This window comes from Colius striatus, chromosome 2 (assembly GCF_028858725.1).
Source record: "Colius striatus isolate bColStr4 chromosome 2, bColStr4.1.hap1, whole genome shotgun sequence".
Taxonomy (NCBI): domain Eukaryota; kingdom Metazoa; phylum Chordata; class Aves; order Coliiformes; family Coliidae; genus Colius; species Colius striatus.
This window is the reverse complement of record NC_084760.1, coordinates 90,486,361-90,630,539: the sequence shown is the minus strand read 5'-3', so window position 1 is coordinate 90,630,539 and position 144,179 is coordinate 90,486,361. Positions and strand designations below refer to the sequence as shown.

Sequence of the window (144,179 nt, the reverse complement as noted above, 5' to 3'; positions counted from 1 at the left end):
TACTGCAGTTTGTTGTATCAAACAATCTATGCAAACACTTCATATAGTGCTATGTTAGATTTTTGCAGTTCTATTTGGAAGAGGGAAGGAGATGGACAGTACTAAACATCCCATATATCTCTGTACATAGGCTGTAAGCATAGGACACTCAGTCCTTGTGGCTATCAAGTGCAGCCTCCACATGATGGGAAGACAACCCATCGTCCTTCTGGAACCAAGCTTTTAGTTTGGCAAACACAGAGCCTCAGCTCTTCATTGCACTCGTAGTATGTGCACCGCCTTCTCCTCTGTATGCCTCTGATCAGTTAGCACAGAGCTCATGGTGTGCTTGCGACTGGCAGGAAAGAGCTATTACTTCAGTGCTTTGCTTTTGCACCACACATTTTAACTTGGAAATGCTGTTGTTACCCACCGCTGAACTTTTCCTGAAAAGGAGGACAAACTCATCAAAGCTAAACTTCATAACAGATGCCAAAAGAAATATATTTCCCAAACACAAGAATTTTGGTGAAACCTGGTTAAATTCTCCACAGGTCATCTACTAGCACTCAAGGGTTTTTTTCACATATCAGAGAGTGCAAAGTGCAATATATTTAATCTCCAACTACAATTTTATCTGTTTTCTTAAATCATCCTAATGAAACACACAGATGTACAAAATTCAGGTATCCAGACATAGCTTATGTATTTTGATCAAAATCTTAGAGCAAAGAAACTGTTATTTGAGGTTTCATGTGGCTCTGAGCTGTGAGGTTTTCTTTTAAAAAAAAACAAAAATAAAAAACAACCAAGTAAGAAAATAAACAAACCTTGACATCAACTTTGAGTTGGAAAATATTACTTGGGGTTTTTTTTAAGTTTACGTCATCTATTTCATTTTTCTCTCTGATGTTCCATTTTCTGATCAGGTTTATTTCTACAAAGCAAGATATCTGAGGATTTTTTTTTTCACAATACAACTGGGAGGAGAAAATCTAAACTCATTATTGGAATCCTATTAAACTGACCTGCTGCCTCTCTGTAGATTTGTTACACTCGGGTTCTTTCTTACTCGATCCCAGGCTTATCAGGTAGAGAAGACAGTCACAACTGGCCAGCCTTAGGTAAACCAGTCAGCAAGATCTTTTTTTGACTGATCTCCAAGTTCTTCAAGCTCAGAATGAAGTCATCATTCTGACAAGCTAGGAGATAGAAGACCCTAATTTCATCAAAGCTCGTCTCTTACTAAGACTGGAAAAGTCTAAGATGAATTGAAAGTCAGCAAATCATTCAATGTTTTCCATGGAGACCTCTCAGTACAGAAAATTGCCAAGAGTACTATTGTAAGAGACATGAGTCCTCCTAACTGGTTTACTGAAAGCAGTAAACTTGGATCAGAAGCTGGAAGTTATATATATATAAGTTATACTTATATATTAATAATTTTCCAGCAGCTTTAAGGACACTAACATGTCACTAATAGCACACATGCCCAATATTTAGAACAGAAAAAAATAGGAAACACCTGTGGTAACTTTATGGTATTTGACTCCTGTGTGTGGACTGCTGCAACAAAAAGTATTGCAACGTTATAGTGATTCCCTTTAAAGCCTGTGGGAGCTGGAGGTCTGCTATCTCTGTCTAAGCATATCCCCTGCTTAAAAGAATATAGTCCAGGAATAATGGGAAACAAAGATAAAAGAGGGAGGAGGACAGGAACTTCATCTGTATGGCTACATATAAGGGACTATTAGAAAAACAGCCTTAACATTTTCAAAGGAGTATCTGAGATAGACCCAAGGCTATGATGAACTAGAGTTTTTTTTCAAATCAAAGTACAAATTCAAGAAGAAGAACATGGAGACTCTCTGCCCATGGAAGTAGGAAATAGCACAAGAGACCAGGCTAGAAAGAGACTTGGAGAAAGGTTCTCTTTGCCAGGCTCAGGGTCCAGACTGGGAACGGTATGTACACCTCATAAGAACTGGGGAAACGAAAAGAGAAACAGAATTTAAATGAAGCCCTAAACCCAGTAAAACAGGCGAATTATAGCAAGGAATCACCAAAGAAACTGTCTCTCTTTTTTTGTTTGTTTGTTTCTTTGTTTTTTGTGAGATCTTTATGAAAGCATTTGTTTTACAACTGCTGTATTTGTAGAAGAGGAGAAGGAACTGAAGAAAGGTGGCAATGCAGCACCACACCACAAGATGGCAAGAACCAAAAGCTGACTTCAAAACAGAATTCAGCCAGAACAATGCAATTACATTAAAATTTGAAGATTCAAACTACCAAACGAAAAAAATAAAGGTTCATTAACCAGGCGTTTTTTTCAGAAGATTTCTGGGACTTTTTTTTGTTTTTTGGCCTGTGATTCTTCAGATAAAATCTAACCTTCACAACACATCACACAAGGAAGGGAGGAATATCCTCTGCAGTACAATCTCCTCTGTGTCTTCCAAATTATCTGTTTCTTTGTTTAAAGAAACATGGGTAACTTGCCATCTTAGTTTCTTTTATCTCCACTTTACCTTTTTTCTTTTAATTTCACACCATACTTTTTCTAGCTTTCTCCTGAACTTGAAATTTAACAAATTCTCATCCTTTTTAACAGCCTTCTCAAGTCCCTGAGCATATTTACATTCTGTGTCCCAACATTTTCCATTTTTTTCTCCAACATCAAGTGAAAGACCACTCCTTTGGTCTTTAGGGGATGCTGAGTCCAAGCTAAGGGCAGTAACTTGCCCTCAGATTAGAACCTAAGATGTGCAAAGTTCCAGGAACATTATAAAAAGTCACAGCTCCATTCATGGTTTCTGTTTAGGTCTTTGGGGAAAAATGTCTACAATGCAAACAAAGCAAGTCCACGTAGCATTAAGATTCTTGACCTTTTCTCAATATAGCAGTTGCATTAAGTCATCTCTTGCAGTCCTCTTGTAGTGGGATGATTCTCCAATAATTAGCAACTGTGTTGTTAGAGTCAACGCAGAGACCAAACACCACAGAGGAGCTGCTTTCCTCCCTAAGGGTTGGATTGTGGTTGAAATAAATTGACAGGCCAGTGTTAGACAGTTTGCCCAGTTGTACATGTTCTACATATAAACAAAGCCAAGAGATACCCTGCAGCTGGCAGATTTTGCCAGTTCCACATTTAAATGCAAAATGCTATTCTTAATGAGGTTGAACTATATGACCTCCTGAGGTGTTTTCCAGACATTTATTCTATGACTCTATGAAAATTACATTTAAATTGCCTTTTAAAAAAAATCCCAAGATTCCTTAGAAAGCTTTGATTTCATTCAAGCTGCTTGATTGCTTCTTAATAGCCTCACTGGGGAATTTCTGAAAATGTTGAGAATTAAACTTTCCCCACCTCTGCTTCGGCAGGTGACAAATACTGGCAAAATAACCCTCAAGTAGGAACAGGCTGAGGCTCTCAGTGTGCCTGACTTTGCAACCCTGAGCTCACAGTGAGTGGTGCTTGCTCCTTAGAGTCATTTTGTCGAAACCAGCACGAGTCCAAAGTACACTGCCCATGCTGTGGGTCAGGTCTGCATGTGTTGTGTGTAAGGGCTGAGGAATGTGGCACCCAGCACATGCAATCTGCTGTACTGCTGGTCCGGAGCCCAAAACAAATACAATTGGTGCACTTTAAACATCTCGTCCCCTTTGTGAGCATCTAGTGACTACAGACTTTATTTGTGTGCTGGCCTTTTCACATTGCCTGAAAATTTCAAACAACTTCATAGCCATGGGAGTGCTAATTAAAGCATTCAGCAGTTTTACTGTCTGAGCAGTGTAAATATGATGTGGAAAGAAAATTAAAGAGCATTTACACAGATGCATGCTTGTTCATTGTAGCTATAAAATCTAGCTACAGGGACCTGGCAAGAGCAAGAGTCTCTTATTCTTCAAAACAAGTTATTCAGCAAAAAATTAGACACCAAGCTTTAGTTTGGAAGATTTATTCTCTGTTAGGTTCATTTTTTTATTCATTCCTCCAAAGCCAAATTTCCTAACTTTTTTCATAGTTTATAATACTAATCACTCAATTTACTGCTGAAAAGAGTTACAAGATGATTTGAAACAAAATATTTGTTTCGCACCCTTGAGGTCACAGTCCACACACAAAACTTTTTTCCCTTTTACTCATGCAACAGCCTCTTTTGAACAGTGAATCTCAGCCACGGGGAATAAAACTCCCTGAAATAGCAGTGAGAGGTTTTGCCTAGGATAGGGAAGGAATTCCGGGGAATCTTATTTTCCAACACTGGTTGATGTTTCAGTCTGAGATTTCAAGAACACCAACTACAGTTGTTTACTCTGCAAAGAAAAGAGCTTTTTGATCAGGGGAAGCTGAGTCACTACTCCCTGTTAGTTTTATCATTTTACAGAGAGCGAGAGCTGATGGCTGATCTTTCTCTGACCTTTTATTCAAACTTTTTTTTCTATGTTCCCAGGCTGTACTATTCTGTTTAATCATGTCTCTTTGATATTCAGAAGAATTAGATGCTTTTTTGTTTGGTGTTACATGATGTCATAGGCAAAAGCAGCATAAATCCCATGAGGTTACTCTCCGGTCAAAACGGTTCACTGAAAGGATGAGACTCAGTCCTAGAACTTTTTTTCTTGGTCCTGAGTTATTTTCAGCTGGGGAGGAGGGGGAATGGGGGAATTGGTTTTTTGTTTTGTTTTGTTTTCCCACAGACATTGTAAGACAAACAGACCATGGGTCAGGTAATGTAAGCAACAGACTGCAAAACCATTGCCAAAAATTGTAACCAATCAACTCTGAAGGAAAAAAAATCATTTAAGTGACACATGTTAATATTATCAAATTCAAAGTACTTGTTTTGACATACAAATGTTGGAAAGTGCCATACCCTGATTAACAAAAATATTTTCTGGTCTTTCAGATCTTCCTTCCTTATTTTGATTGCAATTCAAGTTTTGGAGAAATTCTTTCCCACTACTGTCCACTGATCACATCACTGAAGTATTTCAAAATTTTAACTTGTTTCCTATAAGGAAAAAATGGAAAGCATAACCACAAATATTTATGTTAGTGTCAGTGCTTATTATTGGAAGCTTAGTTCAGTCTACTGCAGTGCCATTGCAAGAGCAAGATATGGCATTCAGCTCCTCCAGCCATTTAAGAACATCATCAACATGTGCGATCTTTATAGCTTGGGAAAGACACAGTATCCCAAAAGGAAAGGTGTGAGTGCATGTAGAAATATCCTCATGCAATTGTTTCTAATTGCAAAGCTTTAAAAAGGTATGGCAGTATTATCAACAGGAATGAACTCCAGGGTAAGTGGCTTTTGGAGTGCCTTGCTCATGGGAAAAAAAAAAAAAAAAGAGAGCAAGGTTTCTTCTGGAGCAGGCACTGACACTTGTGATGCTCTGCAGCTAAGTGGTTGCTTAGCTGTCTGCTATGTGCTACTATAGCAGGACTCAGAATTTTCTTGTAAGATTGTGGTGAAGTGGGGAATTTCAGGGAGAGGGAGTTTAGACCACCATATAGTAACACCTGTTCAGCTTTCAATAAGGAAAAGTGGTGAAATTCTTAAGTTCATAAAATTTAATTGATAAGATGGGAGCTGTTATTTTAAGAAGAAAACATCACAAGTGATTATGATGCCAATGCAGATCTCCCTTTCCACAGGAGACAAACCTGTATTTCCCTAGCTGAGTGCTTTCTGCTCTTCTTGTGGTTATCCATTCTTGTGGGGATGACATTACTCTCAATAGTGATAAGAAGTCAGATTGTTACACTACTGAATTCTACAGTAATAATTCATACAATAACATTAACTAAGAGAAAGAGGTTTGGGATAGAAGGCTCGGTAAGATTTCCTCCAGCTTGCTTACTTTTCTACTTTCCTTTAGTATGGCAGCCTAAATCCCAGTGTTATCACTGTGACAAAAGATCCTCATGGTAGACTGTTATAGCAGTCTTTACTGCTAACTGTACTTGATGAATAAAGTCTTAACACAATAGTGAGGGTTTATGCAATGTTCCATTTTTCCTTCTTTTCACTTTTTCAGACTGCTTTAGACCAAAGGCGCACAATGCTCCTCTACTGCAGGAAAGCCTTCTTCCACTTCTTCCCAGGTGGAAAATAAAGATCTTTCCTTTGTCAAAGGTTTTGAAAACTGTCAACAAAGGGAGCTAACTGACAAGAAGTTATTGAAATATAAGGGCAATAATAACAACAAAGACAAACAGCATCTCAGTAGCCTAATCAAAAGCCAAAAGAAGTTTGGGGCATGGTCAAGAACAGAATCCAAGTTCCCCCCCATCCTCAGATCAGAGCCATAACCACAGCTATATTCAATTTCCCTATTTAATATATTTTGGTACATTTTAACCTATCAACCAAGTAGCCTCATTTTCCGCAATTTTAAGGTTTATGGCCCATTTCAATTTCTTCCTTTACTTTATGGGAAAGACACATTGCAAATATTGGGCAACGTCTTATAAAGTCTTGTCCTAACCTAACATGACTGAGCAGTGTGGGAGGAGGAAGTAATGACTTCCCCCTGACCTGTGTAGCTGACATGAAGTCTGCCAAGAATCACAGTCTCTTTGCTCAAGGGAACACAGGAGCAACTCTTTCGAGAGGAGGCGGGAAAGGGGGAGATGGAGGGGGGGCAGAAGTATGTCTCTACCCCCTCCTGTGCTCCATGTGGCAGAAGAGAGTGACTGCACCACTTAAAAAGAAGTAGTAAATTCCTCTCCACCTCTTCCCCCATCAGTAGTTCGCTTGTGAAGGGTGGGGTGGTAGAGTTTTGTGCTGCCACTTCCCGGATTGGTATGGTTTTGCAGTGCCCACAATGTGGGGTAGCATATAAAATTCAGAGCCTGTCCCATTTGGAAAAGAAAACGTTTTTCCTGCGTGGTCAGAAAGACAGAGCTGTGCTGTAAGGATGGAATTTCACAACAGAACAAAAATAAAGCACAGTGCTGTTCCAGAATTTCTTGATTCTTATTCTAAACAGTCATAAACCCACCTCCCAAACCCCAGTCCGGACAAAATATTAGCATTCCCTCCACTCTGGTTACAGCTCACATCCCTCTTAATACCTCTTGCTCTGCTGCGAACTATTTGTGTAAGAAAGGTTTATGTTTGAACTGGAATTGGCACAAATAGTTACCCGTTGGATATTCCTTTTCTGCAGAAATCTGATCTCTTTCAGTGCTTCACAAATCACAGAATCCACTGAGGACAGAAGCCTGTGTTTTCTTCTTCTCCAAAGAGAATAAAAAATCGTCAGTAACCCTGACAGCTTCCTGTAGTGTGGCTCTCACAGCTTATTCCAGATGAGCCGAACATGAAACTTGCCATAAAAATGTTATTATGGGAAGATGTATCTTCCACAGTACTTAGAAATTATTTAGTGAGTTTTACCATTGTCACCTCTAGGCTGTAACCATTTCCCAAGCTCTTCCGAGAAGTGAAAACAGTACGAGTAAGCTTAAAACCAGACCATAACAATGACAAATAAAAACAATTATCATGGGTAACAAAAATTATCCAAACTGGACACAGAAATGCCTGTTGTTTCCACGTGCTTTGTGAACATCCTGATCTCAGATGCTTGGGCACAGGGCAGCCACTGACAGCAGTTTGCAAGGATTCACCCAAGCCTGCATATTGGCAGGACTGAGCAGTGGCAGGAGGCTGGCTCCACACATTTAGCACTAGGATGTGCTTTATCCCTGCCTCCACCACACACTCACTGTGAGATCTTCGTGACTGAGCTGGCCCCAGGTTGCTTGCCATGTAAAGCACGGCACGCTCTCCTTACCTCCCTTGGCTCACTTTGCAATGGTGTGTATGAAACGCCCAGCAGAAAAACAAGCATTTGTAGCTTTTATTGATCACTGTGAATGATCCACTACTGACATCTGTCAGGTTGCCAGTGATTTCGCCAGCTGAGGATCTGCCCCCTATGTTTTTTTTCTCACTGAGCAGCCGTTGCTCCTTTATAGTCTATTTGGTTATGTCATCATTAGCTTTTTAAATGTGGGTAAGGAACCTTAAAAATGTTTTGTGCTCTCAAGAGATCTGGAATTTCTCAAAAAACAACAACAAAAAAAAGAGTTCTGATGTTTCTCAAGCCTGTCTCTCTTTCCCTTTCTGAAAGAAAAAAAAAAAAAGCTTTAAAAATGTGGAATGTTGTGGGAAATTACTCAGAATGTAATAAAAATGTACATGAAAAAAAAAAATCTAACTCACAGCTTCCTTGGCTGGAGTGATATCCCAGGGCTGGATCCAACTCAGCAATGCTCTTTGGCCTTTCTCTAGTTTTCTCTTTCCAGGACCACATCCCTCATTTAGTCTTTGCTTCCAGGACCCTCTCTCTCACCCACACACACCACATAAATACACAGACACATACAGCTCTGACACACATTTCTTTCTATGGCACAGGATACCCCCAAAGCTGCTTTTCTCTTTTACAAAGTTCAAGAGGCTGTTGTACAGAGCACCTCCCTTCTCTGTTCTCTGGTCTCCAGCTAGATACAAACAGTCCAAAACACATTTTATTTATTGGATCTTTTTTTAACCATTTGGTCACCTCATCATTCTTTTCTTCTCCAAGCCGATCTCATAAAAAGTAACAAAAACACTTCTGGAAAGTACCTGTTGTTCAGGGTTTTTTTTTTTATATTTTCCAATGTTATTACATGACTGCTCATTTTACATATACACACCCATCAAAATTTCTCTGACAAATAAGAATAAAAAATAACTTTAAACAATGTGGATGATAATTTTAGAAAAGGTCTTAATGGGGACTACAATATATATAAATATATAAAAGGATATTACTTCAAAGATTTGCAAATTGCCACAGATTTTGTTTGTTCAAAATTTTAACTTTCTTTTCCAGAAGTCACATCAAAACCTATGGTATTCAGAGTTACACATATATGAATCATTCTCTCCTCCTCTTTTATACTCTTAAATTTTTCTGCCACTACCATTTACCAAATTGCATACCATTTATACCTTCCCTGTAAGAAAGAATATTTTGTAGTTGAAAAGTCTATTTAAGATGATAATTACTAGTCAAATGAATATTATAAATTTAAGCTTGCTGACTTGTGGCTCAGGCTGAATTAAATGACTCACATGTGATTCAGCAGTGTAGAGATGGGCTTTTCAAAGCCAGTTAAAAGCATGAATTGAGGAAAGAAATTCATGATGACACTCAATCCTGAGCATGTATTAGGAAGTTGACTAGAGTGCTTGAATACTTAAATACAGACTTTAGTATATTGCTTGGTCATGCCATAAATGAGTATAGCTTAGATACGTAAATAGTTAGAAAACACTGTGTGCTTAAAATAACTTTTTACTCTTTAAAAGCTCTTGTACATTTCAATTTTTCCATCTCTTAGGCAGTATTGCCACTGAAGGACACAGAGTTGAGTACATTTGTGGTGCTGCCCAGCTGGGTCACTTCAGCTCATGCAGTAACCCTCCTCAAACTGGCCAACACGCTCTTTTCCACCATGGCACATGGCTTGGACTTGCTCTTAATGAGTGAGATTTACCCACTGCTAAATTCTCACTCAGCTCTGCTCCAGGAAATTTAAAGTGGGGGGCTGAGGAGAGACCTCCACGAAGAATGAGTTTCATGCACTAAGTGCCTCTGTTTTGCCATTTCTGTAGCAAAGGCCATCTTGCCACCACAAGTGACCTTCAGACCAGGAAAGAGAACTCCACAGATGAATGCAATAACAAAGACAGAAGGTCTCCCAGTCTTGTAAGTCTGATTGCTTGCAGTCATTTCTTCAAATTTTGGAGGCCCTGCTTTAGGGAATGTAAACATTTCTCTACACTCTCATAAATCCTTGCACATCTCCTGTGCTGATGGGAACTGAAAAGAGGTCATGATTTCTCTTCATTGTGCTAGTTCTTCCAGGCTGATGGCCCACTGACACTATCCTCTTTTCCAGGATAGGTGTTCTACAGATGAACAGCTCCTCAGCAATGCTACAGAAGTATGATGTTAAACTTCAACTCAAGCCCAAACTGCTGCTAGGAATGCTACCAGGCTGAAAAAAACTAACTGCAGACAAAAGGGAGCCAGCAACTGCCTTGTGTGGCACGGCTTTGGTAGAAACACTCTCCTGGACTTGTCTGGGGTCCAGACCTGGAAACAAGGTACAGCTCAGATGGTCCAGACATCCTTCATCCCCTGCCTCCTCTGCCCTTCACAGTGTGACAAGCTCTGTGCACAGAAATATGGTTAAAAAAAATATCTATTCATCACTAATATATAACCCACAACTTCTACAGAGGATTTGTTGTTGTTGTTAAGGTCAACAAGGCTAGACTCAAAGCAAAACAGTACAGTTTCCCCTGACTTCTTAGTTTTCCGTGTAACTAGATGCATTTAGACTCTCCTTGGATATTTAGTAGAAGGGCATTTTCACACAGGATCTTTACTTTGTGTCTGCATTGCCAGTGCAAAGGTTCATATCCGTTACCAAATACTTCCTATCAGGGAAGAGTGATATTTCTCTGTAGTATGGCAGTAAGTCGGACTCTGACATGAGCACAGTAAACTCAGGGTAGCTGCACTTGCACACCATGTCACTTTTGAGTGAAAAAGCACTTGCTTCTCAGCAGAGAGGTGTGTAAATGGCTGTTTCCAGTCCTCAGTTTTCAAATGACTCCTCATAAGCCTTCATCTGGACAAGTGCTGGAGCAGTGGAAGGTCACCAAAGTGATTAAAAATCCTTCGTTTTTGTATCTGCTTTCAAAAAATTCTTCCAATGGGAGATCTTCCCAAGACCAGAGCCACATAGGTTGTAGCAGCAGTGTAAAATGTCTAGATCAGGTGTCCTAATACCAGAGAGGTCACTTCAGATCTACCGATACATCTGAGAACAGCATTTCCCTCACTGTCTTCTTGACGAAAAATGCTTCCATTGTTACCTGGAAAGCTGCAGTTCCCTTAAAAATTCTGGTAACAGAAGTCCTTTGCTCATTCCCAATACCAGAGCAGGGCTACAGTTCACAAAGCAGGTTTTGGGCACCCAGCTCCTACTGGCTTCTGGGCACCCTTGGAAGCCATAGTTTTCGAGGTATTTCTTCTCTACGACACCATGGGGTGATTCAGCAGAGTTTGTATACTGAGTAGAAATGGAAAAAATTCTAACAGCTCTGTTCCCTATTGTAATTACCCCTTCCTGGGTATTGTTAAGTACTCTGACATCTAGAGTACTAGACAACTGCTAGTGCCTCACAAGGAAGATGTCCTTTCTAACAACTCCTTCTGAAGCTCCTTGCAGGCTGAGAGTATGCTCTAGGGTCTCATCTACACTAGAAGTAGTCTACTGGTATACAAGGTGTCGGCTATGCTTGTTCAAAATATAAACTATTTTTGCCCTAAAACAATTACAGCCTGAGTGAGAGATGCTTTAAAAAATCTATTTGTACTGATAAGCTTTCATGTTTGTGAAGCAAATAATTCTCCTGAAAATTATGTTGAGAATTTACTGAACCTGCTAATTCAAACTTAATCTAAATTATATTTGAAGATGAGAAAACATGAAAGTGTGCAAAGTAGTCCCAACAGTTTACTACAGAGAGCTCTCAGAGTCACCACTCAAACCCGTTAAGGTTTGCCAGTAAAGTCACACATGCTTAGTAATCCAAGTCTAAATATAATATTGGTGTGCATTGGTGGGCATTATTCATCTGACACATCTTGTCTCTGTGATGGTACATGACAAAAATCAAAACACCACCTCTGTACAAACCCACATCCAAAAATCTTGGTGCTTTCTGCAATACCAGCTATATTTTAGATATTCAAAGCCTCCCAGAGAAGAGTCAGGAGTGGAGGACAGCTGTGCTTCTCTTTTTTAAAATTCCAAGTTTGGGTTTTGGAGTTTGCCTGAAGGAACGACAGTAAGCATCAAAGAAAAAAGATGGGTAATTCTATAGCTGATTGTACCAGAATGTCTTGGAAAAAGAAACTTGCGGAATCACTGAAATGTCATTTTAGTGCCAGTGCGAAAATTACTTCCAGATTACTTCACTTGAATATTAATGACACTGGAGAGGCAGGCAACATTAATTGCAGTTTGTGCTATAACCTAAGAAATGAGTGAATGCACCTGCCTCGCATAAATGGCAGCACTCTGCCTGCTATGAAATCACCTCTAAAACAAACATAGGCAAAATTTACTGAGGCTGCCTGAATGTCAGAGAGATCTGCTCCACATGGCACAGGGAACTGAATTGTGCAAGGTGGCTAGTACTACAGTGTTTGAACTTTATGGTGGATGGCAGACAACCTAATGGGTAATGAGGCAAAGGGCTGTTCTGCTACTCAACTTTAACAAGGACCAAGGGTTGAAAGTATGGAAAAGCATTTAGACATTATTTGCTGAGAGAATTACAAGGAATCTCAATGCACACATAAGGATGATGCTGAGATGGAAGAATAGCTGACCACTTCGTCTGAGTAAACTATTACATAAGAGCTAAGCTATAATAAAACCCTGATTCCAAATCAAATAAGTCTCCCAGACTGCTTAAAATGAGTCACCAACAGCTTTATAAACATACAGAATACTTGACAAGGAAGTCTCTGATAATTTTTTGGTAATTATGTCTGTGAATTGTTCTCTGTTGACATCACTATTAGAAATGGTTTCTCATAAGTTTGCACTGCCTGTTAACAACTGCTCATTAATCACTGAGGCTTTGAATTTTTCTTTCATTACAAGTTTATTAGAGAGTTTACACAATTCTGAATCTGTTTGTTCAGAGAGATGTTTAATTAGCACAGAAACAATAGCTGAAGATTATATAGTTTTGTTTTGTATGGATTTTTATGACTTCAAAAGCTTCTCAAGGCAGTCACAGATGACGAATTATCTGTGCATCTCAGAAATTTGTAAGGAACAGAAAACTATTTTTCATGGACTTCAAGGACACTTTCAAGCCTTGTCTGGGGTCTGAAATGTTTTGCACTGAAGTAGGATTTGGAAGCAAATGCAGAGCCAAAGCTAGGAGGTCAAGCAGTGTTTTCTTAAGACAGTCCTACGGGGCTGATACAGTGAAAAGATAAAATTGGCCCAAAAATGAACATGAAAAAGGAAGAGTGGAATAGAAGCCTGAGGAAAAAAAGATCGTCCCTGGGAATATGATTTTTGAGGAGAAAGGAGAGTCTAACAGTTACAACACAGTGTTTTGGAGGCAGGAAGGTCCTAAGTTCAATAGCAGCTAAAGTATCACCACAGGCAGTTCATTTGACCTCTGTGGTACCTCAGTCAGCTAAGCTGTAAGACTGGCTTCCATGGAAATCCAGATGTTGCCTCTGAATTAAACTGTCCTGAGTAAATAAGTTACCAGAAGAACTGCATATCTGAAAAAATGCCTTAGCCAGAGGTTACTAAAGGATATTACTAATGACAGACAAATGAGGAACATCAGAGACTGCCATATTTGTAGATACTTCAGCCAGGGATGCTACTTTATGTAACGCTTGGAGGAAAATAAATAATGACTTTCATTATACTTTCAAGAAAAAAAAAAAGCCACAGTGCAAAGACAGATGCTACTGTTAAATGAAAGCTAAATCGCTTTCAGAAACAGAAAACCTATACTGGTAACTCTCAGTCCTTTTAATAAACTGTAACAGACCTCTGAAGCAGGAGATACCAGGCCGCTCTCACCCAGACACAGAAAAAGAATGGGTGGAAAGAGCCTGTGAGGAGCCAGGCAGGAAAAGATGGCTGTACAAAGGCCCCAAACCTTGTAGCTTTGTGCTGCAAGGGGAGTACGTGAAGCTCTATCATAGGTGGGTCAGGTTATGCACAGATATTCCCACTCAGTTTTGCATTTCATATCCCACCTAGCATTTCAGCCTAGAAAACATGGGATGGCAGTAGCTTTCTTCTGTCTAGTCCTTTATGCAAACACAAGGTTTAAGGCAAGTGGGAAATTTAGGCTCTGTTTTTCCTTCATTGTCTGTAATCTTCAGGGTGGAACCAAATCCAGGTCATGGGACAGTGGCTGCCTGCTGTTCTTTTCCTCTGAAGAAGAGTTGTGGAGAAAAGAGTGGCAGTAGAAGGTAAATAGATAATGGTAGCTGTATGCAAGGGACAGGCTATAATAAGTTATTTTTGTCTTCAACAGGACCAAACTCTGTAGTACAGTACTTTGCAAGAATAACTCCTGTGGTAGTCACATTTATGCACTGTCTAGAGCTGAGGACTGGATGTAATGTCATAGCATGGCTGTAGGTAGCAGAATTGTAGGTCCTGCATCATGGACTAAACTACAAAAGGAAAACCACAGTTGATGGTGACCATAAGCCCAAAGACAATGGGCTGAACTCTAGATCTTATGATTATGTTTTTCAAGTCTTCACGCTTGCTTAATTCTTATCATCTTTTTTTTCTGTATGTCCTTCCTTCAGCAAGCAGAGTAGCAAAAGCTTCACCTAGGATGGGTTGCTATATTGAAGAGGGATGCACTTTGATGTTCACACCTTTCTCCAATACAAGCATCTTTGGTTTGAAAATAGTGTCTAAAAATGAATAGGGATTTTGCCATTTTTTTTATTATGTGCAAAATGCTAGGAATGTTTTAAAGTAACAGTAACCAAAGTAACAGCGAATAGGAAATAGGGGAGACATTTATCCCCTTAGAAACAGCTTTATTCCCCTTGCATTTCTACAGGAGCATAGACATTTTCTGTCTGCTTTGGCACCAAAAGCAACTTTTTCAAACATCAGGAATTTTTCTGCCTTTTACAAGGGCTGCATATGTTGGATGTGAAAGCAAGAAAATGGACTTGAGTTTTTAAACACTTTATCACTGCTACCAGCAGGACTGTGTAACAAATACGACTTTCTCTTGAACAAGACAGGCTACTGAAGAAATATATAATTTCATAGCACTCCAAAGTTGGCGGTTTTTTGCTTTGCAACTAGTTCCTGCTTTGTCAGTTCCTCTCATCTAAAGACATCAAAGCAGCTGAAAAATATGGACTAGGTTAAGATGAATGTATGTGTCACGTACTCCCCTGGTTGGGAGATAAGTACTGTTCAGCATTAGAAAACAAGCATTTTTATTGTGACAATGATCTTGCAAAATTAGTCACAAAGGACCTGATCCAAAGTCAATTAACATCCAGAGAAGATGGAAGTTTTTTCCACTGATTTAATAGGCCTGCTCCCCCTTCTACGATATCAATCTACTCTGATCTTTCAAAGAGAAGTTAGTACAAAGCAAAAGATGTACATGCTGCCGTAAGGGTTATATTCACTGATGGTCTATAGCATATAGACAGAATTTCATGTACCTCGAGCTGACATCAAGAGCAATTTAGAGGTAGAGTATTGAATAACAGTCTTTTAAATATAGTAATTACAGGATCTTCAAAACAAATACTAGCCTGGTGATTTGGGAAGCCTGAGGAATTTAATCAGCCATTCTTGATCTAATTGCCAGTGTGATTTTCACTCTATCAGATGTAAGTTGTAATCGGATTTGAAAAGTTTGACATATGATAGGCTTCTGGGTTCTCCTTACTTAAATGCTTTACTTATTTTATCAGACAACTTTCTAAGCACAATAGGTAACTTGGTCTGAAACTCTCACCCTTTTTCTTAGGACAGAGTTAAGTAGGTGCTGCAATGACCAGAGGAATGTATCTGCAAAGCTGTCATGGCTAGCGATGGCTGAGCTATTAATAGTTACAAAGGTCCAGAAATCACTTTCTGCTAGCATCCAACATTTTAATTTTAGTGGAGAGAAAAATTAATCTTTGTCTGAAATCCCACAGTACAAAGACAACTTCAGAAAAATGAAAGGAAATGCTTCTTCCCAGAGTGGAATTCATTGTTGTGGGAAACACTGGAGTCAAATCGTGTCTGCATTTCCATGGGACTGCAGTGGCACTACTAATAACAACTATAATTTCAATTTATAGGCTCAATCCTGAACAAACAGAGTCCTTGCAGGATCTGGGCTTAAATCTGCAGATTCACTGAGGCAGGAACCTCTGTTCAGAATTATCCATGCAGACAACAGAAAGGCACAAGATAGACTGAGTTGACACAAGTTTTTGGGAGGCACCAGTAAGTTTTTGGGCTCACCAGTAAGATATCAAGGAGTTTTTTGTACCTAGCTCAGGTAAAAACTCTTCTTTTTCAGGTGTGGAAATCAGAAACATAATAGCGATTCAAGGGTAATCTCCCTCTTAAATTCAGCATGATGCAGGGACTTTGGAAAGAGGAGAAAGCCAGTCCCATTATTTGAGTCTGATTATGCAGCTGTGCCTCTTCCTGTATGGCAGAAAATGGGCAAGTGCTTTCTGTCAATGGAGAAGAGCAGAGAGGGGAACGTAAGGAGGCTGCACAGAAATGTGATGCAACACAAGCTGGGCCGGATCCAGAGCTCAGCGCAGAGGATGGAAAGACTTATAATGAGCCTTGGATTCCACTCTGGAGGGACTATAACCATGCTCCATGGGGAACCCGGGACCCACCTTCACCAGCTCAATGACTTGCCCTTGTCTTCACGCCAGGTAGAGCCAAACCGTGATGAAACTTTGTTTGTTATTGTTATTATTAAGAGAAGTATTTTCACAGCAGTGAAGGTCAGCTACAAATGATGACTCACTTGCACCGCAGATCTACACAAATAGCATGTGCTAAGATTACCATCTGGTATAACAATCTACATCACAAGACTCCACATTTCCTGTTACCCAGGGTAAGTAAATTTCAAGCATGAGGGAAAATTTTAGCAAGTTTCCCCAAGTACCTTTGCAGAAAGAATAATGTGGCTTACACAGAGGGGGGAAGAGAAAGGGAAATTATGAGGTAAATGCTACTCCCCTCCCTCCTGCCCCCTCATCTCCCAAGAAGAAAAACATATTAGGTTTGTACTTCTCATTTCTATCGTATTTAAAAAGTCAAATCTATGTAATGAATACCTACCTAGAGGGAGTCCAGGGGGATGCTGACAGCCAGGTTTTCTGGACACTACGTGAAATGAAGGGTGTATGTTTCACTCCCTCCCTCCCTCTTTTTTAAAATATTTATTTAAGATAGGACAGTGCCTTTCATGCTGCCTCTGTGAAGGATGTTGGATCTCAGTGGTGTGGACAGTGCTCCCCTCTGCACTGTGCAGGGCTGAGCCTTATAGCGAGAGTGTAGATAGACTCATATCGAGCTGAGCCGCCCCCTAAATGGAGGATAGCCTGCTCCTTCTGCCTAGTATGCCAGTAGCCCAGCTGTGGCAGCAGCTGAGAGTCTTGTCCCAGACAGAATGGCACCCATCAGTGTTGTGTCCATCCAAGCAAGAGGGAAAGAAGCCTTCTGTGACAGTGCTGAGCTTACCTATACAAGGTGCTGGGCTTCATATTTATTGCCTGGTAAAGTTTCTCAATGTCACTGAGCATTGCTTTTCCATCTCCTTCCATCCTATCTACCCTTCTCTTCATGCCTACATAAGAGGAGGTCGTGTCCCAGCTCAGGGCTGAAGCTATGTCCCAAGGTGAAACTTCATCCCCACAGTCTTTTCAGGCTGCCAGACACCACAGCTCCAACCTGCCATCTCATCTTCCAGCCACAGCACCACATCACATCCCTCTCTTCATGGGTCCTGGTCACCTCCCAGGAGCTGGCTGCTGGCCAGTTGGCCAAGGGACCCGGGCCAGCTCCTCCTCCAAGGAGGCTCCCCAAACACATGGTTCTGGGATTTGGCAGGAGCTGAAAGAAAGACCTGAGTAACAGGAGGAGTAAGATAAAGATAAGTCTTTTCCAGACAAAACAGAGGTGAATAACACAAATAAATAAATAAAGCTGGGCAAGTCACCGGATGCCAGAGTCACTGTGCATGAATGAGGTGGCTGGGAATCCCCTTTGGGATGCTGGCAAAGGTTTCTTTGGCCTTGGGGAATTAATGATGTGTTTCACCATGACTCAGTGCTGTTCAACATCAGCTGCAGAGAGACAGGCCTCTGCGAGAATGAGAAAGATTTCATCTCTTGCTCAAATTTTGGCCAAAGTCTAGCACTTGGGAAACGACTTCTTTCTTTTTGTTTGTTTGCGAGCTAAGGGCTACAGTCTGCACTGTGATGGAAATACCAGGAGACAGGGAGATAGCAGGGCAAGAAACACAGAACTAAAATGTAGAACCATAAGTTCTCCTCTTTCTCAGTCATGAGAACCCTTCCTGCGTGTCCTGACCTAACCTGCCCTGCCCTGCCCTACCCTGGCACATCCCTTCCAAATTTCCCCATTCAAAACTCTCTTTTCTGGGACTCACACACATTTCAAGCTATCTCAGGGTCAGTACTGATGTTTAGCCATAAGCAAATCTTTCAGTCATGACAACTGATGTAGCTTTGTCAAAGAATTCCAAGATCAATGTCATCTGGGGAGAAAATCCTTTTAAGTGAGAGAGAAACTTTGTCTCAGTTTTCTCCACAGCTTTAACTATCTGTCTTGTAGTGAAAGGGTGAAGATTAGGTTTTCCTCTGTGTTCTGTGCAGGTCTAGGAATGCGTTCTCTGCTTGCAAAATTACTGCTACTTTCTGAATTAAAAAAAAACAGTAAGAACTGCAAAGATCGGGAGAGGAAACTGCACAGCCTGGTTGCTCACCATTTTAATCTATGTCATCTACCACAATTGGGACACATATATGATATAAGCTGGCAGATCTTTGTATCTCAGCTTCTGAATTTCCTTGAAAATTACTGCCCAGAGATGCTGAAAGAAGAGATCTCTCATTTTGTGCTGGCCATTCAGTCTAAAAAACTTGCAAATGCAGGTGCTGCACCTCAAGCTAAGGAAGAAATCAGCCAGTAAAACAGACAAAAGGCTCAGTTGTTACATATTAGGTTAGAGAAGGCCGTGTCTTTTCCACCAAGTCATCTAAGGAACCTTTAGAGAAACTTCGGACAGTGAGATGCCTTCATGAGCTTACAATACACACAAAGCATGGTAGTGTTCCCAGTGATATGCAGCACCAATTGAACAGATAATGACATATTCTGGTCTCCCAAAGCTAGTAACACTCGAAGTAAGGACAACCACAGTTCCATTTCTTGTTCTGGTTTGTCAAGGCCTGGCTCAGACTTACACTGACATAAAGCAGACCTCCCTTGAAAACACTGGACTGAACTAATGCAGAAAATGGAGATGCAGTATCCATCTGGATAGTCTGAGATGTGATACAGTTGTATATAACTTCATGTCTTACTGAACTGAAGCAAAACTCACAAATCCCCAATTATTTCTATATTATTTTTTTAAAGGATGATACACTGGACACAATGCATGGGAAAAATTTTAAAGCAGAGCATCTGTTGGGACGTTGCACCTGCCTTGAGGCTGAAAATTGGAGGCAGGGGTTGCATTTTTAAAAGTATTTTATTAATTTGCAAAAACATTGCCTAAACCCTTCTCTGAAACCTCAGTACCAACAGTACAGATTTCATTAGCAACTCTGCAAGAATAAAACTGTGACTTCAGCACTTCTGAGTTATTCTTAACATATGAGTCATTTTCAGGAGAATCCAAACCTTTGATCAACTTTATAAGAAATACCTGTGACAGAAAGAAAACATTTAATGAGCCAGAGATGTCAATTATGGGCTTTCAATGATTTTTTATGCCCTATATAATGCATATAAACCAATATAGTTTATAGGGTATTTGATCATTCTATAAATGTTCTAATTTTTTTTTCATTCATTCATTTCAAAGCTTGAAAGACAAACCCTCTTCACATGTTTACTGTCTTTTATGGCATAAGGCAAAACAAATTGGGGACAAACCAGCAGAACTGCACAGAGATTGTAGTTTTCAAAGAAATGAAACACTTCTGTAGTTTTTATTTTAACCAAAATTTATACAGATGGATAAGTAACTGATGCTGGTTTTCTACATTTTATGATTTGCTTTTTTTTTTATTATGTATTTCCTCCATTTTTTGCCATTGTGCTTTGGGGCCTGGCACTGTACCAGTGATATTAGGGAGGAACTTACCACTGACTTAAGGAAAAAAAATGTTCATTGATCAATATCTTTAAAAGAAGGTTCTAGACATCTTGATTGTTGGTGTCTATTTTTAGGTGTCTACTGTATCTTGTTTTGATGAATTCCAGTCTCCTGAAATGCACAACCATTGTGTGATTCAAAGACAGAATTCCCAAATATCTGTTTGCTTGGTAAATCTTGCTCTTTAGCCCTGGAGTTTTGCAAAGCTGTTTGTCAGCATGGTAAGAACTTCTGACTGTTGTTATAATAAGGAGTGACAAAAATATTCTACTTTACTGATTCAAAGCTCATATAGACTAAATTTTACTTTCTACCATTATCAGTACATTTTGACTGAGAAAAACAGGATGTTTCCCTTATGCAACTACATAAATGACTGGGACAGAGAAAATAATAAAACTTCCAAATTAACTTAGATACTCAACCATCAGACAGGCTAAATCCAACTGCTTTAAAAATGCTTCCATTCCTTCACAGTCTCTGGGCCTATCTATAATATCTTATGCTTCCATTTTGTGAGGTTTCTTGCAAAACATATTAGCCTTAGTAAGAAATCTTCAGTTCCCACGGAGAATTACATTTCAAAATGATGCTCAGTGCTAGTAAGTAATATTTTTCCTGGGCTTCCACATATGGCAATATTTATCTTCAAAGTCTTCTTCTTTGGCTCGTAGGCTGGTTTGTAAACCAGATGGTCTTGTGTGGCCTAATTGTAAGATGATTTGTTGTGTGATTCAGTAGCATTGTTTATTTGTACAGTGGTTTGATGGAATTTGCAAACTGCATAATATTGTTTTACTGTGTTTTCTTTTATGAAAGAGACGCATTTTGCTCTGGTGTTTGTGGCGGCAATTGTGATCAAATATAGTTCTTAAGATACTTTGATCTCCTATTGCTTTCTCTGTTAAACTAGTAACATAAAAACATGATATTTCTCATTTAAGCAGAGAATCAATGCTGGATTTGAAGGCTGAGTGAATGCACTGTATTTTATCTTACAAAAACAGAAATACAATAACCAACCACTTGATCAATCAAAGACAAGTATTTGAAAGGTGCATGTCAAGAGGATGGCCCAACATTTTTTTTCTGTAGTGTTCAGTGATAGGACAAGGGGTGATGGACAAAAGCTGTGACACAAGAAATGCCACTTAAATAAAATCTTTACTGTTCAGGTGAGGGAGCCCTGGCACAGGCTGCCCAGGGAGGATGTGGAGTATCCTTCTCTGGAGGGTTTCAAAACCCACCTGGCCATGTTTCTGTGTGACGTGATCTAGATAGACCTACTTGAGCAGGGAGTTGGACTAGATGATCTTTAGAGGTCCCTTCTAACCCCTACCATTCTGTGATTCTGTGAATCAAATAAGAGGTTAATTGGACATTGGAAATTTGATGGCTTTTCAGCAGTGTCAATGTCTGCCTTTTAATGACTCTGTTTCATATGGTTTCTACAGAGATGTCTTCTTTGCTTTTTTAAGACAAGAATAATTTGGCCCTACTTGGTCACTGCATATGATTACTTGTACTTATATAAGTATTCCTTAGCTGTGAATTTATTTAGGCTGTCAAGTCTGTAAGCAGATCTAAGAGCTCTTTCCATCATGAACGACACCTTTGGCAGTCTGTTTGGTTTCTGGTAGACAGGCTTGTGAAGGAGTGACTGTGACTGGGAACCCAAGTGTGCTCACTTTGACTGGGATAGAGCTGAATTTTTTCATAGTAGCTGGTATGGGACTGTTTAGATTTGTGCTGGAAATAGTGTTGATAACGCAGGGATGTTTTCATTATTGCTGGGCAGAAGTTGCACAGAGTCAAGGACTTTTCAGTTTCTCACACCACCCTGCCAATGAGCAGGCTGGAAGTGCACAGAAATTAAGAGGGAAAACAGTTGGTACAGATGATCCCAACTAACCAAAAGGATAATCAACACCTTGTGACACTATCCTCAGTCTATAAAGCTGGGGGAAGAAGGAGGAAGGGGAGGATGACATTCAGAGTTACAGCTTTTGTCTTCTCAAGCACCTATTGTATGGGATGGATCCCTGAGTTTCTGTAGATGGCCTGCCCATGGAAACTGCAGAATGAATTCCTTGTTTTGGTTTGCTTGTGCATGCAGCTACTCCTTTACCTATTAAATTGTCTTTATCTTAGCCCATGAGTTTTCTTACTTTTACCCTTCTGATTCTCTCCTCCATCCCACCATGGTGGAAAGAGTGAGTGGCTCTGTGTGGCTCAGTTACTAAGTGGGGTTAAATCACGACACCAAGAAGTACTTGTCCAGCTTAGCGGTATGTCATCATTTTTTTAGTGCCTTGACAGAGATAGTCACTTCTCTTGCACTTTCCTAAGCAAGTCTTTGGTACAAAACCTTATCCTGCCTGTTTGTCTCTGGATATTCAGCATAGTGTTCTTGTTCTTTGTCACCGTTTTTTGCTGAATGAGATTTCTCCATGCTTAGATTTTAGTCCAGACAGTGAATGGACATCAAGACCTTTCTGAATAGTTTGTCTTCTGCTAACATCTACCTTATCTCAAAGGATCATCTTAGATTTATTGTCTTATTAGGTTCCCATTACTTGTCAGGGAATAAAAGCATAACTGGAAGTGAGACGAGCAGCTAAAATCTCCTTTAAAAGACCATCCTTCCTATTAGCTGGTGGACAGTATTGGCACTGAGGTGCTTTGTCCACTTTTCACGGGAAGAAGAGGACTGAGTTGTTTCTGGAGAGGCTTCTCATTAGGACACTTACACAGCTGGACCAGTTCATGGTTCAAATATGTTTGGCTTTATTTCTGGAGAGAATATTATCAAAGCTGGAAAGAGTTCAGATGATTAGCTATTTCTTTTTACTTGGATCTTTTTTTTCCTCAACAGAAATCTGAAAACCTGACATTTTCATTCTTTTTTCTTAAGTAACAAAGAAAGAAGATGACTGTTTCACTTGGGAGACTTTATTGCTGTATGCCAGAGCTGTAAGGGAAAGGCCATTCATCTGAGGAGAGATAATTCTTCATGGAAAAGCTGCAAAGGGCACAACTTCAGTCACTGATCTGTTTCGGTTATTCTCCAGATTCAAGTAGATGCCACCGTGTTAATTCAACACAGCTCATGGTTTCAAGCACTTCTTTAGAGTCAAGAACACTGGAAACTTGCTTTCATGTTTGCAATGAAAATTGATACACTAATCTGACTATATGACCCCAACAACCTTTAGTGCGAATGACTGAATTCTGCTCTCGAGTGCACAGCATTTCTGATTGGAGAGTATAAGGCAAATATATTTACTCATTCTCTCAGAAGTCAAAGATATCTCAACAAAGTCTGATAAAACTTTGCAGATAAATTTATCTCTGGGCTGAATTCCAGTATCAGAAGTTCAGGTGGAAAACTGTTGGAAAAAGGTATAAGTAACCGAGTAGTTTCCCCTAGCTATAACCATATAATATACCCATGCAATAAATACGGACCAAGAACTGAATCCAGCATTAAAGAATGCTATTTTCAATACTGTTGAATAAGATAAAAATGACAGCCACACCTTGTAAAATACACCATTTTAAAGGATAATAAGATCAATTTCCTTTTCCAGAAAATTGTCATAGTCTTCATTTTTCCAGACTTCAAATATAAACTCAAATGTGTAATATAGATGCTTTCATGTAGGCTACTGTGGCAAATCAATGTTCAAACACTTTACAAACACACATACTTGTGTGAAGCCACCTGTAAAATGGCAAACTGAGCCTGATTGTTCTTAGCAAAATGACTTTAAAGCCTGGTCTGTCCCCTGTTGAAACAGTTGTGCTGGAGTAAAGCTGAAGTAAGAGAGCTGGGAATAAGACCAGTCAGTTCAACTCAGTTGCCTCCAAAAGTAATTTCCTGCATCCAGCAACACAAGTTACAAAAACAATCTGCTGTGGCTGGCGTAACCCAGAAGTGAAACAGTCTCCGAAATTTCCTTTCTTCCTCCCAGGAGCCATACAGTAAGACTGCTAAGAATATAACTAGTGAAGCTGTCCAGAAAGTGCAAAGATACTTAGGAAAGAGGGAGAGGCTTATGAATACAGAAAAGTACTGTATAAACATTGTAGTCCAATGAAAGTTTTAAAGAAGTCTTTACACTTACATACACCACTTGAATCTATTCATCCGCAGAAATGGATTAAGTATGAATTGATTCTTTCCTTTCTTGCTATGTGCATTCTTGCTTGCAGATGTGTAGGTGGGGTTTTCATATCTGCAATCTGCGACTCATACTTCTGCACATACATATTCATCAGCTTATAATATTCAGATAATAGATTGCCCCTTCCTCACTGATTCCTGCTGCACTGCTTTCAAGGTGGGAAGAAGTCTGATCAATGAGATAGTTGGTTGAATGAGTCCATGGAGGTTTATGGAGAACAAGACACAACAGTTTTGTATTATTTACATGGATAGTCCACTGTTGAGAGCGCACTTGAGATTCTTCTTTTACTCAGGCTGCAGAGCACTTGGTCTGCTACAGCATTGCTTTAAGTGAATTTAAGGGAATCCTGGGAGTTTAATACTTGAAATCTCTTCCTTGGTCCTTGGGATATTTGCTGGGGTTTCAACCACCTGATACGCACCATCTGTTACCACAAAACAGTGGACGGATTTTTTAATACTAAAATATGAGATAGAGGCCAGGAGAGCAGTCAGGGTTGCTTAGATACAAGGAAGGTTAATTAAGATCTTGTTAACAGCTCATATAAACTATATCTCCTGATTGATAATGATCTCAAAGAGCATGGGGTGACTTTCAGTTATTCCTAGGTAGATTCCTGTCTCCCTAAAGAAATCAATCCAAGACAATATCCAAGACAATAGGTGAGAAATGGAAACAGCCCTTTGCACTATGGAAGTGTAGACAAGTCCAAAGCAAAAGGTACAACAAAAGCCAGTCATTTTCCTGTGGTTTTATGTAGGGCCTATACTTTATGCTGACATAAACCTTCTGCTGTGTTCATCTTTCCTGCTCTGCTTTCTGTGACCCAACTTTGTGTACATCAGTTTGCTTTGTACATCAGTTTGCTATATTTGACACTCAAGATCTTCAATGAGTCACCCTCTGTGTTATCCATCATAGCTGGATATCAATGTGAAAAAAATTAAGTCAGCTCACATTCTTATTTTCAGCTTTTCTGTTTTTTTTTGTAATTGAGTGCTTCATAGAAGAAGCAGAGGAAACAATGTATTTCAGAGTATCTCCAAGTCCAGCTTTCCCTCCCAAATGTTCACAAACTGATCCAGACCACCTCTTTGAGAACAGGTTACACACTGCAGAGGAATGCATAACTTGCCCATGAACTGCTGCATATTTTATGCTTTGTATTTACATTTTTCCAAAGGGGAAAAAAAAAGCAGGTTTTTCCGGATAAAGATATTTTCTGCTTTTGATGGATTAAATTAGTCTGCATGTCCTTGGAGACTGCCAACAAGTTTACACTAGAAACTGGAATGAAGCCATCAATTTGGTTCACATGGGTTCCATCAAATGGCAAAAAAAATCCCCAAACCATAGTCCTATAATGCTGGTCTTCTAATCACTTCAGAACAAGGTAACCTAAGATGTAATGTCCCACTACCACTTCTCAGGGAACCACCTTGGTGTGTAAGAACACTTCTCTCACTGCCATTACTATGAATGGCAACTAGATTTATACATCTCTATGCTTGGGGAAAAAATACAAGACTATTTTGTGAGACTTGCATCTGGCAAGCTCAGAGCTATTCAAGTACAAGAACTTTTGGCACTTTAAACTAAAAAGCCTTACACAGTCCAGCAGAGAATTTAGCGATTAAAATTTTGTTACATACCAGTTGCAGGGACTGAACCTAACTGAATTTTGTAAAAGTGGTTCAGGTTTGAACATTGCTTCAGAGTCCAAAACACTTGATTTTTGACGTTGATAGAATGTATACTCACATCTCAATGTTTTCGTTTCATCCATCTCTAACCAGATAGATCAAACAGCCTCTAAGAACTCTGTTCTGAGTCTTGTGCACTTCACCGAACAGACTCGGGGTCTCATTTGCCATTTGTATCTTTCTCACTCTTTTTTTTGGTATGAGTTACGTGGATCTTTCAATTGGGAGCTGCCTACAGTATGTGCAAACAGTGCTGAGACCCAGAGATCAATGATCACTGACCCTTGCTTCACTCCAGCCATCATCTTGGTTTGGCACTAAAACACTCGATTCAAAGGAAATATTTGTTTCTTGGACCACCATATGTTTTAAGAAAAGGTTTATACCCCAGGGGCTCTATATTAGATTCCAGCAGGTTACTTCATTAAATGAGCATATCAAATTTGATTGGAAGTTCTCATCAGCTTTCTGTTCCATTTAATTTTATTTTTATACAGATGAAGAAATTACTGTTACACCCATACCCACTGACAAGCCAACTACATTACTTCACATCTACTTTATAACCACATATAATTACATAACCTCTTGGTTTATTTTCTTCCAGAACTCATGGCTCCTCATAGAATCTGTTCCGTCTGATCTAAGAGGCAGATTTTGGCCTAAAAAATGGTTTTCAAGACATTTACATGGTTTGGATTTTTTTCTATATTGAATATTCCACATTTGTTAACTACAATTTGATTCAAGCAGAGTAGCAAGGGCTTCATGGATACAGTCTAGAGAAGCTGTGTTGGAGGAAGGAAAAGACAAGACCAACATCAAAATATTCTTCATAAAAAGCTTCCATCTTTTCAGTCCCATGCTATAAAACCTCACTTATCACACTATGTTTCCTCCACTTTTTTTCCTCTGCAACCCCTTTCCCATCCAAAATTTCTAATCAACAGTCCTTGTCAAACCCTCTCATTCTTCATTGATTTCAGAAATAAAGCAGACAGCACTGCAAAGTATTCTCACCTCACTGCACAAGAGCTACCTTGGATGAGAATAGAATTGGATGAAAATTGGTATCTGGCAACTTTTGCAGAACCATAGTTTTGTGCTTGTATAGAGTCATTGAAGTCTAAAGCAGATTACTGTCAGGCTGGAGCATAACTTTGGTGAAATGGTCCCTAAGACTGTTTTCCAGACACATCCCAAGTTACATTCTTGAAAACGTATTTACAAACACCACTAAACAATTTGCAACAAGTATATTCTTTCATTCATGCCAAAAAATGCTATGCACTCATTAGATCCCAAAGAAGACACCAAGAAGGGCAGACATTCATCGCTTCTCATCATTAGTCCCTCGTCTGGGAAGTATTTTCATGTATGATTTTATCAACTTTAAAAGTAATGATTCAGTCCTGTAGTCCTTTCTCCCTTCAGTTTCATTTATTTGCCTAGAGCTGCAGAAAGCCTCATAAAGGAAAGCTGCAGTACCAGGTTCTTCATGTCTTATTTGCTTAGATCATGCAATTTCATACTGCAGAGTGCATGGAGGGAGATTTACAATCAACTAGGGAATTCTATTTTCTGTCCAAAAAAACACTTCCATGTCGTTAAGTGGCTGCCACTGGCAAACAGAAATAGCTGAGACAGTTGAGCACCTGTGTTTCCTGTGCTCTTTTAGCCAGTGATAGGCAGAGATATTGGGTTGGACCACAAAAATTTGTGTATTCATGGGGGTGAGCAGGGTTCCATAGGGTCTCCAGCCCAATCTTCTGCTCAGAGCAGGTGCAGTGGGAGCAGGCTGCCCAGAGCCAGTTTTGAGCATTTCTAAGGATGGAGTTGTCATGTCCTCTCTGCTCAACCTGTTCCATGGCTTGGCCACCTTCACTCTAAAAAAAAATTTCCTTTCATGCAGACAGAATTTGCCATGTTCCAACTTGTTTCTGTTGCCTCTCCTCCAATGTCTCACCTCATCTCATTATAGACTATTTTGTACAACGTACAAAACCAACAGTTTCACTGAGCTCTTCTGAAGGAGATGATGGTATGATACCATTTAGCATATGGGCATCACGAAACAGACACTTGTCTCACCTCTCATAGCACTAAGGAAATGAGGAAGAAAGTAGTTGAGATCCTCTGCCTAAAAGTCTCCCAAACTGGCACCTGCAGTACTAGGACTGCTAGGGCATGGTTCTGGTGAGGGATCAGGCACAGCAGGGTCTGTGGGTTAACATCACACCTATCCAGGGCAGTACCTGTCCTGCACACACATGGGACGGTGCTGCTGCACAGAGCAGTCAACTAGAAGTTACTCTATGTCTACAGACCAAGACATATACTGAAGTGGCTGAGGAGAAAGCAATCCTCAGAGCAAACATGATTCATGCTCACTCTGGATGGTTGTTCTTCACCTCAACCTGTGCCAGATGGTGTCAAGGTCACACACACTAAAGTCACACAAGTCATCAGGCCTTCCAGGGATTAAGCTGTGCCAGAGCTGAGGAATCGCCCAAGCTAAAAGAACACTGCCATACAAAAGCAACATCATAATAGAATTGAAATAATTTATTTACCACTAGAGCACCACAAAAACAGACATACAATGTGTTAAAATACAGAGTAATCGATCACCAAAGTACAATACAGCTGTCCTTTAAGTTCCTTTTTAAAATTCTCCTTTAAACCATGCCAACCATACAATTGTATTGATGCTAAACACACAAAGAATGTTGTCCTACTCCACCTAGGTAAGTGCTAAGATTTCCCCTCAGTCGCAGTCAACCCTTTGGGTCTGGTCTTTCAAGGTGCTCAACATTTCCCACCAGTTCTCTGGGACTGTGCTCAGACAGTGGCTATTATAATCCTCATCACAATAAGGCCTCTGGCACAAAGTCCTTGAACTGCTGCAGACCCACCTAAACATCACATGAGGGGGATTTACATCAGACCTGAGTGGTGCTTAGGACTCACATTACCCCACTCTGTAGAGGGGAATTTCACCCATGAGTTCTGCACATTGTAGGATCAGGCCTAACATCCTTGGTAATAAAAGGGAAATACATGCCTAATAAACTAAAAAAAAAAAAAAAAAAAATTAAAAATTGTAGGAGCTTTATATAATAGAGTATTTCAATTACTATCAGTGCATTTTTGAGGAAAAAAAATATTGAAAAGTATTTGACCTTGGGGTAACGACTTACAGAAAAACTGCAAACTCAAACTGAAAATTTTCAGCTGCGTCCAGCGCATAGTGAGTATAGTTGGACAACTATGCTATGTCGTATTCCACTTTTTCAGAGCTTCAAACTGGGTTTGATCTGCATTCCCATAGCAGAAAAATGCAAGAAAACCCCGTTTTTAAGTTTCATAAAATGTGTTCATCCTTGTCTCCTTTCCTGTCCAACAAAAATACAGTTCTCATACTGAACCTGATAAAACTAACTTTGCTGCTGTATACAGCAAAATCCAGAGTATTTAATACCCTGAGGAGTTTCACTGAGTTCAGTGCATCTTCTCACTGGAATAAGTCTGGCTCAAGCAAGTGTTAGCAGGACAGAGTTTTCACTTGTTCATCTCAACTCACTAAATAAATCAGAAGTCTAACATACCTCCTCCTCTGCGCTGAGTCAATGGGTGGGATTAGATCATCTGTGGGGCTACGTTTCCATTTAGGCAACGAGCACAGGCTCGACCCAAGTCCTGAGGAGCCACGTGTGCAAGCCGCTGTGGTACTTTGGTTTTGCACCAGTGTTCTGCTGAAGCCAAAGAAATTGCACTTTTTACAACTGGAGCTGACAACACCAAGCTCAGGAGCATCTTCCCAGCACGGAAAACGTCCTTCTCGTTCAAGGAGTACGTTTCTATATCAGTTTTCCAGCTTTACTGTGCAAAACCATTCACCATGTGAAATGGACTGAATGCACCTTCTTAATGATTTTTTTTTTTGCTAATTTTGGTTCAGGCTTTTTTTGGAATGAAGTATGTAATGTGTAATTATTTTTGGTTTCTTTACTCCCTCTACAATATTTAAACATGTAACAAGAAGAAAATCCTATGAACCTCATGTTCATTTTTCCTTCTCTTTTTTTGAAAAGAAGTTTTAATGTGAACTCAATTGGGAAAAAAAAGAAAAATTGCAAACTTGCAAAAATCAAGGGTCTGATCCTGAAAATCCTTACACAACCCCCAAAAGCCTAGATGGGCTGCCGTTCTGCTGTAAGCTGACAGCAAAACCCTGCGGCCTGTAGGAGGGGTGCCATGGCCTAGACGTGGGGGAAAGTCCCTGTCGCATGGGGGCCAGGCCGCTGCGTGGCCTCAGCCCACACTCCGCTCCTGCCCGGGACACCGCCGCCGCCGTGGGTGCTGGCGCTTCCTACCAGCCTTCTGCACAGTGGTGAATGTCATTCTCTGCAAGGGTTTGCCTCGCCTCTGCCAGGCTGGGACACCTCTTCTTGCAATACCTCGCTCCCTGCCCATCTGTTTGAATGTCTATAAGCCAAAAGGAAATGAGAAGGTCTAGGGTTGCGAACCGCATCACGATCTGAGCACTCCGAAGGGGGACAACCGAGGAGGAAGGGGAGGACGGGGGTGGGGTGGGGGGAGAGATCGCTTTAATCCATCCTTTTATATGGAACAGAAAAACAAATGGAGTCAGGTAGCTTATGTCATAATGATGAACAATATACAAAGCACATGTATAGCAATTATTATAAAACATGTATTTGTAGTGCAAGTCAAAATATAGGGACTCTACTCATACTGGCCAGCTAGAGGGAAACACATGATTCTGAGTGATCAAAAAGAGCCCCAAATTCAAATTCAAACTCATGAGAGCTGACAGTATTAGAGTACAAAAATATGGTGAAAATTTACACATTACACATAAAGTACTTAATTTTTTAATAGTTTACAAATAGAGATCTACAGATATGTTTCCAATTAAGCTGGCTTTTACTACCCACCTATTGTAATACTCTAGGTATGGTTAACATATACCAAAAGAACAAAAAAAATCCCATAGCATAGCTATACAGCAACATATTAAGGTCTGAAGATTAGACCAGTACACTTTAAATATTTCACTGGTTTACTAAACTGACATTTTAAATCTTTTACAGTAAAAAAAAAAAAAATCTTATAGACTTGTCTTTCAGACTGAAACAGAGTGTCCTTTATTAGTAAATTATTCAGTATTTAAAACAAGGGTTTGAGACCTTACAAGAAGCCTCCCTAGGCAGCTGGTATGAAAAATAAGGTATTTTAAAGGCAGAGTTTCTCAATAATGTAGTAACTGATTTCTATTTTAATCAAATTAAGCTAACCATTACTTTTCTGATTCTTTTGAGCTTGTGTTCCTTTAGGCTCTATATATATTTCTGGCAGCTTATTTGGTCTCCACTTTGTCCACACTGGCTGGTTTTCTTTTTTCCAATGGCGATACGGAAATGTTCATTTGATAGTTTTTACACACAAATAAATAACGCACCGTTAACTCTACAACTAAGAGGAATGGGTAGGATGCCTATTGCGTAACAATACAGAGAGATCAAGTAAGGCACGGGACAGATACAGCAACTCCACTTCATGGGATTTTCCTGTTTTTTTCCTTTCACATAGTAACACTAACAAATTTCTTCCAGTGTTTATTTTTTAAAAGGTTTTTTTTTCTCTTTAACTTTGCTTCTTGTCTATCTCACTATGTGTAGGTGAAATGTTGGATAAAGGTCTTCAATGTTTTGCTTCAGATGCCAGTTTAAAAAAAAACACAAAACAAACTTTCAAACAGTTCAGACTAGTACCGCTTTTTTTTTTCTTCTTTTTTTAAAATTCTTTTAACACTGATGAACCTCGGTTTTCATTTTCCTTTCTTTCCTTCTTGCTCTCTCTTTCCTTTTTTTTCCTTGGTTATTTTTTTTAATACACACACGTCATGCTGTTTCAGGGATATCCTTTAGCTGCACTTGCAAGACTTTACGATCATGTTGGACAGCTGTTCAATTTTGGGTGTTTTGCCAATGTAGTAGAGGATGGTGAGGGGTTCCAAATCCTGGGACACGCAGCATGGAGAGGCAGAAGCTTCTGGATTGATGGTGTTGTACAAGCTGAGTACCTAGAAGGAGAAATGGAAAAAGAGAGATTAAGACAGCTACTTCTGCTTTCCTGTCATTGCAGAGCAAATTTCTTTCTGCATCGCTTCCTCCCACAGTGTCTGAAAGAAAGTTCACCGAATGCAGGATGAAGATTCCTGGATTTTAGTATTTTTTAAGCTTCTCTAGTTCAAACTGGTGTCGCAATCTGCCTAAGGTTTTATCCACACAGTCTTAAATCTCAAAACAGGTATATGCTTGGAGCATGCCCTGAAAACGTAGCCCTTTGAATCAATAGATAAACCGTATTGATAGGGAAAGAAGAAATTGAAAAGTTTTTTAACTGTGTTGTCAGATTGCCATTTTTTTGTTACAGGCTTTTGGCTTTACAAGTGCATCAAAGGGAGAAGAGAGTGCTTGAGAGCATAAGCACTCCTCTGCTCTTCCTCTCTGGCTACATTTTACAAAGTCCATCAATGCAGTTACTCCTGTTGAGAATCGGCTGCGGTGAGGTTAGCAGCGCTGGTGCTTTATGTCACGTTAGATTCATATGCATGGGAAGTATGTAGGGTTACCCACTGATGACGCATAGGTATTTCTGAGGATGCCATTAGTGTGTTAGCCAAATACCAACTGACCTTTTCCTAGAACTTCAACACAACATTTGCAGCTTAGAGAGAAAGAAGATCTGTTCAGAACAGCAACACTGACTATTTTATTAAGCAACTTCTGACTCCTTGGGCAAATATCCAAACCACATATTTGTGACCATGACAGTTATTCTTCCTCTTTCCTTCAAAAACAAGCGCTGCTCCAGAAGGTGTACGCTACTACTCCATAACAGCACAGAAATCTACTTACCTTATTTATACCTCTGCCTGCTGACACTGCTAATAGTATGATGCCATAGCCAGTGACATCTACAAAGGATATCTATACCTGGGCCTGTAAGCTCTGGAAGAAAACGCTGTCATAGTTCTACAGACCAGAGGGAAAGCAAGTTGCCCCTGGGATGCAAAATTGACCTGGTGTTTTAAGGGAAACTTGAAAAAAGGGTAGATATCATTCTTAGTATGGACCTGAGGGTGAAATCCTTACTTTATGACAACTGCAAGGCAAATGTCTGCCTCCTGCATTTACTGTCTAGACATCCTTAGGGACAGTTGAGAGAAATAAGCGCTTCACAGCAGCATACTACTCATCCTAAGGCATTTGGCTAAAATTCCACGTCTAATCCCTAAAATTAAAAGTACCATCTTAGTTGACTATCAGTTCTTCAGCACCCCAGAGACAAGGTTCCTCCTTCACATATAAATTTTTCAAATATGAGAATTAATACATCCTTTGAGCATGGCAGCATATCAGCAACAATGAAAAATGGCAGGTCATAAAAGTAGGTGATAATCAGGTGGTACAACCCAGTCCTTTTGTTACTCTGATAGTGACTACCTCTGTGCCTTTGCTGATTGAGCTCTTTGTGCCACTTTCCACTCATGATTTATAATGAAAGATCCCTTCCCAGGCAGCCTCCTAAAGCTACATGAAGATCATGCTCACAAGAGCACTCCATCCATCCATATGTCATATTGACAAACACATTAAAAATATATATCTCTGGGCTAATACATTCTGACTGCTTCAATGCTCATTCGAGGCCATGTGCGAGTTCCACTATAGGGCAACATTTCACCATCCTTAGTTACTGAGATAATAAATACAAGCTTTGGGCATTGGTGCTGATGTCAGTCCTAGAAATGTATTTCGCCCTGTAGCTGTAAAATAGAAGCCGAAAATTAGCAAGATCATTACTTACTCTGCTGTGCTGAGTATCTGAGCTCCATAAATAGGGGCAGGCTCCTGCACAGAAATTAGCATGATATCCTTTAGGTTCATGAATCCATTTCCAGCCAAGATCCCTCTTGAAGTCAATATAAAGTGGACGCAGACAGCAATTATCCTGCACGTTCCTGGGAAATAACATGCAGACAAAAATATCAGTTGTAACAAAGACAACATGGGGAACAAAAATAATCCCGTTGCTTGCTCCTTGAATAATGGTTTACAGACAGACAAGTCGAATTTTTGGGACTTGACCACCAAATCTCATCAAGAGTAGCTTATACCAAAATCAGATGCTTCCATGTGGCAGGACTTGCTTTTACAGAGAAAGCTAATGGTTTCCCTGGAAGACTAATAAGTATCTCCACGTCCTACCCAGTGGCCTCTCTGAGTAGGTGAGCACAGCAGAGGTGATAGTTTAGATGTAATTATGGGGCTAACAGGTCTGGGCATCATTCCAGATGGAACTCAGCTTCTGCTTTCTAAGGCCATAACTTTCCCCATCTGCCACTGCCTCGGTGGGACTGGAGACTCCTGGGCAGATACCTGCTGCACACAGACCCCATGGGTCTGTGAATGAGGGTCCACACTCTGTACAAACACCAATCATACAGAAACATGATATGCAACTGCATTACACCTCACAGGCTGGTACTGCTATGTAAGTATACTGAATATGTATGCATAGTTACCTAAAACAATAGGCAGCATCTAGAGCACGCTTCTTCCGCCGACTGGGCTGTTGCGACTCAAGTCTGTAGGAGGGTAATAACATTAGCAGAAGATGTGGGGTCTTCCCACTGTATTTTTTCCTATTGGACTTTAAAGCTTTCACATCACCACTGGAATATGTGTAGTCATCAATACCTTCAAAAAATACATTTTGGTGATAAACATTGTGTTGTTTTTTCTTCACAAATTAAATAAACCATCTCTTTAAAAAAATTCTCTCAAAAACTGGTCAATGATGGAGTCAATTGAGCATGTTTACTGGGGACTGTGTACAGGCAACCTTCATCCCAAGATCCCTAAGACATCCACAGTTCTCATCTGATCTATTGCATCAGCCCTCCCACAATCACAACCATTTAATGGCATTTCAGTACATTTAACAGAACTGTTGAAATGTGTAACAGAAAGGATTAGTTCAGACACTGCATCCACATTGCTTGGTTTCAAATGCCCCAAGTAGTGATGCTTTTGTCTCTTCACTTTGGGCAGTAATCCCGTCTTTTAACAGCTATGTACCTTTTAAAACTTCATAAAACCACTAAAGCTGCTCTAGATACTTCACCTACAGTTTCCACTGCTTACTTCCATCCCACTAGTTTTCTCTGTCACGTTTAGCACTTTCTAATACTTGTAAATTCTCTGTCTCTCATTGCCAATTTATTTAAATCTGCTACTTTTTTTTCCCCGGAAGGTCAGTTATTCTAGCCCCTTCTTTTGCATGAGAATGGCAAAGACATTGATCAAACTATTTCTTCTTAAAGTGTCAATCAAGGACATCACATCTCGTATTTTCTTTTGAAAACTGCCTTACTAGCTTCTTGTCATAGCAATACTACTCGCAAAAGACTCAAGGTATTAGATTTTCCTAGGTGAACAAACAGCTCATACTATGCCTATTGCTAAGACTTTTGAAAATTAACCTCCTGCACCAGATAATACTATCTGAAGAGAAAAAGATACACTTTTCTTTTTGTAATATTTGCAATTAGAGTAATGAAGAATCATACTAATATTTTTTGAAATACATGCAATGGCTTTAATCATATGTACAGTGCATATATTTACTTAAACTTCCAACACAGTGAAATAATGGTTAGAAAAACTCAATACTTGACAAGGAATATATTCAAAGCCTTGGAAAACAAATGAACCAACTCATGATATACTTTAACAAATGAGAACTGTATAAGCAGAATTCAGGTTGGTTCTAAAATAGCCATAATTACATAAGTAGTGGTAGATGATAACTATAGCATGGGCAATTAAATAACACTTCACTTTTGAAACCAAAGTTTAATGGCTTAAAAACACAAGGGAGCTTCTGTGACCTTGATATATTTACTCTGTATCACCTTGTCTGCTGTCCATAAGCACATATATCCATAACACTAACTACACACTGTTGTTTATTTTTTAATGCCACTCAATCCAATCTTTAAGTTTTTACCAGGCTGTCAGTATAAAAAATACTGTGTGCAACATATATAAATATGTTACAATAAATTCTATGCGCCAATTTAGTTACATAGAGATAGGCAATGTTAATGAATTTAGCTCTGTTGACTTCACCTGAAAAGCACACTTCCACTGCTGGGGATAGAAGCCTACAGACAGGCACAGCACTGCTGTTTCACCAACCCACAACACACCGGCAGTAAACCACTGCAGGATATTTATACAAATCTGGCATCTACTGTTCAGCGCTTCCCAAAGTGACTGATGTCATTGCTCAGAGTAATTAAAACACCACTGATAAGAACAGAAAGAAAAAGGGAAAAAAATCCCAAAAAAGCCCCCAGAGTAGCTGGAGATATTTAGAGTGGCTGAAGAGCTGGAAGTATGTGTGCAGGTACAAAGACTGTGGCTTAGTGAGGACAAAGGAAGGTGCTTCTGTAAGCAAGGCAGCCAACTATTGCCTTACCTATACTTGCAAAATTTGCCAAGTACTGTTTAACAGTCATAAAATGCACCAAGCTCACACATGTATCTACGGCAAGCAGCTCTGTGTGTGCCAAACACCATCCTCATTCTACTTTCCAACAGTAGCCTTCTCTACCAAGACTGAACTGTTACGGTTCTCAGATGGACAGCAGTCAAAGGGTTTATTTTCAAAATAATCAGCAAGCTTTCTCATGACTATCCAATAGTGGATGACTTACTGTGCAACAGTCTTCCCTACATCCAAAATGCATCCAGTGTGCATGCTGCAAACTAACATGGACACTTAAGGACACCGAAGCTGCATGCATGGTATGAGATGGTTATTCATGTCATCTAGTTTTAGAATAGTCCACCTGATACAGTTTTACCCTTTTACCTTCAATACTGTTTCCTACCACCAAAGAATCAAGATTCTCAAATGAGCAAATTTTCAAACATCCGACTGCCATTCGGAGAAGCTGTAACAATTCTCTGTTTCTTTCCTGAATTATTAAGTACCACAACATTTCAAAAAGGGGGTTTTTTTCTTTCATTACCTGCAAATCTTGCTTCAAGCTCCTCACTTTTATTTGGGATGATATAATTATTGGAAGGCACGAAGGTGCAGCATGGACAATGTAAGCTTATCTTAAATCCAAGATTCCTGTCTGCAAAACATGAAAGCAAATAGAGTTGTTTTGTATACATGGAATGACCCTGAAATAATGCGGAGTTATGTAAGAGCAGTTGGGGCAGGAGTAAAGGCAAAGAGCAGTTGTTGTCACCTCTGTGATGGAGCCACTCATGTACAGCCTCAGTGACATCAAAAGACAACCATTCTCCTTCAGCTCTTGTTTTAACTACTTTGCTGTCAATGTAGCGCTGTCCTGGCGATGATAATTCTTTAGATTTTAGAACCTGCAAGAAAAAAGAAATATGATTGCCTACAAGTTAGCATTTACCTGTTTTTATTAAAATAGGCCACCAACATTATAAAATACCAGAAGAAACTATTACAGTTCAAACCTCTATGCAGCAGACGTACATTCAGGCAAGTTTTCAGAAATAATTATCTGACAGTGCATGGGGAGAGGAAAGTGATATAAAAACACCCTTATGAAATCAGCTTATGCTCCCAAGCAAAACATACCACCACATATTCCTTCCTGAGAGAAACCACACAGAAAAACTGCCCTAAAAACTTGTCCTGCAACACAAGTGGTCAGGAGATCACAGTAACTGGAACATGAAAAGAGGCTACTCTACCTTCTTTGGTAATACACTGGTTAGAGCATAATATCAGATGCTAAAGTTAAGCCTGGACAATGTAGTTTGTACAGTGAAGATATTATATTGCTCACCCATAAGCCTTATTCATGCTTCCAGACTTCCCTCTGACTTCAGTCATGCATTAGTCATACATTAAACAGAAAAAAAATAAGAAGTTGTTTTCGGTACAGGTAACCTGGGGGCATGCAGACACAGTCTGGTGTGAATTGTGGCCACACATGGATTTGTGCAACAGGCAATGCTGCTTCCATCCAAAACTTCATGCCAGCTGCATTTACATCAAAATTTTCAGCAAAGCTTGCTACAGAGCATGCAATTAAAAAGATACCTGTACAAAAGAAACACAGTTTCTCCCTTTCGAAACACAGCACCATGTGCCTAGAATTTCAAGTGCTCACAGTCTTCCTCTATCTGAATGATTCAGTGGGTGTCTTCCCACACACATGCACAGCCTGCCTTTATCTGCCCTCCAGGATGAAAACAACTGGACTTTTGGATGCTAACAGGTTTCTAGTTTCTTGATTATTACTATGTTGATAGTTTTGTGATGCAGGAAGATGGAATACCATGCAACATTAAGTCAATTCCAATCAAGATAGCACATGATAAGATCACTTTGTAACTTTTAGCGTGCCAGTTGTGCGACTTCATATATTGTTTCAAGTTCTTCCCCTCTTTAACCAACCAAGCCCATGTCCAAATGAATAACTCACAATGCCTTATTGTTTCCTCCTGCTTTCTCAGCCCAGACCAACCTGACATCTAGCAATTGCTGCTGGAATAAAGCAGTGGTGAAACTGCATAATAAATGTCAAAAAAAACATTTCCAAAGAGGTGTGAAATTATGTCATCGTGATAAAACTAGGCTTTTCATAATTAAACAGAAAAGGCTGGATTCTGTCTCACATGCAGAATTTCCCTATTTATTTCAAGCGAATGCTGGATGTCTCAAAGGCCAACAGTGCAGCTCCCACAATAACATTTGTCTTGTGAGAAGAACAGCAGCATGGCAAGCACTTTGGCTTCTTTCTGATCAACACATTTAGCAAAAGACATGAGAAAATGTTGGTCCAAGTCCAGAAAATTACTAAGTGCCCCTAGTAGGCGATGCTGAGTTCCCCAGTAGAAACTGAGGGCACTCAAAACATTGAACATTATGAATCCCTTTTTATGAGACAACCTTTAAAGTGTTTAAACAACTGTTTACAGAGAGTCTGGCAGCAGCAAGGGGACTACCATTGCTCTGAAGTGCCAGAGAGATGAGAGAATCAGTAATCAATGCTGGGAAAGTCCCAGAGAAGTACAAATATAACTTTCCCTTTCCTTTGGTCTTTATCAGGTCAACTCAAGTGTTTCTGAGGATATAATGCAGCTGTCATTCTGCAAAGATGTGTTAGGGCAGTGGGGGGTTTTGTGTGAGGCAAATAGGACACAAGAACTTGGCTCATTTCTCTTCCTTTCTGCACAGCCCTATCTTTCCAAAGACTCCAGAAACTGCATATCTCAGTTTTGGCAGTGATGTAAGGATCTAAAAGTAAGTCATGTGCCAAAAGCAATCTCCTGATGTTAACTATAATTGGTCTTAGATATGTTCTGAAGACTCAGCTGTGCCTCGGTATCCAAAATAAAATTTCTTTATCCCAACCCCATTGCTACCAAAAGACAAATTCAAGGGTTGGCAGTGCATATCTGGCACAAAAGGCATTTGTAAAAGTACAAGAAATCATCACTTCACGTATCTAATGGTAGAAAGCACACTCATCCTCACTGAAGAACAGAATGACAAGAAGAATGGTTGCAGGTTTCAAAACTGTAGGATACTGTGGGACAGGATGGACATTGTGGACTAAAAGAGCTAGATATTATCCATACTATGGTATCGACGATATCTGATAGTAAGGCTTCTCTCCATGTTATTTATGCTGCATGTTTTGGAAGAAAGTTATGAAGAATGAGCTAAAAAGTAAAAAACTGAGTACGTCATCATTTTCTCAATTGACATCACGGGTTAAACAGGCAACAGCAGTTCTCAAGCAAAAGGCTATTAAGAGTGATGAGTGCTGTATTTGAAGAAATTAGTATGTCTTCCTCAATCTCCTTCTCCTGTGTAAAGTATCTTTATAGTGTTAAGCTCATGTGTGATCTTAACCTGCTTGCTTATAAGCAAGAATGATCTCCTAGCTTCATTATTTCCATATTTTTCCTTCTTTTTCTCTTATATCATTGCAAGTGTGGAAAGCTAATGGATAATAAAATCTGAGACTGGATCCTCAGAGTCTATTTCCTCCCACAAAATAACCTCATGAAGGACTCTTCCCTTCTTTTTTCTACATTCCATTCTACATTTCCATCCACACTGAAGCAATTGTACTTACATCACAGTCTAAGTGGCCTCTTTGTAGGAATCTATAAGAAAAATTTACAGCTACAACACATTCTTGAAACGACTCTTCCAGAAATTACTACGAGATAATTATTTTAGGTTTTCCCTGTTATTTTCACCCTTTGGTTTGCTTCTTTGCAATACATTTGTGGTTTTACTTTCCCCATCAGCAATACACCCTTTTCTTCCAATACACCCTCAAGCCTATATTGCCATTGAGAAAATTATCTTCCAGTACTTCCAATATTTTTTTCCTACTAGATGAAGTAGTTCAGTTCTAAAAAGAAGAAAAGCCTTCCCTGTGCCTTGCAGGCTTTGTGCTTGAAAGCTTATGTAATTCTTCCAACTATACTGATTGCTCTGAGAAGAGATACCACCTTTACCCATAAACATTGCCTTGTGCTGCCTATAAACACTGCCTTACCTTTAAGCTTAGCCCATTGCAACCACATCAAACATTGTTATCAGAAACGTCGCTGCACAACTTGTATCTGCAGGAGCTAAATGAAGGCCTAAAATTGGTCTTTCTGTGGAAGAGTTTTAGTGCATGGAAAATACTAACGGAAGACAGGGGGAAAAAAAACCCAACAAAACACCACCCCCAGAGGAGAGAAGGAAGACTGAGTTAAACTTCTCCTTAAATCCTTTCTCATTTCCTTCTGGAGCTCTGTCCAAATATTCCCTCTTGAAGAGGGAACAGTAAGTTAACGGGTCATGATGTGGACGGCTAGGGTTTTCAAGGTGGGGGGACTACTGTGCATCACCACCTGCATGTAGAGATGACAGATTCCATCACTTGCATGAGTAGGAGAAAGAGTTTCCACACACAAAACCTCACCTCCCTCACTTATGAGTGACAGATTTAAACATCTGAGTGCACAAGGAGCTGGTGATGCCCAACCGCACGTGTGCAGGTGCAAACATGCACACCTTCACACACGCGTGACTGGAAGCTCAAAAGCAACAAACTCGAAATTCAGGTTGTGCAAAATCTCTGCAGCTTCTGAACACAGGGATGTACTTCCAGGTATACGCTTATTTGGTCTCACTTTCAACAGAGTGGTAACACAATGCTGCTGTTTCCAATAAAGGGTTACACAAAGAACACATCCCTATGATCACATTATGTAGGGATGAGCTGAATAGGTAGAAGTGTTACCAAAGGGTTATCCTGAAGACTTTTAGCCCAGTATGCAGAGTAACTTTCATTCAGTAGAAATGTTCTAAATTCTAAGAACAAGTTGGTTTTGTCTGCCTTCTCTTTGTACAGGATCCCTCCTTGCGTGGGAAATCAAAGTTAGCCAAAACTCTGGTTAATCTCTTCTTGCCAAAGTATCTTGTATGCTATGCCTATTTTTCTGGAGAGCATTAACTGATATAGAATGTATCAAGTAGCTCTGAAATCTTCATTAAAATACTGGAGGATTTAACTATTTATATGTACACGTTTACACTCTCAAGCAACTACCACACAGTTCTGAGTATAAAAATAAGGACAAGGATTGTCTTAGTCTGTATTTTATAAACTTTAAAGTACATTGAGAAGACTATGTAATTCATGATAACAAAGAATGTTTGCGAAATCAGCAGAAACACAGCTTCTTTCAAAAATGGGGCATACCAGAGGCTGATATAAGCTGAGCAGCAGCATTTGGCATCAGGGTAATTCTACTGGTTCAAAAACAAACCCAAGAAACTCAAGACTCTATTAAAAGAAGCATAATTATTTTGCTCAAATTTTCCTTTGCCTACTCTCTTTCTCATGTATGTAGGCAGATAAAGCAGGGGATAACTGAATGAAAACATTAGTGTATGTATTCTAGACAATAACCACTGAGAGCAGACACCAGAACAGCCTGTCTTCATGACTCATTATACACATAAAAGGGAAAAAAAAGACAGAAAGACACACTGGTTCTTTCAAATAACTACAGCTCCAGAACAGTAACTCAGTTTATTTCAGATTTGATGGTCTGGCCAGTAACTACTTCTAAGTCTTCTGTAGTTACCACAGTCAGATGCAGAAGAATAGGAAAATTACAATTAAGTATAATTTACAGGGGAATAGTTTTGGCTAATAAATTCATCACCTCCCCTGCATGCAAACAAGCAAACAAAAACATGAATGTGGTTCAGCAGTGATGATACACAGGCTGACGCATCAATGACATACATCTGCTGCAGCCAAGAAAACCCTAGGCACACAACAAAGGCCAAGCTTTAGCAACAACAAGGGCATTTTATAGCTGGGTTAGAGAATTATGATCACTAACTCTTAGGAAATATTTTTTGTGACATACAGTTTCTTAAAACAAGTTGATGAACATTCAAAACATAATAATAAGATCATAAGGCCACTTAAAAATATTTACCTTGTCTGCTGCATTGCCCTGGAACTTGGGAACCCCAGCATGGGTTCTGCAACCACTGAATATGGCATTATCTTGTAAAAACCTGCTATTAATGTGTTTTCCCTTGCCATTCATTCTGGACTGTCTGATCTCTTCCTTCCAGATGCTGTTGGCTCCCTGATAACTTCCTTCCTTTCTTTCCCTTCTTTGCCATTTCAGACTCCTGCGATGTTCTCTGTTCCTGTGTGCTACAACATCTTGGCAGGCTCACTAATCTTTCTCTTACTTATCTGTCATTATCCATGGTTTCCATTGGAACTTCAAGGGCCTTTTAAATTAATGGAAATAATCTGACATGTACTTGTAAGCTCCAAGTAAATAAGCCCAAACAATGGGACCCGGTGGTAAATGATGTGCTAATGCTAATGGTTAACATCACACCAGAGATAAGTTCGGCTATGCACAAATGCCTGAAAACTCTTGTTTAAGATAACCTCTTCTGAACAAGAAGTAACCTGCAGAAGACTTCAACCTAATCCTCTGCAATGGAACAATAAGATTCCCAAGGTCTGCATATGGTTGTGGTTTCCAAATTCTTATGTACTACTCATCCTGCTGAAAGCTTCCCTCATTGCCTGGTTCCAGATTTCAAAGGTCTTCTGAGATAGCTCTCAGGGACTTTATCCAGTCCTTTCTGAAGCTTAAGGTTAAAAAATGACCTTGCTAATTCTCAGTCCTTTCTCACTCCTTACTTGGAGTTCATTGAGTCTATCTTGGTCACAAGGATAAGCAAATCCTTAATTCTGTTGCAAACCTCTCAGGTTTCTTACTTTTTAGCAGAAACATATGTTGGAAAGTGCAAAGTCTCCATATAGTACCTTTTGCCAGATAAACAGAAATCTATTGGCTATCAAAATCTTAGCTTCTGCTTATCACCACTACTGCAAGCGACTCACTCTATTTTTTCAAAAATTCTCAGTGCAATTTTTCAAGCTCTTCTTGTAACCACTTCTACAAAGAAGGACTATATGGACTTGATGATCTTAAAGGTCTCTTCCAATCTAAATGGTTCTATGAAAAGAGAAATTCAGACTCTGCTTTCAGTGCTATGGAGTAAAAAAGTCTTACAGCCGCCTCCGCTTATCAACAGAAGTCTTTCCATTACTTGTAAAGGTTTCTGAATCAGGCTCAAACCAAGGACAGAACCTTTAGAGACTAGTATATGAGATGCAGAGTTCTTGCCAAAATACAAAGGTATGGAGTACTTGCCAAAGATAAAAAAAAAATTAAAAAATCTATAGCTCTCTGATCTATCTGCTCAAAGCCTGCCAGGCACGTTCCTCATGCAAACTTGCAAATAAAAAGAACATATTGCACACATAACCCAACCCTTTTTATATCTGGATGGGCTACAGCTGCAGTGGGATTCTCTTACAGTGCTGGCTCCTACTCACCTAAAGGTAAAAGAAGGTGAAGTGCAAGGGGGGTGAAGAGATGAGTGGCTAGAGAAAGTAAAAAAAGGAGAGAAGTCAAATATGTCGTGGAATCACTGTGATTCACTCATTGCATCACCCTGTGGTGAGGGGATGAGTACCAGGAAGAGAATGGATCCTGAGAAGGGATTTCCTTTTGATTTGTTCCCCAAGCAGGACCTTCGTCCTGCCACTGAAGATTCATCTGCAGTGCAAGTTGGGGATACAGCCCTGAGACTGTTCAGTTGCATTTACGCTTAAGCAGGCAGGAGGACTCTGAATTGTATAAACAATAAACAAGGACAGAGGGTCTGGGGTCCTTCTCCTGGAAGATTCTGAAATATTTAGTGCAATTTCCTGCTGTTTAGGAGATTTTAAGATAGCTTCAAAGAAAGATTTTATATAAAATCAAGCAAAACAAAAAAAAAATCCTGTAAACTTAGCTAGCATTTAGCTTTCACTTGCCAGAGGCACATTATGTTTTATTAAAATATCAACAAAGAGGAGCCAAACACAACAAAAACTGAGTGGGTTCCCCTGTCTTGTAGCCAAATCCTCTAGATACTGCAGGGTACTCCCGGGTTCATCTCCCCTCTATGCACAGGTCTCCCAAGTACTTCCTTTTCCTCAGTCCTGTTCCTGATCACCACATCTCATGTTCATATGCATTTTACTGAAACATTTTCGCATGAAACTTTGCTATCTGAATATTTGGACTTACTGCTTATTTTAAGTTGCTGCCTTCTTCCTCAAATCGTCCTTCTTTCTTTCCTCTTGTCTACATTGTTCTCTGCAAATCATGATTGTCTTTGCGGTTTTCTTTCCCAATGACCTACAGGCTTCCACACAAACCACTCCTATCCTCCTCCATTTTCTTGCATCATCTTTCCTTCTTCATATAGGTTTCTCTCCAACAAAGCTTCACATTGTTTCCTACACCTCCCAGAAACAGCAATATCACCTTCCCCTCTCCAACAGGCTCCCCTAGCATGAGCCAACCTTCTGTTCCTCAGCCTAGTAACTACCACGCTGTGGAGCTTGTGTCTCAGTGTAACATGGGCTTGGCTACCTCACCAGACTATAGCCCAAAGAGCAGGAACCCAAACCCAGAGGCTGTTTTCTGACACATCCTCCATTCCTACACTCTCTATAACATACATACGCCACAAATGGCAATAAATCTACCAGCTCGGTGCCCCCTGTTTCTAGACACGGCAGTGTCAAGCTGGGAATATGTGTGGCTGATGCCAGTAGCTAATGGAATTATTATATATTTCAAGTCGTCTTCAATAACTGCTCCATTCCTGGCAAGAGATAAGCTCTTAAATTGCAATGAATATGATGCAACAATAAATACTTCCCCTCACCCACGCTCAAAGATGATTTGCCAAAGGCACTATACATGTGTACTTTTTTTAAAAAAAAAGGATACAGTATTTCAAACTAAAAAAAAAAAAGGATCCTGAAACAAGGAGAAAGCAGCAATTCAACTGAAATATCCTGCCAATTAACCTTCTCCGGTCCTGAGCTGTTGCTGAGGGGGCTAGGCAAAGAGAGGAAGGTTGGTAGAGTACAGAGTTATCAGGTCCACAGTTTATATGGAGTTTAGCACTTCAAAGAGCACTGTATGTTTGCCATTTAATGTAACCTTGTAACGTTTCAAATCGCAAGAGTCTGGTTTCAGGACAGCAATACATAAACTGTGAGATCCAAATATACTACTTCAAATGCAGGTCACAGCGATGACAGTCAATTAAAATCAAATGCCCCAGGTGATATCTGTAACATAGACATCCTGTGCCAGCTCACAGCCATAAATCTTGCTTCCTGGTATTTCTTCCGTGGCATTAGAGACAGCACTTTTTGGCAAGAAAAAGTGAGCAAAGCCCCTCTGCTACCAATTACACAGAGATCAGCCTGGAGTAGCTCTGCTGCAGTCAGTGTAAATTGCCTCGGATTTGCACCAACAATTTGGCCCAAATCTATAGTAGCTCGCTCTAAACTTATTCCCTAACTGAAAAACAAGACAAAACACTGTCTGAAATGAAACTACTTGAACAACCGACTGTGGTTTAAATTTAAATCTGACTCATAATGGGATAATATGTTCCACAGCATCTTCCTCCTCATACCTCCAAGCAGGGAGGGAGGCCCTTAAAGAAAAGGGAATTGCCACTGTCTGAATGAGCAGATGGTTCTTCCTAGACCTTGAGCCAGCTTCACATGAGCCCTTATCATGGACCAGACCCTCTCTGACCAGGAAACACGTAAGGTCTGCTCCTGCTTGCTTCAAATTCTTCATTGCAATCCAAAGTCCCTCCCAGGCTTTGACTTGGTGCTGTTCATTTCTTCTGATGCTGAGCTCTGATCCGTGCCATGGCACATCTCCCTCACCCACAGCCTCTCAGGTACTCCCTACACACAGCCTCTCAGGTACTCCTACACACAGCAGCCTCGGGTAATGATGATGACAAAAAACAGCGCTTCGGCTGCATTTTTTTGTGATGCTTTATGATGTGTTAACAAAACATGGTAATGCTTCCATAGGAAGAAATTATTACTTGTTATTGTTTGACCGTCTGTACAGACCTTAAAACCAATATCACAATGCTTTCTGAACAATGTTTTTTTCCCCTACGAGGCTTTCCACTTATCCAGCTTTCTGTGGTGGTGCCTACTTATTTTTATGGAATGCTTATTCATAAAAGACAAGGTTTTTTTTTTGAAGGGTGCAGGGACTTTATTCATAAATACAGAAGCACCTTAATAAAAGAAAGATGTGATGAAGTCTTCAAAGCAGGCAAGAACACTGATGAACAAAGACATTCTCATAACAACTGAGCTTTATCTGATCAAATTCCAATAAAGTCTGCATTTGGCATAAATCTTTAAAAACATAGCAAAGGCCACAGGAGGATGATAAAACTTGCTTATTTAATATTACTCCTCCTCCCTCCCCCAAAAGTATCTCATCCTCTTAATATTTTCTGAATTTCAGTGCATGTTTAGAAGCATACCGAGCAAATGCAGCACGGTGAAAGGACAGGAGGAGAAGTGTGGGAGAGCGCTTGGCCACCTTAGGTCACACTGCCACTTCCTTCTCTCCTTCCCTCCAGCTTCACACTCTCCAACATGCTGATGATCACCAGCACCACCAGCAGATTAACCCTCACTTCCAGGCAGAAGGAACAACAGAAAAGACTGCACCTTTAAGGAATTTAATTCAGTGGCTTCCCTTAAACAGAACCAAGAAGAGACAGAAGCTTTTATACCAGCCTTATGAAAGAAACTTAATTCCTACTTCTATAAGTTTTATTATTTTCCATCCTAAGACTACTTAATATGTACACTGGGCTTGCCATCTGTGCAGGAACACACAGATGTGGCTGACTAATCCTTAAATACCAAGAGAAATATTCTGTGTGAAAAGACATTAAAGAAACTGTTTCAGCTCTCGGGGATTACCACTCACCCACTGGCTTTGTGAACGTATCCAGGGATGCACCTCCATGAAAATTAATCTCCAAGGACGTACCACCCAGAGAAACCTTGGAGAGCAGCAGACCTGGCAAACAGATCCACAGTCTCTTGCTCCCACTGTAAATCAGACAAGTTGCTTTCTGCTCCAGCCCTGTCTCTGAGGTGAGAACAGAGTCCTGCTGTCGCCGCACCGGGGGCCGGGAGTGAGGGGCCACAAGCCTGGCTTGCCATGCCAAGCAGCCCCAGACTGCCTTCCCGGAGTCAGTGCAAACAAGGGCTGCAGGAAAACACAAAGCCCTTTTCTGATGTGGTTTGGAAAAGGGAGCCAAGTATAGCCTGGGGAAAGCTTAGCTGAAAAGGTGCAGTCTTGAATTTATTTTTTCATTTTAAGGGGTAGATCTGTAAGGTCAGAGAATCACAAAAAGAAAGAATCAGGAGGAGAAACAAAACATTTATTTTCTGCTTGCTTATTATTTCCATTTACTCGGCACGTATGTCTCTAGCTGTTCCTAAAATAGTCCTTCAGAGTAATATTGACCCTTCTGCACCAGTGGTATATATACTACTACTAAACTGCCACTGGACTAAATCAGAGAGCTCTCAGATTGCATTCAGGAGACATGCATGTGTTCAGGGACAGACACTTTCCCAGTGAACCACAATAAGAGAGCTCTGACTCCCTCCAGAAGCCTTCTGCCTTTCTCTCTGTCTGAGAAAGATGAGAGGACACAGGAACAATCATGCCCTGAAACTGCAGGTATGAGAAGAATTTAAAAATCCCTCATCAGTAAGACCTCCTGAACAAAGCAAAAGAGTGGGCAACCTGAAACAGTAGGAGGGGAAAAAAAAGGAGAAAAAAACCCCTAATAATTAAATGTTGCTTATGCAAGATGAAAAACCACATTGTTCCTTCTGGGCACAACAGCCCTGGCAAGCCCAGCAGATATCTCGCAAGACAGGAAGCAGTGCTTATGCACAGAGGAGGAGCGGCAGCTGCACATGCCAACTCCACCAGTGAGCTCCTCAGCCAGGCTCACTCTCCATGCATGGCTTTTCATGCTGATAGTCAAGACAATCAAGTAAGCTTTCAGTCCTTACAGAACATATTTGCCTCTCTCACCTCTGCTGAAATAAGCATCTTCCTCTTCTCCTCTTTCACCCTCCTGCATTTCTACCTTCTTCCACTACCTAAAACTCTACCTACACTATCAAACATTACACAGCTCTGAAGCTCCTCTAGCATCACTGTGGCATCAATAACTCCTATACACTCTTCCTCACCTTAGCTCCTTAGATTTTCTTTTTTCTCATCTCTACAATTCATATCCTAAGTTTTAGGAGGCTTTCCACAGCACTGTCCCACAATACGTCAGAATATCTCAACTTTGAAGGGATCCATAAGGACCACGGGTCCATCCTTTTCAATTTCTTCCTGCTTTTGCTTTTCCTGTTAAACATTGTATGTTAACCTTATGTATTGTGAGGGAGATTAGATGCAGTGGTATTTAGGGACTTGGATAATCCCGCAGTAGATCTGCTGGCAAGGAACGCATGCAGTTCAGACTGGCCATCACGGAGCTAAGATACTATCTCCATACAAAGTTTTGGGGAGATCTGCATACAAGATTACAAGAAATAAATACAACCAAAGTGGGGAAAAAACAACTAGCAGAAGGCAGCTACAGAAGCTTGTAAGAAGTGAAGCAGAAAGAACTAACACGCAGCTTTGACCATTTTAATTGGTGCTCCGCAAGGGAAACACTCCAGTGACAGCTTGCCTCTCTACATCCAAAGTAACATGCCTAAAATATGCCTGGCACAAGCACACACTCAGAGCTTGCTGCCTCTGGCTTGCCTGTTACTTGGTAGAGAAAAGACCTAATCCTACAATAACCTACACTCATTACTCATCTAACACTTCACTCAGTATGCCCCACCCAGCCTAAAAAAGAAACTGCCTTACTCACCAGCTACATATCTATCTAAAGGACCCAAATACTTGCCCCAGATGCAGATGCCAGTCATTTCCATGGGCACTGGGCTTGCTGGAGTCAGCCCCTCTCAAATAAGCTCTAGCTGTTTCTCATCACAAGGTGAAATCCTAGCCAAGAAAATGTCCTTTGCTGAACCTTTTTGTGTCCCATGTTCCTCAAACAGGGAAAGGCAATGAACCGAGCTCAGGCAACCGCAGCTGTACTCCTTTCAGGTGGCTTACTAACAGCTTTCAAAAGTAGAACAGAAAGCCCAGAGATGCCATCAGCTCCTTTTAGGATGTCTGAGCAGTGAAGTCAAGCCAGAACACAGAATCATTTCAACAGGCAGATGTGGCAGTGTCACAGGGTCTTGTAGTGCAATTCTTGGTGACGGCTGTTACATAGAGATTACATCAGCAACTCTCATTATAGATTCCTAGCTTTCTTTTTTAACAAATGACCTATCGTTTACTCAATTTTTCTGCCAGCCTGTCCTTGGGAAGGAAGACAGATAGGTCAAAGCTTTGAAGCAAAGCACTCAGTGATTACCTGTGGGTCTGAATCACATTCGACTGGGAATCATGCCTCTCCTGTATTTAAACGATATCTAAACAGCCCAGTGTGTCTTTTCCTGCTGTCAGCCTCTAAGATTGGCTTATACTGTAATTTCAGCAAACATATGAACCCAAATTCCCCCCTCCGTGATCCAAGTTTGACTTGTACTTCACCAGACAAGGCACTGAACACTGAAAGTGAGGGAGAGGACTAACCCAAATTTGCACCCTCTGGTTCTGAACTGGACTCTATAGTGCTGCAAACCCAGGCCAGTGCTTGGGCATTATCTCATGAGGGGAGCAAGAACAGAGTCAAAAAGTGTCTCAATACACTTTTACAAGTTGGTATCCTATCTGGCAGAATTTTCAGCAGAACATGTCCGGGGTTGCTGGAATAACCACAAGTTTTAATCAGTATATAACTGCTGGGAGCTGAGCCCCTTTTGGTTGCTGTGTGTCTATGTAAAGTGTATTAATGCTTTAGATGAAAGACTCTCTAGATAGTATCTGCAGAAATGTATGCACCCTATGTAAGTGAATTTTTTGGCTTTGAAGTCTTTAAATTACATCAACCTTATCAACACACAGGAGCTGAGAGAGTCACGCGGTCATTTCCTTCCTCACTCCCCAGTCCCTGAATTGCCCACTCCCTTGCCTCAGTCCCTGGGCTACTACATACAGAAGGCACGTCTGAAACTGCTAAGTTATTCCTGATGAGAAATGCTTAATAGGCTTCTCATGAACATTGGTCACAGAGGGGAATTTGACTTCTACGTAAACTACAGTACAGGCCAGGTGCTGGGAGACAGAGATCCCAAGGATGACTTGCTTGATGTTTTTTTCTGTCACTTATCGTTACATGTTGAAACTCTGAGGCACAACTGCTAATAAAAGTTTACAAATTTAGGTTTCACAGATTTTGAATAAAGACCTTTGTAGGAAAGGCAAGGTAACTAAGAGGTTACTTGGGAAAGATATGACTCATCTGCGTCTCCCCATGGTTTGTTCCACTTGCTAGATGAGTACAAGGTGGGTGTGCTACAAAAAAGAAGGGGAGCTGATGCGTGTGGTACGGTGCCACCATACCTGGTACAGCTCTATCCTCTGCTCTGAGACCCGTGCCTTCGAGTTCTGCAGGCGGAAGACCCTGAACTCAGCCTTCACCAAGTTGGAGGCATTCTTCTCCATCGCCGAGACGTCAAATCTGACAATTCGGAAGTAAAGGCTGTAGTAGCTTGGTGGTATGGCATCTGCAAGAAAACAGTGAGATTTTATTACTTCTCTTTAGTGATAAAATACATTGTTCCTTCAAACAGTGTAATACAAGACAGATTTGGTAAGGAAAATAACTGCAGTGTGATTCAGTTTCCAATGGGCAATTTAACATTATTAACAATTTAATAATAATTTTTTAAAAAATCAACCCCACATTTGTTTGGTTATAGGAATCTCATATTAATAGAGATGATTAACTATCTCCAACTCTACTTCAGGTCACATATTTAAACCTCTCCTCTTTCAACATCCTGGTGGAAAATCCCAGATGCTTATAAACTGGGGGAAAAAAATCATAGCAGTTGGTATCTGGAAAACACCTTCAGACTTGCTCAGAATTAACAGTGATCCACTAAGATGACAAGCATTAGCAACTCATCTGACCTGTACGCCTCCAGAATATCAAGCATAAATTAGACAGCTTTAGATTTGGTTTCATATTTAGTTATTAAAGCATTCTATTGGAACAAAATATTGATTCTGACTATACTGACAAGGGTAGGAAAAAAAGAGGAAGAAGAAAAAGAGGGAAAAGGCAAGCAGTAAAAACTATAAATGTAACCACCTCTCAATGTATATTGGGGGGAAGCAGAAAAAGACCAGAAAAAATGGGCTCAAGTCCCCAACAACATTGTTAAGCATATCAGTGTAAGTTTAAAAACAGTCTCTTCCTCTTTCCCAGCTGTTAACCCTGACCGAGTCTGAGCAGCAAAGCACTTCTGTGCAAGCCAGGTTACCCTAAAGGCTTCAGTGATCATCTGAAGCCTTTCTACTTCATCCTTGCCAGAGGAAAAAAGAGAAACCCACACAATGAGGATAATGAAATAATCTCATCCTCAACTGCAGACACACTGTGACAGGTGAGAAGAGCTCAAAATCCTCTGAAAAAGTACTTCCCAAAGCAGACCCTCAGTATGGTCCAAGAGGTAAGAGATATAAATATGAATGGGAAGCCACAGGCTTCCTTATGATCCCATTTAAAGGAAAATAAAGTTTTCAGTGCTCAAAAACAAACCCTGAAGCACCATGATCAGTGTTCTTGCTTACCAGGCTTATTGACAGAAAACTGCTACGACATTATAGTGAAAACTCAAAGAGAAATGGATGCAAATTACTCCTGTGCCAGAACTGCTTATCTCTCCCATGAGCAGCACATTAGTGCTGATCTCTCCCAATATATCAAGTGGAGGTCTACTGAGAAAAGCATAACTATGCAACAATGATCTTAATTTTGATACAGTTTGCAAATTCTTAGAGAAGCTACTCAGTTCGGAGATCTCATTCTCATTTAAAAGAAAAATGATCTCTTCAATGTATTTTTCTGCTATAGGAATCTCCAAGACTACTTTATGTTTTTCAGCCAAACCTAATCCTCCTAGGAATAGAATTTGGCATAATAATATGTATATATAAGATTGATGCTTCTAGGATGAGTTGTAAGTTGTCCTTCCCTGTCATTTATTTCAGGCATCAACCTACCATTTCATTCCCCATGGACAAGCCAAACTATCAGCCAGCCCCTTGCCTTACACAGAAAAACCCGTCCATCTTGACTTTGTTTCAGATTGAAAAGTCATATTGAACTGTCAGTTTGATTAACGTTTATCTTCTGACTTATTTCCAGAACTTTCTTGTGCTATATTTGCAGTCTTTTTTCAGTTTCTCTATTTTAGATACTGGAATTGACAAATCTGTGAATATGTATCTGAACGGATTTTGAACCATCTCTGCATTTACATTTTGTCTCTCTTTGATATACAAAGAAGATAGAGAAGGAATACTCTTTCAGTGTGCATATTTTTGTGCATAAGTGCATTCGTGCGCACAGTAAATGAGTATTTACCTTCCATTGGAAGGCAGGTGTCAGACAGCCACCATCAATAGGAATGAATTATTGTCTCAGATATTTCCTCTCTTACAAAAAAAAAAACAAACCACCAAACCACATAAGAAATCTGATTTCCTTATTCTATCACTCACGACAGTAACCATGAGAATTCAATTCAGGAAAGGCATTATTCACAGCTGAAAAAACTGTTTCTCTACTAGCTGTAACCCTTCCTCTGAAAAAGAATGGCTGGCTGCAGAATTGGGGTTTATGTGAAAATTAATCAACATTAAGACTGAGCATTGAGACCTGCAGCGCTCTTTAAGGAATCTGAAAGAACCCTATGGAGTCTACAAGGTTCTGGATTAGCCTTTAAGTGATCTCAGATGCTGCAATTTATCTCTCTTTGTGACTCCACCTTAACCTTACAGTTGTATCAATTCAAACTCAGTTGGATACCTCTAGACACCCCTCTAGTTTTGGCCCAATGACTCCAGGAGATGCCAGGATGACCCTGACTAAGTTAGTCTGCAAACACAGTTCCCCTTCTGCTGCCTAGACTCCTTAAGTATTCTTTGAACCATTATCATTAATGAGTGGAATTAAATCAATATGTTTCCTGTAGCTAGGAAAACAAGGATTTCTTTTGTTTTGGAGAGAGGGAATAGTAAATGCAATGAAAGATTCCACTTTTATCATCTTTAAATTATTAATTCAACCCTCAAAAAACTGAAGACTTCCAGCTGTAATAATCATAATCACAATCATCACAGTACAGTTGAGACAAGAGCTATAAAACACAGTTGGAGAAGATGAAGGCAGCATCCCTCCTCCTCCCTTTAGCCTGCTGAACACCAAGCATTACAACTTTAGCTCTTTTATTCTTTTTTGGTTTGGTTTTGTTCTGTTTTTCATTGAATGAGATAAAACTTCAGCAGCAGCCCTGCTCTGACAGAGCACAAAAGCACCAATGGGAGAGTTGCAGGAGTCCTATCCCAAAATACTCAAGTCTGTAGTATTGCTCCATGTTGGAGCATTGTTGACAAGAGAAACTGAACACATTCTCTGCCCAGTTGTGCAAAACAGCATGTAGACCCTCAGGCATTGCTTCTGGGAGGACAGCGAGATGGAGTCGAGCTCCCTTAAACTGAAAGTAGGAATGGAAGGCATTTGTTTCATGCTGGAGATATTCCCCAAATCAGGAATCTCCTGCACAAAAGGATGACACTTTTGCCTTCCACAGTTGTGTTTGATGAACTAAGCCCTGCATTTCCACAGCTTCCCGCACAAGTACTGCATGTACTGACACTTCAGGGGAAACAAAACACTCTGACACAGCTCTTCTGAGAGTTGGGCTTTCATTCTGGCAAGGAAAAAGACCTAAATTCAATTGTATCCAAACGAGACTTTTTTCCTCCTCTGAACTTTCATTTCTGTTATTGAAACAAGAAAAAAAAAATCAATTATATGCACAGCCGAAGTTAGGAAATCTAAACAACTTCTCCTTTTTTTGTTGGAAGAGGCCAGACAGGCCGACTTCACACACACACCCACACTGGAAAGGCTGAGAGCTTCAATCTAATCCTTCCATCAAGGGCTTGTAATAAATGCACCAAAGATTTATTTTTATTCCCTTTTGTGTTTATTAAACTTTAGAGGGTTTCTTTTCCTTTTTCTTTTCTTTCTGGTGCTTTGCCCATTCTTTATTATAGCAGCTACAAAACACGGAGTGCCCTTTCTTCTCACCCTCTTTTTTTTAATGCATTCCCTCCCTCCTTGTCTTTCTAACTGCAGTACATGAATGACCATGTAGTAAGCTTTGAAGCAGCACATGCAAATATTTATAAAAGTAGCTTGATTGTTATTAAATACAGTTGTTATGCTTTCCACACTCTGGCAAGCTTCCCTAACCCTTCTAACTATTAGGACCATTCAGGCTGTTTAGATTTCAGCTCACTGATAGCAAATCCTACTTTTTTCTTCTTTTTTTTGTAACAAGTAGCATAATGTGACATCCTTTTTCTCCTGTGTGAATTTTACTCTCTGCTCAACATACAGGTCCTTGCCATGAGCAGGGTCAGGCTGCCTTTAAGGACATCCAGACGAGGTCTAAGTGAAGCAGCATGTGTAATCTGCTGGAAGGATGGGCAGCTCATCAGCTATAGTGGCTGTATCTTTCCAGCAGGATGCCATCCCTCCTGTCAGGCACATTCTGGTCAAAAATCCCCTCCTCTTTTCCAGGAAAAGTCTCTCCAAGAAATTAGAAACTTGTTTAATGCATCTGGGCTCCTAAAGCCCACAGATAATTACTCTGCTCACCCCTCCTGACCCTGACGTGACTGCAGAATCCTGCTGGAAACTGCCTGTCTGCAATGAAAGGGGATATATAAATACTGTGAACCAAATTATGGAGGCAAATCAGTTGTACATCAGCTTTCCATTAGCTCTGAAACTCTATCCTACTGTGACATTAAGTTATGAGCACATCCATTTGCTAATCACTGCTCTTGGACAGACACACTTGTGTCACTCTCTGCTCTGACATCACTTCCAGACTCTTGCAGAAAGCCTTCAGAGTCAGATGCTACAAAAGCAGTGTAAGAGACTCACTCCAGCATTCCAGTTTTTACATACAAAGCTGTCAACCAGGGTGATGGAGCAGTGGAACAGGCTGCCCAGGCAGGTTGTGGAGTCTTCTTCCTTGAAGGTCTTCAAGACCCACAGGGACATGTTCCTATGTGACCTGATCTAGGTTGACCTGCTTCTCCAGGAGTTTGGACCAGACAATCTCTAAAGGTCCCTTCCAACCCCTACTATTCTATGATTTGCTGTTGAGGAGGGACACTGCACTGAATATCAGAAAAAGCCTGCTGGTAACACATTGGATAAGAACCCATGACAGAAACTGGCAGCTATGAGTCTCCCACTGAATCACCCCTAGATACAGAATTTATCCATGGCAAAAGGGCATGGATAGTTCACAATTCCACAATCCCTGATAACTTCAGTCTTGGTATTTACTGCATGTGAGTAGGTCAGCACTTAATAAGAGAAACAGACAGGCATACATGAAAGAAGACAGAGCTTTCTTCACCAGGACAGACAGAAGGAGAACAGGTTGGGGATCCAGTTACTGGATGACCCCTTCGAGCATAGGCACAACACAAGACTGAAACCACTTCCCTCTTTTACCACCAATACTGGCCCCTGAACTTGTCTCTGCAGTCATAAGGGGAAGCCTCAATACAGCTTCACTAAGACAGTGGATTTGAGAGTCCTGAGGTGATTCCCTTTGGACAAAACCCAAATAAACCAAACCTCACTCCTACAGGAATTCCTGATGCATCTCTTTAAACATGACTTTCTTTTGCCAATTACATGAACAGAAGCCAATCCTGAAGGTGTTTTCTTATTTCAGTAACTTCTTCTTATATTAGTTAACTTTTTCTTTCTTTCTAATGACAACACACTTGAGCTCCTGATATGCAGCAGACAATCCACGCATATAATTACTATGCCATAAATTGGCTATGAAGACTTGGTAAATGTCACTGGCAGACACCAGAGTGCTCAGAGCAAAGACACTTGGCAGTGCTTACACAGCACAAATGCATGATTTATTTTTTCTGCCTACACTGTCTCTATCAAGTTCCACATGTCCAAAAAATATGTACCAATGAAGGTCTAGGTAGCCATGGGTACTGAAAAGAATAATTACCTTATTACCAGATTTTTTGAGATATTTCCCACTGTTGAACCACTTGCTATTCCTCTTTTAAAACACACTGAGATCTACAACAACATATGAAAAGCAAACAACTCCAGAACATTCTCCAGATTGAAGAGAGAGTTACAATAAGGTAAAGATGGAATTTTCTGAAGATATGTTTATGAAATTATGTATTCCCTACTTAAAATCTGACAAGGGCTTTCTGGTTTTGCTGCTGCTTCCTCATTGCTTCACCACGCCTGAATCAAAAGACGACTAGCCAAAGCTATGACCTCAATACCACAGTGACCTGGTAGTCTGGTTTCCAGTTACCCAAATAGTTAACTCCTTCAACATACTCCTATTGCTCTGCAGTTTGATGGACTTTGACACATGGCAGAGCCCTTTTTTCTGTAGTGACAGAACTAGGTGTAATGGACAAAAGCTGGAACACAAAAAGTTCCACTTAAGGAAAAACTTATTTCCTGTGAGGGTGAGGGAGTCCTGGCACAGGCTGCCCAGGGAGGTTGTGGAGGCTCTTTCTCTGAAGGTTTTCAAAACCTGCCTGGACATGTTCCTGTGTGACCTGATCTAGGTGGACCTGTTTGAGCGGGGGTTGGTCTTCAGATGATCTTTAGAGATGCCTTCCAACTCCTACCATTCTGTCATTCTGTGACACTCTAAAGTAAATGTTTCTTGTAGTCTTGAGTTCTGTAATGGTGAAAAACATCCTGCAGTTGTCTTTGGGTCAAAATGCAACTGGTGTAGTAGCTACACTGAGATAGCATAATCAGCCACTGGAAAATCACAGAGTTAAGGCAGAGTTTACATTAAGTTCTCACAAAGATGAGTAAAATAAAACTCAAATCATTGGTGTTGTCATAGAAAAGCTGCTCCATGGGATTCTTGGTAGAAAATGTTAAATCCTGTCTTTGCAGATAATTTTAAAGATGCAAAGAGAAGGACATACTCAACTATTTGTGTCACTTCATCTCCACTAGCATAGTGGAGCTGGATATGAGTCCTACAGTGGGCATCAAACCCTGCTAAGAAAAGCTACAATCAATGTTTTTAAGGCTGTTAACAAAGTTTTTTTCTTTCTTAGTAATTGTTCTCCCTGAGCAGGGCAAAATCCTGTTTCAAGTTCAACTTCAACTATATTTACACGCTGCAGCTGAAACTGACTTTAGATGTTCCTTAATTTGATCTGGAGAACAAATGGTAAGGAGAGCTGTAATCACATCATTGAACTGTGTGATTTAAGTGAATCCTATTAGCCAGAAAGTCTTCATTTAAACCCTTGTTTTATACTGGACTTTCTACCACCCTTTCACTACTATTGCAATGAAGCTGCTAGTCTTTGTAGGCTCAGTCTGGAACACTGTTTGGCCTGAAAAAATCCATACTACCCACACCAGCTAGAAAGAAGGAAGACGAAATATCTATTTTTAACAATCAGCTATGGATTCTTCTCTCTTCCCTCTCTTTTGGGTACCACATGAAGAAAAACTGCTGAGTCAACATTACGTACATTTGTTCACCTCCTGTGAGACACAACACCAACAGCCAAGAAGTCTGGGCTATGACAGATACCCCAAATGAACCCTTCTAGAAAAAGGTTCAAACCCAAAAGCAAAGGAGAGTCAAATTTAATTCCAAAGGCAAAAATTGCAGGAGCATTTTGCATTATCTGAGAAGACAACCAAAGGCTTCAGAAAAAGTACACGCAATCTTTCTCCTGCAAATGACAAGAGAGGCACCGCTGCCTCAGGCACTCCTGCTGCAAGGGAATGGAGAGTGAAAGTATGCACAGGCTCCCATAGAAAGACCCAATTTCCCTTCTCCTATGAATGCTAATGTATGGCAAGCAGAGAGAGATTAACTTTTTTCAAGCCAGGCTTTAAAGTCCAGGTCAGATTTTTAAGTTTTTAGCACTCATTATTTTGAGACTTTTTGTTGTTGTCGTTTCTTTAATTTTTCCAAATGTCCCTAGAATGAAGTCTTCCAACTTATGTCTCTGGCCTGATTTTCAAAGGGCCTAACTGTTCTTGTGATCTTTTGAAAACCAGTTTTGTCACTGAAATAGTTGGACCTCTGTTTGCCAGCTAGCCCCAGCCACGGTTGCTGATACAGAAAACCTTCATACCTCCTCCTCCTTAGCTCACCTTGCCCAAAAACCTAAAGTAAAAATTATCTGTCAATGTCTGTGAGACAGTGTAGCCACATATGCAGAAAATATTAATGATTTTTTTAAAAATCAAAAACATATCTGCAGGATTAGAGGCCAAGCTGTTGAGCTACACAGGAAAAAAACCCCAGTCTACCCAACAAAGCAGACACATCAGAAAGATCCCCCGTGCATCTTTCCTATCCTTTCTTTTGAATTCAAATCTAAGTGGTTCATAGAATACTGGTGCACTGGTCTGTGCTGGATGTCAGTGTGATCAGCTCCCATGTCTTCCTTGACTGGACGATTAAGGAACAAACATCCTACAAAAGCGACATACTCAGAGAACAAAGACAGGAAGAATCAAAAAACCAATACTCACAGAATAACACTCATCAAGGACAGGCTATAAGCACTGTAGTGTACTGCCTGAGGGATGCTAGTCTAACATTCTCTGTACACCTTCCCTGTTCCCCATCACTGCTTGATTTCAAAAAAGATTAGAGAATCTGAATATGTTTCAGGAATGGGAGAAAAATACTTAAGAAAAACATGTACAGCCCTCCCAGACATGCTACACAACTTACTTTGGAGGAAATCAGTTGCCTGTGCAGTCTGTCCTGAACAAATGAAACACTTGTGGAACACATAGGAAGACACCCGAAAGTAAGGACTACAGCCTACATGCATGAGTTTACATCTTCAAATGCATACTAACCTAAATCATCAGAGAGATTGCAAAAAGTTGTGTTATTACCACTTCACAGCCACAGAGCAGTCCTGAGGAAATTAAAATCCACACATTCTCCTGTCCTGACAGTGTGTTCTGTTGAATAAGACTGAATTCCTCCAAGAATTCCTCTGCAGCTGTGAAGAAAATGAGAGCTGTCCAGAAGGCTGCTTCTGCTATAAAACAAAACTTTCTGCGTGTTAACTTCTAGAAGAGTCAGACTGAGCACTGAGCCTCAAATCAACTGCTTGGATCCAAACCTATGAAGCTGGAGTAGAATCAAAAGCCACTTGAAATCGTTGAAACCTCTGGCTAAAATGAAAGGGGAAACTGTCCGGTCCTTTTTAGGAAAATAGAAACAAAACTCCAACCCAGCCACACTTGGTATGACCACTGCCAAATATTCCCATTTCTTAAACAGTATGTGTAGCACAGCCTTATCCTCCAACTTTCTCTCTCCACAAGGAAGGCTATTTGCCTGTTTGCAAAAGCCGTAGTAGCTGGAAGCAAGGGTAAACTAGCATCTCAGAAGGCAACATCTGAGAGTTCCCCTCAGGTGCATGGTGCTCAGTGGTAACTTTCTGCCTCTGCCTTTACAATTGCTTGAAAATGAATCTCCTGAAGAAAAATTTCCTCATGCAAACTCATCCTTCTCTTAGCTTTCCTTTAAAGCTTTCCAGGCTATTGGCTGCTTTTCCCTGCTGAAATGCAGGGGCTAGGTAACACAAACAACAGTGATGCATCACATAAGAGCTATTTTCAGGTCTAAACTTTGAGACATTAAGCAATGCTTAATTGGGGTAACCTAATTACTTGGGATTATCCAGGAGCGTAGTAAATGTTGATTTTTCCATTCCAGACCATCTTTCAGCACACTGAAGTCTCCATGTATTTTAGAAAGTTGGAAGCATCCGACCTTGATGCTTCTCCAAATCCTAATTACACATCACCTATCACACCAAGGGGATATAAACACAGACCATACCGATATCGTTGCTCCAATACAAAGAAATCTTAATCTTGTGGCAAGTTAAAATATACGCGATAAAGAAACAGCACAGCAGCTTCCACTCTCAAACATAATCCCCCTATAATCTCACCACTGCTTATGCAAGACTTCAGTTGTAACAGCGAGATAAAAACACACCTTCGGATGTGTTCCTCACTCTTGGGTCGGATGCCACTGTAGCAAGCCCATGACTATGCATTTGCAACAAGAGAGGACAGATCCTTTTCTGCTGGGAAGATGCCCAACAAGCTAAAAGAAAAGCTGCTGCATCCATCAACAGGCATTAGAACAGGTTCTAGAGTTACCAAAAAAAGCTTCTCGGAAACCTGAGTGAAGTTTTGGTCCCATTGAAGTCATCGACAAAACATTCCCACTGCTTTCAAAAGGGCCAGGAATTTACTCCCACACTTGTAAGAATAGAGAGGATTTTCATCACAAGAAAACTGTCTCCAGCCTCTCTGCCTCTTGTTCTCTGTGAATTTAGTTTGCCAAGAAAAGGTCTTTCAGTTTTCAGCAGTTATTTTGTGAACATTCAGGGATGAAGAACTCGTTTCAAATCCCCATCAGGATCCTTTGAATGAAATCCCAGGTTATCATGTATCACCACTGAAATCAAATATGTAAATAGATGTGTGTTGTGTTTGGAAGCTTCTCAGGTATGTACTTTGCTATTCTGCTTATACTGGAATGTAAGAAAAATACTCCTAGTGTCTTTCATCTCTCTCCACGAAGGGCTGCTCCTCTTTCAGCTAGGAATCATATGCAAGAATTGCAAGTACAATCACCTACTTACTCTTACAAAAGAAGAAGGAGCAAAAGAAAGAGAAAGAAAAAAAAGGGAGGGAAAAAAGTAAAAATTCACCAGGGAACACAAACCTTTCTAAATGGCAAAGTAAGAATTGACATGGACCACGGTTTAGCTGAGTTTTTATGGCTGCAATGACCTCAGCGACTTAGACCAGATCAGATAATCTTCTGCCACTCACAAGACTGACCAACAGTTTTCCTCATATCAAAGACCTTTATTCTTTCATTTCTCAACCTTCTGCTGGTTGCACGCTACTGAAGTGATATCTTCAGAAGCAATCCATAACAAGAGACTTTTCCATCAGCAGGCTGAAGAGGCACACATGATCGTAAGTCCAGTTGCATTACTTGTGTGTCTTACTGCTTTACACAGAGGTATCAGGATACTGACCACAGTGTCTACAATCCTCTAAGCAGTTATCACAACCCCAAAACCCAAGTAACCCTGAGTACTTTCTCAGACAACATTTTACTTTCTGCTTTCAACAGGAGAATAGGTATGAGGTTAGATGTATGTGCGCATGTTTGAGAAAGTCTATGTATGTTTGCTTTGGTGAGGTGTATTTTTTAAATCCTTCCTGGCACCACTCTCATGAATTTCACTTGCACTGACAGCTCAGCCAGCAAGATTAAAACTGGCTTCACAGTGCTATCTCAGTGCCAACTTACTAACAAGCTATGTTTCAAAAATATATATTGCACAGACATATTTTTATCGAATCCATCAGACTCGCCATAAAAATTTCTTGTGTTACATATCCATTCCGTCTGTCAGCGTACAAGAGGAGCTCAGCACATCTGCATGCAGCCGCGCATGCTCCGCATCTCTCCCTCCGCCCAGCTGCAGGGTTTCGGGAGGCACTGGAGCAGCAGACAGGAGGGAGGGAGGCACATGCTGCAGCCCCAGTGGGACCTACTGCCCATAGGCAGGACATAGGTAGGCCCATGCCTACCAGTGCTCTTCAAGTTGGGTGAAGAAAGTGGTGCTACCCCAGAGACACCAAAGGAAGTGGACTTCACGTTTCTTTTAAGGTAAGCTCTAGCTAAGCATCTTATGTCTATGCCTGTAAAATTAGGCCGTTTGCTAAACGTCAGCTTGGTACAGCTTGCACCTTGACAGTAAACATGCTCATCGCCGGCTCCAACTTGTGCCTTTAGTGCTGGGTGACTTGAGCTGTGTTCAGAGACCATGAATATGCATTTGAACTTTAACTTTCTATGTAGAAGGACTTCTAATCACAAGCAATGTTACAAAATTCAAGAGGATGGCTGGAAATCCCTTAGATATATCCTGAGGATTATACAGTACCACAGTGATACAATGCTATAAAAAAATCTACTTCCAAAAAACCACAAAAGTACCACTGCAGAACAAAGCTATGTTGGAGGAAAGAAAACAACATTTTGAATTATCAAAAGAACTAAGAAAACTTTTCCCAAATATGATTTCCTCCAACAGTGTCACAATAACCACAAAGCCGTCATATATGACAAACTCCATGGTGTTGAAATCAAGGAAATGGCAGGAAAAAGACATTCCCAGGCTATTTCACAATTCAGTTTAAGCTGTTCACACTGCTGTGTTTATGAGTCTCTACCTCAGCACAGAATAATCCAAATATCTTTTCTCTTGTTTTGAAGAGTTTTATTTCCTCTCTTTTTCATCTGAGTTCAACCAACTAGAAGTGAATGTGTGCTAGAAAAGTGTTAAAATCAGTCTGAATATTTAGTAGAATAATAGGACAAGAAGCCTAACAGTCTTTCAGAGGAAGAGCACAGGCATTGGCTTCACTTATTTAAACACAGTCCTGCTGAAGTCACTCTATAAACTCTCCTACGCAGCCACATGCTTAAAAGCTTTCCTGCCTTAGAGCCCCTAGAAGTGAGGGAGATTGAGGAGAGCTCACAGGGCCAAATTCTTCCTTCACATCACACTTGCAATGCAATTTCTTTGTTACTGCTTTCCCATCCCGTGTTTTGGAAAGGGCTCCTCTGTGCAGGAGCAGTAGTGGGTGACAGCTCTAATGCCTATGCAGTCAGTGCCCTTCTGGTTCAAACTCCTGGTGAAAAAGATGGAAATGAACAAGTATGTAGAGATTTACCTGCTAGGCTGAGCTCATCCCATTCATCTCAAGCTGGCCAATGGACAGTCACCTACTACTACAGGTCTCTCCAGCCTGGATGAAATTCGAGTCTAGATAGAGCCACCCAACCTTTCCATTTTTTTTTTCTTTTTAAGTTGGGAAGTGACTACGGTTTTAACTGACAGAAGTCGGTTAACATAGTCCCCTTGCACTGAGATCAAATTAAACAGTGCATCCCTTCCAACCCCTATCATTCTACGATCCCAGAGAACCCAGCAGGGCAGTGGTCTTTGCTCCATCATGGATGCCTCTACTAAGAGTGTACTACAAACCATGTTCTAACTTGCTCTTCCTGTTAACGTGAACCTAGAAGAGGTAGTGTCCTACTGTCATAGATCTGGAGCACGAAGTACTTAAAACCTGTTACCTATGTCTGCAGACTACTGCACCTTAAGGCAACGAACCTTGAATTGCTGTTTTTCCTCCCTCTGTCTGCATACTTATACAGCCCCAGGAACACAGTTTTTTAAGTACATGTCTATCATTCATCACAGTTGGTGGTAGCTCATTTATTTTTGCTGCCTCATCTCACTTGGAGCTCTCCCATCATTTCATTCCTTTAAACCACTCAGCCATTTCCCCTCTTCTATTAGTCCCTTAAAACTTTCCTTCCTCTTTAAGCTAGTGATTACTCTTTCATTAGAGCATTTTGTGGTGCCCTCTAAGGAGAATAAAACAAAATACCTCCCCATGTACAATTACACTATTGTGTTCTGTACACTGGAACAATGCACAACTTGTAACAAACCAAGCCAATGCACGGACTGATAATGAAGGTAACACCATCAAGTTTCACTCTCTTCTGGAAGGAGAGTGGATTTGAATACATGGTCATAAAATATATGTAATGAAATAGGTTTCTGAAAATGAAAGTTGCCTGTCAAAATAGTTTCCAGGACTATGGTTTTAATTACTACATAAATGAATGGAAAATGAGATTAAGGAATTTGCACGATTGTTACACATCACATTTGGAATCAGCAGCCAAAATAGCATGAAGGCATAATCCAATAAACTTCAACTGTACTGGATCCAGCTTCTCCCTGATATTTCAGTGTCATAGACAAGAATCTGAAATCGTTCTCCAGCAGCATTCCCATGGGACTGAAACATGCAGCATCAGGATATTTTGCAAAACTTCCTCATTTATTCTCAGGCTTAATGTTTATGAATTGCAGTCATACAGCTTTGCTCATTGACTAGCTTGTTTGCAAACAAAATTTCAAGCACCGACTGAACTGTGGAGCACAATCTCCTCTAAAGAAGTCCTTCAATTAGACAAAGCCATCCAGGTAAAAAAAAAGTGTGCACAGCAGCACAAATGTTAAAACTGTTCTTGTGCCCTTGAAAGAATTAATCCATGTTTGCAAACAAAAGCTTGGGGCTTTTAATACACAGCTAGAGTAGACCTTTAATTTCCTCCCCCTCCTTTTTGTGTTTTTCTTTCACTGCCAAGCACGTTGGTTTTGGCTTGAATAAAGCACCCACAAGTGACTTCTTTACGTGTCTTCATCTAAGTCAATTGCCCAGGGAGAATTTAGCATGCTGTACCAACTCATTCAAGCTTTTCTTCCGCAAGCTTAAGATCTTTCCTAACTCTCCTCTCTTTCACAGGTCTGCTCTTCATCTCCAGCTGGACTGTAATCCGGTAAATATTACTCTTACAAGGTAACGGGTCTGGAATGTGAAGCATCTAGAGCTCAGCAGAGTCTCTTCTTGGCATCTCAACATACATACTTTGTTGCCTAGTGCCAAACAGTATTTGACTGGCTTTATTCAATTAAAATGAAGATATTAAACCCCAGGATTGTATAAACATTGTTTACCAATCAGAAACATAACTACGTGAAATGCCTCCCTAAAGGAAGAGGCAACTGTTATTTGCCTCTTTAGAGTCCCTGAAAAGCACAGTGTCTTGAATAAACTTTCAATCTGGAATATACATTTTTTGTTATCATCCTTCATAAATGAATGACATAACAGAAAGAAGATAAAGGCTGGTTTGTCATGCTCCTATTGAAGCCTTCCCTGAGACATTATCATCTGCACAACAGCAGGACCAACACATGCAAACCTCTGACATTTTATAACAAAGTTTACAGAAGAGCACGGAGAGCCAGCTGAAGGCCTTTCCTGAATGGAGGGTTTGGCACATGTTTTGACCACTGCCCTGTTTATACATAATTAACCCTACCATTGAACGAATCAGGGAATCCAAATTGAGGGCATCTGCTCAAAGCCACAAAGGCAGAAGACAATGCGTTTACCTGGCCTTTTCCTTACACACAAAAGATAGTGCTGATATTTAAGAATAAGAAGAATCATAAAGCAAAAAAGTAAGTTCAATTTCTCTTTATAATCAAGCATTATCAAATGGCGCAACACAGCATGGCTTGGGAAGAAAACCTCCAAGCATTTCTCACCCACTGACCTAAGGCTGTGTCCATACATGCTCAGTCTTGACAAATACGAACTTCCAAGTGCTCTGTTGAGAACTGCAAGACCCCCTAAGGCTGGAAGAGTTCTTCTGAATGTAATATTTGCTCCTACTAACTTCATGGGTAAGATGATTTGTGTTCAGCACAGTGAGTTAGGAAGAGGCAGTATTCTCAGCTTAAAAAGGTTGGACTTGATCTTAAAAGTGTTTTCCAGCTAAACAACTCTGTGATTCTGACAACAGCTGGCCATGCCTACGTACCAACGTATATTTATTCTGAATGGTATAGCGAGCTACATGGTAAAGACTCCAAGTGAAATCCAATGACTTGCTCAAGAGGAATTTACAGATTAGGATGGGGAAAAAAATCATACTAGAGAGTGTAGAGTTCAAAAAACAGGTAAGAAATAAACTCTTCTTTCTCCTCCTCTCAGAGCAATCAGTGGTCTCTGAACATTCTCAGTGGCATTGTAATCCATTGTACAAATGGATTTTCTTCTTACTGCAAATTACAGAACCGTCCATCTAAAGGGTTTACCTTGGCTGAAGCTGTAACACTGTTGAAGTAGTAGTGTCTGTGAAAGGTGCAAAGAACATCCAACTAAGACACTTACATGATACATGGAAAGTAGAGGTGTCCTCTGCAAGGCCATGTTAACAACAGAAGTCACCTTAAACAGTGATGGAAAGGTTACCTCAAATATAACTTTATTAATCCACATATAGGCTATTTGATGCTCACACACTTTGAGGCAGAAAATTATGCCCTGCTAACCGAATCCTCAGAAGCATGAAAGCCCACCTTCCTCCTCACTTGTGAGGTGTGCCTTTTCTACTAAAGAAGACTACTCCATAATGACATGTCTGTAGAACAGCTACAGCTAGGCTAATCACAATACTAAAAAAAAGGCTAAAAAATACATACAAATAAAAAAAATACTAAAATACACTAACTATAGTAAAATATATTAAAAAATACTAAAAATATCCTTCAAAAATACAAACAAAAATACATTAAACCACCAGCGGAAGGATCCTTTTACTATTAAGTCTGGCCACTCAAACTGCTCATAGGTAACCTCTCACAGGAGATTCTACTGGCAGGTAAAGAGAGGACAGTATCTTGCCATGCTCTGCCACAGCCACTGGCAGGGAAGAGCGAAAAAGATTCCCATCTTCTCCTGTTGGGAAGGAGAGACAGCCAAGGCAATAGAGAGATCTCAACTTAGTCTTAGACCAGAATGAAACACAAGAGAAACTAACGGCTCCACTTTTGCCTCTCCTCCTTGATATCTTATCTGGAACTGCATTGCTTTGGACCAAAATGAGTGTTTTACCTTTGAAATACAAAGTAGAAACAAGTAAAATTTGAATCCGAAAAGACACAGCACACATGCTTATGCAAGAACCCTTGACTACAGGCAAGACGTGGGAAGGTCATTGCTTCTCAGACCCTGTTGTTCCATTTGAACACGTTTTTAACCTAATGATAGATATGTTCTAAATACTAATGAGAAGAAATTATTTATTCCAACAGTTTACATTTTACTCAAAACTATCCTTTTCCGGTCTGATCTAAACTGTGGTCTCCAACCTCTACTGGTCCAAGTACATTAAGCATGAGTAAATAATGCCAATGCAAGTAAGTGAGCACCTCCTCAGCTCACTCCAGAAGAGAGCTATGATTTAAAATGAATGATCTCTAAAGGTCCTTTCCAAGCCCTACCATTCTGTGATTCTGTAATAAATAAATAATGTATTCCTTAAAAAAAACTATAGTAAAGAGTTTGAGCTTTTCAAGTTCTAATGTTTTTATTGCTATTGCAAAACTTTGCTATTTCTGATATTTTTTAAAAAAGAAAATGAAAAAGTAAACAAACAAACAAACAAAAAAAACAGAAAAAAGAAGAAGAAACAGAAGATTGTTTTTTCTCAAAGACTTCAGGCTAACATACTAAGATGTCCTAGACAGCTTTCTGAGTTTAAAAACCATCCTGTTTCCAACATTGGTTAATGTAAATCTGGAAAGTTGCCTTGTCTGAAGTAAAATCATATATAGATTCAAAAAAGATTAAGTTTTTTTATTACAATATATACATTTTCTATATTTTAATCTTCTGGTGTCTGGAATGGAAGAGGAGAGTTGAGGAATAAGAACAAACAGAAGGGTATAGTTCACTGCGATAGCTGTTATTGCAGGTACATACTCTCTTTTCAAGATACACAAGGTAACACAGGGTATTACAGACACTCATCTCTTATTTTATAGTGTGGCCCCTCCTTGTGACAGGTTAATGCATGAGGAAATGGCACAAGTTCACATCATAGTGGGCATTTGGTTCATGTCTGTGCTATTCATAGCTGAGTGCTCAGGTTTACAAGGCTAGACTACTTTTCCCATGTCCAAATAAAACAGCTAGATGGATCCAGTTGGATTTTCCAAAGTGCAAGATAAATACCTTTCTCCCAGATGCTACAAATATCAATCACTCCAAGTATGGTCACCTGCTCCAGATTCATCTGCAGAGGACTGGCTTTTAGATATGTATCACCAAGACTGAATTTCTAACGCCTTTTTATTGGTGTTATCACATCACACTAAAGGAGACACCATGATAACAAAACTGTGGTGCAGGACAACTCTGCCCCAGAGGTACCTCAGCAACAAGGGTATGGACACACATCACAAGCAGACTCACAGTATTGCCTAGACAATGGAACTGTACCTATGCTTAACAGGTAACTTTGCCTGCTGTTTTTAAGGGTGGTTTTTGCTCAATTAATTTCAACCCTTTAGCTCTATCTGTAGTTTTACCTATTTTATTTTAAAATTTTTGAAATAACTGAAGAAAATTATAAAGGCTTCATATTTGCAAGCAACTTTCTTTCTTTCTGCTTTTTTGGGCACGCATAAATGTTTGATACAAAATTCGCCAGAGAAAGAGACATGCATATAAACACACACGTATATGCACACAAAGAAACAAAAAAAATACAAAACAATATATATTTCAGACTAACGAGACATCCAACTAAATATTAGAAAAAGATGTTCTGACCATTTATGATTCAGAAGGATACAAAACTAATGCAGACTCCAGATAGAGATCACATTCGGTGAAAGAGCTCCACAAATTGCATCATACAATACCATGACCGTGATAATGAATATGGATAGCAATTACAGAGTCAATGTCTGCATTTCTTAAAGATCAAAACAGACTAGGAATGCATCAATGGCTTCTCAGAATAACCTACAGAAATACTTGAAAACACATCAGCTCAAAGGAGCATGAAAACTATGGTGTCTCTTCACAGCAAGTTTCAAATTTTCTGCTCTACATGCATTATTAGTCATACTTCCTACCAGTGGGGATCTGCAGGTATTCAGTTGATCTGTGCCTACTGAAGCAGGGCTATAGAAATAGTCATTACTGGTTTGGTCATATGACACTGGCACAAATTACACAGGATATCTAAGCTTCTTAAGAACCATATTGAGAGAGAACATCACACTGGAAAGTAGGCTGTGAAGCAGGCAACTATCCAGAGAGTTTGTTGTTGAGCTGGGTGTTTTGTTTGAAGTACTAACTGCATATCCTGGAGGCAGAGTCCTAAACACTGGTAAAAAAGAACACATGACAGAAAATATCATACAAATTTATACAAAACACAGCATGCTTCAGGACTGTTCTAGCTCTACTCAATCCATGCCTGACCTACTGTCAAAAGGAAGAGCTCCACAGTTCAGAGGTAGAACTTCAAAATTCACAACGAAAGTGTCTTCAAAACAAACACACAAATTAATGTAATGAGGTGATGCTTTTTTTCTGTCTCTGTATATTTGACACACAAATACTATAACACTACAGGATCAGACATTCAAATGAGCATGAGACACCAGCTAACCACCCTACAGTCACACAAAGTAACAGAGAACAAATATTTGCCGTTTTCAAATTTACACAATAGGTTATTTTACTTACACAAATCAATTACTGGAACCTAGAAGGAGCAAAACCTTAATAAAAGGTGATCACAAATATTAAAATGACTGAATAAACTGTTTCAAACGCATGGTAAATAAATGAGTTCTCACTGCAACACCACAGCAAGAATAATGTGCTCCCAGACTGAAAAGTGAAAATAAGACTTTTATTATATAAATTAACTGGGATCACACACACACACACACACACACGAATAGTGTCAAAATGGAAAGAAGTCAGAGCTAACCAAGGAGATCTCGTGGCTCCAGACCCTGATGAAAGACATAAAAGACTAAACAACTCTATGAGAAGCAATGGAATGGGTCAAAACTCATCTGAAGCATGTAATCATCATAAAGTGACAGCAATTTATAGGGCAGTAATATCATTACCTTGGAGAACACCTTGCTCACTAACAGAAATCATAGAACTGTTGCATTACTTTTTTAGGCACTTCTGGCCTCAGGAAGATAAAAACTGAGAAGACAAGTGAGTGGACCAGAACGAGTAAAAAACTGAAAAAGACACCTTCCCTCCCACAATATATTAATTAGCATCTTTTTAGACTGGGATATTCAGCATAGTTTTCTATTTGGTTTGATGTAGTTCTATATTTCATGTAGCTGTAGCTGTCAGTTAAGGGTCTATTTTAAACCAATAATCCAGGTGGCCTGTAGAAGTAGCACAAATGGGAACTTTTGAAAACTTTTAAGACTCAGCTTTTAAAAGTAGACTAAATGAAAAAGGTCACACCACTAACAATGGGGAAACAGACCACTTCCCAAGCACATCCTTTGTAACCTCATCTGCTACCTCACCACATATATAACTGAGCTCTTTACAATACTGTCGAGAAGAAAGGAGTAATCAGTGGTTTCTCACATAGAAACACCAACAATTTTTGAGGAGATCAAATACAGCCCACTTACTCTTTATATTGGCCTCTTACAAAAATCAAAACTTTGCAGATAATTTTTTTTAAGAAGCAATTAAATATGATGCAAGCATATCAGAAGCAGATTCTCCTTTCAGCTTAGCTGAATACATCAAGGCAGTTTCCCCTGCAGTGGACACTACTGCTTGAAGTTTTGACAGCTAAGGGTCCAGTTCCTGAACACATAGTTTATTTCAAAAATACACCATCAAAGTGCCAATCTAACATTTAAGTGAATAGCACCTATTTATGATAAACCACATCTCTGATTAAACTGTGGAACTGCTGGCCTAAAGCACCGCAAACACATAATGCCTCCTTCTCCCTTGCCAACTATGCCAGGGGTGAAGGCAAGGACATCTGGATATAACGAGGGAGCCACTGAGACTTGAAGGAAGACACTAGAAAGGTAAAAGAGATGAGCTCATGTGCAAATTAACATAATCCATGGGATCAAATACAGACCACTGGAAAAATGATGCTCAGAAATCACTAATAATCAGAGGAGACAAAGCACCACTCTTCTAGAGACCTGGGCCAGGTAGTGTGCTGGCATGAAACTCAAGTAGTCCCTATCTGAAGAAACAAAGTCCCAAAGAACCCAGAATATTATGTTTTGCAAAACTATCAATTATATGCTCTGGAATAGCAAACGTAGCCAATGTTGTACACTCAGTCAGAAAGACGATACGGCTTTGTTTTGATTTCTTGAAAACAATATGAAAAAGTTACTTAGTAGAGTCCTGAGACAAAATGCTTACAATTTATTTCTCCATTCTTTTCATACCTTCTATTTTTTGAAAGAGTATCTAACTCCATCTGAAAAAAAGAACAACTATAATAATGCAAAATGGGGAGGGTCAGTGCTGAGCTCTAGCCTTCCCATTTGATTGGACTCCTACAGGCAGCTGTGGAGGCCTCCTAGGTAAAAGATACTGCAGAATGCTACTAATCATCCCTCAGATTGATTTTTAAACAAAAAAAATGTATGACTGTGGTACTGTTAAAATTTGACAAGTGACTTTCACACACAGTAACTCAGTTCCCTATTTGCAATATATTTCAACAGAAGGGATGCTCAAGGTCTGTCTCACTTCTTAAAGTACATAGTAAGCCACAAATTAATTAATTGACCAGCTGGTGAACAAGGGACACAGCACAATATAGAAAACCCCAGACACAGACTATGATTAGATGCAGACACATGTGCATTCAGTCTCATCCTCCATTCTTCCACCTTTCTTATATAAGCAATGCAGGTCTGATGCACAGCCTTTGATACAAAACACTGTGGGCATCTGCACATTTTTCTACCCTTATCTAAACTTTTGAAAGATCTGCACAAATTAATGCATTACTTCTTATCTACTTTACTGTTCCTTATTGCTTTTATTAGCAATTACACTTACATGTAAGAAAAGATAGTTTCAAATATACTCTCAAGTATGTAGTACCAGAAGGTTGGAACAGAGCAACCTATGCTATTTATTAAAAAAAAGCCAAAAAAGGTAGGAGTGAGAGGAATAAGAAGCAGTGAGGAACTAAAGACAAAACAAGAGTGGAAAAATATTCAAACAAATTATTCGTTAGCACCTGGAAGAAAACAAGGAGTTGAGTAACAGCTCACATGGACTTGTCAGAAGCAATTAGTGTCCAAACAACTTGAAGTGCCTTTAGGACTGGATAACAAACTTTGCAAATAGAGAAGAAACCACAGGTGACATTTATCTTGACTTCAGTAAGTTTGGACACTGACACACCCATTAGCAAACAAGGGAGATGTGGTCTAGAGAAAAAAAAAAATACAGTAGGTAGGCTGCAAGACTGGAAAACTACCCAGAGAAAACTGTTATCGGTGGTTCCTAGTTAAAATAGCAGCATCTACCCAAGTAGGTGCTGCAGAGGAATGAGATTACTATAAGGCACTAAAACATGCACTAATGAGCAAATTTGGGTTGCTCAGCCAAAACAACCTACTGAAGGCGTTACATAAAAACACCTTTGACATATGTAAACACTTGCCATAAAAAGCAGGGGAATGATCCATTTTCCATTGCCATGATGGGTAAATCATGAGTAGTTTTGAGCTGCAACAAGGAAGGTTTGTGTTAGACTCCACAAAAAACTGTAGACATCAAGGATAACAATGATGCACTAGAATAGATTGCACAGGGAGGCTGTGATGGTGACTGGAAGCCTTTAGGAAAAGGTTACACAAATATCTCTGTGCAATATCATGGCTACAGTCTATCCTCTCTTCCAATTCAAGAACAATGGAGCAAACTCCTGAAGTCTCTCCAGCTCCACGTCTCTCCTGTGATACCTGGCTGTTGACAAAGAGCTCATGTTATGAATACATCTGTTGGTACCTGTATGCATCAGATATTTATACAAAGTAATCCCAGAACATATGTTACTAGATCAGGTTCTAGAGGGTACAGATCAATACATGAACTATACTAACATCAACAAACCTGCCCTCGAGCCTGCCAAGTATACAGCAAGGTAGTAAAAATGGGGAGCATGGAGCTGAAGCTGCTATGCACAGAAAGCTCCCGCTGCAGCCAGCATGAGTGATGGGCTTCTAAAACCCCTCTTGTGGGAACGATTTCTACATGCTATTAATTACAAGCAGATTAACTTAAAAATTTAACAAAGTTTCTTCGAAGTGTTCTGTTTCCTGAGTAATACCCTTGAAAGTCTGCTTGTGACTTGCTAATAAACCCTAACAACTCCTTAAGTTAGAGAGACAAGCCTTGTGTTAAAAGAATTTATATCAGGATATCTGAAATGTATAAGAATGTAAGTATAATGAGTAAATTCTCTGTGGTATTGATACCAAGTTCATGCTGAAAACAACACAGTAAATAATTACAGCTGATACTCTGGTCTTGAATTCCCCAAACTGGGATACTATGTTGTACAACGCTTTCCTCCACTGGTGATTCATTATCTTGGGATCGCAAGTTGTATTGCTTGAAAAGTTATATTGAGTGTGAAGAGTGATGGCGAAGTTTTAGTAAAATTACTATGATATGCTTTTTTTTTAACTTGGTCTTTGGCATTATTTCACACTAAACTTTGAACTTGCTGCTTTCACTGACACGCATTTCAAGTTTAAAGCGAAACAGTCCAATAGCTGAAGCCAAAAGTTTGACCTCCATTATAACTGTTGTAATCTTCTGGGAAAATATCCTCTTGACTCTAATTTCTCTTTCCAGACTCACCATGCTGCTGATGAGAAATAATAGTTATTGGGGCTGTAAGGCCAAGATTAATGTCTGGCCCTGCAAAAACAACCCAAAATAAAACAAAAAAACCCCACCAGTAGCACTGAATGACACATGAAGTTTCTCCATTTCTCATCTACGATCACTTCCTAGATAAGCATGCTGGATTGGTGCAGCCACAAGAGACCACGAACACTATCACATGAAGAAATATTTAAGACCATGTGCAAGTCTTTGATTTTGAGCACATGTGTCTTTTGCAGTGTGACTAATTATACCACGGAGCATCATTATCCAACTTGTCAGTTTAGATGGGAAGGTCTGTAGGGTTGGGAAAACCACTGCGAGATCAACAGCGCCTCATGCAACAGGGTCTTGATCTCTCACTGGGGCTTGAGCAACTACTGTAATACAAGTATTACGGCATTCTTCACTTTGCCTCAATTGGATAGTGTTGTTAGATGGATGCAGCATGTTTCTATCAAGAAATACTTGGCCACGCTTCTACTGGAGTGAAATGATCCCTGTAAATACACGGACAAATTGTGGTTGGCCCTTGGCTACAAACATCAGAAAACCTCTCTGTCAGCAGCTGCAATACAGGGTGAAAGTTGGCTGATGCACTAGCAGGACCAGAATGGGAGCAAAGAAAAGGATCTCTGTTACAGGAGCTGTGGAGAGCCCTGACTCACTAAACATGGGCAGTTATAGCCTCCTCAGCTGGACTGCTTCTACCCATGGATGTTTTACTTACACCTCTCAATAAGATGAAGGAAGGAAAAAAAGAGACCTAAGAAAAAATCTAAAAAAGAATATCCAGAGTGAACTTTTCTCTTTTTCTTTTTTTTTTTTTCCCATTTTTTCCAGCACAGAAGAACAAGACTGCTTTCACATAGGATGTTTTTTTCTTTGTTGACATCAACAGAAGTGTAAAGTTCCTTGTCAAGAGTGATGGAAAAACTATAAACACAGTACAGTTGCCAATGTCCTTGAACTAAGAGTGCTCGTGCCTACCTGCTAAGCTGTCAGTACCCAAAAACGACATATCTGCTTCACAACACCACAAGTAAGATGAGTATTTTGCTATTTATTTGAGGCTAACAGAGCCTCTAAGCAGAAGCCTTAGAGGCTTCCGAACTTCCAGTCAGAAAGACAAACTCTTACCAAAGAAGACTCTGAAGGAGCAAACACAGCACATGCGATGTACTTGCTCTTGGTGGTATTGGTTGCTTTTTAGTCAAGTCAGCCTTTGAATGGACCAAGGCCAGTTATACGAGGTTCAACAAGGACAAGTGTCCAGTACTGCACTTGGGCCACAACAACCCCATGCAATGCCACAGGCCTGGGGCAGAGTGGCTGGAAAGCTGTCTGGCAGAGAAGGACCTGGGGGTGTTAATCAACAGCCATCCAAGTAAGAGCCAGCAGTGTACCCAGGTACACAAGAAGGCCAATGGCATCCTGGCTTGTATCAGGAACAGTGTGACCAGCAGGACCAAGGAAGTGATCTTCCTCCTGTACGGGGAACTGGTGAGGCTACATCTTGAATATTGTGTCCATTTCAGGGCTCCTCACTACAAGAAGGACACTGAGGTGCTGGAGAGTGTCCAGAGTCAAGCAATGAAGCTAGTGAAAGGTCTGAAGAACAAGTCTTCTGAGGAGCAGCTGTGGGAGGTGGGCTGTTTAGCCTGGAGGAGGCTGAGAGGAGATATGACCTCTGAGAGGAGTCAGTCTCTTCTCTCCAATAATGAGTGACAGGATAAGAGGAAATGGGCTCAAGTTGCACCAAGGGAGGTTTAGGTTGGACATTTGAAGAACTATTTCACTAAGAGGGTTATTAAGCATTGGAACAGGCTGCCCAGAAAGATGACGTGCTGAGGGATATGGTTTAGTTTAGTTTAGCAATTGGCCTAGCAGTGTAAGGTTAGTGGTTGGACTCGATGTTCTTAAAGGCCTTTTCCAACCATGATGATTCTATGAAAAGCAGATAAAACATAGCCTCTTCCATAGGTCACACAAATTATTTCTTCCATCTTGGAAAATTGCATGGGAGGATGACAGAAATTTCATCACAACACTGAGGCTTTGTACCACTTTGAGGTTTCCTATCACTGCAGATGCATGTGTATCAACTAGCTCATCAAATGAGTTACCTTTTGTCACCAGTGGTTCTGTCAGTTGTGACTTTAGGTCAAATCAGGTACCCCTCATCATTTGCTGACTTTACTCAAGGTTCATAGTAAAAGCTGAACAATAGAGATATATAACTTGGCATGGGATTCCATGGCAACTCCAGTTATCTTTGAAATTTAGGAGGAAGCCAAGAGAACAGTGATAGATTTAGGTATATCATACTTGGAGGCAAATTACAGAAAGCTTCCTCCATTGGAGCCATTTTCACACCGAGACCTCTTCCAAAACATGTCAGTGATGAACCCAGGAAAAAGGATAGATGCTTGCAAATTTCTTCCTGGAGGCTTAGAAAAGTCTTCTCGCTCATGTATTTCTTATAAATGCTCCAACAGCAGAGACTGAGGAATTAAGTTTAATTAGGTTTTACCAGGTAACCTGCAAAATTTCATTTTGAAGAACACTCCATGAAGCTAAGCATTTTCAGTGCTGCTTACAGCAACTTGTCTGCAGGTCTCTAACGCCAGAATGCAATGCTGTAGTACTCCTCCTACCCATCACTTCACCTAAGCAACAGGGCTCAGGTACTCTGCAACGCTCAGGGCTCAAAATCCTAACCCACAAATTCAAACAAATGCAGAACGTTGAAAAAGAAGAAGGAAAAAAAAAAAGACATGGGAATTGGAACATTGCAACGTGCATCCAATCCTGAATACACTGAATATAATGGAAGAGGGTAAATAACAGACCTAGATCCTGTTCTTAAGAATCATGTGTGGATGATTACACAAAAAGCAAGATTCATATTAGATGACAGAGATGGTGGCCAGGGATGTGGGAGCACCCATTTTCCTTTACTCGGTGTTTCAAACCATACATGGAGAAAATTATCCTGAATTGCCCAGCACAGATTAGCATTTTTAATCTATTGCTGTTTGTAAGACCAAGTTGTTCTCGTTTTTTTTTTTTTTTTTTTAAAATCTATTTTAGTGTTTTTAAACAAGTAGGCCTCACTGCTCAGCTATTCTAACTGGAAGATTTAAAAGCCGTCAGGCAGTTTTAGGACTGCCTCGCAGAGAGAGGACGAGATGAAAGCGAGTCCCACGGCACAGGCTGTGTTCCTCTCGCCCTACCTCTGCCAGGAAGCGCTCCCGTTCCCCTGGCAAGCGGTGCTGCTGGCTGCCTCCTCCTTCTCGGCCAAGGGTCCAGAGAACAGCCTTTCCAAACTATTCCCTGGCTGGAGGAGGAAATGAAAGCAAGTCATTTTCAAGAAAAGCAGGTTGGATTGTCCAACCCTTTCACGCTGGGGAGGAAAAAAAAAAAAAGAAGGAAAAGGAACTATACAAGAAGTAAAAGTGTGATGGACAAGGCAAGGCAAAAGAAAACTGTACATTTCTTTCACTGAAGAGAAGTCAAGATTCACAGTCTCAAAGCACAGGCAACACATCTTTAAATTATTAAGATAAAGGCAGTGGGTAACAGATAAATGTTAGAGATGGGAAGAAAAGAAAGTTTTGAACCACATTAAAATAATTCGATCTTTGCTGCTTTGTAACAGTTGTTACAATTAAAATGATTTACACCCAGGAACAGAAAAGCACAGAGATTGTAAAGCTCTCTTAGGGAAAACTCTCCAGTAGCAGAAATTTGTGCAACTACCTGCCTGCATGCAGGAAGTACCCAGATGGAAGTGCTCAGCTTTCAACTCCTTCCTCTACTTTTCACCCCAACCTGTCTAGGAAACTATCAGGCTTCTGAAGATGCCTGAGACACTTCATGGACTACGTGGAAAACGTGGCTGCATACTGAGCTCAGAGACTACTACAGCATAGACATGGAAGGGTTAGGAGTTGGCGAACAAACAGTACAATACAACAAAGCCTGGAGGAGCTCATCTGCAGAGCTTCATGTACAACTAGCCCAAATCATGCTAACAGATCATGACTATCAGAGAGAAGATTAATATTGAATATACGGTCATTCTCTTTTATATAGTAACTTGTCAAAACCGGATTGCTCCATGAAGACAGAGCTAGCTTCAGTTCAGCGTGCAGAGGATAGACTCAATGAGAGTACCAACTCTTATTGTTTAAGTATAGGTATTCCTAATTCCAAGGTCCTTTTACTAACTTTTACTATGTCCCAAATTCTGGGATGAGTAATAATGCATTGTGCCCTCTATTTTTAACACAAGTGAAATTTCTTTGTAAGTTATGGGCTTAGATCTTTAGGCGGAGTAGGAAGAACAGCTCCGCTAACTACTTTGCAGCATGGAGTCATCAACTGACTCAGTGACTTGGAGGTCCCCCATATCTTGTGCTACTGAATATGGAAAAGCAAGAAAACATTATTTACCTTCCAAAATTATGGTTTCTGGCAACAGATCTAACCTCAGAGATGGAGTGTCTGGCCCCTTGCTCCTCCGAGGGAAATGCTGCCAGGTGTGTGAGCACTCGATAACCCATCACCTTCTTTCTCTGTAGTCAGGAGCTGTGGGTAGCACCACCAGCACAAAGGCAACCGATTCCAACAAGCCATGCCTTTGTATCTGGTTCCTGTGGAGATATTACCATAACTCTCTGATCAGCTGGTTTCTAGAGGTTCCTTATTTTGGTCCCTGGTACTTCAACAACTAAGCACCATCAAGGAGCCAGATGTAGGTACTGGTTTCCTTTAGAACTGAGGTCACCTCAGTCACCTAGATGCGACAGGAAAGATTCATAGCTTATGTAGAGTGATCAAATGCTCTGCACAAAATCAAGAAGTCACAAAGAACTGCACACATTCAGTTTCAGTTTTATGAAGGAGATAGTCTATATAAAGATGAATACAATGATGAGCTGGATCGATTGGGTAGAAGAAGAACAAGAGAAAACTAGAAACCATAATGGACATATGCTTAATTTGCTGGACAGGTAGGAAACTGTGACAGAACCAAATGCCACCCTAAGAAGGTAAAATTAAAAAATGAGATTACATGTTACAAACAAAAAAGCAATAGCTGTTAAGAATGACTGTACATCAGAAAATAAGAACTGGAGAATACAAATGAGAAAAATCAAATAGTCATACCAGCTTTACGGACAAGAAACATAAGGTACTTAGTTAGTACTAAGGAAGCTTAATAGTGATATTCATCCATTACAAGATAAAAATTGTTGAAATAATAATACAGGAACACAAAGTATACTCCTATAGACAAAAAAACCCCTAGGCATTCATAAGATGAAAATATGTTTTGGGGTTTTTTTTAAGTCCAGCAGCAACTCAGAAGGTCTTAAAACAACAGTTACTAAAATCAGACATGGTTAAACAAGCAAGACAAGGTAAGACTGTTTAAAGAACTGTCCAAGGAGCTAAATTGTTAAAACTGGCTTTCAATAAATATCAAACACTAGGAACTATCTTAAGGATCTGAGGCAGAATATATCTGCTAATTTATAATGCCTAAACAAGGTAACCCACGCTACATTACATATACAGCTAGACTTATATTGATCCCAGAAAAAAAAAATACAAAGCAGGGGAATGTGAATCAGCTCAGCAGAACTAAGGGAGTATAGCCAACATCACCACAAAAAACGCAGATCCTGCTGGTCCTGGATCTTAGTAGCATCAGTGGTACTGTTGGTGAGACAACTGTTTTAACAAAACATACTTGGGTAGCTGCAAGAAATTTAAGCTCGTGCCACATCATGATTTCATTAGGAAACAGGAAGGACAGGACACCAACCTGGCCAGGCAGTAAATAAATCAAAGTCTTGCATTTTTATGAGTCTGAAAATACAATGGTAGATAGGAAACTTAGTGAGAGACAAACTTCTAACAAGGTCTCATAAGGATCCAATACTGCACTCTACAATCTAACAATTTTATCCATCACTTGAAAGGAAACTAAACCATTATTAACCAACTACAGATGAAACAATTATATGGATGTGGCAAAATAATGAAGAAGATGCACCATGAATACAGAGACTTGAATCTTGAATTATCCACATATGAATGGTGGTAGAATCAGTACGAAAACACAACTCTAGGATAGAGAAACTGGACCACATTTACAGGGTAGGGGATCCCCTCCAGAGAGTCAGCACCTCTGAAAAGGAGTTGGGAGGGAAAGATCTTGGTGGGTAAATACCCAAATACAAATTTTTACTTCTCCTTGTAGAGGTCCTGGCAATGTTAATGCTGAAATTAGCTGCATAAACTGTTTAATACAGTAGTCTGACATGCATGTACTTGATAATAACACAATCACTGTTGAAATACCGTGTCCAATACCATTGTCCACAATCTCAGCAGCACGCAAACAAAGTAGTAGAGTTCCAGGAGAAGACTGTGGGAATAACTGGAAAGGTTTGGAAGTATCTCAAGGAGCACAGTATATTAAACTTAAAAGAGCTGTGTCTCAATCACAGGTCAGGTAAAGCAGCCCATGCCAAGCTCCAGGCTGCAGGGTCTTCAGCAGCCACGCCAGCTTGCTCTCAGTCAGATCAGTTCCTCCTCTGCAAAACTTTCTTCTCCTATGAGTGCCTACATAATGCCCACAAATTTGATAACAGGTTTTCAAAATAGCAGAATTTTAAGCTAAACAACTTAAAACACAAAGATGCTTGTTTCTAGTAAATGTAATTAATCACTGGAATTTACCAAGCATGGTGTGAACTCCCTTTCAAAAAGGAATTAATACAGCAAAGCTCAATGGCCTGGAAAATGCAAACCAGAAGACCATGATGATGGCTTCCAGATTTTTTAATCTGCAAGTGTCCACTCTACCTTAACTCAAAGCCTCCTAGAGCAATGTCAGTCTCATCTTTTCTGAAGTATGGTATGACAAGTAGTCATCAGCTGTGAGGGTGAACAGACCTGGAATGTTTTACATTGAGGAGAACATCTCACTCCTGCTGAGATGAGTATCTTCTTCAGTTGCAAAGCAACATTCATGTTCAACCAGAAAACTGCTTGAAGGTGTGGCTGTCATTACATTGAGGCATTTTACACTCCTTGACATTGTATAAATTTCTTCTATTAAACAAGAACCAAGCCCTTTTGTTTCGTATCCCGCATCAAATGGCCCGTGATAAATATTATCCCAACAGGATATAGGAAGCACCACATAGATAAAATATAAGCAAAACTCTTTTCTTTTGTTAAAAACAAACAAAACCCTGGCAACCTGTGGTGGATGTCCCAGGCTTTGAAAAGTATGTAGCGGTAGTACAAACACGATACAAAACAGCATTCAGGACATTTCTAATCAGCAAAGCAGATTTACCTGACTCAGGCTTCATCTGAATAAAAGGCTGGGATTCTCAAAGGCTACAAAGGAATCACTCCTTTAGGTGCAGCTTAAAACCCAGTCACAATGACTGCTCTGCTTGCCTAAAGAATCACTGCACAAATTCCAGTTTCTACACAAGGAAAAAACTGGAGTGGCTCTACTGACTCAGAATAAATTGCTCCAACTTTTCATCCATGCAAAAAACGTACCTCAAAAGTTAACCCATTATTTCATAAGCCACTTTCGGACATATCGAGTCAGAGAGGCTGTGCATAAAATCACACGCACCTTCACGCTTTAAGCACAGCTCCTGTTCCCAAACTACTTGGCTTTCCAGCTTGTAAACTCAGCATACATCATGCAGCAAATTGACTTTCAGAAGTTGTTATCCCCGTTGCAGCTCTATTCAGAACTGACTTTTAAGATTTTATTGATTACATAAAAACACCTTGTTGGCTTAGCCCTGACCTTTCTTTACAGTCCACTGCACAGAGATCTGCCACATTCTTATACACAGCCTTTAGACTCTCCTCTGCTCTGAGCGCTGAGGTCTGATTTTGTACATGTTTATAAGAAACCTCTGAATGTGGAGTGATGAGCTTCTACACAAAAACTTGCTGTAGGGAGTACGATAGAGATATATTATGGCATGTTTATTTGCCAAGACCTTTGCAGTCAGATGGCCATTTATTTTAGACAGAGGGAGGTGTGGAATACCTAAGTACAGGACACAAAGTCATGCCTCCTTCTCTGCATTCTGGAATTCTTACCATATTGCTGCCATATGCTGTTCCCAGATGACATCTGCCATCAAATGCTTCTATCAATAAGCTACTAAGGTGTTTATTTTTAAAAGTGATTATTTTCCTTTTTTTTTTTTTTTGCAAAACCTTATGCAGAAGAACTTCTCCAGTGGTAACTCAATAAAAGGGAAAGCACCACATTACAGTAATATGTCCCGATAGATCTTGAAAATGTGGCTGTTCCCTGAAACAAAGGAAAAGTACTTAATATTCGATCTAAGGACTTTTGCAGTTAATGGAAATACTTCCAGTGTTTTCAGCAGGATTTGGACCAGGGCTCTTAATCTGGGGAACATACTCTCAAAAGGCAGAAAAATTGAAAGGTTTGACTATATCACACGTATAGCTGGCCTTGTGGCACGTGTGCATGAGGCAGATTCCTTTCAAGTCTCTACCTCAACAAATGTACTTCCAGACAGAGAAAATTAAGTCTCCGAATAAAGTGGGTAAATAACAGGACTCCAACTTGGAAGGAGGGCTTCCTTCAGACACATGATATTGTTGTAACTCAGTCTCTGACCACCTTTATAACGATTGCTTTTTGTTTTTCCTTTTTTTTTTTTCCCCTAGATCCTTTTGGGGGTTTTTTCTTCCCTGATTAGCAAGGAGAATGTGGAATTTCCAAATATAAGGCTCCTAGTATTGGGAAACAATGCAAGCCGGGAAGTGGAAGTCCAGATTCAAAGGGGGAGAGAAAGTTCAAGCCTTACCATCCTGTTCTGAGTCCATCCTAACTGGGACAATGCTGCTCACTTAGTTCCCTTGCTTTCCAAACTGTATATCCTGGCAGGGAGCCTCTCAGTTCCTATCATATCATCAAATCAGAACAGCAGATTTACTTTCAAGAAAGCTGGAACTTGTTCCTCACTCACAAATATAGAGCTGTATGTATGTCTGCTGCAATAGCCTGCCATTATACACTAGGTAAACATGCAACAAGCACAACAAATGAAAAGTACAGACATCTTTCAGCGTATCTCAATGTTGCAATGTGGCTACTTCTCTTCCAAAGCGTGCATCAGGAAAATTCTGAGTATAAAGCTGTGACTGGCACAAGACATATACAGCCCCTGCTCTGCCAGTGAGGCCCAGAGCCAACTACAAGTGCCAAGAAAACTGGGCTGGATCTCTCAGAGACTGGGTGAGAATGAGAATGCCAAGGATCTGCATGGATCCAACACATCTCCAGGCAGTTTAAAATATCCTATAATGTTGAAGAATACCATACAATGCTTATCCTTCTCTGAGGACAAAGACCCTCCATACCCCCTGTAGGCATTTGGATGAAGAAATGAACTGCCAGTACTACAGTGGACTTGACCCAAGATACCTGTACAAAAACTTTGCTTACAAGCTATTCAGTAAGTATTCTGTTTCACTATTATCCAGTCAATTGCATTGACTCCTCTAACAAATCCTCAAAGCAGAAACTTCAATGCAAAGGGCAGAGCTGCCCCTCCATTGAGACATGTGTAGCGGCCCAGATACATCTCTGAGCTTTGCTAATCTGGGCTACACCCGAGAAAAAGCAGAGGTGGGACAAGGAACAGCAGCCTGCCATGGGTTCTGGAAAATACTAGACCCCGACCATACTGTGCCTGTCACCCACTTCTGCTGTTACTTCCAACCCACTGCTTCATCAGAAGAGGATAAATTTGCTGCATTGTTTTTAACATCATTTTGAAGACGGAAAGTTCTGCAGGCGTTCTTACTCCTTATTGCACTCTTATTGCACACATCTTGGTAATCCTAGAGAAGACCTTTATGACTATTGTCCAAAGCTCCAAAAATGTTGTTTTATACATACTGGATGATGGCCACTCAAATAAGCAAGGATTACTCTCTGTTCAATTTAGAGTATTGGAGATCATCTGTACACACAACTGTGGGCTTAAGATTAAATATTATTGTACAGAAGTCTCCATCAAGTATGGCATTGCTAGGTACTCTCTGACCACTTCAAAAGAGTCAGTGCTGTTAAGATGTATTAGTTTTTCAGCCTCCTGAGTACAAAGTCCACCCACAGGGTTGGGCTTTTTTGTGCGCTGGGTTTTTTTTTCCCCACTCCAAGGAATGAAAACCAACATGTTCTGATTCCTATCTTTCAGTCATCACTATGGTAAAGATAAGTTACCATCACTATTTCAGCTAAGCCAGCTAACATTGCATATGCTATATGTAAACAAAAACAAGAGAAGGAACTTCAACAGGCTTAGCTTGCCTCTTCAAATTCAAGGCGGGGGTTTAAAAGAGATGAAGCCAGGGAAAACATTGGACAGAAATACCAGCCAAACAGGGAAAAATAACGAAGTTGTAAGCCTGAAAAACTGAAATGGAAAGAATGACAGATTTACTGCTGCATTTGATGCACATAACCGCTGATGGACTCTCCCCAGGAAGTGTTGAAATTACCATCACTGAAATAAATCCAGAAGCTAAAAATTAAATTATCTTTCCCAGAACATTCCAGTTTGGGCTTTGGCAACAACAGATGCTTTAATGCTCTTAAATGTATGCACGCGCATGTATGCATGCATGCACACACACACGTATACTGAAGTACAGTATCCTCTTTCACACAAGACCTCCCTCTTGGTTTTCACAAAGTCAGATCAAATCTATGATCATTCTGCAAAGTCTTTTCTTCAAAGTCTCAGCTCAAATGCACAACTGTCAGATTAAGCAACCTGTAAGGAGTCTTACAGCAGCTCCAAATTATGAATGAATGGCTATATGTGAACTTGCCCATCGAGACAGATGTGTTTGTCAGTGCAGCATGGGTTAGATATGACAGGAAGGAGCCAAACAAGCAAAGCGAAAGGTCAGTATCACAGCATTTCCTTTTTTCCCTCCTCTCAGTTCATCTAACATGATGTCACAGCTTTTGCTGAAGTGTAATAGTGACTGTTTCCATGCAACATATGACGCTTATTTGGAAAACCGTATTCTCACAAGAAAAGTGAAAGACAAATGGGTGCAGAAGGAAAAAAAAAACAGGAACATTTTGGTGCAAGAAAGCTAGAACAGAGGAGCAAATCCAAGACTGACAGAAAACAACACATCTTCAGAAATCTGGTGATACCTGACAACTTTATGGAAGCTGAAACACAATGCTTTGTTTCTCTTTTATAAAAATGTAATATTACAAGGACCACAGGTCAATTCATGTCGGAAGGAATGTCTAGTCCAGCCTCTAGCTCAAGGCTGGGTCAGTTATGAGGTCAACTTATAATTCCTACTTTATATAGTTATTTATAACAACCTGAAGTCAGCATCACAATGTGCTAGGTCTTATTTACCAACAAGAAGAGGCTCCTGCCCTCAGGGAGTTTCAGTGGGAAAAAACTCAGCTCTACAGTGAAGATCCTGAATATGTCAAAGAGCAGTAGGTATGAAATTAAAAGGAACCCTTGCTTATTGTCCAAATCAAAACCTGAACGACAGGGAGATGTTCTAAAGATGCTCTCCACCCTTTCAGACATAAATCTGCTGCAGGGATACCTGTGAGGTGTAGCATCTCCTGGAAAGCAAGTGTGGATGCCAGAGAACCCAAAGAGCAACACAAGATGTATTCTGGTGGATCCTGTCTTTCTACGGGGAATAAGGAGTCTCTCTGCATCACCTTCTAAACTCATGCCACCTCCCCTCCTCTGCAAGGAGGCAGGAGCTTTCCAAGCAGCATGCATGAACTGATGCACAACTCCCTTTGCAAAACCTGCCTGGTTCAGAGAACACTATGCTACTCAAAGAGGCAACTCCTCTACTTTGGACCAATTCGCAGAGCACCAAAAACATGTAAAAACCTGCTCACCAAACAAGTCTAACAAAGCCAGGTCTAGCACTTCATTTCTCCAGGGCTGATCCTGTGCCATTCAAACTAAGAGAACCACAACACTAAACAGGCTCGTGAGTCACTCATAAATTCAAAAGCAACTGTTCACATTGGAAGGAGATAAAACACAACTCTTTATGCTAAGGAGTGTGTTTTTTTCAACTCTTCATCCTTTGTCACAGACAAATCTCATGTTTCTCCTCCTCACCTTGCAGCTGTATGTCTTGTACAGTTGTATGCCCAGCTGTAATCACTTAATAGCAGTGAAGATAGCAAGGGCAAGCATGGGACAGCTGTCTTAAGAAGAAACATAGCTGCTTCAGACAGACTACCCCAGGAAGCCAATTGACAGTGATGCTGGAGCTAAGCACCTACTAGTCCGCATCACAGATTGAAAGGGAAACATGCAACAGCCTATGGTTGAAGGCAGGATGCAAACTTTCCTTAAACAAATGACCAAAACAAGCTTTTTAGTCTAAACAGAAACACCCGTAACACAATACTGAATTAAATAAGACCTGGGGAGTATATTGTCCTCAAGCTGAAAACTGCCCATTTGAAAACGTGCAAGCATGTGGTTTCACAACAAGAACAGAAACATTTGTGTGTCTTCACTCATGACTCTTTTTGTCACCATACCCTGGGGTTCCTCTCTTTGTCTGTCATAGAGGAGCAGTCTAGCACAGACACTTGTAATGGCAAAATAAGTCATCTGTCCAACAGAGTCAGCCTTCTTCAGGATCACATGCGTATTGAAAGGCCTCTTCTTTCCTCTTCAAAAAAATCCTGTAAAGTATTTCCTTCTCACTGGGCTCCAATGCACAAATGACAGATTTCAACGCAGCAAGAGGGATTTGAACTGTCTGGCTTTGTTCATCCCTGAAAATGTGCCAAAAACCAGGCTCAAATTCAAGAAGCTAATTAGCCATACACAGCTTTAATGTTAATGAGTCCACTCATGTGAGGGAAGCTTCTTGCATGTTTTAGAACTGTGCTGAAGAAGCTCACTAAGAACAACAGTCAGGAGGTCTCATTCATCTTTTTGCTCAGGCCTGGTGCAGACAAGAACCTCAAACTGACAGCAAAATGCTAGAAGTTACAACTTCAAAGTGACACAGCCATCCTGATGATCACTACTGTTCTCATAAAGTGCACCAAGGATGAGCAAGCCTAAAACTATCAGCTAATGAAGATGATGCTCTGCTTTCTTTTCACAATCACCTACTTAAAACCAGTCCTGCAATGAAGTGGAGCCAGCAAGAGTGGCATGAGTTCTGGGCACTCCCTACACATCTCCAGCCATGAGCAGAAAACAAGGGCACATTTCCAGTTAGGTCTCTGGGACTCTAAAAACATTCACACTGCCAATGTGCTGGGGAGTGGGGAACAGCAAGGGCAGGGATGCACGTCTAACCTTTTCACCCACCAACACAGAGCAAAAGTGCTTCTTTAAAACAGACACCAGAGATAAACTCAAGGAGGGTTATAGGAAAGACTTGGGGATATAGCCCAACATTTCTGTCCTGCAGGTCCTCTCACCTTGCAGTGTCAAAGAAGGGGATCATAGACGTTCTGCATTTCTTTAGGCTCCATCCTCTGGAAGAAACACAGGGACCAGCTTGTGGACTTCTGCCCCTCTCCCAGCCTGGCATCCTGCTTACAGCAAGTCATTGGTGATTCAAAGGGCAGGCAGGAAACACATGTGGTGCACCCCACCACCATGGGAGTGGAAAATAAAAGCTCTTTTTCATTTCAGCTGCCCTTGGTTAGTGCACCAGAGCATGTTATTGTATTATCCATCTTAGTATGTAGAGGGCTACTGTCCAGAAAATTACCCTGATACTTTTTAAAGCCATTTGCAGTTCCCTGGGTTTTCTTCATTACCACCTAGGAAGACTGAAATAACTGCCAATCCTGAACAAGGAGATGGGAACTGTTCCTCCTGTGTCTCTGTCCAGGAAAGCTTTTGCATTGCTTCAGCTTCTGCAACCCAGAGAGTTAGTCTGGAGAACACCTCCTACAAGGAGGTGCTCCAGAGCATGACCACGGGGCCGGAACAGCTAAAAGGATTTAAAATAAGGCGTGCCTTCTGAGACTGTTTCCATATCATTAACAACACAGGAAATCCAGAAAGATTAAGTTCTGTGTTCTGCTAAATGCAAACACGCACAAGCCGTGCAGCTGTAGCTGTTAACATCGTGGTAACGATGCAGTCAGTGCCGGCAGACGTGGAGCACAGCCACCTCTGCACAAGTAATCCTGGTACCTTGAAGAGAAGGAGCCCACATAGGTATAATTGCTAGTAAATCGAGCCCTTGTTGATAAAGTAGAAGCATGCCATTGTGCCCAGACGGTTTATAATGTTGTCTTTCATGAAGCATATATTCAGCAGAATGACAGTCTATGTAAAGCAATATTCATGGTACGGAGCTCCTGAGAAGGCTAATCCTACCACCCAGTGCAGGCTGGGACCTGTGAAGGCTCCTTCACACTTAAAGTAGTATAAAATCCGTGCAAAAGCAGGCCCAAACCCAGAAGAACCCAGATTTCTTCAGCTACTGAATACTTACAGTGCCATCTCCCAAGAATGTAGAAAACTTAAAAATTTACCTGCATTAATCTTAAGCCATCAGCACTGTGACAAAAACTGCCATGAATGAAGACAACCAACATGAGGGCCCCAGCCCCTGCATACATACGTTGCCTGTTTTCCTCAAGTATCCCAGTATCCATTAGTATTACAACTTGCACTCCTGAACTGTACCATATTAAGTTTCTGTTTATTATCACTGCAATGGCAATTATCACCGAGCCTCCAATAAATAACTAGCTTAAGTGCCAGGGCCTAGATAATCAATGAAGTACTGGTAAGTAGTAATTAACTTCTAACGTGATCCAGGTTTCATATATACCTGTATTGAGCATGTACTCAAGTAACTTTGCTTAGGCATGGAATTCACAAGAACTCTCTCTGATGCAGTGCTCAGCTTCCATATCCCATCTCCCTTTTTTTAAAACTGCTCCATAAAACAATTTGATTTCTGACTGCCAACTGGATTTAGGACAGATTCGGACTTTCAGTATCTAATGCATGCTGTGGTGGGTACAACACAGGCAAGCATGCTTGACTGACAAGAGCTTTTTCTGTTTTTTCCAAACCTCTTTGTAGGATTTTTTTCCGCCGCTGCTTTTCACATCTGTTGGTTTTGGGTCCAGCAGTCCCCGGCTCACTGAATTTCCACATTATCTTCTGACCTGGTGAGTCTTTAACCTCAAGTGGACTGTCAAGCAAGATGCCTGATGCCCCTGTACTTCCTCAGTGCAAACTATCTGTAAACCTTAGCATAACTTTACTTTGAGCCTTAAACCAACAGTATGTGAAAAGATTAATACAAATAAATTCAAAACTAATCAGATCCCTTCTTTAAATGTTGACACAGTATTATTTATATCCCATAAATACCTTCTTGACTAAAATTCATCCCGGGAGATTGGCATCTTGCCAGTTCTATTCATATTTACTGTATTTATACAGTACAGTTGGCCAAGGATAATATTTAAGACAAAATACGCCTTAGGGTATATACAATATCTCTTATAGTTTTCCTTTTAAATCTCCTCATTGCTAAAAATATTTAGTCTGAACTTTACAAAATGCCCCACAAAGACCTATCAGCGATCTGCAGTGATATATAGCTGACTATGAGTATAATTAGAGCATATTTGTAATACTTGGGTTGTAGTCAGTTGCTGAATGCTAACAACTTGTGGTAAAAACTGAACCACTGATCTTTCCCATGCCTTCCTTCCAACGGCTTCTGACCTCCAGTGCGTTCACACTGATCCCCTTCTCCCTCCTGCCTCCCTCCAACGCCACAGAAATCGTAGAGTTAATAAAATTCACTCTGAGATGTCTAGGAGAAAGTGCCGGCAGCTGCCAGAGCTGTGCTTTCAATTTCTTCCTTTAAAATATGGTGGAGCGATTTCTTCCTTTCTGTCTTTTTTGGAAAGGTTTGCTCCATCCAGCGTAACTAGAGAGCAGTGGAAAAACAGTTAACCTACTTACTCTGATGTTAGCGACAGCCCTTGCACAGTAGTACTGGATCTGCTGCTAACCGGCCCTCCGATCCCAAACGTCTGATGCACTCTGTTGGTAGATACCTGCAATCTCCTTTGCTCTTCCAAAAACTCTATCGATACTTCAGTACAATTCTGGCCTCTGACAACCCTTTAAAAATAGATCCCGTTTTGTCAACACCATCCAAGTCACACACCACAGATATTTTAATTTTCTGGAAAGTACACAGCTGCATTTTGGACTATCAGTTCTTTGCAGTATGCTCACGGGAGGAAAAAGGAGAGATGTGCTCAGGGTAGATGTGCCTTTTACAGTTCTCAGAGACTCTCTGTTACAGGGTCAACTCGGCAAGCCAAGGCACTGCTATCGGTCTGCCTAACCTTTACCTGCATGCGCTCATTCTTCTGCTCAGGGCATGATCTGACAGGTCTCAAAAGAGAGCATGGACTTCCACCAAAAACACCAGCAAAATACCAGAGTATACCAATGTGGAAAACAGGCACCATTTCTGTGTTCTCACTGTGGCTATGAATTATAATGAACCTCTCTGCTCATACCCATTTGGCTCCAAATAGACTTTTTTTTTCTTCTTCTTTTTAAATTTCTTCCCCCAGGGAAACAAGGGTGGAGTGTATTTACCGTGGCTATTATGGATGGTGCCATAATTACAATAATAAAATGGCTCTGACTGTCAGGATGTCCTGTACCTGATGCTGTCATTTAAGAAGAAAGGAAGAAAGGGAGGCAGCTGCACTGAGCAGATCCTCTGGCTGGCATCCTAGGACTATCACATGCAAGATGGAGCAAGCCCCAAAGCTACAACTTGCTAAACTAAAAATAAATAAGGAGAAAATGCAATTAGAAACTGCAGGATAAAGTTACCAACATGGCTGCGTTATCTATTTAAGCAAGAGGTATGTGCTTTTCAAAAAACAGACAGCAAGTATATAGGGCATCAAGTAGCAGTGGGAAGGAAGAGAGAGAAAAGAGAGTTAAATGAGAAGAGTAGGTACTGGGGTTTGGATACGTGAATGGTGGAGTTATTTTCTGCTTCTGGTATTTCACTTTCCTGGGCATGATGATGATCTAGATTCTTTTAAGGGAGAGTGGCGCTTTTTCTTTCTACTTTTTTTTCCCTCTGTATACTTAAACTTCACTACCAAAACAAAAAGGCACATCATTATGATTATTAATCATTCTAAGTAGATTTAGCTAACACTGAGCATTTGTACTCCTTTTTATGTGTGTGTGTGCAAAACGCGGCGTGGATCACCAGAAGGTGATTAAAACAGCAAACAGCAGACGGGCTGAGACAGGTTCCAAGAACCGAAGCTACCCAGAAGTGAAAACTTTTTCTGTACCTGAAATGAAAGAGCCCAAGAACTGAAAACGGCAAGCTACTTAAAGTGGGAAAAGGAGGGAGGATGTCTATGTCTCTGTCCTCTCTTGAGCATCAATCTGAACAGCGGTCTGTGTGACAACGTTCTGGAGGGGTGCAGACAGAACAGGAGCCGGTGACTGTGACTTAAGATCTCCTTTTCTTTTCAGTTATGGAGAGATGGAAATCTGCCCAGTCCAGACACTCCAAGGGAAACAACAGCAGTGGAAAGATATTGGCTCTTCCTGGAGGCTGCACACAGGGTTGTAGGGCACCTAAACCCACTGCTGGAGAGGGAGTGGGACCCCAGGCAGGAGGAGCTTCTCTCAGGTACACAGTGGTGGAAAGCAAAAGCACCTTTAAGGACTCCTGAGTGACTTCAAACCTCTAGAGTCCGGGAGGACAGATGACCCCCTCCCCCCAACCAGCCCAGACATACGTATGCCCCAAATGCCACCAAAATCGAACCCTAGAAGCCATTACCTAAGAGGTGCTGAGGATAAGAGCAAATCCAGGAAAACTGGCAGATTATGATGGATGGGGCCGGTATTTGAAGGTGCTGGGCATTGCCAAGCCTCGGGGGTGAAATTACACACACATGCACAAACACAGAGGACTTACTTTCAGGGTAAAAAGGCTGCATGTCTATTTTGTAAACTTCTTTGGCATAATACTCCTCGTCGCTCCTCTCCCTTTCACAAGTGGCGGCTCTGTGGTTGGCTTTCTCTTGCAGCAGGTCCCTGGTGCTGTTGTAGATGGAGATGACCTCCGGGGGCACCTCCTCGGGCTCGGGGTACTCGTCCGGGGGACTAGTGAGCTTCAGTTTGCTCAAGATCTGCCCCCGGATCGCTTCGATCCTCTTGCGCATAAACTGATCCATGTCGAGGGTGCTGCAGGTAGACAGGCTGAGAGCCACGGTGGCCAGATCCACGGTGAGAAACACGCTCAGGAGATAGCAGTGCATTTTAAGTGTTTAAATACAGCGCCCCCCAAAAAAGAGTGACTTTAACAACGAACAACAACGATGAAGAAAAAAAAAATTAAAAAATAAAAAGGGGATGTGTGCAAACAAAGGGAAGATCTGCAGACAAAATGCAGTTAAAAACCGGACTGCAAGGACCACCTGCAATCGAAAAAACGCACGGGAGGCGCCAGTGAAAAACACCAGTAATAATAATAATTAAAAAAAAAGAAAGAAAAAAACGCCAGCAAGTTGATACAATTATTTAAATTCGATGGTGGAGTGAGCCGGTTAGCGAAAAAAAAAAAAAGGGAAAAAAACCCCCAAACAAATAAACAAACCTGCGAATCAAGTAAATGGAAGAGAGCCTGTTCCCAGCGCGCTGGCGGAGCGGGCTGCAAAATACCAAACTGAAGGGGGGGGGAAAGTGGGGGGAGGGGGATGAGGAGCAGTGCCGCCGGTATTACAGGGCGCTGCCGCGGCCGGCGGGGCAGAGCAGAGGGTGCCGGCGCGGCGCTGAGCCCCCCCCGCGCGCCCGCGGCGGCCCCCGGCGGGCAGCGGCAGCGGCGCCGCCCCGCGCCCGCGCCCAGCGGCGCTCAGCCCCCGCGGCGGCGCCGGCTGAGGAGGCGCGCACGTGTGCGCCCGGCTGCGCCGAGCCCCGGCCCCCGCGGCCCGGCGGAGCGGCAGGCGGCGGTCCCGCGGCGGCGGCGAACGGCGGCAGCGAGCGGCGGCGATCCTCCGGCCGGCCGCGTCCCGCAGGCTGCTGCGTGCGCCCCGCGCTGCATGCACCGACCGACCGACCCACCCACCCCCGCCCGGGCCGCTGCGCGCCGCGGCGCTTTTTCCAGCTCCCTCCTCTTCCTCCTCCTTCCGAAACGCCAACCCCACACGCCGGCAGTCGGCGAGGCAGCGCCGCCGCCCCGACGGCCTCCCGCGGATCGCCGGCGCGGAGCGGCCGCCCGGGGCTGGCTGGCCGCGGCCGCGACGCCGCTCTCCCGCGGGCTCCCCCCTCGCCGGGCTGGGGCTGGCCCCCGGCGGCGCGGCGCGTAGCTCTCAGCGGATCTAGCGCTCCGCCCGGCGCCCCCCGCCCGCCGGCCCCTCGGCGCTCCCTGCGAGAAGGGGACGGGTGCCAGCAGATAACATCACGGCCGCGCAGGGAGAGGGAGATTTATAAGGTCTCCCCACCCCACGTGCTCGCCTCGCCGCGAAGTGACGTGGAGGGGCTGCGGGGAGCGGAGGGCTCCGCCGCCCGCGCCGCCGCCCGCCTATTTATTCCGCTCCGCGCACCCGGCAAGGGACTCGCCGCAGCCTGGCCGCGCGCCCTGCCGCCCTGCTTCACCCTGGGGTGAGAGGAGGGGTGGCCGGGGGAAGGAGGAAAGAGACAGAAGGCAGCCCAGGAGAAAAAGCAACTCCTGCTAGGCTTTTTTATTACTATTAATTTTTAAATGAAGGTTTTAATGTTTCTTGCACCTATTATTAAAGCGATTCGGCCAAATACACTCGCTGTAAGAGGAAGAATTACATGCCTCTTGCAAATGGTTTGGGTGCCTTTCTGTTAAAAGCTGCAGGGGCGGAGAGTGAGCAACTGTCTGCATCGTCACTGTGAAGCCTCTGCGCTGCCCCGCGCCCGGCTGCCGGGTATCACCTCCACATGTGTTTGGGGCAATTGTCATTGCTCTACGCTGACAGGTCGCTTGGTAGTCGGTGCTGTCCGCCGAGCGGGAAGGGGATGAGGCATGGAGAGGATTTGCTCCTCCGAAGTCTCCTCACCCGTCAGGAGCGTGCAAATACATCCTCATCCACACTTGACAGAAACTCTCAAGCACCACAAGCTCAGACTGTGCCCTTAACTCAGTTTTTCCGCTGCCTCTTTTGGCCACAACAAACATCACGGGCTCCAGCCATGCCTGCTCGACTGCATGTATATAGGGAATGACTCCTGCTTTGACCTCAGGAGGACAGCTGCCCTCCACCCTAGAGAGATGACAGTCTACTAAGCATCCCTCAAATTTATACCATAAAGCTTGTTTTTTACAGTTCATTTTTCACCCCTGTGCATCAACATCAACTTTATAAAGTGATCAAGTAGCATTTTGCTTTACTCTCACCCATTTTAGCCTTATATTCCCTTCTGAATAGGTGGGACAAAGCTGTTCTGAGTAATCTCTGCTTTGCTTCCAGAGACGAAGACACATTTAGGAGAGGTACCTGAAGGCCACAGGCATTCAGATGCATGGCTGGGCCACTGCCCACGGTGTTACAGGGAGCCACTCAAAACAGAAGTGAGACAGGATTACTGGGATCTATCTGAAAGCATAATGAGAATCACTTAATACATAAACCAGCCAATCACCACCCAAGACTTTCTCAGGAACCTTCTTCCTGCAGAATCTTCAAATGTTTTCCTGAAGCTGGAGAATGGCAGCCCCAAAATCAAAAGTGAGTTTTTCCTTCACAGCGTGTCAGTGAGGAAAAGCGCATCCTGCGAGCAGCTGTGGCTGGCTCCTGCTGGGGATGGAGGCACCCAGCAGCACAGAGCTGCTGCACTCCCCTTGCATCAGCTGGGCACTGTGGCAGGGGAACCCAGCTAACCTAGCGCTGCTCTAGGTACCAGCAAAGATGAGATGTTCTGAGAGATGAAAGAGGTAAGAAAATATATTGCTTACAAGTATATGTACACACTCGGGCTCTGAAAGTAAACTTACTCTTTGTTCTTTTAAAAGTGTGTGGGTATGGACAGCACTAGAGACGCAACTGAGACTGCATCCTCCAGATCCATGAGTTAATGTTGTTTTCCACTTAAATCTATGCATTCCTGCAAGGCCTGATTAAACATTTCTGACACAACATCGAGCTTTAACTGCTGTACGTGTCAATGGCCCGCTCCTACTGACCTCAAAAACACAGCTGCTGTGCCAGGAATGGCAATGTTTCCAAAATTACTCAAAGAAACAAGCAAGCTCAACATGTAGACTCAGCTGGCTTCATTCTGCAACACACCTGTACAAAACCAAGGGGACAGTTCCTGGAGCAGTTATATCTCCCAGGTCTCCTGCTTCTGACCAGCTGAGGAATCAGCTCTCTTACATGAGGTACCTCAACCGCAAATACTTCTAAAGAAAAGGGTTATTAAATTATTTCTTCAAAAAGCTACAGCTGAAACCTCGGAGAAATTCCTTACACAGCATCTGTGGCTCTCTAACACTTTGCTGCTGTAAGTGTACTGCCTACTGCTTGCCTCAGGATCTTCAGAGCAGCCATGGGGACAGGGCTTGACACTTCCTTCTGTAGGAAGCTTCCCACCGTCTCTCTGAAGACCTCCACAGACACAGCCCTGCCACATCAAAAAGTGTTTTGATTCTCACAAGTTTATTTTTATTCCAATTTGGAGGAAAAAACCAAACCAAAACAACTGAACTTCACAGTGTTTTTTGCAGAGTCTGGAGCCTTAGAAACACCCTGCTAGAGACTATCATACTCCTATGTGCCCAGTGCCTGGCCATGGATGCTGGAGGTCCAAGCTCCAGGGGAGCCCTCCACATAAGCCACCAGAGATCCAGCCATGCTGACAGCAAACCAGCCCTACTAGATTTTGAAAGTTGCTGAGATTCCTTCTCAGCCATGTTTCTTCAGAGTCTTTCAAACCAGCTGGGAAAAATTGAAATCTTGGTTGTGTTCTCATTTGAGATGACCCATTTGCTCCTTTTGTGACTTTTAGTGTGACACAGGGTGTCCTGTTTACCCAGGTGCAGGTCTCTCTTTTGCCTCACCAGTGCAATAAAGCTCCCTAAAACTTTCTGGTATCACCATGGTGATGTTTTTTGCCAGGCAGAACTTCCCAGGCCCAGCAACAGGGACAGGCTTTAGCTTCTCCATTCCAAAAGCGCCAGCCACTTGAGCTAAATCCCCAGCAGCAGCAGAAGGCCCATCACACCTGCCTGAGCTGCTCCAGTTCACCCCAGGAAGGGACACCTACCTGCTAGCCAAATCATTCACATGCACATCGACATTCATAAACAACAGCTTTCTCTTTTGTAAACAGAAAGTATCTGGAACATATACATTATGATATACATGGTATTATTCTCTATTCTCTCCCCTGCACATTTAAAGTTTGAGGGCTTTTTGACATAAAAAGTCCTGCAAATTAGACTCCAAATGAGTGTCATTTCTACCTCGCTGAAGTAAGCAATGCACAAAAGAGGCAATCAAAAACTGTCAGAAACAGCAGAGCCAAACAGCATGCACTCTACAAAGATGGATAAAGTGTAATACCATCGTAATTCAATAATCATACACCTTTCTGGACAGGTAATTCAGCTCCCACATCCTACCTTTACTTTTCAGGACTGATGTACCTGTCAAAATCACCTCAATTATGGCTTTTTGTGTTTTACCCTGAAAAGCTTTTTATTTTTTACTCCTTCCAAACCAGTTCTTATTTAATGATTACCTATTAGTTTCAAAAGCTGCAGGGATTATCAGACACTAAAGTTTAACTTCCACTTATCTGTTCCATGTGCCTTTATGAAATGGACTTATCCTGTGAGGCTGCTGCCAGTGGAAGCTTTTCAAGCCACAAGGCAGGAATGAGCCCTCAGCATGCATACAGGGAAAGAACAGAAGTTATCTGTTTCAGAGCTTTTACAACACTGTCTTTTTACATATTGATTTTTTTTTTAATAAACAGTTACTGTTTATTAGAAAAACAGGGACACCTGGAAAGTTACTTCACTAAAACCTAAAGGTTTCATGTTTCCTATTAACTTAAAAATTACGTGGTCAGGATTTTACAATTTGTGGTTTCTTTTTAGATTGTTTTGGTTATACACAAGTGTGCTGTGCAAAATACAAAGGCAATAATCTTTCTAAAACTGCTGACGACCAAGCCATTAAGTGAGGTGGCTGGCCACATTTCACAAACTAAAGAACATTGTTGGAAAAGAAATAATGTTTAAAAGTTAAGAGGTGACTTTTGTAAACTCTCACACCGATGACGAGCGGAGGATGATGGTACAATTAATTCTTTGTGGCATGCACAGAAATCCGCAGCCGTGAGCGTGGTCATGTAGAATCTCAGTTACTCTGATGCAGGGTGCTAAGGAAAAAAACTCTTGAATTCTCCTTTTAATAAAAAGACACATACAAAGGTTCAACCCGTAGAGCCACTGTGGCACCTAATAAAGGTGAGGCGAAGAGCAGATGACAAATAATGAAAAATTGTAATATATACCATAGTAAAACCTTAGATTTTACTGTTTATTATCCTTAGTGAAGCAGAAGTCCATGCTTCTATGCTGCACGTTTCATTAGTGTGCGCAGTAACGCCTGGATGAATTTGAGAGCAAATCCTGCTGACCTTACTAACACAAGCAGCCCCACCATCCCTAGGATTGCATTTCACACAACCACAGCCCACTCCTGCAACGCTCATGTTCCAGAAGATAAAGGCTACTTTATGGAACATGCTGTTTGACACGCAAGACTGCTATCCATATATACATATACATATGTAACTACTTGTCAACTTGCAAATCAAAGGTATGTTTCTGATATATATAGAGAGAATATATTTGGAGGAATGTGAGCTTTTATTTTTTAATATATTTCATATATATATAAACAAATACGTAATATAGGTTATATACGGTAGAAATGAGAACTTGTATATAGAAATTTATGGCTAGACACATTTTATTTCTTTTCATACACACATATATATATTTAAAAGTAAAAGTTCTCATTCCTACAAATAGATTTAATAACTTCAGTGGAAACAATCACAAGAGAGTACTCCACAGGATCTGGTCCAAAAACCCATTCAGTTGTCACCTCTGTGATCTTATGGAATGGCACCACCTCCACCATGGAGTGGGAATAAAGTATTACAGCAAACAGCAGGCTGTCATGTCCACACAGTATGTATAGTCTGTGTGTTTAAAACTGCACCTTAATAAAAGGCATCTAGAAGGCAATTACAAAGAAAAGAAAAAAAAAAGGAACTTTAGAAAGGATCATGATCCTGATCCCAAGACAACTCAAGCCAGAATGACTAAAATTTGAAAGAAAGGTGAATGCTCAGGAGGTGCTGAGATGTTGTAACCATCCCTAGAATCTAACTCCGTGCCTAGAAGTCTTACAGGTGAGAGGAAGAGGGAATACAAAGGAGCGTCACCATTAGTCTGTATTTCTGTGCTAGAGTTATCTGAAACTTACATGGTTTGGATTCAACAACCCAGAAAATAGCAGCCCTGTAGCTAAGCGGCCCTTTCTCTCCAAAGAGCACAGCTGGACACTATGGGGGGGTCTGAAGGAAGGGAAGCAACTATCAATGGTCTAAACCACCTATCCTAAAAATAAGTTTTCTATAAAAGCTTCACCCACCATTGTTGCATCCAAAGAAGTTTCTGCTTCCAACAGCCAATTCCCATCTTTAAATCAGTTAAGATGGAAGTCTTGATAAAAATTTTTGTGACTGCCAGAGAAATTCCTTCATGGTTACACCTCCCAGTTTGATCTCCTTTTGCTCTTCCAAATCTGCTTGTCAGCCCTGGGGATGCCACACTAATCTTCTCTGTACCATTCCAGTTTTAGTCTATGTACCACCAAAAAAAAAAGCCTGCCTTAATCCTAGCACCTGTGGCTTTAATCACCACAGGAAATCCTGTTTCCACTACAGTCAGTAGGACAGAAATATCAGCAGAGGAAAATGATCAGATTCACTAACTAAAAATAAAAACAATAATAAAAAAGGGAGAGGAATATAAGCACAGTAGTTTATACACCAGAGGGTCTTGACATCTGCTTATAGCAAGCATGACAAAGTAAAGACAGTAGAATAAAAGTCATCCCTTTAATCTCAATGTTTGAACTTCTGACCTGCATCTTTCTGAGTATTACAGCTGTTGCCTTCTATTTCTGAACTGCTCAGTGATGATTTGGGTTATACCTCATTAAGTACCACACAAATGATATCTATAAATATTGTATTCCTAACAGAGCACCTACAGAATTGTAATTTGTTGAATAAATGTATGCAACTCAAGTTAGAATATGAGCCCAGATTGCACTGCTGAAGTTTTAAGGTTACAGAGAGAGCAAGATTAGTTGGCATCGACTTCAAAAAAATGGGCCAGCTAGTAACGCCATACTTTAAGTCATATTCTGCAGATACAAAAACCAAACAGCCCTGTATCCGGAGTCCTCCTTTCTTCACAAGCTGCCTGTATAGTCTGCATTAGAGGAAAAGCTCTAACAAACTAATGCAGTTTCAGAAATGTTTTTTCCTAATGTTTTTTTAAGCAACACATATTCAAGGTGATCCTAGCAAGCCTACAGAAAGCAATGCACTGTTTTATATTACCTCAAGGGTAAAAAAAAAAATCAACAGCAAACCAAACCAGAACTCATGCAGTATTCAAGCTTTTGTGCTGCACTCACGAAACTAGCTCTGGAGGTCTGTGGGTCGCCTTTCAGCCCTACACATTTTTAAACCTGTTTTCTATGCTTGGCTACTGGAATCAGTGAAAGTGGTATTCTTGGATGGTTGATTAGGCTGTCCCCTTCCATCTAGATGGTTTGAGCCTGGGGACTCAATCTAGAAATAGGAAGATCCGTTTCTGTAATAGTGATGATAATTGAGCTAGATCTAGATTATTTTAGAGCTGGATCTAGAACAAGTCATGTATATGGAGTAGTGAAGGTGTTCAATATCTGCTTCTCCTGAACAGACAGGATTGCGGTTAAAGACACATACTCTCCTGGTTTTCAGCTGCAGGCTCTGCAGTCTACAAGGTTTACAGAACTGCTCAGCTTTCCCAGCAGCAGGGCTTCCAAGCCCTCTACCCAGATGGAGATGCTCTGTGCTTTCCTGATTCATGCCACCCAGAGGTTCCAGCTTGGGTCCAGCCTACCCTCAGTAAGCTGAGAGGCATCTCCACCAGGCCCACCCTGGGGTTCAGTGTGGTACCACATCCAGCTGTACACCACACAAAGAATTTGTGCAACATCCCTTTTTGAAACTCAGACAAGCACACATGACCCCTCTCAGGCTGGGTGGTTTGCACTGGGAGTGTGCTCTGTGAAGTGCTCTCCAGAAGTAGGACCACCTAAGAGCACCTCCTCTATCATCCAAAGCAGGATGTGGGTTAAGGACGAAGATCTCTAAAAGCATAAAGAAGATCAAAAGAATTGTGGTGTTTTCCCACAAATTTAGAAGTCTTGTATTTTCTAGAAAATAAGAGAAAGTTATTATGCAAACAAGATTTAAGAACAACAGGTAACATGAATGGGAGAACTATCTTAATTAAATATATCAACTCATTCTATGATATCAACTCTATCTGTCCTTTGGACATTAACTTACAAACTTCATCAGGCTATAGACTTGACAATTAAAATGCCTGCTCTCACAAATCAGTGTTATTTGAATATCCACCTCATTGACAGCAAAGTCTGATCTTAGAAAAGCCTACACATTGGCTGACAATGCAGATGTCACACATGGTACTATCCCACATAAAGGACCCAAGTCCACAGACCCATCATTCCAGTCTCTTAAGAAATTAAAAGAAATTAATTTGTTACAAGGCAGATGGTCCAGCAATACACTTCAAAGGTAACTGAAGTGAAGGACAACCAAAGACAGTCTGTCTCCAGTCTGCATAACACTGACAGGATGGAAAGACAGACAGGTAATTCATTTCCCTTCTTACTTGAACTAACTTTTTCACAATTCACTTCTGCTTTTATTCAAGGCAATGACACCAAAACTTAAAAGAACGCTTTGGCAGTTAAAAACCAAAGTCAATGAAAGTACCTAACATAGAAGATGGAGAGAACAGTAGTGACATTGGCAATCCTGATCTGATCTGCTGGTTGCACTGGTACATCAGAAAGGTATTGAACATCTGTCAAGGACTGCCAGGTCCCTTTGCTAACACCAATGCACGAGAATGATGTCAATATATCATCTTCCAAAGCTGGATTTGTTTGATCTATCTTCTTAGTGGAAGTATATTTATACTTAGATCTAATACGTTATTTTGGCAGAGTAACGAGATCTTACATTTAAGATTTTGCCTGAAGGCTCTGAAAAATCTTCAGTCTTTTTCTGTTGTCATGAAGTGACACCCACTTAAGTTTTTTATTAAGAAAAAGCTTCATAAAATTCTTATTTCTTTCATATGCACAAAACATTTCAGCAGGTGCTGTCAAGTATTTCACTCGCTCAAAAAACAAGTGTATACAAAACTACACTACTGTTACCAACACGTAGCTGTGTAACATCCTTTGCTTATGAACCTCTTTTGAAACTCATTGGGATTTTAACTGAGGAAGCAGACCTACACAATAGTAGAAAGGCTAACAATGTGGTCCTGATCACCCTTCATGTCTAAGGAGCACTGTGAGGTGGTGACTTTTGTCCCTGGATATAGGGTATTCTAAGTCTGCATCAAAAACATACTCTTAAGAAATCTCTGCCAATGGCAGAGCTGGGAATGAAGCTGATTGTTGATATTTGTGTTTCCACGTGTAGGTTCCTACTCATCTAATGCATCATTGCTCACAAACTTTGATGTATGGATCAATCAAAAAACAAAGACAATCCTCTTTAGATAAACCATATCCACTCTGCAAGTCAATGCAAACATCCAAATAACCAAGAAGGCTTTTCACTACCACTTTGCTTGGATCAAGCAACACTTGTAAGTATTTCTGTTCTGAACAAGAGTGGGAATGTCCTCCATTGCTGGGATAGAAAAACAAAGCTAAAAGCAACAAAGTGATTAAATAGCCTGAGGCTCTAAAGTCACAATCTCCAAGATTACATTCATAATGCAGTTTATAAAAGGCTCATAAATGGCTTTTGGATTCTTTTAAGTACTTCATTATTCAAACAGGTTTTAAAACTATGACAAACAACCCTCTGTGACATTCTACTTGTGAAACTAACACATGTCTATAACAGACATATTTAAAGATCTGATGAGCACGCAACATCAGCAAATTGTATATTTAACCATTTCTAAACTACAGATGAAGTTTCTGATAAGTGATCTTTTAAGTGAACTATTTCTATTAATTATTAGCTACTTCTGAGAACAACTTATATCTGCAAGAAATCTAGGGGTATCAAACCGCAATGGAAATCTGATCCTGGTTAGCAGTTCACATTTAACCACACATACTGAAAAGAGAATTAAGAAACACTAAGAAAATGCTGCAAAATAACACTCAAAAAGTTCACTTCCTGGCATGAGCAAATGGGCTATTGAAAAGACTGAGGTGCTGAGAAGAAATAATGCTTTTTTTCGGTATTCCTAAATCACCTTCCAAAGTGTCTCTTCGAATCTACCTGTGCTCCTGTGGTCACATGTGAAGGCTTGGTGAAACTTTCCCAATTCTTTTTACAATTTGATATCCAACAGATTAAACATATGGACATAAACAAAAATAAACCATTCCAAAGGATGAAGCACAAATACAAGCATCCTTGGTGTTGAAGCTGTTCAGTTTGACCAGAGTTTTACTTCAAAATGTCCTCTATGACAGAAAAGTAATTAAAAAGAGGCATTTGAAAACAAAATGCTTTGTCTAAGAATATCAGCCATTCCTATCAGTCTGAAGAGGAATGAAAATGGAAAAGATCATCTACAGAGGTGAAACCTTTCAGGTTTACATACTGACAAAAGGTTAAAAGCCATTGCTTTAGAACAGCAGTGAAGTAAATCAACATTTTCTACCATTTGTTAACCAAGAACTTGTCTGGTCTCCTGTGTCTGCCACTGACATCCTAAAGGCTAAGTTTAACATTTTATTTAGCACTAGGATCCTATCTAGTTAACAAGATCCTAAGAGAGTCTTCACTACCTCAGGCCGCCTTCTGGCCTTCTTACTCCTTACCTCAGCAAGTCTTGAAGAAGTCATTGAGCAATTTGCAGGGGTTGGAAGTGAACAACACTGATGAGTGCTCTGTGTAGATATTAACTATGCCAGCACTTGTTTCGTAAGAATGAGAAGTTTGTCATTTTAAATTGTGCAGTGTTGTGTGCCAGATGACTTCTGCCTTCCTCCCTGGAGACAGCTACTGAGCCAGCTCTGAACAGATGCGGCTTTACAGACCACCTTCTTCTGGAAGCAGGAGTGAGTCGAAATACTTTTATGTCCTCCAAATAATTCATTTCTCTCTTTATAACAAAACACACACACACGCACACAAAAAACCCTATCTCCACTAGGAAGCAGCTTCCAGATCTTTTGTTCTGCTCAACTAGTGAACCCAGGAGAACCTGCCTCACAGCTGCAGAAGTGAGAGCTCTTCCCTCTGTGTTTTAGCGGGGAAGACACTGTGATGCAGCTAGCACCATCAGGCACAACAAGGATATGCCACCACTACTCTCAAAGTATTTCCCTAACAGCAGGCTGAAGAAAAGCAGGGATAAGATTTTTAATTTCTTTTTTAATAAGCCAACTCATTTTCCTCCTGAAAAAAAAACAAAAATCATAATTAATGTGAAGAGAAGTTAGACCAGAGGATGAGAGACATGGGCAAGAGCTGACCCTGTGCCCTCACTTATTAAACAAAACTTTGTTGCTTTGTATGCGATCCATAGAATATTAAACTACATACTCTGGAGTTGGCTTGAAGCCTAACAAAACTGGAACCACCCCATCCTTATTGGCTTTATATAGATAGGTACAGAAATATACAGAGTTTTGAGATGATTCATGCTCTCTGGAATGAAGGGCAGCAGCACAGCTTTGCTTAAGCAGAGATATTCATGGGAGCAGGCAAAACAGAGTAGTCTGATAGCTGGGAAAAGTCACTGAAGGTTGTTGTTGGTAGCTATCAAAAAGGAAGAACATTACTGAAAAAGTCGGTAGGGAAGTGAGTAGGACAGCTGATCCTGCTGCTGAGACTGGAAGGTGTCTGAGCCAAACAGGGCTTAGCTCTTCTTTTCAGTTCCTAGTCAATTAAAACAAAACTTGTGAAGGAAATCAGCCACCAAATATCTACAATTAAAATGTACCACTCCCATCTGCCTTAAGAGTCCTAAGTTTATTTATTTTTTGGAGGTGGTTACCAATTTAAGTTATTCTAGGAGCTCCTCTGCATATGGTACAACCAAAGGAAAAGGCAAAGGCAAGGCACAATATCAAAAGAAAAAAAACCTACCCCGTGTACAGAAAAACCTATTATGCTCCTTAAAAGCCAAGACACTATCTCCACTTAGAGGCAAAAGTACTGCTGCACACTCAAAATGAAATGGAAGGTCAAGATACTTTAAGCAATGTCTATTCCATGTTTTTCTTAAAAATGTAAATGACACTTCAGTGCTTTAATCAAAACAATACTTCAGAAATGCACAAATAAAACTCACAAACACCCAAGTATTCTAGAAGTACTCTGAAACTATTTGAAAATTTTTAATGGCCACCTCAGGATCTTGTAGTTCTTAAGAAGAATCAGATTGTTTTCCAAAAGTTTTATCTTAGACAGAGACTGGTGATCGCAAGCAAACTAGAGAGTGACTGTAGATTTAAGGGTGCTGATGTAATTTTTTCTGAAGGAACTCAACTCTGTAGAAAGCAAGCAATGTCAGATTAGACTATTGTGCTGCTGCTTCACGGACTCAAAATTCATTGTAGTATATTTTTGTATTGCACTAATGAGATGCCAGCTCTTGCTGAACTGCTACACAGATGTCTAGCCTTCAGAAGCCAGGATAAGCATATGTCAAACTTCTGTGGTTTTGCCACTTGATATTTTGGGTGTATGCCTTCATTTGTGATAATAAATATCAGGCCACAAGCTAATGTCTCCTCAGATACCTAATATGTTTTACACTCAAAACAGCTTGAAAATCTAAACATTTCTGCTGTTAGCTTTGAGTTTTCCTCAAAGAATTATGCTACAATATGTACCAGATGAATAGTCTAGGGATAACACAACCATTGCCAGTTGTTAGGATGGGTTTCTCTGCCATTTTGTGTGTATATTTTTTATCCTGCAGTATACACAAAGTCCAAAACCTCTCTCCTCAATGCCTTCATTAGGAAAATCTAAATCCACTGTCCTACCACACATTTCAACGCTGAAGGCTGAAAATTTCAAAGTCACTCCTAATCATATCTTGCATTTAAGCAGGTACAAAGAAAGGTTTGTACCTAAGACATCTGTAGAAACAGACTGAATAGTACTATGTATTTTAAGTATCAATTAATAGGCCCCAAGGCATTTTCTTCACATAGCAAATGGGGAAATACGATAGCAAAGTTAAACAAACGACACAGCATCAGACATCCAGTCTGGAACAGTGAAGGCAGCAGTATTCAACCCCAGCCTCTCATTTAGAACACTGTCACAATGTCCTTCCTTCTGTATGCATACGCTTATATAGAATATATTCTTCTTTGGTATTTTAGCTCCCGCACCTTTGCAACCAAACAACAAATTAGGAGAAACTGCTGTAGCTTAAACAACACCAACAGTATCACATGGACAAATGTCTTCCAAAATTTGGCAGTGGTAACTGCATGCCCCTAAGAGGAGGCTTTTGTTTGACCCTTTACAGACCTGAGGTATTAGCATAATAACTGACAAAACCCACAGGATAGATCTTGGAGGTCTAGCTCCTTATTGAAAAAGGCCAGAACACCAAAAACTGCAAATATAGCAACACTGAATACAATTTTATGCAGTACTGCTAGAAAAACCTTCCCTCCTCCAACAAAAACAATAGCAATGACTGTCCTTTCCTCTCTTAGCAGTCTTAACTTACACAACTTCAGACTTGTAATGGAAAAAATATACACACACGCATATACATATAAAAATATAAACGCCAATCAATAGGGTCAAGTCTGTCTTTTTACAATTATGTTACCAGAGTTGACTCCAATCAAATTAAAGCTCCAAGACCAGAACTATCACATTAATGGTTGCTTTTCTTTATTATATACAAAACCATTTCTGGCCAAAGTAGTAAAGGCTCTATAGGAGTCTGATAACTTTACAAGGTGACGGCATTTCTGTGTTTATTGTAAGCCATTTCTACTGCGAATTGCTAACAACTTTTCAAAGTGCAACACTGATTTGGAAATGCAGGCACACTAATACATCAATTGCCATGACTAATGTATAAACTTTTAATGACCTTGGCAAAATCAATCTTTCATTGGGCAGGTGCCACTATTTTGACTGTACAAAATGTTTTGGAAATATGTTGAAAATTATACATGTTTTGGAAAATATTTCAGGGTTTCAGTATAGCAGGCGAAGCAATATTAAATAAAAGTTTGACATGGAACACACTCCAAAGCTGTGCAAGTCTATTCTTTTTGTTTTTAAAAAAGAGATATCCTCCAAGTGTTGTACATTCACAGAATGCTGACTTGTTATCCAAAGAAAGTTGAGAAGATAAAACATTATCTTGAATGTTTTTCAGTCACTGTCGTCTTCTTGTTTCAGACCACCTCCTTGTTCTGTATTGCCCTCTCCATCACTTTCCTTGTCCCAGTCTTTCATAGATGCTCCCATCATGAAGTCATCACGCAGTATATTCCATTCTGGCCCTTCTTCAGACTTCACTTCACCCTGAATGTTTGAGAGGAGAAGAGGGAACAGGGGAAAATGAGACCAACGTGAAAGGTAGTAAAAGATGGAAATTCCTCATGCAATCAAAATAACAGCTCTCACACTTTGCATGAGCAGCCCTACTGAGGGCTAGATCTTTATGCAAACAGTACATAGAAATATACAGGACTATCACAAATTACTTGATGCTAAAAATTAAAGTTGTTTTAACCAACCAATAAAAGAAATATGGAAACAAAACAATTACTCCTCATGGATGAAACAGTCAACCCCGAGCATGGCTTCCTTTATTAAAATCTTTCTTGGCAATCAGAATGGATTCATGATATCATTTATTAACCCCCAGGTGCTGCTTCATTAGAACATTTTTTGGCACATTTCTAAAACACAAATATGGATTTAATAAAGGCTTTAAACCCCCCAAATTTAATATTTAACATATTCTGTGATACGTGAATCAAATTCCCTTTATGTGTATTATTACCTCACTACCTGGGCTTGTCATATGGTGCAAAGCTGCCTCTAATAGAAGCAAAGTTGATCTACACTCAGCAAGCCAACAACACTACTCCAAATTTCCTACCTCTTGAAAGTGGATAAACTGAGGCCACATTACTTGGACTGGTGAATAACAAAGAAAAGTGACAAGGGCATAGTTTTAGGTTAACACTGAAAACAGGGCTTGCTTGCAGTTCCTTTAAGTGCCAGATCATATTTGGGCAGTGCAACAGCCCCATCCTGTGGCATCAGTGCTAAAGAACGGTTGTAAGCTATTCCTACTGAAGGAAAATACTAAGAATTGTTCCACATACTAAGGAAGGATTTTAGTGGTTTAAACCTTAGTAGCAAAAATGCTTCCAAGGTACAGTGTGGCTCAGAGTCCAGCAGTGAAGCGGAACAAAAGAAAAAAAAAGCTCCAAAAGTGGAATCAAGGGTACAGAAAATAATAAGTAATTTACTTTTGCAGGGTCTTTGAAGCAAAGTTCATACAGGCATCTCAGGTGTGCTTTTCCCACTCTCCTGCAGTAAAGCACAGACTTGAACTGACTCAGCTCTAGCTTAAGTAACTACCATCTCATAATACTGTACAGCAGATGGGAGTTATATTTTGCAGCCTCCACTGCAGATGCAGACTTGCCTACTAGATACAAAACCTGTAGTAAGTTTACTATCACTGTAGATCACTCATGTCTCTTGTTTGTCACACGCCTAGGAACACACAATACATAAAGCAACAGCATATTTAAGCTGATGTCCTTCCAAGTTTTAGGAGAGAGTGGCACAAAGAACTTAATAGCAGGAGAAATGAGGAACAGAGAATGTGGGTCCTTCACTGTAAATCTAACACATCATATCACACTGACAGAAGTTATTTACATGCTAGAAGTCTGCCCAACAAGATGCACATTTTTAACAGGTAATCAAAGCAGAAATAGTCTACTCTGACAAAAGTAGGGTAACAAGTCTTAACACTTTCCTTCCTGAAAGGAATCTCCCAGGGCACAGTTCAAAAAAAGAACTCTACATCGGTTTCTCAAGATGTCTGTACTGTGTTCTATTCTGGTTTTTTTTGTTGTTGTTGTTGCTGTCTTCACAGCTGCTCCCATTAACACCTACTCCTAAGAGTAACTCTCTCACCCCAACAATCCTTTTCCCCAGAGTAAGGCCTCCTAGACACTTTCCACTCTTGCATCAATTCACTTCAAATGCTATGTCCAGTAAAGCCTGATATCATCTCAGATAGGGTACCTGAAATTAAAGTTATAGATGAGGCAGGTCTACAGGCAGACCTTAAGATGTTCACATAGTAATCATCTTTTTTAGTGCAAACACAAGTACTCTGTTCTGGGACATAAAGAAAGGGTAGCATATCTTTTTTCCCCCCTTTTTAACTATATTTCAGTTGTTTTATATGTTGACCTTCTCAGAATAGTGAAAGGTCAAAAAGATTAAAAAAATAAAAAGCTTGATGACTTTTATAACCCCTTTATAAATCACTGTTTGAACATATCACAGAGTAAAATTTGAAATACCTAAATGGAAAAAGCCCATCAGTCTTAAAGAACAACTCATTTTTTAAAAGATTATTTATTTTTAAAATAATAACAAAACCAACAGAGACTCCATGTTTTTTCCCCAGATGTGCAGAACAGGGATATTTTTTTATTGTTAGGGTTTTTCTTTTAAATGCTTAGAAACAGTAGATTATTGTCAGCAAAGACACTGAAAGGCTCAGGGTTTGGAAAGTCCAATGCTCAAATTCATCACAAGTTACTATTCAGCAACCATGAGCCTTTCTTTCTGGCTATGTCAAGCGAACAACAGGACAAAAGCAGGACCTCAACAAAAGAGGGATGCTGATCCTCCACAGCATTACTCCCTATGTAAGGCACCACAAAGGTTTGAATAGAGCCTTACAACAGGCCCTAAGGAGAAAGACAGAGGTAGCATGTCCCTGCCTCAAAGACAAAGATTAAACACTTGAAAACAAATATTTAATCAATTTTCAGCATGCTCCCAAGTTAAGAAAACCCCATGCTTAGTACCTCCAGTCCTAAACTCATTTACTGCTCTATATTCCCCTCAGAATAATAACTCTCTAAATCTATTGTATCACAAAACATTCTTGGAGTCTTAAGAAAATATGCAGCAAGACTATTTGTACGATTAACAATTAGTTCAACTGTAACATCAGTTCCCAAATTGCTTTATGTAAGAATGTTAATACACTTGGGTTTTCAATGCCATAATCTGGTTCCATCTAAATAAAACAAAACTGATTCTTGGCACGTGGAAAATAAACCAGCTTTCATTCTATACAGCCGCTTTTGAACTTCTAGTCAGCTGTTCATCCACATCTCCCACATTTCACTACAACACTAAAGTCCCCTTTGAACATCCTCAAATGAAAATAAAGCTGGCTATATAAACATTAGCGTGCAATGCTGCATAAGGTGGATCCTTCAGTAAGGCAAAGAGTGAAAAATTCTGGTGTTACTTTATTTCCTCTCCTTCTTTACTTTGTTCTTTGCCTGAAGGTGTGGCAACCTACTTCAAAAGACCTGAGAGGCAGCAGTTAGTTACATATCTCAGGAGTCACTGATACATGGTGATGCACTTGTTACTATGAGCTGAAGTAAGAAAGACTAAAATGCACCACGTGGTTACTCTGGTGCAGATACCTATTTGCTGGGACAGATCAATAATCCAAAAGAGAGATCACATAAATAAAACAAACATTTTGCCTGCTTAGCGTACGACCTAAGCTATCACAGCATTAGCTCAAGCCTGACACAATTAGGGCTCTGTAGTAGGGACATATTTCCCAAACTAATTCTGGCTTGAAGTCATACCCTCTAAAATCAGCAGCAGGACAAGATGCACTGAAATTCTTACCCCAGTCCTAATAAAACCACCCACTCACCTAACAACAAAGCTTAGGTCTGGTCACCTAGAACAAACAGGTGTCCCTTGCAGGATCCAGGCTGGAATTGCCTCCTGGGTGCTCTTGGAAGAAAAATTGGCCTATGAAAGACCCATGGCATCATCAGTAGCTATATGAAAACATTAAGTTGGAAATCTTCCTGGTTTTAGTAATTTCTTTACTGTTGCAAAAGTCTGAAGCTACATCATTCCCTCTTAGTAAATAACATTAGAGCAAGTATCTTCAACAGAGACCTGCCAAATGCAAGGAGTTGTGGCAGTACACTGCTTTCCACCAGCTCATGTCACTTTAACAGTCTCTGCATCTGCAAAACAGCAGACATGCCTACATCACCATAGAGATACCCCTACAGCCTTTGTCCAGGAGACAGTAACTGCAAGGTATTAACAAATGAACATTTTTCAGACCTAGGAATTACAAACAGCAGACTAGGCTCCCACGCCTTTGCTCTGTGTACAAGTTGAAATGCCAGAGCTTGCAGGGGCATCTCTTTACCATCACATACAATAAACGTTTATTTGTACCTGTCAGGGAAGGAACTTCTAACATAAATATCTCTTCAAGCAACAACTTTAAGCCCTGAGAAAACATTCTAACATGTCTAATTAATTTGAATTGCCTCCCCAGGTTCCCCTGTTTTGCTCAATAAAAACATCCAAGACCCTGAGATACTGTGAGGCTTTTGTCATGATAAAGAAGTTAAAAAGCCCACCTGCCAAAACACATTCTTGAGTACATCTGACAATTACCTTCCCCTGCCAGCCTTCATCTTGCTCCAAATGACTGCTGTTATTCTGTTTCTCATCCCCAAGCAAGCTGGTTTAAACTTAGCTCAAAAAACCCCAGCATAACTATACACTGAGGTGTGTTAAATGTCAATTAAAAAAACCCAAATTCACTTGTGCAGAAGTGGAGGAGGAAATGGAAAACAAAGAACACAAACATAGTAATTTCTCCTAAATTGTTTTTCAGGAATATCCAAGATCACAGACTAAGAAAATAAGATTCTTCTAGGCTGTGATGGAATAAATAAAGTGGCAGTTGAAATATTTAAAGTAGAAATATAAGCAGAAAAGATAATGTAACGATTTTAAATGGGAAAATGACACTTGGATTTAATTAGTGTTACCTGGAACTTCATCTAATTTAGTACAGTAAGATCTTGACTATAAGAAAGATTCCTGTGTATGCCAGATCTCAAACAGAGAAAAAAAACCCATGTATTTGGAAACTAAGAATATATCACATACCACTACTACCTTGTACTTCTGAGCTGAAGTCTCACAGCTAATCGCTTTGGGAAGCATTTTCGAGATTGTATAACATGTAAGCTGTACAACAGACACATTCTGCTGCGGCATAATTTTACATAATCATTTATTCCTTAGGGTGAGAGTCATTCAATACCCATCTGCATCCTCTCTCTGAATGAAAAATTTGAGTAAATGAACTAAATTGCCATGGTATTTTTGAAGTGACACTACACTGCAGACATCCACAGTGGCACGGGAGATTTCCTCAGACCACAAGAGCTCTTGTGCACACCAGAATCTTTACTGGAATTTGTAGCAAATAAACCTAAGAATGAAATTTTGTTAGTGCACTTCAAAATCTCCTGTTCAAATTCTTCTGCAAATAATGCACTGGAATTACTACTACAAGCACAACAAACACTGATTTTCCTTTTGAGCACAGCCAGAAGACCACCCAGAGCTTAATGACCTCCATAAAGAATCTCCCCATCCTCACATCCTCCTGTAGGGTTTACTACAACTAGAAATGTGTGAATGAGAAAGAATGCTTTGGGTTGGCGTGCAGAGACTTAAACATGCCCCAGCTTTAGAGAGGTCAAAACTGAATTACAGAATTTCTGAAAACAAGGATTTTTCTGGACTTAAGCAAATAAGAAAAAAAATCATTCACATCATGACTAAATGCTCAGTTGCAAAGAAGAATTCCAGAAAGATCTTGCAAGAAAACAGATTTCCTAAACCTTAGCTCATTGGAAACCTCACGAATCAGATTTCTGTCAGAAAAAGTAGAAATATTTTAAGAATTCAAGCATAACATAGGGCTCAAGCATAACAAGACACTTTGGAACTCATCAGCCCGTGTTGTGCTCCAGCTCGGATCCTTCCACTGCATGGGGAATTTTACCACGTGCTGCTGCAAGACACCACCTGGCCATACTGGCACCCAGGTTCCTTTTACCTGTTTTAACAAAGTGACGAACAGCATGGGTATGGTACACGGAGTTACTCATGGAAAATAAAATCTCATCAAATAAAATCTAAACTGAAAATAAGCCTATAATCTTGTAGTTAAGTTACTACACAGGAACGGACCGTTACCTTTAACCGTACTAACATTCCCATTGTGGAATATACTCTGTAACTTAAAACTCATATTACGTAAAATACAAGGCAAAATTATGTTATGAATATCAGGTAATTACATCACTATCTTTCCATCTGCCAGGCCAAAACACTCCACTGACAAAGATAAAAAAGGTCCACAAGTAAACATTAAGTAGGCAATAAATAAAAATTAGCTCAAACTAGACTGCAAGTTATTGCAGAGAAGATAACTGCAAAGAAAGAAATTACACATTCCTTGTATTATTGGGTAAAATACCGACACAGAATGTTTCCAGATAGGATACTCTTTTAGTGTGGCATCACTGCTCACTTTCAGTCATGTTTGGTTTTTCCTCCTGTAAAAAATCAAGACTGCTTCATCATTTACCTTTACATCTGCAATGCCTGTTTACCAGCAGTTACACTACTGACAGTGAAATTACTGCCTATCATACTGGCCACTACTATCTCATTATTCACCTGTTACTCCTATTCTTCATATTTAAGTCTTCCTACAGATTTCATGTTTCACCTACTTGAACAAAAGGATCCTTAAGGCAAAGACTACGCTGCACCAAGATCAATTAATTCTTGACAAAGACTCAGTGAGCACTGTGGCTGAAAGCAACACGATCAAGACTTTTGTATTTAAAGCAACACTTGTTAGATTTTCGTTCTTTAACTGACAAAAATTTGTGTAGCAAGTTTTAGTATTCAAATTAGTTTAATCATAATTCCAGCTTGGAAAAAACAATGCTGTCCATCAAAAAGACTACATTTTCATGCTTGCTAATTGTGAGCCTCACGTAATCAGTCTGCAAAATGGTGCTCATTTAATACCAAGAAGTGTATTGGGCAATTACCAAGAGCACGGACAACACTTCACCAGTTTCCATCGTTATTCCTAAAAGGAAATTAATGAAACAAAAATTTTTCTGTTTGAATGGGATTAAAAATAAAAGAAGGAAGAACTCTTCTAGATAATTCGCATTTCAACCCTGAAAGAAACGCCATGCAACTTCTCACAAGTTGTTACTAAAGAATCATAAGAATGGAAAGGGTTGGAAGAGACTTTTAGAGATCACCAAGTCTAACCCCCCCTGCTAAAGCAGGTCTACCTAGATCAGGTCACACAGGAACATGTACAGGTGGGTTTTGAAAACCTCCGGAGAAGGAGATTCCACACCCTCCCTGGGCAGCCTGTGCCAGGGCTCCCTCACCTGAACAGGAAAGAAGTTTTTCCTTAAGTTTAAATGGAACTTTTTGTGTTCCACCTTTTGTCCATTACCCCTTGTCCTATCACTGGATACTAGAGAAAAAAGGGTTGCCCCATCCTCCTGACATATCCTTTTTAAAAGCGTGTAAGTATTAATGAGGTCCTCACCTCAGGCTCCTCTTGTTCAGGGTCAACAACCCCAGTTCCTACAGCCTTTCCTCATACGGAAGATGCTCCAGTCCTCTGATCATCTTGGTGGCCCTGCGCTGGACTCTCTCTAGAAGTTGTTTGTCCCTTTTGAGCTGAGGAGCCCAGAACTGGACACAGGACTCCAGATGAGGCCTCACCAGGGCAAAGTAGAGGGGGAAGAGAACCTCCCTCAACCTGCTGGCCACACTCTTCTTCATGCACCCCTGGATACCATTGGCCTTCTTGGCCATGAGGGCACATTGTTGGCTCATGTTTAGTTTATTATCAACTCAGATCTTTCTCCACAGAGCTGCTCTCCAGCAGGACAACCCCCAGCTTGTACTGGTGCATGGAGTTGTTCCTCCCCAGGTACAGGACTTTGCACTTGCTCTTGTTGAATCGCACGAAGTTCCTCTCTGCCCAGCTCTCAAGCCGGTCGAGATCCTGCTGAATGGTAGATACAGCAAGAGTGCCTAGTAAAAAGCATTTGATCAAGGCTAAAGGTCTTCAAAGTGCCTATCCGTCAAAAGTCAAGTACTAACATCTTTCAACAGTTTACTCTAGATCAACATTTTTGAGTCACAACAGACCGTTCTCATATGTCACCCATTTATTGATGACATATATTCACTCTCAGCTAGGTACCTGAAATTTTGTGCTTATTTTTATAAAAATTTATTTGTTGGCACAGTACGGAAACACACAGGCCCACGGCTCTTTGCAATACTTTTTGATCTTTTTTTTTGGAATAAATTAGCAGCTTGCACATTTCTGAATAATTTGAATTTGACCCAGATTATTTCCTATAAATCACACTGAAATTATCCACTGTTTTTGATTATGATTCAGCAAGAGGCATAACACAGTGAGCCCTAAAAGGTTGTTTCAAACAATGAAAGCGACAATAATGACCAAGTCCTTGACTTTTAGCACTTAAGAAATAATCTCAGAGAATACCTGATGAGGAAGAACTGAGGCTAATAAAAAGCCTCCTCTCACCGACTCATGATTTCCACTTACATTTGAGACCTGAAACAAGTATAGGGATCCAAAAAACTGAGGCAGGAGGGAGGAAAAAAACCTCAAACAACAAAACCTCATAAATAACTAGCTTTTGTGTATTTTTATTACTAAATATGAAATACTGAAGTTTTTATCACTACTAAGCAGCTTGTCTGGACAAACTTCTCTGCCCTCAGTGCCCCTGCTTTTACTTAAATGGCTTTTGCAGCATATCCTAAACGTCTGCAAATCCAAGGTTCTTTGACTTTATATTCCTAAAATTTCTCTCACACAGGCATTGTCAAGTGGCAAACTCATTAAGGAACAGACCATACCATTGAACACTCCCAAGCTGCTTTCTAAAAGCAGTTTAAATCTGAAGAGGGAATATGTAAACTGTTCAATCCCTCGTCTTAGCCATCTGGATATCCGTTCTCTGCATTTCTGACCCTTCCATCTCCTCCTGTTTCTGTATGGGCTTTCCCAATGCCTGTGTACTGAGAAGAAATGACACAGTCCTTGTGCTGAACACGGTCAAGGGTTCAGCAACAAATGAAAAAAAAAGAGGCTAGATCTTTCCAAGAAGATAGTTTCGGTATCATTTGTACTAATAGTAAGTTTTGGGGGTTTTGTTTGTTTTCCTAAAAAGTTTCCTTTCTAAGCTTTCAGTAAATTTCAGAAACACTAACTGAAAATTGGCCAGCTTTTCCCATGAAAAAAAAATAATCAGAAACCCTCTAACTGTTGGAAGCTGGACACAGTTCGACTCACCGCTCCTGAAATCTACCAAGATAAACAGATGAGTAGATGACCACAGAGGTCATTTACAATACACATTTGCTAATTTAACATTCTGGAAAGAAGAATATTTTATACCTTAATAAAACTTCAAAGTAAGAGAATTGCTTTCCAAGATAGTTTCCAATAGAAAATAGTTAGGTGGGGGAAACAAACTTGTTCAGATAGACAAGCTCCATCTAATCTTTCTTACTTGCAGAGAACATTTTTTTAATAAAACTTTATTAAATATTTAGATATATTTTTCTTTAAGTACATTTCCCTGCCTATAAGAGTTAAGAACAAAGCCAAAAGTGAATAGCTGCTTTTATAAGGTTTCCAACTCAATTTGCTACATAAACGTCTAATAGGATTTGACTTTCCACGCTTTGTACACTTATAGGAAGATCAAAAGAAGATGTATAGCACAAATTTTTCAAACGTGGTTGTTGGAGATGCAGTTTTACTGAAAAAAAGCCTTGCAACATCATCTGTGAAAAAAGAACACCATCACAGTATCCCATACCCTAATAATCAAATAGCAAGGCAAGTCAGTCTCAAATATGACAGATGGAGCTGTCTCAGTATTGCCTGACATTTCAATCACAAGTCCCTGTTTACATTAACTTACAAAATTTGCCAAGTCTCAACTGCTTCAAGTTGAAGGCTTTTGCCGTGTTTCAAGTAAAATCACTTTATCCCTTTTCACAGAAAGATGAACTTACAATATTTTGTCTATAGATCTAGGGATAAAAGAAAGACATTTCCTACAGGCATCCATTAAAACTTTGCGTTGTTCATGCTTTTTGAACTTACAAAAAAAAATATCAGTTAAAGACATACTTTGGAGTCAAGAACGTGTCTTTTGCTATTTCCATGAACATTTTCCCATATCTGGCCAAGTTAAAAAAACATTTGAAGGATTACCCTCCCAAAACCTGAGGTTATCATCTCTGTAGATACAACAGGTATGTGGCATCCAAACTCTTTTAAAATACCTGTCCTCATTGATCACATACCATTTGTATCCTAGCAGACAGCATTAAAGTAAATTGTGCGTGACTCATGATAAAAAACAGTGAGCTAGTCTTTAGTGCGAGCAATTGTCAGGGCTGCTCTCACTGTAAGCACCAGGACACCAGGCTGTGTGCTTGGTCTTTAGGTGAAAGGGGGAAGAACATAAAACCTGGTGAGGATAAAAAACACTGAGATTAAATTGAAAAAAAAAAAAAAAAAAAAGTTGAGGGGAAAAAAGAGCAAAATCAGTCTTTTTTCCTTCCTGACTTCTGATCTAATATCTGAAAAAGAAAGCAGGGAAATCTTAGGATAAACACATGGAAGAAAAGGTGAACCTAATGAACTACAGACATCACATGGTCCTTAATCTTCATGAGGAGTTGAACTCAAACTACCAAGTTCTTGACATCTACCAATCAAATACCTATTTCAATATTGACAAAGTGCTATATTCCCATGTTAACACAGATGTGTGTGACCAGCTATGGAAACAGATAGGGAACTGAGCTTGTACAACTTAAAAACATAACCCCGATGATGACCCAAATTGGGTAAGTCTATACATCTTCCTGTAAACAGACTTAAAAAGTAAAAACATTGCCATCAAACAACTTCTAATACTGTGTGACAGCCCTTCACCTTAAAGGAATTTAGCGTATAGAAAACTGGTGACCTGCAGCACTGCATTTATCCCTAAGGATAAAAATCAGAATATAGCATACAACTAAGTAGTCTGCAACCTTTTGGTACAAAACCAGGAAACTACATTAAAAGCATCAGCTCCAAACATATACAAGGTGACCTTCAAGAGAATGTACACATCATTTGGGAAAAACATATATAAATGCATGATTTATAAAGGAATACAAATTAAGTTTCTGTCCATGTGATGTAAAGACATTTATTAAAATTGGGAGAACATATCTATTCTGGCTGCAGCTGAACTAAATTAATACTTGGCTGCCCCTTCAAATCTCCTGGAACACATGCATGCCTGGTTACTCCTTCAATTAGTTCTATAAAACCAGCACATGACAGCTGTAGTAATAAACTTCCACTACTCTGCAATGTCATTATCACCTAAAGAAAAACTTTTAAGATGAAAAGAAGTGCTGATACACCTTAACAAATTTCTAGAAATTCTCTCTGCCTTCATCTGTACTTCAGAAACAAACCATTCCCTACAGCTGGTTGGAGCAAACTGTTCAGACTACTGCCCTTCCAAACAGGTATATGGATGAAAGTCATATCAATTATCCCCCTCCCCCCATTTCTACACTGTGGAAACTGTGCAAAAAAGCAGAGCAACATGCCAATGGCCAGTACTTAAGAAGATGCAAGAAAAAGGAGGCAGTCACTCTCAGAGGTTTTAAATAGATAAATTCTTTATCTGGAAAGCACATCTATATCGCCATCTAACTTGAAAAGAGAAAGCCCCCATGCCCCTTCTTGTGTACCAACAAGAATAGCAGTCAGCAGCCTAGTAACCCTCCTGCCTTTGAACAATCAAACTACTGCTTAAAATTAAAATATTTATTAAAAGTGTTAAGAACAAAAGAAAAATCTACAGTAAACCTGACTCTAACAACTGTTTACAAATTGCCAAATACTAAGAGCAGTTATAAAATACATTTGAGGCAGAAAGAACTCTTCTGGCGAAGCATTTCATAGAATCATTTAATTTCAAGTCTCATATGAGCAATACCTGATATGAAACAGCACTTGCATTCTTCTCTGCTCATGTTCCTTCCCATCCATGAATTATTTTAGAACAGGTAGTACTTTGAGACCAATACGCCATTTTTTTTGCAGATGTCATCACAACCCACGGAATAAATTGCACCTCCAATTCTGCACAGTTTCCAGAAAAGCTACCTTGCAGAATTTGGATCACGGTTATTCAATTGGACCAGGAAATCCTGCTCTCATTTCCACCACTGAAATGCTCTGCAGCAGATCTGGTGTGAGAAAATATACAAGTTGAAGCAGACCCAGGTGATTCAGTAAACCATGCTGCAAAGGCCCAATTTAAATTTAAAGGCCCATGACAGCAGGTTGTGCTTTTCAAAAAGAATATTTGTAACTTTCATGCCAGTTGTCATTAGAAAAATGTTTTTTCCACCCAGTAATGCTTTACAGGTAGTAGCACAAACAACAAGAAAAAAGTTAAAAGGAGAGCTCTGGTACTGAACTACACTGTTGTAACTGACGAGCAGCAAGGGAAAAGAGTTGAGGCTGCTCTGAATTTATTTGTCTTCTTACAGTTAAGATTTCAAGACCTCGTGTAATTGACTGCATCAGCCAACATGTCCGTGCAATCTTAAGAGATCAGAAACTTCACTCAGCCTGGGAAACAAAGGTGCTTCCCTAATCCACAATCCCGAGAGCATGCAGAAATTTCTTAAGGGCCTACAGAAAACAGGATTCCTGCAAAAAATCCTTTACTGCAACCTACTTTGCACTTCTATAAACAAAAAGATGACTTCAGCCTCTAGGCCTGGAAAGATGGCATCTCCAATATGTACCTTTTTTAAAGCTGTAGTTTATTAATTCTTCTTTTAGTATCTTAAAGGTGGAAAGCTGCAAGATACAACCAACATATACTGAAGTGAAAATCCGGTCTGTAAGGAGCATACGGAACAAGTTTGAAAGCTCTTGTATCTCCCAATAAATGCTTCCCCAAAAGCCACCCCAAGATTTAGAAAACTACCCCAACACTAAACAAGCAGGATTTTTTTAATGAAAATTATTACATTTTTCTCCCACATTGCAAGGCTTTCAGATATGGTGGTAAAGGGGGAGGGAGGGGAAGTTAGATGATCTTACCCAGAGGTAAGCATCATGAACATTACCTTGTGGGAAAAAAAAAAAAAGGAAAAAGTATTACAAAAGTCAGCTGTCTCAGCAAGGATTAAGAAATACTTTTGATAAACAGCTAATGATATGGAAGGCACAGCTTTTGGCTTCAGCTCAGAAAAGTAATTATTCCCACCTGGGCACACAAAACCTCAAGAAGGGATACAGTTTCAGATGCCACAGGAAAAATTTCACAGCCTTACAGTCTTTCTTTCATAGCTACATTGGGTGGGTGTACACCAAGTAATATTTAGGCCAATGGCTAAAAGTATACAATATCACAACCAATGTTCTCATAGGGCACAGATTACCTCTCCTCATCAATTCACATAGCTGATGAGAGGGATACAGAGAATGAACTTTAAGCTTTTCTGCTACCATGAAGTCCCACAGTTACAGATGGGCCTTTACAGAGCATTTAATTTGCTTTTCTCACCCATATATACACACCTGACTAAATAGTCGGCCACAACAAAGCTTTATAAGCTGTTTCTTCAACATCCCCTGACATTTGGAAGAAGCCACCAAACTTTCAATACATCAGGAAATTTTGCATTCAAAAATCCTTACAGAGTAAGAAAAAGCATTTGTCCATTCTCAAAAATCAAGCCAAGTCTCCTTTCATAGCACAAGGCTGTCAAGAAAGTCAAGAAACGTTTGCTTTCACTGGTAAAACTTTATTCTGATATTTTTCTTGCTGACTGCTTGTTTTATGTGGGTGGGGTAGTATTTTTATTGTTCTGGACTGCATTTTAATTGATGGCAGAGTGCCTGGAGTTTGGGATTGGCATCTCTTCCATTGTTTTTGTTGAGATAAATCAATGTACTTTCTCCCTCTTTTAAAAATGAAATACATGCCATGTTCTCAACTACTAAAAACGAAGCAGACTGCTACAAAAAAAACCCAAACAACACAAACAAAAGCTTTCAGATGGCACAAATGAACTACTAAATTCCTGCTGCAAAGAATTCACTACCCAAACCCCTCATCCCTGCTTACTACCCCCTGAAAAAACCTCAAAGACCAAGAAGCACACATATGACAGTGGAGGCCAACAATGCTGTTCAGTGGTTAAATGTTTGTGTAATTCTGAGGAGACTGAAGGTCAGATATTGGCCTCAACCTCAAGCATCAAAAACTGTGAAGATGGGAACCTACTAAGCAGGTAAGATATTTTCTTCTTCAGAATGTATGACAGATCAAGAACAACTTGAAATGGAGTTATTTATGATTTTAGTTCAGGACTGAATGGAGAGTCACTGAAACAAATGCAACAAGACAGAGAGGGAGGTGGGTGGTCTATCCAGCAGATGTGTCTATTCAAAAAACCCAATCAAAGACACCAATCTCCTCCCCAAAAAAACCCCAAACATACAAGTATAGCCTTATATTAATGAAAAACCCCAAAATCCAAGGTTTTTGTTCACAAGCAATGTGAAAGCAGCACCTTTATCAATATTCAAAACGGACACTAATCAGCCAAGCATCGAAAGCATCTCCAGAGCACTTAAATGGAAATACGCTATTACTGATGCTGCCAAAACAAGGCCTCATTGAATAGTATAGAAACATTTACAATCTGTGTTTTCTGACCCAGTAATGAGAAAACTGCCCTGCCACAATCTGCACAAAGAAAAAAAAAAAAATACTTTTTGCTCAGCTAGTGATTCAATGCCTGCTACAATAGTAGTTGGTACTGCTATCACCCCCATGTTCTGCTGTTCCGGGGGAGGGGAAAAAAAACAGAATAAATCAAAAAACAAACTGCACACACGCACACCACACCACCCCCCAAACAAGCAAGCAAGCTGGAATTATTTAAGGAGAAATAAAGTGTCAGCACCAAGCTAAATTGTTCTCATTATCTGAAGAATTTTAAAAAATACTTTAATATTACACTTGCATGAAAATTGTATGAGCTTTTCATGCAAGGCAGTGTTTCAGCATGCTCCCCAAGAGCACACAAACAAAAAACACATGACAAACTGTTGTCTCCCAACTGATTAAAGTATTTCTTCCTGGCACAGAAAAGCACTTAGTTAACTGCTGTGAGTCTGGGCCAACAGAAGTATTCCACCCACTACCAAGCACAAAGTTCAAACCTGAACACAAATTCGCTTCAAAAACGTGCAGCTTCTGAAATACCAGAAAGAATACATCTGACTAACTTGTTTTAAACTCTGAGCCACTTGGTGAGTTGAAAGAACAGATGAAGAGTTAAACAAGTCCAACTACATTGTACCTCTCTTGAGTATGCTTGGAAAAGTGGAAAGTGTTAAAACACTACCTTCCAAAACACTGTAACAGCAATAAAGCCACACCAGCCTAACACACATACAGAATTAGGGAAAGAAAAGTCTATGTTTAATGTATCTCAGCTTATTTCTGTTGTGGTATATACCTGCATGGCAAAGCCTTTCAGTTCCACATACTATAATTATCCCAACGAAGCAAGTTTGAAATGCACAAAACTGTGGATACATGGAAGCTGTACAGTCTAATATACCATATGAGACAAACAGTCCCCATGTCTTTAGCAATTTCAAACAGCTGTTAACTACTATTGGTCAAATTCCACATGTCACCACCCACTAAAATCTGTCAGTTTGTTACATGGTTGGTGCAAAATCCAAGATAAAAAAAAGAGTATGAAAAATTAGATTGCAACACATAGCTAAACCAAGTTATTTGTACACCAGGCTTGATGTCTTCCCAGAAAAGCTTCTAGTGTTTTGTATCTTGATACTCAAAAAACCAGGCTAAGAGCTACTTGCTGTCTTCCTAAGTAGTCTCAAAAAAAAACCCAGGCACTTGGATCACAGCTGTTCTGAAGAGCAGGCACATTAATGGATGAGAATTATATTGAGAAGATACTTTGTATGCATTTTTTTCTGCCACATGAAGCCTACCTGTTTATTTTTTGTGGCCTTTCCAGCTGGATTCTTGTTTCCTTTAGCACCCTCCATGTTTCTTAAAACATTGATGAAATCTTTCTTTGAAACAGATGACAGCAGTTTAGCACGTTGCCTCTCAGAGCTTCCAGCTTTCTTCACCTTCTCATCAATGTTCTTTTGGTGTGTCCTGACAGCATTGAATAGTTGTACAACACCTCTGGGATGGGAAAAAACAACCCAAGTAAACAAAGTTTTTAACTCAAGTTCCCCTTACAGAAATAAACTCTCTAACAAAGAAACAATCAGTGGAGATGCTGGACGCTTTCTAGCACTCCAAAATAGTTACTTAGAACCTCAATTAAGTTAAGAAGTAATACTTCCTACAATGTGAAAGACTTCCCATTTTTAATCTTCCTTCACACATGATGCTAGGAATCAGTAACAAAGAAATCCACAAATACTATTCAGGCCCTGAAGTAAGGATGGTAATGTGGCACTGAGATCAGCTCAAGTGCAAGAGCACGTTTCCTCCTCAAAACCATGTTATTTGTGCTACAACTAACTACTAAATTTCTCAGGTAAGATCTTGAGAGCAGCTGAAGTAAGGGGCCGTGAGAGAAATGGAGAGATGAATACAGACAACACATCAAGGTATTCAATTAGTTCTAGGAAACCTGATTACCAGAACACAGAACAAGCAACCAATCTTAACAGAAACGAATGTGATGAAACATCTGGACAGGAGAAAAACACCACAAACAGTAGAAACGACTGTTCTGCTTTTTTAAAGCATTAAGTTAGCAAAATGAATGGATTCAGCAAAGCACTTCTATTAAGCAAACATTACATTCCCATTTAAATTTTTACTTTCATGAAGTTTCTGAAATCTTTTGTTAAACTTGATACTGTACAAAGCAAATGTGCAGATAAATCACTCATCTCCTGCTATACAATTCTTAAGAGTTCAATCTGATTGGAAACAGATTACCTGTGCAGGCCATTTCTTCCCCTTTTCCTCCTTTTTTTGATACACATATATTTAAGGAAAGCATTCAGCAAAACCCTTACCTCGTGGCAATTCTCTGAAGATTTCTTTCTCTGTCTCTGTCTTTGACAACATCTGGCTTCACTCGGCACATCATTTCCCACTCCCGTTTTTTATCGAGCTGCGTTATAAATATTGTTATGTGAAGCAATAAGGAGCATTTGAGAACACAGCATGCTCTGATAGAGCATGTGGGAAGAGGAAAAAAAAAGAAGATAAATCAACAAAGTTGAGTTTGGTTTGAGGGTAAGAGAGGGGCTGGCCAACAGGTCTGAGGCAAGTCTCTTGCATTGATACACCAGGAGCCACAGTCAAATGTCAAAGACTTGCTTGCCTCCTATAACAAAAACTAGCAAAGAGTTACATCAGAGTGATGTCTTTGGCTCAAGATAAGCAAAAAAACCATCTTATAAAAAAAAAAAAAAAAAAAGCTATCACAATGACTGCCACAGATAATGAAATTATTCAAAGATAGCTTTCAAATCCAAGACTCCATAAGGTGTTAACACAGAAACTTATACATAACGAAATCCTAGGACTATCTAGACATGTATGTTGCATTTTGATCCTTGGGAATTTGACTTCCCTGCTGAATCAGCTTTGGGACCAACAGTGATGCCCAAAGTCTGTAATGGGCTGACCTCAAACTCTAGGAACAATAAGAAGTGCCCACTGGAGACCAACTCGTGTGCACAACACTGACTTTGTCCTTTTTATCTATCTTGAAGTTCTCTATTTCAAAACCAAACCGATCTCCTTTCCCATTACCAGGGGCTACACCACCACCTGCTTTTTTTCCTGCTTCGGTAAGAGAACAAAGTATTTCCCCAGCCTCTGCTTCAGGAATAAGGTAGCAACATGATTTTTTTTCCCCTTTAAACAATTTAACAGTGTTCTAGGCTTGGTGATGTTACATTAAGTCTCTTTTATGCAAGAAACATTTAGTGGAATTTCAGAGTCCTTATCTTTATAATTCCAGGAAGACTACTACAAATTTCTGGGTTTATGACCACATTTTGGCCTTTCATCAAAAGAACTGCCTTATTATATCTTCCATCAGCAAGACCTTAATAGAAGGCAGAATGTTCTCAAGTTTTTCTATGAGTAAACAGGTCAGTTTGGGGACCTGCAGCCCACGTCTGCTTTGCAGTACTCCCACATATTTACATGGATGAGAACAGGTATTTAGGACAACCATAACCTAACAGATGCTGTACTGAAGCTCTCTGTATTTGAAAGGCAGGCCGTGGCCTAACCACAGCATGTCCCAGATTGACAGATGGATAAGCTGGGTATCCTATTGGAATAGAACTGGTAAGATGAGACATTAGAACTATTAATGTATTTTTAGCCTGAAGGTAAATCAATCACAGCCTGGAATTAAAAGTTCCACTAAAGACACACAAACAAATGACTTAATTGCCCACATAAGTCTGCTTTCTTCATAACAGTTTCAGAACCAGAAGCAAAGTAGAACATGGACACTAATAGAAAACCAGGAGAAAAATCTGCAAGGGGAGCAAACAATTCACAACCATATAAATGACTACTGCAATCTCAATCTAGGAGCCTTTAATTTTGGAAGTTCCAGGAGAATTAAAATGAAAGCAGTTTTTTTCTCCCTCTCAGTTTCGATGAGAACTATTCCAACCGGTAATGCCAACAAAAGTCAACTGCACCCCAAATGAATAACAATTAGAAAACTGAAGTTAAAGTAGCTGCTTTCACCTTCTAAACAACAAAACCACCGTAATCTGACAGACTGGAACAGTCCCGCTGTCAAAGATCAGTTTGCCCGGTTATCCCAGAAGAAAACAATGAGGGAAAAACCCTTACAGCATGACTTCCCGGAAAGTCAAAAAAATGAAGCTCCTGGAGATTAGTGTGGAGAAGAGATTCCAAAACTGAGAGTCTCAAGAGTACTCATCCAAATCCATACTGTGGGCATCTTGCATGTATTCCTATTTGACTGTGATTGCACAACCAAATCTCATATTTTTCTTACCTTCATCCTCTTCTCCAGTCTTTCTTGTCTTTCTTTTTCTCTCTCCTTCTCCAGTTTTTTATTCTTTGCCAAGATGGTGGCCTTATTTTGCGGAACCTTTTTGTTGAGCACTCTTGCCATGGCATCTGCCCAGCCTGCACTTGGGCCAGCTTTGGAGCTTGTTGCCTCTTCAACCACATTGCCATCAGCTGCAGTTTCATCTTCATCATCGCCATCCAGGGCTTCACCTCCCGAAGAGTAGCTGTCTTCTGTAAGTCCTGAGCTTAACTCAGAATCTAGGTGTACAAAAAAGGAACAAAGAAAAAAGTGTCAGGAGTTCCGTTTCTGGTAAGGATTTATCACTAGCTTAATTTGCTCCATATATAATGGTATCAGAGCTCAGGGCCATGTAGTGCTTGTTACAATTAATTCCTCGGGCGGCCACGCTGAATGCCTCACACACTCAAATCACTTTAAGTGGTCTCTAAGATAAGAGGCTGAGTAAAAGGGAAAAGGCTGCCCTGGAAATTTATTCTTAATGACTATTTTGATGTTTGGGAGTGAAAAGTTTGGGGAAACCAACCCAACCCGTATTTCCCAGTTCAGAAAGGGTAACTAATACACGCGCACGGACACCGCGACGTCCGGCCGATACGCACTGCAACAGCGACACCTAGCGCCCCAAGGCAAACAGCCACCCGGGGTCACGCCAAGGCGGGAGGGGTGCGAGGCGGGGGGAAGCATTTCTCACCCCAAAGCACAACCTGCTCACGGAAAGGAATGACAGCAAAAAAGACAACTACTCAAGCATAACGAACTCAGAGCGGGACGCTGCTTTGGGAAATAAATAATAATAATTAAGACAGACAGCTGTCCGGTAGCTCAAAAGAAATTAGAGGTACTGAGGTTTTCTGTCATAAGTAACTGTTTAAACTCTTGAAACATATCAAAATTCGAGTTCCATAGAATAGTAGGGGTTGGAAGAGACCTTTAGAGAACATCTAGTCCAACTCAAAACAGAAAAGGAGTTAAAATACTGGAGCAAGTAAAAGCAAGACAGGAGAGAACAGCCAACTAGATAGCAAATCAAGCACACGAAGAATCTAGTACTTCCCTCATTGGTCCATCCAGACGGTCAAATGAAAAAAATAAACTCTTTAAAGGTGTGGATGATTAATTAGAACGAAACAGGCTGCAAGTTTAGGGTGTGATAAGATGTTTGGTTATTTCAGTGGATCCACTTAATCAAATAATCAAGAGCAATACGTACAAATGTCCTGCCACCATTCCACTAAATATTACTCACACCCAAAAGTTTTCTAATCAATTATGCTATACGCAGCTTTCAAGGCCCCAAATCAAGTGCTGGACAGGCTGCTGGTTTCTGACCCCTCCACAGTCCTACCAGCAAAGAACCAATTCCCCAGAAGTTCCCGAGATATAAGCTGACTGGCTTTCATCTGTCTACCACTCTTATACTATTTTTTTTTGAGTAATTTAAAATCACAATGTTGAGTGCTACTAACTCAATTGCTTTCTAAGCACTGCTATATCCTATGAACCACCTTCATCAACCAAATCGTTAAGAGAATGAAGTGAGGACTGCTTCACAAGATCTGTCTTCTGTAAAACCATACAGAGAGCTATTAATGCTGTTCCTTATTAATCAATTGCCTATTGAATTACTTGTGGTATGCTGCCACACTGACTCTCTACTCTGCCTTCTCCACATGTCTTTTTGAACCAGTAAAAAATCCACCGAATGTAGCAGCAAAACAGTGGTGTTAACCAATTCAAAACAAAACCTCTAATGTCCAGGCAAGCTTAGAGGCCTGGAGAGCACTTAGTTACCATCAAGAAAAGAAGAAAGATTGTATGCTTACATCACAAATGTGGAAGATAAATACTTACTGAACATTTGCTCATTATCTATACGAGTTTGATATGTCACAAACTACTAAAGGCATTCTTTTAATATCAGTATGTCTCCATATCCTGACTTCCAAATTTTAAAAAGCTAAACAAAAAAAATCAAACCACTGCATGTAAAAAAGTGGGTGCATCACCACATCCTGGTTTCTACAAGTAATACAACATCAAATTTTCACTCCCAGGCCTTGTCGACACCAGAATACTACTATCTAGTTTTTTAAACAAGGAATTGAGTCCTACTTGTGACTTTTTATGTATACAAAAAGCTATCAGCTACCAGAAGTCCAAACTTTTAATTCCATCCACCATTTAGGATCAAGTTCCCCATTGGCCATAAAAAAAGCAGGTCAGGCTTATAAAAAAGAAAGTTGTAAAAGTCTGTATTAGTCTCCTTTAAGACAATATTTTCTGCCAATGAAACAGGAGGATCATGCCGGATACAACCACCAACATCTTGCTTTCAACAACTACAGAAAGATAGACAAGGCTTCAACAATCAGCCGTAACTTATTCTTTAACACATCATAATGAGATGCATATCCAATTATGTGATGTAATTAAGAAGTAATCGCAACTAGTTAGATAGGTTGACCTGCTTCTGCAGGGGGGGTGGACTAGATGATCTCTAAAGGTCCCTTCCAACCCCTACCATTCTATGATTCTACGATACCCTCATAACACAGGAAGAGGCAAAAATAATTGGAGAACCACGTGTAAAGGATGGAGTACAGTAGGGTTTATACTCTCTGCTCTCCTGGTGCACTACTGTAATTGGCATATCTCTCGGGGTACTTTCGAAGGAGGAAGCAGATACCCGTTTCATACAGACACAGGCAGACACACATCCCATCGTACCCCAGCGCTCATCCAGCTCTGCCCAATCACTCTCTTCCCCCCGCATTGCAAGAAAAGGGCACTCCAGAGACAGTGAACGTTATTTTGGTGGGTCTGGAGAATAAAGGAGTTGCTATCAGCACTCCTTGAGCCAAGAGGTGGAAAATCAAAAGCGCCAGGGCAGGGAGCAGGCACGACCAGGCACGACCGGCACCGCAGGAACACCACTCGCACGAAGCCCCCGCCAGGCTGGCAGAGCCCGGGGCGCCGTGCAGCCGCCACCTCACCCAGCCGGCGGCCAGGCTACGGCCCGAGCTCCCGCCGCCCCGCGCCAACCGGCTCCGACCTTCCGCCCGGGCTCTGGAGGAGGGGAAGCTCAGGCCCTCAGTCGGGCCCGAGACGGAGGCCTTCAAGACTCGCCCGAGCAGAAAGCAACCAAGCCCCCTTCCCACTCCCACTGGAGAAGCAGCGCCCGTTACCGCTGTCCGCTTCCTCCTCGCCCACAGCAGTCCCGCGCACACGTGGGCCCGCTTTGGCAGCCGCCATCTTCCCCGCGGTCCACCTGATATTGTCTTCCTGCCCGGTCCCCGTGCCAACAGGCTGCGTTCCGGCTCTAACGGTTCCGGGCAGGCCAGAAGTAGCTTCCGGGGCGGGCCGCGGCACGGAGGAGGCCCGGAGGTACCGGGGCGGGCTTCCGGCAGCTGGGGGATTTGTCACCGAGCAAGCCACAGTAACGAGGGAAATAAAGCAGAGAGCTCTGCTAGGGCTTCTTCTCTCCCCTAGACTCGGGGAGGCCCATGAGTCCCAAGCGCTGCGCTGTGTGGCTCCTCCGCTGAGTGGGCAGAGCCCAGTGAGACCGAGGTCCTCGTCGGGCGGTTGCAGCCTTCGGAGCCACCGTCTCGGGGTTCCCCGACCGCCCAGGCGCTCGGGTGGTCTCGCGTTTCCCAGCGCTGCGAGAGTCCGTTTCAGTCGAAGCACGGAGGGTAGCCCGGCAGGAGCTCAGTCCCAGCAAAGCTCAGGCTGATTGTTTCATGTTCCCTTTGCGAAGCCGCCGTGAACGTGGCAACCGTGAAAATAAACAATTCAATGTTGTGTTTACTGTGGGTCACACTGTGGGGAGAAGCAACTGAGTGTTGCTTCAGGGCCCAAAGGAAGGACAATTTTTAACAGGAGTGAATGAAAAATGGAGAATGTATTTCCTTGGCTGTTCACTCAGTCATTTTTTTTTAAAAAGTCAATATTTACTACATCTTAAACATCATTTTCACACTGATGCCACGTGTTGTTTTGAATACATTTTTTTCTACACTAGAGGCATCCTCTGAGGGTACTCAGGGGATAGTGCTTTGAATCCTTAAGATTACTCTCTGCACTAGCTAATATCTGTAAAAGGGAGGAGCTCAAACCCACTTGGACACACAGGCCCCAGACAGGAAGGCAGGTCATGGACACTGTGTAAACACTTCTGCTTTTCTTCTAGGTGTCCAAAATGGCATATTCCACTACCAGTCTCCTCTTGGAAGGGCTGAGATGTTAATCTCCACATGACAGTTACTGTATCCACCCAGACTACACTGATCTAATGCTTACCACAAGTAGTTTTAAATCCTAGATCACTGACTGTCCTTTACATTACTTAGCATTATTTTAAAATTAAGTGTTTAGGCTGTTGGAGATTTTTGCAAACTCCTGTTCACTTATGTACTGAAATTCCTTTCTCTTAATGGTAGTACTTGTTTTTAGCACCAAGTATTCAGAACAGCAGACTATCTACCATGTCTAGAAAAAAACCCCAACAAAATCTCACTTTGGGTTAGAGAATTTCTCACCTAACTAGCACTAAATTTCTGTTACTTCACAACCAGTAAATGGACACACAGATTTTAAGGCCAAACTGTAACACTACCAATCATCCAGTTTCTCAATTCAATGCGTCTGTAAGAAGTACATCTTGGAAAAAGCATCAACTAAAACACCAAAATTGTAAAAAGCAAATCTTAGGCAACTTCTTCCTTAAAGGCACTCTAAACTAAACAAATAAAAGTAAGTTATCAAGAATTGCTGTTATTGTAACAAATAAATATACTGGTAGACAGAAGCTCCAGGATTCCTTGGAGCCCTAAAGGTGCAGTGCAAGTAACCTTGGACATTGAAAAGTATGTCTATAGATGTGAGTGTAGCTAGTAATGTATCTATAGATATTTGCCTAAAATGCTTGCTTTCTTAAGTAATAATCATTAAGCATGACCGTATCGATAAAACACCACACTGCTCTGCACCTTGCTGACACCTTAGAGAAACTGTACACATAAACATGTATTAAAATAAGGAACAGTGGCTCATCATGTAAATGGGGTGCAAGGCAATGTTAAACCTAGATAAGATGACTTTGTTGGTTTTTAAAGCTCAATTATCATATGATGATGCTTTAGAAAGAATGCTACAGGAGACAAATGTTTCATAGAGAGTATTCTTCAATGGTTTGCAGGTTTTAAAATCTTTAAGATGTTATTTAATTTCTACACTTTTTATTTTATAAACAAATACTTCATTTGTTGTTGCTGCCCTGCACAGTCAGTGACCCATGTCTTTGTACTTGTGCCATTCCATGTTTTTTTCCTAACGATGTAGATGGCAGCCAAGATAACAAATTCCTTTTGCTGCCTCAATCTCAGGCAGAAAAATTAGAACTTGGAGAGGGGTCAGAAAAGAGTGACAGAAATTATTACATGGCTGAGGAAACTGTTTCACAAGGAAATATTGTAAAAGCTAAGTATATAAGTCTTGGTTACATGCCAGCTAAGGACAAACAACCTTGGACTTACTCTTTCTATCATAAGCTTTGCTGCAGAGCAGAGCAATGTAGGAAAAAAAATAAGTCTAATTCATTATTACAAGCAAAGACAAACCCTGTGCTAAAAAGTCTGGGCCTCTGCTATGGTCTGCAGAGAAAGAAGGAAACCATATACATCTCTCTGGTGTTTAATGGAGAGGTCCAAGGTTTTCAGGAGACGTAATTCCTAATGTTTTACACTGTAGGTCTCAAATCCTAGGTTACCTGCCATTATTAAGCACTAACTATTTGGTCAAGCCTGCTATGTGATGATAAAGACACTTAACATTTCCTTGGAATGATTCATCTCTGAATCATATTGCATCAGAAGGGACACTGCTAGGAGAAGGCTATTAAACTGCATAAACAAAAAGCTCTTCCAGTATGGCATCCTCATTTCCTCGTACACACACGCTGTTGAACATGTCTTACTCTTGGTAGCATATTTGTCTTGGAAGTATGTCAAAATCTTCCAATTAAGTCCTGTAATGTGTTCCAATAAATGACAGGTCTGAACCTTCTTCCCTCAGACTGAATTAGCAAGTCACATCTGATAGCATACTTCTCTCCGTAAGCATTACGCTGAAGCATTTGTCAGCAAAATTGTTGCCAAACCTTGTTTCAAATGATTGTCATTGTTCCCCATCATTCTGGCCTGAATGTTTTTATGTATTGAAATTATGGTCTGAGGAATACTGGAGATATAACTACCCTACAATACGTTTCCAATCCAGACAAAATGGGAGTTACCTCCCAGTTTACCATTGTCAGCAGTGTCTGAAGAGTAGCAGAGGCTGAAGCTGCCATGTACAGGTCTCTAGTAAAACCTTGACTAACAAGACAGTGCATGAAACCTTGATCTGTGGATGGAGCAGAACAAATGTCAAAAAAAAAAAAAAAAGCTGTGAAAAGGATGGCACAGGGATTCGCAATCCTAATGTTTTTGTCTAAGATTTTAAATGTATTACATTTTTCTTGGCTTCAAGTTTAAATACCAACAATACTGGGATTCAGCCCAGTTGAAGTGATTACTGTATATTCCTCATTACAAAAAATAGCAGCAGCAAAATGAAGACAAAACATCTCCTTGGTTTCCTTCTGGAGTAGTAGAGCTCCTTTTTTCTGGAGTTAATGCATAGATCCCAGCAATGTGCCAAACAAAGTGGCCAATGTCTGTCATATGCCTGTTGTCAATTTGTCTCTAGGAAAGTAGTTTTCATCATGAATTTGAACACAAAGCCACAGACACACACACACAAATGTGCAGTGGGTTTATGTAAAATAAAAAAACCCAGTCAATTATAGAATCATAGAATGGTTTGTGTTGGAAGGGACCTTAAAGGTCATCCGGTTCCAACCCCACTGCTATGGGCAGAGACACCTTCCACTGGACCAGGTTCCTCAAAGCCCTATCCAGCCTGGCCTTGAACACTTCTAGGGATGGAGCATTCACAACTTCTCCTGGCAACTTGTTCCACTGTCTCACCACTCTTATAGGGAAGAGCTTCTTCCTAATACCTAATCTAAACCTACCCTCTTTCAATTTGAAGCAATTACCCCTCGTCCTGGCACTACATGCCCTTGTAAAAAAATCCCTCTCTGTCATTTTTGTAGGCCACTTTAGGTGCTGTAAGGCTTCTCTGAGTTCCACCCAGAGTCTTCTCCAAGCTGAAAAACCCCATCTGTCTCAGCCAGTCACCATAGCAGAGGAGCTCCGGCCCTCAGGTAATTTTCATGGCATTCTTCTGGACTCACTTCACAGCTCTGTGTTCTTCTTGTATTGGGAGCCACAGAGATGGATACAGGACTCCAGATAGGGTCTCACAAGAGCGGAGTAGAGGGTCAGAATCACTTCCTTTGACCTTCTGGCCATGCATATCCTGGCCATGAAGCAGTCCAGGATATGACTGACCTTCTGGGCTCCAAACAGACGTTGCTGGCTCATATTCAGTTTTTCATCCAGTAATAAAGCTTCATATTATCCTTAGTTCTTGTGGTAAAGTGCTCCATAATCTCATTCTGTGCAAAGGCACTTTTGTCTATGCAGGCAGAATTACTGTCACTCTAAAAAGTTCAGTCATGCTGTAGTTTTCAACTATGATCTTCATCCCAGAGTGTTGCCTCAGATATCATGGATTCCGGTCACTGAGAACCTTAAAGATAGTTTTGACTTAATTGAATAGGTGTGGAAGTAAATGCAGAGATCCAGTGGCCTTTAGATCATGTTCTTCATGCTTAAATATCAATAGAATAGAAATGAAAAAATAACATAATTGTGATAATTTCTAATAGAACCTCTTTATCTGTGCTAGAAACTCTTACTGACATTCTTGAGAACTGAGCATTGTATCATCCCTTATACATTTCTGTGGTGTTCTCTTCAGCTTCCCAAGTACTGAGCCCTTATTATCCTAACTGAATAGCTCAGTGTTTCTGATCTGTCCAACTGTGTTTTCTTTTCCAGCCTTCCCCTATGGCTGCTACTGCTTTTTTCCTCTTCACATTGTGAACAAATTGCCTTGACCCACACATATCTCCTGAACAATTGCCCTTTTGGTTCCAACGAAGGCTGAATCCCAAGTCAGTATAGTAAAGTTCGAAATCTTTGCCACTTTCATAGGTTGTATTCACAAGCCTGATTTCCACACAGAAAGAGATCAGTAACACTGGATAGATGATGAGCATGATAAAGCTCTCCAGTGCCCCGAGATTTAAACATCTGAATTCTCATTTCCGTTTCTTTGGTTTAGCTGATGCCGCGTTTTCCCCCAACTCTGCAGGGCATTTGCAGACGAAGAAAGAAGAAAAGTTCACGAGTAAATCACGGAATACTGTGCTGTCATATAATAACTACTATTCTAATCTCATATTCAGTAAAACTCATATAAACTGACATTTGATAAATCATAATAAAATACTACCTGGTCCTCTGCAAATGTTTTGCCTCATGAAAGTTCTAGTCCGGCTCCAGGCAAGGTCAGGTGGAAACTTGCTATTTCTTTTCATCAGTACTCATTCAGCCCCTGAGTCTCACAACCACCAGTCAAGTAAAACTTAATGTCTTTAGGAGGGAGACACAGAGCTGTAAATACAACTGCTACCTAAGCAGTGAAAACCACAGAGAAGCCAAGAACTTGTGTGTACATAAAAAAAAAAGGGATTTGGTTTTGAGGCTCAGAGTCATGGACTGAAAAATGATGCTAAAAAGAAATTCTGAAATCTTGCCCATTGAATGAGTCAGGTTGTTGCATTGTGTGTGCATCGAGTAATGATGGGTAATCTTAAATCTGTGTTTTCCCAAATTTAAGTGCTTGAGTTTGCAACTGTCTGTGTTATTTGACACAATTTATTCTGCATGTACTTATGGATTATTATATATTAGCTTTCAACCAATACCATGATACCATTTGAAATACAACTTCCTGGTCTAAGAAAAGCTTGAGTTCCTATGTCACGTTGAACAGTTATTTTCTTACACATCAGTGTCAGAAACTGAGAGATAAAAAGGCTTGATATATCTGGTAGATAAATCTTCAATTCCTCTGTCTTTCTTCTTCACTAATTTAATTCATTTATTCATTCATTCAGGCTCAATAACCATTCTTATTCCTATGTTTCATAGGAAGGAGGTATGGTAGTGATCTATTACCTGACATAATCAAATTCAAAACATGGACTAGTAACTGGAATTTTAGGAATTCATGTCAAATGTTCTCCATTTTATCAATATATGGATCATGGGAGTTAACTGGAGTTACAATGAGCAAATGAGAAAAAGAGCTTCTGCCCAAAAACGTGAGTTTATGTCCTGAGTAGATTTTAAGTGCCTAAGGACTTGTCAAGAGGGGGGCAGATGGGAAAGCAAAAGAGTCAATGAATATTTTACCCAAATCTTTCAGACTTCAGAGGTTTCTTTTTTTCTTTTAAATTATTGTCAGCCATGTTCATCACATCTGACAATTTTTAAAAAAATAGCAATAACAGGAAAGAGAAGAAAGGAAAGAAAAGCAAACTTGCAAATATGAAAAAGCAGAAAAGCTTAGCTAAACTGAGAAGAGTGTTTCTTGCTCTCTGGAAGTTACAGAAGAGGCTATGGCTTGAGCCTTTCTGTAGTGGGAGATAATCCCAATGTTTAATTCTCAAATCACAATAAAAGCCTCCAATTGTGCCAAAAGTGCCATAACAGTGACTTAGCTTGTATGCACTGAGAGTTGCGCAGGGACAGTTCCTGTAAATTCTGACAATGAGAATGTCTCACCAGTTATACAGCAACAAACTGCAGAGAAAGATCATTCTCTAAGTTGATTAATTAAAAAGTGAGTCATTTATTACTACAGGATAGTCACAGGAAAGTTTATATAATTTTTTATTTAAAAGGTTCATCTATTTGTTACCTGAGTCTTTTTAAATTATGCCTAATTATTACCTCAAGTTGTAAAATGTTCCTGAATTTACTTTGTTAATTATTGTTACAGTCTTCACAAAATCATGTGAAGCCTCAGTGCAATGTTTCCACATCACTCATAAAAGTAATTATAAAATAGAAAAGCAAAAGGATTAACCAAAACCAGTATTTATGTTGGTATAATGGGGGAGGAAGAGATAGTACCCTTGCACAATCATGTAAGAGCTGAAGAAAGTCTTCATGTTAAACTAGCTTAAAAAAATCATAATTTTTAAAATTTCATTATGGGACAGGGAAATTGTGTTTTGTAGCTGGACCTGACCTTTACTTTCAAACTTGTTTGCACAAGATCAACTACATCTAGTTTTACACTTCATTTAAGACTGTATTTTTATATACCTACCTTCAATAGCACCTGATTGCATAAGTTATTCTACTTTAATCAGTAAAAATTAACAGACAAATAAATAAAATCGGACATAAAAAAAGCTTCTAAATACCTATTCAAAACATGAAATCTCTCCATGAGTACTTGTAAGCTTGAAACATGTGCTTAATAGGCGTGTGCCTGATTACCTCCATAAAGCCTGAATACATGGGGTTGTGGGAATGTGAGGCAGTAATGAGTAGCTGATGTGCTACTTGCACCTGAGTGCTGATGAAAGGCTATGGTTCTCATATAAGCAAATCTATTGTAAAATCATTGTTGTTTTTTTTTTTTCTTCTGAGAGATTAAGTGCAGTAGGAATTGGTTTACAACTGGTTTTCTGTCGTACACTAATATTTTCAAGTAATGGTATGTTTTTAAGAACCTGAACTTTTCTAGTAGTAAGGTCATAAGAACACTTTAAACATAGGAAGCTAAACTTTGCATTGAGATTTATTGCCGCAAAGTAATTTATTTCTAAAAGTCAATTCCTCTCCTCCACTCCCTCCTCCTCACAGTGGAGATCATCTACAAATCAGTATATCCAGCTAATATTCTTTTCAGCTGAATGAGAATGTGGGTAACAGCCATAGTTAAGACCCATTTAAACAAGGTGAGATCTGTCAAGACGCTTCCCACGCATGGAACATGTTTAGAGGGACCTAAACTGTCCAGTGTGAAGTGTGTTACATAAGCTTAGAGGTGAAGGGAAAGGATGAGGTGGCTCTATCAAGCCCATACTGTTACGATGGGTGCTGGAGAGATTCGTCATCGAATCTGTCTTCATCAAGATTTCTTCTTCTTACGTTCTTGCAACAGGTACCAACCTAGGTAACACTGGGATTGTTTTTCAAAGTGTTTTCGGAGGCTTTCATCTTTAATAATAAAGCCAAGTGGATAAATTCCTGGTTTCCCTGAGATCAGTAGCAATCTCCCACTATGTTCACGAAAAATAGGATTTCGTACCATATTTTTATTCCCTATGCAAACCCATAACTATTAATAAGTGTTAAATTCTTGTCTTGCCTATAAACCTCTAGTGATTTAGCTTGATGATAGAATTACTGATGGACCAACCTGTTACGTTAAAATTACTCTTTCAGCTTCCATTTGAACTAAACTTGAATAAGTTTTTTTCTTCTGTAGACCCAACATAAATTATTATTTCAAATGAACTCTCTGAACTGACTGAGCAATTTTCCTATGAATAAAGTTACTGACTGGAACAAGGGCTGAACCCACATAGCTGTTTGTCATGTTTCAGAATGCTTGAGTCTACCTCGTTTTTTCTCAAGTCTGTCTTTTATAGGATAGGCTTTGTTACCTCTACCCTGTCTCCAATCAACCACCCAGCCCAACAATGCATGTGTCTCTGGGCATGGTGAGGACACTTGACTTCTACAAAACCTTCGACTGGAGAGTTGTGACCTTGTGGCCTTTTGGTCATTTGTCTAAGGTTTTTAGGCCTCATCACCACATTATTTACAAATTATTTGAGAAAATAACATTATAGACCTTCATCTGAATTTGTAGAGAAGTTGGGTTTCTTGGTTTAGTGTTCAGGTTTTTTTTTTTTTTGTTGCAATGAGTTTTAATGTTTGGAAGAGTTCTAAAGGTTGGAGAAATAAGCTTTACTTTTAATTTCAAAAGCAGTTACTTCTGTAATTGTTCTTGGTTTTGTTTTGAGAGTGAGTCCTATGGAGTAAATGAGGCCCATGAGGCTGTTAAGGATCCTGCCTGAATGAGCCTCCATGCTGGCAGGATCTTCATTTGCTCTGCAGGAATGCAGTGTGGCTGCTGCTGGGTACCATGGTCACAGCAGGGAAAACAACTTGGCTTTCAAAACTGTGACAAAAACATTTAGTTTGCCTGGGATTTCTGAAGAACTAGAGAAGAGAGTTTGTGATGATTCTAACCAATAAATAGACAGACTGCTGCATTTTGTGTAAGAGCCATTTTTCAAGTTACCTGTCTTCATTTCTGGATTTAAATGTCTCATTCCTGCCCCTTAAGAAGAAAAAAGTGAGGAGGTTGGGGAATTGGGGGTGCAGGTGGATCTGGAGAAAGACTGGAAACCTGACAGAGGGATATGCACTCATTTTGTTGGGTGTTTTTGGTTTGGTTTGAGGAATGGTGATGGTAAGTTTTTTTTTCACTGTTTGGAGGTAATTTTTACTCTGGCCTTTTTCTGAAGATTGAAGATTCATAGTTCTAGGAAGACTCAAATTAGAATGTGAGTGTGCAATACTACCACCTAGGTTTTTAGTGCTGATGACAGCAATAAAAGCAACATACCTATATCTGAGAAGATAAATATGAATCCAACATTCATGTGAGAGTTTCTAATGAAGCTCTATGGAAGCTCTGTCTGCCTTTTGAAGTGAATGTTTCTGTTTATCCTTAATAGAAATCCATTGCTTGTAGCTATGTAATGGAATCTCTCATTTTTTATTTGCATCTGTTAGCTTTTTATTGCAAATAGGGCTCTAAATCTTACTTTAGAAATGAGTATTGCACTATATGTCAGTGCATGTGCAAAGGAAGCCATTAATAATGTTCGTTATGAAGACCTGATCATAAGTGTTTTTAGTCCATTAGCCATTCAACTTTATTTATGTCCTCTTTCAGGAAGAATTTGAAGCCAGAATTCAAAAGATGAAGTTTGGAAAAAGAGCCACATATGAGGTCATAAAATGCTGTCGCATTCAGGATGCTAGAAATTTCTTTTCCTTCTTCAAGGGTTTCAATAACCTTTAGAAAGAGGAATGAATATCCATCATCTACTGCTTTGCCATCATTAAATTGCAGTGCTTTTAAGAAACAAGATTCTGGTGAACCAAACCAAAGTAATCTGCTAATTTTACAAAAATAGAATGTATCATACTTCTCCAGACTGTTTAAATTCACTGCAAGTAGCAGCTCTTACAGAGTTCCTTCCCCTCAAGGCTTACATGGCTTACATGACGTAACTGTATGCGTGAGCATTTCTCCCGACTGCTGAAGTGTGTAGTTCTCCAATCCCTTTTAGAATAAGAAACTTTAAAAAAAAAAAACAAACCTGAAAAAAGTCCAGTCAGTTTACTACTTCATCTGACCTGTATTTGTTTTATGTATTGTTGAAAAAAATTAAACCCTATCTTCTATTTTGCAAAAGACAACCTCAGGAGTAAAATTTTACACTGAAAAAAGTCCTTATTTACAAGCTCAGTGAAGGCATAACATATTCAAAAAAGAAAAGACTTTTTCTCTCTCAAATAACAACTTGATTTCTCTCCTATATTTTTTAAAATGCCATTGGATTTGCGTGATTTATACTTCTAAAACTGCTTGTAGTTGCTATTTTATCTGAAAATAAAATCACTTCATACAGCTGAGCTTGAAAAAATAGAAAAAGTTTCTTCCAGCTTCCTTGGAATATAGTTACTAGTCAGCTCCTGAGATTTCTTATGTATGTTTACTGTTTTAAATATATCCCTGAAGCTATGATTTGATACTGTTGCATTTTGAAGTTGTGAGTTGAGGATCTGAAATGTCAGCAGAGAGGCTGCTCTCAATACATCACCGCTGCCATAGGTAGCAGCGTCTGTGGCAACCACTTTCAGAAGCTGCTGTTGTTCATATTTCACAAAAGCCTCAGGAAAAGAGGCTGTGTGAGAAATAGGGCAATGTAAAAAGCAAATGGCCTCAGCTAATCTGTCTTCATCTTAGTTAACCCAGTAACAGGCAAGTTGATTGTGTATAATACAAATAATTTCATGATGTATAGGAAGACTTTTTTCCTATGATTTACATAAAAATACGATGGTTAGCCTGATGTAATTGGCATTCAGTGTTTTTCGATTGTCTAACATTGAAAGGCTGAAGTGTTTTTTGCATGAAGAATAGGTTGCTAACTTCTGAATTAATTTCGGTGGGAGACAATATGGATTCAATGTTTTTAAAGATTAATTTAGATTCAAATTAATGTGAAGACAAGCTCCTTGAGTCACCTAGTCTTCCTCTACGGAATCATTTCTAATTGAATGTTAAGATCAAAGTTTAAGTTTATAAGAAAGAAAAACAAGTGCAGATAAATAGTTATTATCTGACATCCTTATGAAAATTCATGACCTGCCGCTTTATCAGAGACCTTTTAAGAATTCTAATTGTGAAGTATGCATAACTATTAAATGGCTAGAGCGTTTCAGTCTCTTGATAAGAAGCGAGTTAAATAATTGTCCTGTTTAACTTGTGCTTGTTAACCTTTAAGGTCAACTAGTTTGAACATACGTTTAATGAAATCCTGGAGCCAGAATTTATGATACTGCTGCTGAATGTTAAATTGGACAATTTACATAAGCAGGACATTAACCTTCTGAGCACTAAATAGCATTTTAGCACTTAGCCGCTGGGGACAATAAGGGACATGTTCTATATATTTGTGATTAGCTTGCCTGGAAACTCTCATGATGACCAATTGGCCTACCAAGTTTAGCAGCATAATTAAATGAATGGACTCAACCTAAGTAAATTATCAGTGCTGTGTACAGTATATCATTATAGTCCTAAGGAAAAAAAAAAGATATGAATAATTTAATATTACATTACTAATTTATCAATGCTAAGTGACTGTGAGGAGGCTCTTTGTAATTCGTTGTTTTAAATTTGATATTTGATTTACTGCTGGTGTGATTAAACTCGAACCTATTTCATTTCTTTATCAGAAATTTATGGTAACATTGGACTTTTTTTCTCAAGGTAATGGATGTTTTTTTTTTTCATTTTCTTCTGCTTTGACGATAATAGCAAATACAAAGTATTACATATTGCCAAACTTGTAATTAAGCAATTTGTCATAACCTGACATGTGTGTCATCTTTTGGCTGGCAAGTCTTGTACCAGATAAGGGCAGCAGACCTGGAATTGTCAGCACTTCGAGCTGGAAGGGCAGAGTAATAGCAGCAATAGCAGCTTAGGACTACTTAGACTTAGCAGCTTAGAATGGAGCCCAAGTATCCATGCTGTCCACCCAGCTGTTCTCTTGGGGCAAGTCAAGTCCATATATTGCAAGCAAGCAATGTGAATTTTTCAGGGTAAGTGCTGTACTTATTAGGACAATTATAATTTCTTCTGGGATGATCTATCTTGTGTTAGGTACCGCACAAGCATGAATAAGGACGTGTTTTGAAAGATGAGTTAGGAACTGAGCCATTTCCCAAAGAGGATGCTGAGGAAGCCCCTGTTTACTTTTGTTCAGGTACTTCATTAGCTGTGAGATGCCTTCATGCAGATGGTCATGTGGTCATGTTACCTGTGGTCATGTCTCCACAAGTGATCAGGCCCACACCTGCAGGCAGAAGCCACACTAACAGGCAGCTGCCTTGTGTACAGGTGCCACACCTTCAGCTCTGCTCAGCATCTCTGCCTGAGAGGTTACCTGCAGTCGATGGAGATAGGAATGGGACTTGTGTTCAGGGAACCAGACCCATACAGGAGAGGATGGAGCTGACTGCCCTTTCTGACAGTTGCCTGTACTGCCTGTAGGCTGAGAAAATACAGTTTTTGCAGATAGTACTACCCGAAAGCATTGCCACTAGTAAGATACTTGTGTTCCAGTCTCAGAAAAAAAGGACAATGCTTTGGGGGACTCTTCAGTGAACAAAAAAATTGAGACAGTGATGGGCTTACAGTAAATTAATAACTCATGGATGTTTCAACACAAAGAGAAAATAGCCTCAAGGTCCAGCTCTGGAATTCCACAATAACACTATCAGGAATTATCAGGCATTGCTGTCCTTTCCTGATGGGATGGAGCAAGGGAGGCTGCTGAGCTCCACTCACTGTGCCTCATGGTCTTTGCTGAGGGTGCTGAAGAGACTGAGCATGACCAACAAGCCTGGGCTATGTGCATGTGTTGGTGGTGTTGGGTAAGAAGCACTCAAAATCTGTAATTTCCTGGCATTCCAGTGTCCTACTTCAAGATCTGCACTGATCAGTTTCTTCACCTGTAGAGAAAGGATAACAATATTAATATGAACTTAGTCATTCCATTGATGTGCCAGAGGAGTGTAAATTTAACCCGCTGGTGAACTTGCTTCTGATGACTATGATGTATTCAGAGAGCCTAGATGGGTTTGCCCTTTGTGCTCATTCAGCTGCATTCACTTCCCTAATGTCCTTTATTGTGCCTCAGAAAGTCATGATATGTGAGAAAAACATGGCATAGTTCATAATGCCTGGATTTTCCTAGATATTGTCTCACTAAGGAGGAGAAGTGGTTCAGGTTCATAGATGCTCTGAAGTTGCCTTATCCGGAAGTAAATGAGCACACAGTATCTTTTTTTTTCCCCTCCTTTTTATGTCTTTCTGGAAATGCATGGGATGAACTTGGAAAAAGAAACTTTTCATTAGACTAAGTTCTTCAGTTCTATTTGTTCCAAGTATTTTTGGTAGAAGGAAAAAGGAGTAAAACCTATGCCTCTGGTCTCTGAAAGAGCACTTCTCTACAAATGTAGTTCTGGCTTCTGTAAGTGATCAAGTGTCCACAGGCAGGAACAACTTCAAAAGATTCCTGCCTTTTTCCCCTGGAAACCAGCTGAAATTATTCCTAAGGTTACAATACTGCTCTTGATGTTTTTCTTGAATTTGCAGTTACTTCTTGATTAAAAATGGAATAGATTAGACATATTGGGAAGCTTGTGACTGGTTAGAAAATTTTAGTGCTTCAGAGAAGCTTAACCCAACCTCTGTGTTTCCAGCAGGCTAGACAAATTACTTCTGTTGGTATTTTGGGTGCTAGCTTTCCTGGCTAGCTGATGCATGCCAGCATTTTCAGTCTCACTTACTGATTACACAGTTAATTACAAACTATTACTACTAATAAAATAGCTGAACAGGAAAACACTTAAACCAGTGAACAGACTTCTTCATATGCCTGATCATATAATCCTGAGGCTTATTCAAGGTGTCATGTGGCAGCTGTAGACATTTGGTAACACAAGAACCAATTTAGAAGGGAGTTATGTGTTTTCAGAAGCTTTTTTTTTTTTTTTTTCCTGAAAAGAAAACCTTTCAGTTACTGATTTTTCGATATAGACAAACAGGTGACCAAAGTTGAGGGCCCTGTCATGGCAGAAAAGTTCATGTACTGTTGGAACGTCACCGATTTTGAATGCATCAGCTTCTGAGCCCAAGTTCTGCCATTTACAAAATGTAGGTGAGAGTTTTATCTCACTTTCAAACAAATCTGTGAGGGTGAATGCACCAGAACTGTGAGCTCCTCTGGCGCAGCATCAGTGAAAGCTCTGTGAGTAATTTCTCATACCAGTAAGAAGTAAAACACAATGGAAAAAAGTTAACTTTTGTGACAAAGAGTTTTCATCTTTTTGCATTATAAATACACTTGCATCTGAGCTGAGGAAAAAAAAGAGAGACAAAGTCACGCACCAGCCCTTTTTAGCCCCAGAGACTCAGACTGTTAAAAGAGATACATTATCGGCACAGCATGCATCTATTTTTCCACTCCATTTTTGTGGCATCAGTGCATCAGTGCTTTCAATCAGCCATCACTGGGATTACAAGGTACAACGGTCTTCAGAAACAATTTTAAATGAGCCCTTCTATATACGACAATCATCTTTCCCTTCCCCTGTTGCT

The 144,179-nt window shown here is 40.3% G+C and overlaps 2 protein-coding genes across 2 annotated transcripts; both read right to left on the bottom strand.

Annotated features, from left to right (window-relative positions):
- Positions 1-28,476: 28,476 nt before the first annotated feature.
- On the bottom strand, positions 28,477-93,270 carry TGFB2 (transforming growth factor beta 2). Its single transcript, XM_010205316.2, has 7 exons — positions 92,392-93,270; positions 51,096-51,259; positions 37,292-37,424; positions 37,064-37,174; positions 34,547-34,721; positions 33,829-33,982; positions 28,477-32,038 (listed from the first exon to the last, which is right to left on the bottom strand). Exons 1-7 carry the CDS (start codon positions 92,732-92,734, stop codon positions 31,880-31,882), a joined length of 1,239 nt encoding a protein of 412 aa, XP_010203618.1. The 5' UTR covers positions 92,735-93,270; the 3' UTR covers positions 28,477-31,879.
- A 13,393-nt stretch (positions 93,271-106,663) lies between these two features.
- On the bottom strand, positions 106,664-129,460 carry RRP15 (ribosomal RNA processing 15 homolog). The gene is made up of 5 exons (XM_061990113.1): positions 129,359-129,460; positions 126,135-126,409; positions 124,153-124,250; positions 123,100-123,301; positions 106,664-107,330 (listed from the first exon to the last, which is right to left on the bottom strand). Exons 1-5 carry the CDS (start codon positions 129,423-129,425, stop codon positions 107,178-107,180), a joined length of 795 nt encoding a protein of 264 aa, XP_061846097.1. The 5' UTR covers positions 129,426-129,460; the 3' UTR covers positions 106,664-107,177.
- Between the last annotated feature and the right edge of the window lie 14,719 nt (positions 129,461-144,179).

What these genes read in the sequence shown, in the direction of transcription:
- TGFB2 (XM_010205316.2), bottom strand. Translation starts at nt 92,734, where the DNA reads ATGCACTGCTATCTCCTGAGCGTGTTTCTCACCGTGGATCTGGCCACC. An exon ending in GCAGCCTTTTTACCCTGAAA is followed by an intron (nt 51,260 to 92,391) that starts GTAAGTCCTCTG and finishes GTTTTCTTGCAG; the next exon opens with ATGCCATACCACCAAGCTAC. An exon ending in GATGCTGCCTATTGTTTTAG is followed by an intron (nt 33,983 to 34,546) that starts GTAACTATGCAT and finishes GTTATTTCCCAG; the next exon opens with GAACGTGCAGGATAATTGCT.
- RRP15 (XM_061990113.1), bottom strand. Translation starts at nt 129,425, where the DNA reads ATGGCGGCTGCCAAAGCGGGCCCACGTGTGCGCGGGACTGCTGTGGGC. An exon ending in CGAGGAGGAAGCGGACAGCG is followed by an intron (nt 126,410 to 129,358) that starts GTAACGGGCGCT and finishes TTGTACACCTAG; the next exon opens with ATTCTGAGTTAAGCTCAGGA. An exon ending in AGGCCACAAAAAATAAACAG is followed by an intron (nt 107,331 to 123,099) that starts GTAGGCTTCATG and finishes TCAAACATTCAG; the next exon opens with GGTGAAGTGAAGTCTGAAGA.